Below are 144,179 nucleotides of genomic sequence, written 5' to 3' on the forward strand. Positions count from 1 at the left end.
CCAACTTCTACATTACGCAGCTGAATACAGACGTGCATCCACCATCAATATATGGTTAGTTATTAGGCAACCTACCATTCCAAATATAAATTGTAATCCACCACTGTGCCCCCATTAACTGTAAATAGGCACTTAATATATAATTTAATTAGAACCTCTACTCTTTCCGCCAATTTGTTACCAGTCACACTCCTGCATCCGCAACGCCCCCTACTCTATACTTCCTGCTCCCCGCATTCAATATTTACATGCACCCCCTGCCCCAATTCATTATATCATGTCCGTGCTCTCACCACCCCATCATCATTTATCATTTACTCTCCCCCACCCCACATTCGTTATGTGCAGCTCATTATCCCCCTACTCCCAATTCCCCCATGTGCAGCTCTCAAACCCCCCCATGTGCAGCTCTCATCCCCCTCCATGTGCCCCTCTCTCACCCCCTCCCCCCCACATGTGCCCCTCTCTCATCCCCCTCCCCCACATGTGCCCCTCTCTCATCCCCCTCCCCCACATGTGCCCCTCTCTCATCCCCCTCCACCACATGTGCACCTCCCATCTCCCCCCCCCACACATGTGCATCTCCCATCTCCCCCCCACACATGTGCATCTCCCATCTCCCCCCCCACACACGTGCATTTCCCCCCCACACATGTGCATCTCCCATCTCCCCCCCCACACACGTGCATCTCCCATCTCCCCCCCCCACACACATGTGCATCTCCCATCCTCCCCCCCACATGTGCATCTCCCATCCCCCCCCACATGTGCATCTGCCACCCCCCCCCACACACATGTGCATCTCCCATCCCCCCCACACACACATGTGCATCTCCCATCCCCCCCACACACACATGTGCATCTCCCATCTCCCCCCCCCTACACACATGTGCATCTCCCATCTCCCCCCCCTACACACATGTGCATCTCCCATCTCCCCCCCCTACACACATGTGCATCTCCCATCTCCCCCCCTACACACATGTGCATCTCCCATCTCCCCCCCCACACACATGTGCATCTCCCATCTCCCCCCCCACATACATGTGCATCTCCCATCTCCCCCCCCCACACACGTGCATCTCCCATCTCCCCCCCCCACACACATGTGCATCTCCCATCTCCCCCCCCACACACACACATGTGCATCTCCCATCTCCCCCCCCCACACACACACATGTGCATCTCCCATCTCCCCCCCCCCACACACATGTGCATCTCCCATCTCCCCCCCCACACACACACATGTGCATCTCCCATCTCCCCCCCCCACACACACACATGTGCATCTCCCATCTCCCATCTCCCCCCCCCCACACACACATACACACACACATGTGCTTCTCCCATCTCTCCACTCCTAGTTAATTGTATTTTAAAAAAAATAAAACTTGTTATACTTACCCCCATGCGATCCCTGCAGAATCCTGGCGCTCGTCCAAATCGCTGACAGCAGGTTCTCCTGACTTCCGGCCATGTGACGGCACCGTCACATGACCGGAAGTCAGGGGAATCATGAAGGCGCTGCTGCAACAGCGCAGCTCAGCGCTGAAATGTCCCGGACCCGGCGCATAGCATGGGGCCGGGGGCCCCATGAGGAGAGAGACGCACAAGAGGGGGGCCCCCGAGGGGGCCCCTACCGGCCGGGCCCCATACTGGAGTCAGGGCAGTCATGCCCTGATGGCGGCCCTGCTGGAGGCTGGAGGGGCCCCCTCTCCCTCGGGGCCCCCGTTCAATGAACCGGCTGCACGGGCGGTAGTTCCGCCCCTGAGCTTGAGTCCGTGTGCACATTTGTCTGGAGTTCGTCTAAAGCTAAGCAATTTCCCCCTGCTTGTCCACCCCTGTTGTCTATAGAGTTTAGTGGAGATCGACTAGTGCTCATCTCCTCCCTTCCCTAGCTATAGCCATACGCCAGGGAAAGACAGGGCGAGGTACGTTTGCGGCTATTGGTGAAGAGCCAATTCAGGGACGTTAGGGGAGACACTGTGACACTAGACCAGACTAGGAGGTCTCCACTCCCCCCTTTCCCTAGAGCCTGGGCTCCCTTTCACTCTTCCCTTTGTGTTGCACTAAGTCTTTCCCACACCTTGCGTGACACTGTAGGGTCATCATGCTGTGTGGTGGCTGTAGGCAGTATGTGGGTAGCAGTGAAGACATCATAATGTGGGGCGCATATTGTGGGGCAATCTGGGTGCCTCGTACTGTTTGGGAGACTGTGGGGGCATCATACTGTGTGGTGGGTTGTGGGGGTAACATACTGTGTGGGAGGATTGTGGAGGCATCATACTGTGTGGGGGACTGTGGCTTCATCATACTGCGTGGGTGTATTGGGGGTTCATCATACTGTGTGGGGGTATAATACTGTTTGTGGAAGGCTGGAAAGGCATCATAAAGTGAGACATCATAGTGCTTGCAAGGACTTTGGTCGCCTCATACTGAGTGCTGGGGGACTGTGGGAGATCATATGCTGGCAGGGGGACTGTGGGGGTAACATACTGTCTGGGGGAAATGTGGGGGCATCATACTGTGTGGAGGCACCATGGGGCCTCAAATTGTGTAAGGGCTATAGGTTAGAATTCTGTGCATGGGGGGCTGTGGATGCATTGGCTATCATACTGTGTGGAGGGCTGTGGAGGTATCTATGTTGGTGGCTGGCTGTTGGAAAAATATACTGTGGGGGTACTGAAGGGGCATAATACTGTGTTGGTGCATCATATTGTGTGTGGGTGTCTGTGGGGACATCAAAATGTGTGGGGGGGGTCTGTGAGGGCATTATACTTTGTGGGGATCATCATAATGTGTGAAGTTCTCCAATGGCATTTTACTGAGCAAAAGACTTTGGGATCATTATACTTTGTGGGGGGACTGTGGGATCATCATAATGTGGGGATGGAATATGGGGGCAGTAGGCATTATAATGTGGGTGTGGAATATGGGGGCATCATTCTGTGTGGGAGATGGGGGCATCATACTGTGTGGGGGTGGTGAGGGCAACATACTGTGTGGGGGACTGTGTGGGCATCATAATATGGGGTCAGAGGGCATTATAATGTGTAGGGAGTTGTGAGGGCACTATACTGTTTTGGGAGTCTTTGGGGGGCACCATAATGTGGAGGGTAGTGAGCATCATATTGCTTGGAGGACATCATACTGTGCAGGTGAAGGACTGTGGAGATCATACTGTGTGGGAGTGAATGTCCTGTCGGTGCATCACATTGTGAGTGGGTGGCTCGATGGGCATTGAGAGGGCATCAAAATGTTTGTGGTGGGCACTTTAGCGTCGATGAAAGCAATTTTGTGTTGTACGGGAACTCTAATGATCCTTACAAACAGCAATATTTATTTGTGGGCGCATATAAAGAACTGGACAAGGTTTGGAAGTGTCTTAGCATAAAATAAAAAATTGCTGCAGCGTGCTACGTAGTTGTAATGCTGCTGCTGACGTCCCCGCATGGCTCCCCTTCTCCCTCCATGCAGGGACACCAGCATACTCACCGCCCCAGCCATGCGGCGTGTTCCTCGGTGTGCTCCCTGTTCTCAGGTGTTGTGCCTAGTGTGCGCTTCCGTGCTCTTAAAAGGGTAGCGCACATAGTGAAATGCCCCCAGCCAAATGCACCTCACAATTTTCAGATTTATATTTTTAATATATTTGGAAAACCAAGTATAATTTCCTTTACACAAATACTTGATACTTTGTGTTGGCATCACATAAAATCCCAATAAAATATATTTAAGTTTGTGGGTGTAGCATGAAAAAATGTAGAAAATTTCATGGGGTATGAAGACTTTTTCAGGGCACTGTATTTCTAGGAGTATAGTTTTCAGGAGGCACAGCCCGTGATATCATATCCATGCATCACAGTGTGTGGAGTTATAATATTCAGAGGTTACAGTATGTAGAGCTATCATATTTAGGGGTTCAGTATAGTATCTGTTCGTGACAGATCATTTTAATAGTAAAAAAAAATAGTAAAAATAGTAAAAAAAAATAATCTTAATAGTAAAAAAAAATAATCTTATTTAGTTACTCGTACATCCAAAATTTCAGATGTCTAACTTCAAAACTGACGGATTCCATACAATCTTTGAACCCCTATAATATGAAGAGGGAAACTCTTGAGGGTGGAATTATCAAAATTCCTTTCTTAGTGCTCATTTAAGCTATAATAGAACCTATCTGCAAATTTCAAGATGCTAAGTTCAGTGGTTTCGGCTGTGCGTTGACCGCTAGGTGTGTCAGTCAATCAGGTTTACAGTTTTATATAATCTTCGCCTGTATGGTGTGTTTATAAAAAGTAGCCCCATGTCCTTCCCCAGGCTTGAAATTATCCATATCCAATTTCATCACAAACGGATTACTAAACACTGATTAATAAACAGGACGGACTGAAGTTACTTGCGTTTAATATTGTTCGTGTTAGTAAAGAATTAGTATGTAATTGGAATAATGGACATCTGCAGGTAATTTATCTATGTGTTTTTACTGCAATATACTCCTGTAAACTATGTTATTTGATTTCTTTCGATCAGCGAAAATATGTAGATTTTGCGATTTAGAAACACGTGAGCAAGCTACGTATAGCTGACCGTGGGAAAAACAGGGCGCGCCTAAATGTATCCCCGCTACCTTCAAAGTTTGCCCTTGCGATTTATTGATGGTCATTGAAAATGCAACTTTAAGTGGGAACTGCAAACGTTTGAAATTAAAGGGTAAGTTATTGGGTATTATTGGGATGCGTGGTATAAGAATATTTTCACCCTTAGCTTCTCCAGTTAAAATTGTGGCCTTTACAATGTGCCTGCCTAGTTCAGTGACTCGCAATCTAGTGCCATTACATAATCTCGGGGCGTCCAAGTTGCGCATTAACAAAACGGGTATACCGACCTTTACTTCGAGCTTATGAGATGGGACCCCGGATAGCTCCAAAGAGTTAAGAAACTCCACGGGGTAGCTCGTACAGTCTTCAGATGACATGACTGTGTCGATGGAGTTGTAGGTTGTTGCATCGCTGGTTACTTGGTCCAAGATAATTTTATTGATTTTCGCAACTCTTTCATTTCTTGGTGCTAGTATAGTTCTTTCACATAGCCAATTTTCATCGTGGATGTTTTGTTGCAAATTTGGAAAAACTTGAGCAATAAGTGCGTCTTCCGAATCCACAACATGACAAAATTGGTTAGTGAATAGAACCATACCTTCTTCGTCAGTTTCGATTCGACCTTCACCGATCTCGAGCAGTTTCTCAGCGTACGCGCCCGACTCTAGATCACTGAATAACTGGACACGCATGTTGGTGGTGAGGTGCAGCTTTTCAACTTTGGTCCATAAATATGAGGATTTCAGACATGCGTTAATTTCGTCTGCTGCAGTGCCTCGCTCGATGACAGGCAAAGTTTGCCTAAAGTCCCCAGCCAATAAAACAACCACACCACCCATTATTGTTTGTTTACTGTGTAAGTCTTGTAGACAACGATCAAGAGCTTCGATGGCGCGTTTGTGTGACATTGTGCACTCGTCCCACACGATTAGTTTGCACTGATGCAACAGGAGGCCACGGGCGCTGCTCTTGCTGATATTACACGATGGGGTTTCTTCGTTCACCAGATTAAGAGGTAATTTAAAGACTGAATGTGCCGTCCGTCCACCGCTTAGCAATGTTGCAGCAATTCCAGAGGAAGCCACAGCTAATGCAACGTTATGGCCGCTACAAATTTTTGCTAAAAGTAAATTAAGCAAGAAAGTTTTTCCTGTACCACCCGGGGCATCAAGGAAATAAAGTCCGCCTTCACCATTCTCAACTCGTCCTACTATTTTGTGATAAATCTCTCTTTGATCAGGTAGCAAACGTGGCTCAGTTTCGCAAACGTGAGCGTCTAACTGGTTGGTATCATAGCTTAGCTCTTTTATCAACTCGTTCGACAGCTCTCCTCTACGCCGCGGTGAGGGTAGACCAAAATCGGACAATTTCTTTCCAGAAATTATTAATATTTTGTCTTCGATAAGCCCCAACGCCTCATTGAAACAGAGATCATCGTTAACGTGATCCATTCTTTCAAATCTGTGCATGATATCCTCTGATAACGCAGTTTTATACTTGTGCCAGAGTTGTAGAGGATTAGATAAACCGCAAGTGCATATCAATATGGCAAACAGCTCTCTTATTTGCGCCGGGGAGCGACATAGCACGGCCTCTTCTAAGGTGGTATCCCAGTGGTTATCATCTTCCAACAACCCCATCTTCTCACACACCTGCCGAAAAGTTGCAAGTTCTTGACCTTCAAATGTTTTTAAATCCGAGAAGTTGGTTGGACCCCTTATTACATTCAGCAGCATACGCAAGCAATAACATTCAAAATTGCTAACTAGAGCGTCTCCTGCCTTCACACCTGGCCAGCCATCGACAGGTGTTCCTTGTAAACGACGTTTCCATTGCTTCCGTGCCACATTCCAAGTATAGTAGCGAGGCACGTCAATGTAAAGTAATGTTTTTGCAAACGTATCACTTTGGCACAACAGGAAAAATGCAGTTAGTGTAGTTTTAGGTGGTGCTTCTAATCTCTCTCTAAAATTATTTTCCGTAAAGTAAACCCTCTCGCCATTGGGTAAATGAATCGCGAGATGAGTGACGGTTGGGTGTCTCTCGTGCAGAGGCAAACCTAAGATCCGCCACGCTGCTTCGTTACTACTAACATATCGGCCGGTTCTGAAGGTCTGCACCTCATCTCTTGGGTGAATGTTAACATTCCCTTGCTGGCGGATGTTAAAAATAGCCTGGTCGCTACCCTTATTAATATATTTACAAATATATTTTATCGCCTGTACCGTATTACAGAACTCTACATTTAAATGAGAATTAAAAATTTTTGATAAGAGTGGAGAATATGGGACCACCCAGCTATTGTCCACCAATATTTCCTGTGTTCCTCTACGGGTTTTTATAATCGTCGTGCGTCCACCATTCTCTGGTGCTCTGCGCCTGTACAAAGGATAACCTTTGTCATTGGTTTGAGTATCTTTTAAAAGCTTCCTCGGATATTTTTTGGTACATTTTCCTTCCTTCATGCATGGCGATGAAGAATTGAATGTACCACATGGCCCGTGAATCATATTCTTTGTCACAGTATCATAGAGCTTTTGATCGGTTTCTGGGTTTGGTATCTCAGCACATATGATTTCGTCAATTTGGTCCGGATGCAATTTTTCCTTTAACCACAGCAGTAAGTGCACATGAGGCAAACCTCGCTTTTGCCACTCGATCGAGTACATGAAGCATTGCATATCACCAAATATGTTACCTTTTGTAAGTAGAGCTACCAACTTCTGTACTTTATTCTAAATACTCGAGCTGTTAAGTCATGTCTGTCCGTTGAATTTTGACCAGCCATAAGCTCTTTGGTGATTTCTGGCCAAGCGGGGTTGCAAGTCATTGTAATAAATAAATCAGGCCTCCCATAATTACGTACGTATGTGAACGCATCTTGTGTGTATTCGTGTAGGTATCTCGGGCTATTTACAAATGATGACGGGAGAATCACCGTCTGACCTAAGTTATTTGGATCCAAATCCGCATCATTTCTTATTGCATCTTGCAAGTGAATATAATTTTCTGCGCGCAGTTTTTTTTGATTTAAAGAAATGAACCTTAAGCGCTCACTTTCCATCTTTACATACATGTCGACCAGAAACTGATGAAGTAGGAGCCTACACTTAAGCATCAAATTAAAATCGCTGCGACGGACCATCAAGTGAAAGGCATAAAAATCTTTGCAGGACACCTTTTTGCTTGGCATTGCTTGTTTGGTAATTGGATTTATCTGAGGAATATCAATGCTGTACCCCTCTTGTCCTTTCCAAAAAATTATTGGGTACTCGAGAGCGTCATAGAATCTATGTGTATCGGGAACCCTAGTGAGCATGCCATCGCGCGGCTGCACAACGATGTCCCAAGACATAGTTTGTTCGCTACTAACTATTACAGCAGCTATTTCATTTGTAGTAGGGGCATTGAATCGTCTCTCATGTTGACCACGTGGTACATGGTCTGGGTGAATCACTACTTTGAAATGATCGTCATTGATCATTCTGTCTCTAGCTGTTTTAAATTCATGCACCAAAATGTTGTGGTCGTGAAGTACTCGTTGTAATTTTTTAACTATGTTTCTATCTACGCTTTGCACGCACTCAGTACGCCTGTTCATTTGTTCTTCTTCGTCACCTATGAAATAAACTTGTAAAAATTGTGGTTGCGAAATGGACGTAGGAATTAAAGAACCGATACGGTGGTATACTTGTCCTTGTATTGTAAAGGTCGGGCAAAACCCTGGCATTGAGAGAATTTGATCTGCTCCAAAAGACGTCATATGAAAGCACATGTTGTATTTTCTTATATTATTTAGAAAAAGGCGAGATTCATCAGTTTCATTAGAGAAAAGCTCTTTTAAAGGTTGAACTGGCTCGTCTATATAAGGAAGAGCTACTTTCCCGCCCAAACAACACATACCTGCTGCTTCCTCTTTCCACTTAAGAGCTCCGCAATATTTGCAATCTATGGTCATTGCTTCTATTTTTATAAGCTTGTGAGTTTCATAATCAAGAGTCTCGTCATACTCAAATGCAGCTTTATTAAACAATATCCATGTATTTCTTGTAAATGTTTGACGTCGCTGTGCTGCCCTTTCAGCAACAGTGCGTCTGCGAGATTCGGCCATTTCATAAGTTTCAGTGGCTCTTTGGGACGCCATGTAAGTCGCTTGCTGCTGACGTCGAGCTTGGGACTGTTCTGGAGTTTCAGCAGCCCGTTGAGACGCCAGATACTCCGCATGCTGTTCACGTCGGGCTTGGGACTGTTCTTGAGTTTCAGCAGCCCGTTGAGACGCCAAAAACTCCGCATTCCGTTCACGTCGGGCTTGGGACTGTTCTGGAGTCTCTGCAGCTCTATGGGCCGCACAACGCACCGCCTGCTCAAGCCTTCGTTGCTCGGCTTGTTGAGACGTCTCATCACGTCTAATTATTTTCATAGCTCGGGCTTTATTAGAGCTTTGCGAAATGTTAGACTTAAGCTTTCGCGGCATTAATTACAAAATAGGTACTTAGTAAAGTTCAAACAAAATACTAAAACAATCTAATTAGTTATATTACGATCGCTGTACAGACGATATCAGTTGTATATGACTGGTCTATGAGGAGCAGCTGTGGCGCGGTTACCCATAGCAACCATTCCCAGTGCTCTGTGGGAGCTGAGAGCAGCCTGCTGGTGCTGTGGGTGACATGCTGCGTTGCACACACACAGGGCTGTGCTGCACACAGGAGGGGAGGACGCCATTTGTGTAGCGCTGCTGCCGGTGCTGTCAGGCTGCAGTGTGTGCATCCTCCATGGAGCCGCGCTCAGGTTACTGCCCCTCCCCGTGTGTGAGTCACTTCCCCTCCGCCCAGGTGAGGCGCTCCGAACTTTCCCGGCTGCAGCAGCTGGCGCAGGTGAGCGCGTGTTTTATTATACGGTGTTATGTGGAGGGACAATGGCGGCGCGGACCCCCTGTGTGAGGACAATGACGGCCCGGTGCCCCCGGGCAACCTGCAGGAGGAAGCCTCACACTCCCCCCGGGCTGTGGGCGCGGGCAGGCCGTGCTGGGACGTGTAGTTCCCTAGTGTCATAAATTATCCTTCTCCCTTCAGCTGTTTCCAGAGTGTAATGTATCAGGGTGAACTCATGACTGACAGCTGCCAAAGTTTCTAGGAAATGTCAGTCCCTGGGGGTCGTGTGTGAACCCCCTGTGCCACACTTGTACCTGGCCACGGTATATGATCACCCCTGTATTCTGACTGTGGACAGGCGGCAACTGTGACCTCACTATACAATGATCCACTATGGGCAAATGATTGTATTATCAATCTCTTCTGACTGCTGTAAATCAGCCATTTAAATATCACCTGTGTATGTGTGTATATAAGAGTTTGATAAATATACTAAAAAGTTTGATAAATATACTAAAATGTGCATTGTAAAATAGTATCTAATTTAATTAAATTTATGGTTCACAATTCTGGTCATAGTGGCTTCCACATAAAAGGTAGATATATGCTGTCGCAGACTTTTATTTAGAACTATTCAAGACAAACAATTCTACGGTACATCATCTTTGTGTAACTCCAACGGTTTAGGCAGCGTACGCCAAGATAACTCTCAGAGGCCAGATTTTTTTCCGACTTAATTGACATGTATCGTTATATTACGACCAAAATTACATAAAATCATTACAAATTGTAGCCTATATGTTATTCCGATGTATAATCTATATTACTGTAAAGTTTCATGCAAATCCGTCCAGTAGTTTTTTCGTGAAAGAGTAACAAACATACATACTCACAAACTTGCACATTTATAATATTAGTAGGATTGTTTTCAAGGAGCACAATGTGTGGCACTGGCAGTATTTTTAGGAGCTCAGTGTGTGGAGCTATTATTTATAGGGAGCAGTGTGTGAACCTATTATTTTCAAGGGGGGAACAGTTTCTGGCAGTACTGTATTGTTTTCAGTGGGAACAATGCATGTGACAGAATTATTTTCAGGGGGAAAAGTGTGACATTATATTACAGGGGTACCTAGTGTGTGACTATATTATTTTTCATTGAGTCACATTGTGTGGAGCTATAATTTTTAAGGGGTACAGTGTATCAGCTACAATATGAAGAGCCCAAAAAGTACAGCTGCAAACTCAACAGAGGCGAGACACAGCAGGAAAAAGTCATCAAGGTCTGGGCAGGATGGAGAAAAAAATACCAAAAAGTTTACTTGCCAACCTTTATAAACGGTTGGGAGGTACACTACCGTTCAATAGTTTTGGGTCACCCAGACAATTTTGTGTTTTCCATGAAAACTCATACTTTTATTTATCAAATGAGTTGCAAAATTAATAGAAAATATAGTCCAGACATTGACAAGGTAAGAAATAATGATTTTTATTAGAAAGAACAATTTTCTCCTTCAAACTTTGCTTTGGTCACAGAATGCTCCTTTGCAGCAATTACAGCATTGCAGACCTTTGGCATTCTAGTTGTTAATTTGCTGGGGTAATTTTGAGAAATTTCCCCCCATGCTTCCTGAAGCCCCTCCCACAAGTTGGATTGGCTTGATGGGCACTTTTTGCGTACCATACGGTCAAGCTGCTCCCACAACAGCTCAATGGGGTTGAGATCTGGTGACTGCGCTGGCCACTCCATTACAGATAGAATACCAGCTGTCTGCTTCTTCCCTAAATAGTTCATGCATAATTTGCAGGTGTGCTTTGGGTCATTGTCCTGTTGTAGGATTAAATTGGCTCCAATGAAGCGCTGTCCACAGGGTATGGCATGGCATTGCAAAATGGAGTGAAAGCCTTCCTTATTCAAAATCCCATTTACCTTGTACAAATCTCCCACTTTACCAGAACCAAAGCAACCCCAGACCATCACATTACCTCCACCATGCTTGACAGATGGCGTCAGGAACTCTTCCAGCATCTTTTCAGTTGTTCTGCGTCTCACAAATGTTCTTCTGTGTGATTCAAACACCTCAAACTTTGATTTGTCTGTCCATAAAACTTTTTTCCAATCTTCCACTGTCCATTGTCTGTGTTCTTTTGCCGATATTAATCTTTTCCTTTTATTAGCCAGTCTCAGATATGGCTTTTTCTTTGCCACTTTGCCCTGAAGGCCAGCATCCCGGAGTCACCTCTTCACTGTAGACTTTGACACTGGCGTTTTGGTGTACTATTTAATGAAGCTGCCAGTTGAGGAGCTGTGAGGCGTCGATTTCTCAGACTAGAGACTCTAATGTCCTTGTCTTGTTGCTCAGTTGTGCAGCGAGGCCTCCCACTTCTCTTTCTACTCTGGTTAGAGCCTGTTTGTGCTCTCCTCTGAAGGGAGTAGTACACACCGTTGTAGGAAATCTTCAGTTTCTTGGCAATTTCTCGCATGGAATACCCTTCATATCTAAGAACAAGAATAGACTGTCGAGTTTCACATGAAAGTTCTCTTTTTCTGGCCATTTTGAGAGTTTCATAGAACAAACAAATGTAATGCCCCAGATTCTCAACTAGCTCAAAGGAAGGTCAATTTTATAGCTTCTCAAATCAGCCAAACCGTTTTCAGCTGCGCTAACATACTTGTGCAAGTGTTTTCTAGGGTTTTCTAAACATCCATTAGCTTTCATACACAGTTAGCAAACACAATGTACCATTAAAACACTGGGGTGGTGGTTGTTGGAAATGGGCCTCTATACACCTATGTAGATATTGCAATACAAACAAGACGTTTGCAGCTAGAATAGTCATTTACCACATTAACAATGTATCGAGTGTATTTCTGATTCATTTAATGTTAGCTTCATTGAAAAAAAATGTGCTTTCCTTTCAAAAATAACGAAATTTCTAAATGACCCCAAACTTTTGAACAGTAGTGTAGATTCCACCAAAAAAATTTGTATCACTACACCCCTTTTTATAGGTCCCAAAATTTCCATACCAATGAATGTGCATCTGAATGTTGGACCCATGTGTCGGTGGCACGTAAAAAACTTTCCCGGGGTGCTGCTTTCTTGGAGGTTTTAGAAGATTCGCGAACTCATTTCTTTTTCTGGAAACTCTTGAATTTTCTTGTTAAGATTGCAAATATGCCAAAAAGGGAACAATAGTGGATACCTACAAATCTCAGAGGGGGGTGAGTCCTTGTTATTAGGGTTGTCAACGAGTTCCCCACAATTTTGTGCCAATTATGATACTATTGTCTTGTTATGTGGCAGAAGGACCACATGGATCAAAGTTTACATCCAAACTTCGTGCCTTATGAATAGTGTTGAGCGCATTTGTTCGGCATTTCCAATACGGGTTCGTGTTCAGGGTTTTCGGCTTGTTCGCAACAAAAAATCGGCTTCACCCATGGACATCCCTGATTTGCCACGCTGTCACGCAGATAACATTTGGCAGCAGATATTATTTGAGTGACAGCGTGGCAAATCAGGGATGTTCATGGGGGGAGCCGATTTTTTGCAGCGAACAAGCCGGAACCCTGAACACCAACCCGAATTTGAAATGCCGAACAAATTCACTCAACACTACTTATGAACACCGATACTATAATTGACACATGTGAAATGGGAAATAAGACTCCCAAATTTATCGTTCAAGAGCCGGTGACGTCTTCATGTTGGAGCTTTGATTTGTTTCTCTCCATCTTTGATGTAACATTTTTTTTTTTTTAAACAGGAGTTTATTTTTAATGAGATTTTGTTGAAATTTTGTTGCTTTTTTTAGGAGCTTTAAATAATAGAAAAGATTTACAGCAAGACCTATGGCCAAACAGTAATGTGTTGCCCTGTAGGTTGCAAATACATAAGCTCATAAGAACAAGCAGCGTGACCTTAGCTGGAAGCGTGCCCGCAGCGAGCCTTTGTACGGAGATACTAGACTTTTTACATTCTGTTTCCTATGTAAGGAACCGGGGATGTAATGGGGGATGAATGAGCACATTCTCATAGACAAACACTGGCTGATGTGAAGTCTGCGCAGAAAGTGTCTGCCGTCCAGCCTGCCCTCTAAAAATAGCCAGATCAGCTTTCCCCTCATCCCACCACGGTCCTCGGTCACAAAGAGGGACCCTTCCACTTCCTCCGGCTACGATGTGTCTTTTGTGCTCGCTCGTTTCCTCCCTGTGTGGGAACCTGCTCCGTCCGGCCAACATCTGTACGCCGACCGCCGGTTTCTCATATTTGTCAAAAGCGATGGAATTGTCATTATATTTCTCGTGGCCGAACAATAAACTCGAAAAGGGAAGGTCGGATTGGTGCTGGGCGACGAGAACTCCCCGTGGACACGCGCTCGCCTCTCTTCCTCCATTCACATGGACCTGCTTGAATGTATTCCACACGTGCGGGCGTGCGGGCATTGTTCATTCACGGACCCTTGTTTTTCACTTGGTGGAAGGTGATTGAGAAAAAGTTCTGATTCCGTAGGAAACCCTCCATTCTTATTGTCTTCTTCGGATATGGATGCCCCCTGGGGGGTCTTTAATTTTTATAAGAAGCTTATTTATTTATTGACCTGTACATGCAAGAAGTTTGTCCAAAATTTCCCATCTTGTTAAGAAAAAAATGTAATGTTTCCATTAATTTAATGTATTTTTTTTTTTTTTATCATTATTTATTCTTGAGGTTTGCACACAGTTCACACTACTTACACCTTATGCAATTATTTGTTGACTGGGTAAATGAAAAATCCATCCAAAATAATAATAGCCCACAGTGCACTGGTTTTGGACTTCCTGCAAATATCATGAGGAAGAAAAAAATGTACCGCCGCACAGTGTCAAAATAGTGCCGCCATATTGATGATAAATAATACTGCCTTGATAAGTTCAAATGATATTGTGATTTACTTTCTGTATAGTGTAATATTAATTCATCCATCTAGTGCCTAAATAATGCCACCATATAATGTATAAATAACACCACAATGAATTGTCCTAATAATGATGGTAATAACACCATCAGATAGTCCAAATAATTGTGCCATACAGTGTCCACAGAATGCCAGTGATTAGGTAATACTGCCATATTGCACACAGGCACTATACAGAACCCAAATAATACCGCCACAGTGTTCAATAAATCCAGTGACTCGTAGTTGATGTCTTCTCTGATCACCTTCTTGGTTTATTCCCAGAAGCTGAAGATGTGATGGAAGATTTTGGATTTGTAAATGTAAAAGATGCCTAAAATACAAAGGAAATGTGTCATCTGTAACTTTAAGCCTTTTAGAGATCATTTCATCTTCAACTCGCTTAACTGTTCAATTTAACAGTAATTTTGACTAAGGGTGCCCAAACTTTTACATGCCCCTGTATATGGCATGTATTTTGGCTTCCATCAGTCTAAGGTTAATGTTAATCATTACTGGATCCTACCTGCTTTTTACAATTGTATCTTTTAGCCCAGGAGAGGCGTGTTTGATAAATATTAGGTTTATGGTTCCTCAGTGGCATATTTGGTAGGGGGGGCAGATGGAGCATTCGCCCTGGGTGCAGCCAACAGGGATGTGTCGTCAGGCCACCTGATGTGTCAGTCTGACATGTCTCCCAGGCAGCTGCATTTTGCTGCCCCCGAAGTGTAATTTTTCCATTCTCTGAGACGGCTGTAAAAGTGACAGCCAGCTCAGAGAAGGTTTGAAATAGCGGCTCTTTCAAATGCGAGTACAATTGAAGACCTGACTGCTGGCACTTCTAGGTCACTCCTGCACCGCAGAGCATGTGATTGACAGCAAGGTAAGTATGATAGTATGGGCAAGGAATGTGTGAGGGGGACTATGTGAGGAGACAGTATGGGTGGGGAAGAAGGGGAAATGTATGGGAGACAGTATGGGCAGGGGAGATGTGTGAGGAGACAGTATGGGGAGGGTGAGATTGTGTTATAAGACAATATGGTGAGGGGGTGAATGTGTGAGGAGACATTATGGGAAGGGAGGATGTGTGAGAAGGCAGTATGAGGGAGAGGGAATGTGTGAGGAGACAGTATGGTCAGGGGGAAATGTGTGATGAGACAGTATGGGCAGAGGGGGAGGAATGTGTGAGGAGGCAGCATGGGAAAGGGGGATGTGTGAGGAGACAATATGGGTGGGGGAGAGGGGGAAATATGAGGAGACAATATGGAAGTGGGGGATGTGTAAGGAGATAGTATGGGCAGGTGGGGGAATGTGTGAAAAAACACTATGAGCCAGAGGGGGAATGTGTGAGGAGACAGTATGGGCAGGGGAGATGTGTGAGGAGACAGTATGGGGAGGGTGAGATTGTGTTATAAGACAATATGGTGAGGGGGTGAATGTGTGAGGAGACATTATGGGAAGGGAGGATGTGTGAGAAGGCAGTATGAGGGAGAGGGAATGTGTGAGGAGACAGTATGGTCAGGGGGAAATGTGTGATGAGACAGTATGGGCAGAGGGGGAGGAATGTGTGAGGAGGCAGCATGGGAAAGGGGGATGTGTGAGGAGACAATATGGGTGGGGGAGAGGGGGAAACATGAGGAGACAATATGGAAGTGGGGGATGTGTAAGGAGATAGTATGGGCAGGTGGGGGAATGTGTGAAAAAACACTATGAGCCAGAGGGGGAATGTGTGAGGAGACAGTATGGGGATGGGTGATGTTTGATGAGACAGTATGGGCAGGGCGGAGAATGTCAGGAGTCAGTATGGAGAGGGGGAGAATGTGTGAAGAAACAGTATGGGGAGGAGGAATGTGTGAGGAGACAGTATGGGGCGGGGTTGAATGTGTGAAAAGAGAGTATTGGGAAGGGGGCAGGGGTGGACATGCCCAGAGGGTTAGGGGGGCCCTTGCTGGGCGGCTAATTTTAAGGGCAATCTGGCCTGCTTCTCAGAGCCCAAAGCTCCAGGGGGCCCATGGCCAGATTGCCCTCATCACACACGGTAGGAAGGGAACGATCCCTCCTGCTCCTCTGCTGATAGGGGAAAATGGCAGTGTAGCTGGAGGGATCCGTCCTCTGCTTCCTGTCCGGTACTTCCTCCCTGACACAGACGCATGCAGCTTGATGATGTCATCATGCAGCGCGCGCCTGGGTCAGGGAGAAAGTTGCCGGCAACGAGGATGATGCCTGGGAGCGAGCTGAGAGGTAAGTTGTTTTTTTCTTTTTTTTTACTGAAATGCTGAGGAGAGAAACAGGAGGATGAGGTGGGGGAGAGCAATGATGGGGATGGGGAGAGCAATGATGGGGATGGGGAGAGCAATGATGGATGGTGGCAATGGGGAGAGCAATGATAGGGATGGTGGGGATGGGGAGAGCAATGATGGAGATGGTGGGGATGGGTAGAGCAATGATGGAGATGGTGGGGATGGGGAGAGCAATGATGGAGATGGTGGGGATGGGGAGAGCAATGATGGAGATAGTGGGGATGGAAAGAGCAATGATGGGGATGGTGGGGATGGGGAGAGCAATGCTGGGGATGGTGGGGATGGGGAGAGCAATGATGAGGACGTTGGGGATGGGGAGAGCAATGATGAAGATGGGGAGAGCAATGATGAGGATGGGGAGAGCAATGATGGGGATGGGGAGAGCAATGATGGGTTGCTGGGAGAGAGCAATGATGGGGTGCTGGGAGAGAGCAATGATGGGGGTTCTGGGAGAGAGCAATGATGGGGGTGCTGGGAGAGAGCAATGATGGGGGTGCTGGGAGAGAGCAATGATGAAGGTGCTGGGAGAGAGCAATGACGGGGGTGCTGGGAGAGAGCAATGATGGGGGTGGGGAGAGCAATGATGGGGCTGGGGAGAGCAATGATGGGCTGGGGAGGGCAATGATGGGGCTGGGGAGAGCAATGATGGGGCTGAGGAGAGCAATGATGGGGATGGTGGAGATGGGGAGAGCAATGATGAGGATGTTGGGGATGGGGAGAGCAATGATGAGGATGGGGAGAGCAATGATGAGGATGTGGAGAGCAATGATGGGGATGGGGAGAGCAATGATGAGGATGATGGGGATGGGGAGAGCAATGATGGGTTGCTGGGAGAGAGCAATGAAGGGGTGCTGGGAGACAGCAATGATGGGGTGCTGGGAGAGAGCAGTTATGTGGGTTTTGGGAGAGCAATGATGGGGGTGCTGGGAGAGAGCAATGATGGGGGTGCAGGGAGAGAGCATTGATGGGGTGCTGGGAGAGAGCAATTATGTGGGTTTTGGGAGAGAGCAATGATGGGGGTGCTGGGAGAGATCAATGATGGAGGTGCTGGGAGAGAGCAATGATAGAGGTGCTGGGACAGAAAAATGATGTGGGTGCTGGGAGAGAGCCATGACACATGCATATATACAATATATGTGACCTTGTTATTTTTAGGGCTGCACTGATCATCGTGACAAGACGAGTCGTGGCTGGGAGATGTCGACATGAAGGTCTGACCAGATGGAGAAGAAGCAGCAGAAACCGACTGTAATCAGATGAGACGTCAGCGGTAAGTGCCTGGATGTAAATATTATTCTGTATCTGCACTGTGTGACGTGAAGTGATAATGTTATCCGTAGAATCCCTTAGGCTTCATTCTCACATTTGTGTGAAATGTCCATGTGCTGCCAGATTTTTTATCGGATGGTCCACGGACTCATAGAGTTTTATAGATCCATTCCCACATCCATGAAAATCATGGATCTGAGAATGAGATCTGTGAGGGTCAGAGAATGTCCTGTTCTGATCCGATTTTGAGGATTAGAATAGGACATGCTCAATGCGTCAGTAAAACAGGGCAGCACACCGACACTGCACACGGATACAGGAATGTAGCCTTATTATGTATTGCACAGTCCCTTAGTATATAGTGTACTCACTTATTATGTTTAGCGCCATCCTTAGTTACATAGGTTCATCCTATATTATGTATAACACCGTCCCTTATTGCGTACCATCCTCTCTAGTTATATATGGTGCCGTCTCTTATTATAAAGTTACCTCTGCTGTTATGTACAGTGCTGTCCCTTACATAGCATATTCTTGTTATTTTTGTCTGTCACAGCACCCTCTTTTATTACATAGTCGTCTTTTGTTAGATATAAAATGACTGCTAATGGAGTAGCTGGTGACCAGAAGACCAGTCATTCAGCTCCTCCATAAGAAAAGAAGCTTTCCCTTGCTCCATCAGCAGTCATTGCTTTATATATCTAACAAGAGAGGGTGGTATGCAATAAAAATAAGGCTATAAATAAGCAAGAGAGGGCACTGTGTAATAAGGGACGGCAATATACATAATAAAGGAGGCTATGTAAGAGGTATATATGTAGGTGTGGCTGTATATAAATCTGTAGCTTTGTCGCCATAAAAGGTGGGGGGCCCAGACACATTTCTTGCACAGGGGCCCCAAGCACTCAGTGTCTGCCCCTGGAAGGGGGATTATGTGAGAAGACAGTATTGGGAGGGGCAATGTGTGAGGAGACATTATAGGGAGTAAGGAATATGTGTGAAGATATGGGGGATTGTGTTAGGAGAAAGTATGGGGGGAATGTGTGAGGAGACAGTATGGGCAGGGTAGAACATATGACAGGAGTCAGTATGGGGAGGGGAGAATGTTTGAAGAAACAGTATGGGAAGGGAGAATGTGTGGAGGAGATAGTATGGGGAAGAGGGATTATGTGAGAAGACACTATTGGGAGGGGGCAATGTGTGAGGAGACATTACAGGGAGTAAGGAATACAGTTATATGAAAAAGTTTGGGCACCCCTATTAATCTTAAGCTTAATGTTTTCTTAAAATTGGTGTTTTTGCAACAGCTATTTCAGTTTGATATATGTAATAACTGTTGGACACAGTAATGTTTCTGCCTTGAAATGAAGTTTATTGCACTAACAGAAAATGTGCAATCTGCATTCAAACAAAATTTGACAGGTGCATAAGTATGGGCACCTCACCAGAAAAGTGACATTAATATTTAGTAGATCCTCCTTTTGCAAAAATAACAGCCTCTAGTCGCTTCCTGTAGCTTTTAATGATTTCCTGGATCCTGGATGAAGGTATTTTTGACCATTCCTCTTTACAAAACAATTCCAGTTCAGTTAAGTTTGATGGTTGCCGAGCATGGACAGCCCTCTTCAAATGATCCCACAGATGTTCAATGATATTCAGGTCTGGGGACTGGGATGGCCATTCCAGAACATTGTAATTGTTCCTCTGCATGAATGCCTGAGTAGATTTGGAGCGGTGTTTTGGATCATTGTCTTGCTGAAAGATCCATCCCCTGCGTAACTTCAACTTTGTCACTGATTCTTGAACATTATTGTCAAGAATCTGCTGATACTGAGTGGAATCCATGCGTCCCTCAACTTTAACAAGATTCCCGGTGACGGCATTGGCCACACAGCCCCAAAGCATGATGGAACCTCCACCAAATTTTACTGTGGGTAGCAAGTGTTTTTCTTGGAATGCTGTGTTTTTTTGCCGCCATGCATAACGCCTTTTTGTATGACCAAACAACTCCATCTTGGTTTCATCAGTCCACAGGACCTTCTTCCAAAAAGAAATTGGCTTCTCCAAATGTGCTTTTGCATTCCTCAGCCGACTCTGTTTGTGGCGTGCTTGCAGAAACGGCTTCTTTCGTATCACTCTCCCATACAGCTTCTCCTTGTGCAAAGTGCGTTGTATAGTTGACCGATGCACAGTGACACCATCTGCAGCAAGTTGATGCTGCAGCTCTCTGGAGGTGGTCTGAGGATTGTCCTTGACTGATCTCACCATTCTTCTTCTCTGCCTTTCTGATGTTTTTCTTGGTCTGCCACTTCTGGCCTTAACAAGAACTGTCCCTGTGTTCTTCCATTTCCTTACTATGTTCCTCACAGTGGAAACTGACAGGTTAAAACTCTGAGACAGCTTTTTGTATCCTTCCCCTGAACAACTATGCTGAATATTCTTTGTTTTCAGATCATTTGACAGTTGTTTTGAGGAGCCCATGATGCCACTCTTCAGAGGAGATTCAACAGGAGAACAACTTGCAAGTGGCCACTTTAGGTAGCTTTTCTCATGATTGCATACACCTGGCTATGAAGTTCAAAGCTCAATGAGGTTACAAAACAAAAAAAAGTGCTTTAGTAAGTCAGTAAAAAGTAGGTAGGAGTATTTAAAACAAGAAAATGATAAGGGTGCCCATACGTAAGCACCTGTCAAATTTTGTTTGAATGCAGATTGCACATTTTCTGTTAGTGCAATAAACCTCATTTCAAGGCAGAAACATTACTGTGTCCAACAGTTATTACATATATAGAAAACTGAAATAGCTGTTGCAAAAACACCAATTTTTATAAAACATTAAGCTTAAGATTAATAGGGGTGCCCAAACTTTTTCATATAACTGTATGTGTGAAGATATGGGGATTGTGTTAGGAGAAAGTATGGGGGGAATGTGTGAGGAGACAGTATGGACAGGGTGGAACATATAACAGGAGTCAGTATGGGGAGGGGAGAATGTTTGAAGACACAGTATGGGAAGGGGGAATGTGTGAGGAGATAGTATAGGCAGGGATTGAATGTGTGAAAAGACAGTATGGGGAAGTGAGATTATGTGAGAAGACAGTATTGGGAGGGGGAAAATGTGTAAGGAGACAGTATAGGGAGTAGGGAATGTGTGTGAAGATAGTATGGGGGATTGTGTTAGGAGACAGTATGGAGAATGTATGAGGAGACAGTATGGAGAGGGGGGGATATATGTGAGTGATCATTAGGGGAGATGTGTGAGGGGTCAGTAAGGGGGAGAAAAGTCTGAGAGGGCCCAATATAGAGACTGGGTAGTGTGGGGGGCAATATAGACAGGGGGCAGCATGGAGGACTATTTGATTGCACAGTATGTGGGGACAGTATGCAAGGGGTAGTTTGAGGAGGGTGCACAGTATAGAGACTGGGCAGTATAGGGGAAACACAGTGTGAGGGACAGTGTGAAGAGGGGGCCCAGTATGGAAAGGAGAAGACAGTGTGAAGGCCATGTACCATAAGAGGGATAGTGTGGGGGTCATATTTTGAGCATGGAGCACAGGGGCAATTATTTAAGGACACAGCATAGGGCAGATATTTGTATTTAGGAGCACTGCAATGACACAGTTTTTTTAAGGGCACCATGTAGGGTTGTGCTGCAGAAGACCAGAGAAGAGGGAAGTCTGCAGAAATGAGCTGTGGATATGAAAAGTCCTCATGGCTTCAGGACAAGATGGAGAAGAAAAGAAAGAGAATGACTTCAATCAGAGACGATGTCACCTATAAGGTATCCCCTTACCATTGTTAAGGACATACCGGAAGTTGTAGGTTCATGCTATACAATTGTAAATGGGGCTGACCTGACATTACATTTGATAGCTGTACTAAGCTTGGTGCTGTGTTCATATACTGATGGTGGTTCTGGTGATGTATTTCTGTACTGGTGGTGTTTCTGGTGATGTATTCCTGTACTGATGGTGGTTGTGGTTCTGTATTTTCATACTGTTGGTGGTTCTGTTACTGTACTTCTGTACTGATGGGGATTCTGGTGATATATTTCAAAACTGATGATAATTTTGATGCTGTGTTTCTCTACTGATGGTGCTTCTGGTGTTGTATTCCTGTACTGATGGTGGTTCTGGTGATGTATTTCTGTTTGGTTGGTGGTTCTGGTGATTTATTCCTGTACTAATGATGGTTGTGATACTGTATTTCGGTACTGATTGTGGTTTTGGTGATATATTTATGTACTGTTGGTGGTTCTGGTGCTGTATTCATGTACTGGTGGTTGTTCTGGTGATGTATTCCTGTACTTATGGTGATTGTGATGCTGCATTTCTGTACTGATGCTGGTTCTGGTGCTGTATTCCTGCTCTAGTTGTGGTTCTGATGATGTATTCCTGTACTGATGGTGGTTGTGATGCTGTATTCCTGTGCTATTGGTGGATGTGATGCTGTATTGATGGTGGTTCTGGTGATGTATTTCAGTACTAATAGTGGTTCTGGTGCTCTATTCCTGTACCGATTGTGGTTCTGGTTATGCATTCCTGTACTGATGGGGGTTGTGATGCTGTATTCCTGTACTGATGGTGGTTGTGATGCTGTATTCCTGTACTATTGGTGGTTGTGATGCTGTATTCCTGTACTGATGGTGGTTCTGGTGATGTATTTTGGTACTGATGGTGGTTGTGGTGATTTATTCCTGTACTAATGATGGTTGTGATACTGTATTTCGGTACTGATTGTGGTTTCGGTGATATATTTATGTACTGTTGGTGGTTCTGGTGCTGTATTCATGTACTGGTGGTTGTTTTGGTGATGTATTCCTGTACTTATGGTGATTGTGATGCTGCATGTCTGTACTGATGCTGGTTCTGGTGCTGTATTCCTGCTGTAGTTGTGGTTCTGATGATGTTTCCCTGTACTATTGGTGGTTGTGATGCTGTATTGATGGTGGTTCTGGTGATGTATTTCGGTACTGATGGTGGTTCTGGTGCTGTATTCCTGTACTGATTGTGGTTCTGGTGATGTATTAATTTACTATGTGTGATTCTGGTGGTGTATTCCTGTATTGATGGTGGTTGTGATGCTGAACTTCAGTACTGTTGATGGTTCTGGTAATGTATTTATGTACTGTCGGTGGTTATGGTGATGTATTTCTGTACTGTTGGTGGTTATGCTAATGTATTCCTGCACTGATCGAGGTAGCATGCTGTATTTCTGTACTGATGGCGGCTCTGGTGATGTACAGTGCCTACAAGTAGTATTCAACCCCCTGCAGATTTAGCTGGTTTGATAAGATGCAAATAAGTTAGAGCCTTCAAACTGCAAACGAGAGTAGGTTTTATGAACAGAAGCATAAATCTTACAAACCAAAAAGTTATGTTGCTCAGTTGAATTTTATTAAATTTTAAACATAAAAGTGTGGGTCAATTATTATTCAACCCCTATGTTTAATATTTTGTGGAATAACCCTTGTTTGCAATTACAGCTAATAATCGTCTTTTATAAGACCTGATCAGGCCGGCACAGGTCTGTGGCGTTATCTTGGCCCACTCCTCCATGCAGATCTTCTCCAAGTTATCTAGGTTCTTTGGGTGTCTCATGTGGACTTTATTCTTGAGCTCCTTCCACAAGTTTTCAATTGGGTTAAGGTCAGGAGACTGACTAGGCCACTCCAACACCTTGACTTTTTCCCTATTGAACCAGGCCTTGGTTTTCTTGGCTGTGTGCTTTGGGTCGTTGTCTTGTTGGAAGATGAAATTACGACCCATCTTAAGATCCTTGATGGAGGAGCGGAGGTTCTTGGCCAAAATCTCCAGGTAGGCTGTGCTATCCATCTTCCCATGGATGCGGACCAGATGGCCAGGCCTCTTGGCAGAGAAACAGCCCCACAGCATGATGCTGCCACCACCATGCTTGACTGTAGGGATGGTATTCTTGGGGTCGTATGCAGTGCCATCCAGTCTCCAAACGTCATGTGTGTGGTTGGCACCAAAGATCTCGATCTTGGTCTCATCAGACCATAGAACCTTGAACCAGTCTGTCTCAGAGTCCTCCAAGTGATCATGAGCAAACTGTAGACGAGCCTTGACATAACGCTTTGAAAGTAAAGGTACCTTATGGGCTCGTCTGGAACGGAGACCATTGCGGTGGAGTACGTTACTTATGGTATTGACTGAAACCAATGTCCCCACTGCCATGAGATCTTCCCGGAGCTCCTTCCTTGTTGTCCTTGGGTTAGCCTTGACTCTTCGGACAAGCCTGGCCTCGGCACGGGAGGACACTTTCAAAGGCTGTCCTGGCTGTGGAAGGCTAACAGTAGTTCCATAAGCCTTCCACTTACGGATGATGCTCCCAACAGTGGAGACAGGTAGGCCCAACTTCTTGTAAAGGGTTTTGTACCCCTTGCCAGCCTTGTGACCCTCCACGATCTTGTCTCTGATGGCCTTGGAATGCTCCTTTGTCTTTCCCATGTTGACCATGTCTGAGTGCTGTTCACAAGTTTGGGGAGGGTCTTAAATAGTCAGAAAAGGCTGGCAAAAGAGATCTTTAATCCACACATGTGAAGCTCATTATTCTTGGTGCCTGAACTACTTCTTAATACTTTAGGGGGACCAAACAGAATTCTTGTGGTTTGAGGGGTTGAATAATAAATGACACTCTGAATTAACTTTTAACGTTTTTAAAAAAAAAAAAAAAAAAAAAAAAAATTTGCTGCAGTGCATTTCCCACTTGCAGGCTGATCTACAGTACAAATGTCACAATGCCAAGTTAATTCCGCATGTGTCAACCAGCTAAATCTGCAGGGGGTTGAATACTACTTGTAGGCACTGTATTTCTGTACTGATGGTGGTTCTGGTGATGTATTTCTGTATTGATCGTGGTTCTGGTTCTGTATTCATGTGGTGTTCTTGGTTCTGATCTTGTACACATGTAGCAATCTATAACTTGCCAGATAACGTGATACATGGTTAATAAAGTATTGTGCCATCTGACAAGTTAAGGATTGCTACATCTGTACTTATGATAGGAGCATTAATTATACATTTGGGTAAAAGGAGAGAAGTCAGGTTAGGGGCGCTGGTGGGTACACTCAGTGACACTTGCAGCGAGTAGCAAGGGGCACCATATACCCTATAGGTAGAAGAATTGAAAGTGAAATAGAATGACTACCGCGCCAGTGTACCAAGGCCAGGAGAACAAGGTAATTGGGTAGTTTATAAAAAATCTATTTTTCTTTTTTTATTACAGGTTAAAATTCATAAAAACATAAAATACAAAGAAGTATAAATACAGGAGTTTTGATTGTTAAGGATATGGGGTAAGGATGTTGTTGAAGGCCCGGGTTCAATTTTTTGTGTGATATAGAAGGGAGGCTAAGGCCTTCTGAGGGATCCAGAGCGTGTAGGTACCTAAAAGGAATTTATAGACATCTTTTAGTTTACTACTTTAGGTAACTTGTAGATAACCTAAATTGAAAGTGGACCGTCTGTACCTGAGGCAGAGGTAGGTAGTATTCGTGTTCTACTTGGAGTTTTAGTAGGCGTCTCTGGTCAGATGCAGTCAAAGTGACCAACTAAAAAGAAAAAGCATCTGGGTTAAGGGGCACTGTTTGACTACTTATTTTTACTTTTAGGATGATTGGGTAATTACCTGATTAGTAGGCTGGAAGTTGGATCTTTGATTTGATGTTTTTGATCCAGGTGTTCTGGGGAACCAGGCATGTTTAAAAAGCTGAGGAAGTAGTTGACTGTGGAAACTAAGGAAATAATTGTTAGGAGTCAGGTAGAAGGGGGTTGTTGTAACCTTGATTGACTCATTTTTATTTTAAGGCATATGTAGGTAAATTAATTTAAAATGGAGGTAGTTAGTGCAAAATTTTACAAAATATTATACCTGCAAATAAAACGATAAGAACCAAGCACATTACCAGTGAGAGGTATATCTCTGTTGTTATCTGGCTCTGCCGTATGGCTTGTCCCGTAGTAGGTACGGATAATTTTGTTAATGATATTCCCCAAAATACAGTGCTATCCTGTGGAGACTTAAGGTGAAATTAATTAGTATTAGTTTTATTATCCACTGGTAGACAATTACCCTAGCAATATATATCAATTACCACTGGTTGGATGGAGTGGTGGATTTTGGTGTTACCAAGTTAGTTAGATAGCGGTGCCTTTAGTCTGTTGTCTCCTGTTTTATTAACTTTGGAGTAAATATGCTGGTTTGGCGGCTTGGAGCTTAGACTGGACAGAAAAGTCCTTTTGTCCTTACCGAAGCTGCTTTATTCTTTTCTTTGCTCTTTTTAATAATTTAAAATTTTGCACAGCTGCAAAATTTTACTTGAAAAAAAGAGAAATCTAACATTTTAACAGTCCATAAACAGCTACAAATATAAAAAAATATTTGATCCCTTTGTCACCGCAATGTGAGTCCATTAAAAATAGATGATAAATGCCTATAACAATAGCGTACGTGTATTTAATCAGGTGCATGTAGAGGAAGAAAGGTCTCGGATACAAGACGACCTTCACCAGAGACTATAATAAAACATGAGCCGGTAATATACTTGGTGACCCGTGTGATATAGGAAGCAATACAAGGACAGCGAGGACATTGCTGTGTTATTGGCTTATGACTCGAATCTTCCTGTCTTTTCATTTATCATATTGGGACTCTTGTTTAGCCTCTCGGCGAACTTCCTGATAAATGACTTATAAATAGACACAGGATTGATCAGGACGGCGGCACGGACCCAGCGGTATTGATGTCATGGGTAAAAAACAAAGGGTCAAGTACATGCTCTAAAAGACAGTAAAGACGGAAGAAGTAAGAAATCGCCATTTTCTGACCAAACAAAAGTGTTTACTATTATAGCAGTAGGTCAGACACGACCCTGGAAAGAAAATACTAGAACGTGGACCTTATCTGACTTAACAGGCTTGACCATAGATCAGATAAGCCTAATTTTCCACTTAAAACCCAATAAAAGGATGTAGACTTTCGGACGAGTTCTTTTGGGTCCTATATGAGAGAAAATCATCTGGCATCGGCTCATCTCCCCTCCGAACAAAAGGATTGGCCAATGGAAATCCAATGTGCCGAATCCTTCTCTCCTTTGACATCATCTACCGGGGGACAGTTGTTTGACCCCATACACATTAGACCAAAATTGTCGAGTTTCTACATCCTAAGTCAAATGAGTAGAGGGCCTATTGTCTTAGCAGTAGTTTTGGGCTGTGTACACTTTCAAGAACAAAGAAACTTTTCAATAAAACCTGATTAAAAGGTCCTTTATGCACCTCTTAAACAAACCTATGTGTCTACAAATGTGACTACAAACAAATCCTATGTAGTCTGATCCTGCAGTCATACTTTCTCCTACCAGTCTCCTACTTCTTGGGAGCCTACTGAATGTAGGGATTGCAAGAAAAATGCCGGCAGGTTCCTCTTCCGTCATCCCTTCTTCAACCGAAAACCCCTGATTTTTCTAGAGGAAGCCATAGCCAACCAGGTAGCATTACATGGCAACTATTCCTATAAAAAGCAGTCCATGTAATACAAGAACGGCTCAAGTCCATCAGAATGGAAGCCAATGCCAACAGGAGACTCAAAGGAGAGTCTCAAGGAGGAGTTCCAAGCATAAGATAACCATACTAATCTGCTGAATGTGGTTGAGGGCATAGATTTAACCTTGAAAGGTCTACAACAATGTGTATATAGAAAGTTCAGAAATTTGGGCTGAAAACGAGGATTGTAAAATTACTAGTGATGATCGAGCATGCTCGTTGCTCAAGATTTACTAGCATGCGCGGGCGAGTACCTATTATCTTCAGCGTGCTTGGGGGTTAAGTTTTCCTAGCTCCGTAAACATTTGCGACTGTTTGACAGCTTTAATACATGTAAGGAATGTCTGTTTTTCCAGCATTCCTCACATGTATTAAAGCTGTCAAACAGTCGCAAATCATGTTCACGGAGCACAAAAACTTAACCCCCGAGCACGCTGAAGATAATAGGTACTCGCCCGAACATGCTCGTAAATCTCGAGCAACGAGCATACTCGATCATCACTAAAAATTACCATAGATTATTCGCATAGTATTACTTACTACTGTATGGTTTTCGCTCAATAGTTGCTCCTCCATAAAGTGAAGGGAAGTGACATATTGTAAAGTTATACAGTGTTTGCTACAAGTCTTTACTTTAGCAAATTTTATGGCATAATTCTAGATTTACCGTGAAAAAAGAACGATCTCGCTGTCTCATCAAAGTAGTCATGTCTGTGCCAATTTACAAAAGTCATTTATTCTTTGGAGGGATTACATTGTTTCATTGACCGTGCTCACCTGTAAAGCTAGAGGTAATGAATTAATGAAGCGTTCCTAACTACCATTACTACCTTTCGTGTGGTCATTGTTTGAGTAAGTCAATCTTATTTTAATTTTTAAGAAAAATTACTTTAATAACCATAAAAGTATTCAACCTCCTGCCCACCTCCTCTAATTTAAGAGCTGTCTAGCATGGGTGTCTTGTCATCCCTTCTGTAGCACTGTACTCTGGAGAAAATAAGTCATATTATGCTTTGGATAGTTCTGTATAAACATGGCACACAACTTCACTTAACCGTGCAGAATGGAACCCACAACCCTACTCAATTGCAGAAACAGGAGGACCCATGGTTAGGAAGACTTGCTGAAGAGTGGAGAGGTGGATGGTTGAGTTTATAGACCAAATTATGGGTATTGGGAGTAGGACTGAAGGGGCAACATGCCTTAGACACAAGGAAACCATTATTTCTAACCTGAGGACCTTGAAGACATGGTTTAAGATGTCATACTAATTACGAAGTCTTCAATCCCTCTGCTAAAGAGAATCTTACCTCACTTATGAGAGCCTGAACTCTGGACCTTGGCAGCCTCTTACTTGTGAAAGCATGAATGAATAGACGTATTATAGGAAGCACCTGCTGGACGAGGAAATCCAGGACAACGTTTATTATCCCCTTTCAGTGGTCTATTCACTACTCCATTAGGGGTTTCCTCTTCCCCCTTCTGATACTTCACACTCGCTAATAACAAAGAAGGTATTGTCCTCATAAATGATATGCCAAGAAATATTACTCAAAATCATGACTCCCAAGAAACGTTTGCCAACCTTTCTAAACATATTGTGAAGGAACAAAGATAATAGAACCATGATATCAAATGCAATACGATGCTTATCTAAGACCCTTTCATTCATGATACGAGTCCACCATTGTCTTGACGAAATTCAAAGACTAAAGTCTATTAAAGGAAATTGCCCTGTTTTAATTAGACATTACAAAGGAACAAATAATTTTGATCCTTGACTTATGGGAAGGTCAGGAGATCCATACTTTACTCTTCTCATGAAATATATTAGTATAGTAAGAAAGTGCATGAAAAGTAATCATCGTTTCCTTGTTTTCTGACTTGACCAAAATTGTAAAAAAAAAAAAAAAAGTTGGCTATCCACTTCTTGTAGCTGATGGCCAAAAGTTTTGTTTGATTAACATATATTCCTTCTAAATGCCCCTATTACACAAGTCACGCTCAACTCAGAACAGATCCAGATGATACTGCAGCTTAAAGCTAATGTCCTAGACCCTGCGGGAAGTTATTTGGATCAGAGCGTACACCTCATACTCCTTACAATTTCATAAACTTTTTCAGAAGAACTTTCGCACTGTATATTCTGGAGAGGATGTTCTCTGATCCTCTGTACTTTATACTGACTGCGTTCCTCCTTGAGAGCAGACTCCTGGGCTGAGTTCGTTCATAAAGTGGATCAGGGCTGGATCTCTCCTCAATTGCTTGACAGTGGGTATTGGCGAGTCATACGTCAAGTTACCTTATTCCTATATTGCTCCCCACTCCCCTTACCCGAAATAAACAGGCTGACACCAAGATGGGTTAAATTGGCCACAGCAGCCATTTATTTTAACATACAAATGTAACACATAAATCCTATTAACATTAGAGGATGGTCCTCGAAGCCTCAGACTTGCAACGAGCAGTGTCTATATATGCCTAACCACAACTGCTCAGGGTTGACTTCTACCTCTAGCCGTTTATCACCAGCTCAGAGGCACCTGGTAAACAACCCGACTTTTTCCACCAATAGTCCACTAAGGTGGGCCCTTCCAGCTTTAACTCGGGAGTTCCACTACCCGCCACCACTTACAGTTATATGAAAAAGTTTGGGCACCCCTATTAATTTTAAGCTTAATGTTTTATAAAAATTGGTGTTTTTGCAACAGCTATTTCAGTTTGATATATGTAATAACTGTTGGACACAGTAATGTTTCTGCCTGAAATGAGGTTTATTGTACTAACAGAAAATGTGCAATCTGCATTCAAACAAAATTTGACAGGTGCATAAGTATGGACACCCTTATCATTTTCTTGTTTTAAATACTCCTACCTACTTTTTACTGACTTACTAAAGCACTTTTTTGGGTTTTGTAACCTCATTGAGCTTTGAACTTCATAGCCAGGTGTATGCAATCATGAGAAAAGCTACTTAAAGTGGCCACTTGCAAGTTGTTCTCCTGTTTGAATCTCCTCTGAAGAGTGGCATCATGGGCTCCTCAAAACAACTGTCAAATGATCTGAAAACAAAGATTATTCAAGATAGTTGTTCAGGGGAAGGATACAAAAAGCTGTCTCAGAGATTTAACCTGTCAGTTTCCACTGTGAGGAACATAGTAAGGAAATGGAAGAACACAGGGACAGTTCTTGTTAAGGCCAGAAGTGGCAGGCCAAGAAAAACATCAGAAAGGCAGAGAAGAAGAATGGTAAGATCAGTCAAGGACAATCCTCAGACCACCTCCAGAGAGCTGCAGCATCAACTTGTTGCAGACGGTGTCACTGTGCATCGGTCAACTATACAACGCACTTTGCACAAGGAGAAGCTGTATGGGAGAGTGATGCGAAAGAAGCCGTTTCTGCAAACACGCCACAAACAGAGTCGGCTGAGGTATGCAAAAGCACATTTGGAGAAGCCAATTTCTTTTTGGAAGAAGGTCCTGTGGACTGATGAAACTAAGATTGAGTTGTTTGGTCATACAAAAAGGCGTTATACATGGCGGGAAAAAAACACAGCATTCCAAGAAAAACACTTGCTACCCACAGTAAAATTTGGTGGAGGTTCCATCATGCTTTGGGGCTGTGTGGCCAATGCCGGCACCGAGAATCTTGTTAAAGTTGAGGGACGCATGGATTCCACTCAGTATCAGCAGATTCTTGACAATAATGTTCAAGAATCAATGATAAAGTTGAAGTTACGCAGGGGATGGATCTTTCAGCAAGACAATGATCCAAAACACCGCTCCAAATCTACTCAGGCATTCATGCAGAGGAACAATTACAATGTTCTGGAATGGCCATCCCAGTCCCCAGACCTGAATATCATTGAACATCTGTGGGATCATTTGAAGAGGGCTGTCCATGCTCGGCGACCATCAAACTTAACTGAACTGGAATTGTTTTGTAAAGAGGAATGGTCAAAAATACCTTCATCCAGGATCCAGGAACTCATTAAAAGCTACAGGAAGCGACTAGAGGCTGTTATTTTTGCAAAAGGAGGATCTACTAAATACTAATGTCACTTTTCTGGTGAGGTGCCCATACTTATGCACCTGTCAAATTTTGTTTGAATGCAGATTGCACATTTTCTGTTAGTACAATAAACCTCGTTTCAAGGCAGAAACATTACTGTGTCCAACAGTTATTACATATATCAAACTGAAATAGCTGTTGCAAAAACAACAATTTTTATAAAACAATAAGCTTAAGATTAATAGGGGTGCCCAAACTTTTTCATATAACTGTACTTGTGTCCACTTGGGGGGTCCAGAACCTTATGGGTTCCCCCCCACCGTTTTTTCACCAACAACAACCACCAACTTCGAGGACCTTTCCCCTTCCGCCATCCACATAAATGTTTTGCATCCCTCAAACATTTATGTCCCTCCATAATTTCAAGCCAAGCTCAATACCCTCCTGAATGACTAGATACCACATATCCAATCCCACACCATTAAGATGCACCCCGTCTCGTCTCCAAAATTCCCCCTCGCCTGATTCCAATTCCACGTGTCTCACACAGAAACTGCTCCATTCCTAGCCATGAACTGACCTACCGCTCTGTTAAGTTTTTTCCTTGCATTGTTGATCCTCTCGATAGATCTCACCCGTCACCATACCTTACTTGCTACAATGTCCAACCAAACAATGATTACTTTAGGAAACATTGCCTACAGCCTTAAGAGATCAAATTTTATATCCCTTATCAATTCACGTACTGGACTCCTACCCAAATCATTGCCCCTGATGTGCAGTACCAATACATCCAGGGGCCGGTCTAACCTCACAAAACAGTGAAATTCGGGAAGGAATTGACTCCAGACCATCGCCCGATTACCAATCCACCAGAGAATGGCTTCTTCCCTGGAAAACCCCATTTGTCTGCCCGACGGCCTTACCGATGTCCGCAACGCCGCCCAGAAAACAAAGGAATGGCCTCTGCTCTACACTAGCTGGAGCCCGGTGCTTGTGAAAATTGAAACGAGAATAGTTTCTATCTCACCTAAACTTTTTTTTTAAAATCAGAACACAAAACTCATAAAAGTTTCGGCTGGATATAAGACCTGAATCTGGCATATTCCCATCTGCCAATCCCCTTCACCACCTCATCACCTAGCCCTCTCCTTGCGGCCTCAATAGCCGTCCCAATTCTAAAGGAATGACCCCTATAGTCCATTGGTGACACCCCACCTAACTGCAAACAATGCCGAAATATGGTAATAAATAGAAAGTGAGACAAAAATGAACCATCCTCATGTACCAACAAAGGAGCACTAGGTCCTCCAGCGGCTTGACCAAATTCCCTTAAGCAATTTACTGGGCACATTGATGACCCAATGACCTAAAAGATCACTTATCTGTGACCTCTACCACTTTGATCCGTTTTTGAATAACAGATCACTAACTCAATCCTGTCCTCATACAAGTCCATATCCTCTCTCAACAAACCCCCCTTTTTTGTTTTTGAGGGGCTGACTAATTCCCCCAACTTCAGAGCTGCAAAGAAGGCCAAAGAAAAAGCCAGTTTAAATAAGCGAAACTCCCACTGTGACCTACAAGCTCCCTCCGCTTGCCTACTCAGGAGTAATAATAGTTTGTACGACACTGGCCGTCTTCTATCGGATACCTTCCAGCCCCTCCTCCATCCCTTTAATGCTTGTAAAACTAGGAAGGATTTTGTCAGATCATTCATACCCCTAAGCTTGAAACCAAATGCTAAACTCGCTACAAACCTGTTGATTTTTGGTACCGACCACCCTTCCTCCCAGCAGTGACCTACCAACAGTAATACCAAACCTTCTTCTCCAACACTATCACCTAGGGATACCTACCATTCCTCCCAGACCTTCCAAGCCAGTGAATGCGCTGACCATGTCCTGCCTGCCTGCTCGAATGGCAGATCCCACAACTCCACTGGGCAGCTCAAACCCGATGCCTCCGCGAAAGGCGCCAACTCCCAAAAATGATCCCACTGCGAATGAGAGATAAAGAACTGGAAAGAACTCTGCCACCACCCACACATTCAAAGACAAGCCCAATAATACCAGTCGTTGTAAGACTCTGACAACTGGGGGAGATGACGCGGATAAGGAATTGATTGCGGACACAACCGTCACATTATCACAGACATATTTTAATTTTTTATTCCTGAACCTGTCACCCCAAATTTACAATGGGAAACAGTTCAAGTAACGTTAGGTTTTTAACTAGGCCCTGAGCAAACTATTTCTCAGGCCATTCTCCAAAAACCCAGCTGTCCTGGCGGTATGCTCCAAAACCATTCGGTTCAGCTGTGTCTGAATAACTCCAACTCTCCGGCACTAACCACTGGTTCCATTCACGAAGATCTACCGTTATATGTTTCCATACTCGCAAGTCATCTTTTAGTTCTTTTTCCAACCTTATGAAATGATGTGGTACCAAGACTTCAGCCGTTGTTGCTGCTAACCTTCGATAGAAAACCCTGCCCATCGGCCTAATGCGACAGGCAAAATTTAATTTGCCAAGCAAGGACTGTAACGCCCTCAGCGCTATTTTTTTCAATTCTCTGATCATTTTAACCTCTGCCATGAGATCCAATAACTTTTTTTTGTGGTAACCTACACTTCACGGTGCATGTGTCAATAACTATGCCCAAAAGACTTAATTCCGTTACCCGGCCTTCTGTTTTTTTTCCGCCAATGGAACCCCAAACCTGCGGGCTATTCCCTCCATAGTGTGTAGAAACAATGAACACTCCCCCGAATTTGCCGGGCCTATACACAAAAAATCATCCAGGTAGTAGATGAGGGATTTTACCCATGAAACGTACTTCACTACCCATTCCGAAAAAGTGCTAAATGATTAAAAAAAAGCACAATATAATCAACACCCCATAGGAAGACAATCGTCAGCAAAGAATCCCTCCTCCCAAAAACAGCCCAACAGGTGCATACTATCTGATGTCAGTCTTTGCTAGAAGTGCCCCTTTACCAAACAACCGCACCCACTGAATTGCTGCATCAAATGAAGTGTAAACTACTGAACACAACTCTGGGTCTATGTCATCGTTCACAGACATGCCCTTTGGAAAAAACAAGTGGTGAATTAGCCAAAATTTGTTTGGCTCCTTTTTGGGTACGACTCCCAACTGTGACACCATAAAATTCTTTAGGGGAACTACCGAAAAAGGACCATCCATGCGACCCAGCAAAACGTATTTTATTTATTTTTCTGACACTACTTCTGGAAACTCCAAAGCCTACTTCAAATTTTTTTGTAGAAAACCTAACTTTTTGATCCACGAACGGAATCCTAAAACCATCCTGAAAACCTTCCTCAAGCAGAATCGCCGCCTCCCTATCCGGGTATCTACTTAGAAAATGTCATATCTCTGCCAGCCAAACCGACGTCACCCCTTTTTTCAGAACTATCTCCTCCTTTTTGCTCCCCCCCCCACCCCCCAAAAGCATTTTGATGCACTATGACTTCTGTCACATGCGGAGTATTCATGCTTAAATTTGCACTTGGCTCCAAATCTACAAGCCCCTTCATTGAATAAGAAGCACAACCCTCTTTGCATGGCCACTGAGTGCCCAGACTCGCCTGAACCCCCGGTGTTCCCTCGAAAGGACTGACTCCCTTGACCCGACCTACTAGGAGCATTAACCTTTAGATAAGAAGGAGATATCTTTATGATCCCAATGAATGTTGGACTGCACCGCCTTACGCTGGCGAAATTGTTTGTCATACCGTAGCCACCCTTGCCCTCCATACACCCTATATGCCTCTCCTATAGCATCCATGTAACAAAACAAGGCTGAACAATTTTCGGGCGCCTTCTCCCCAATGACTCTAGCCAAAATAGTGAATGCCTGTAACCAATTGGAGAAGGTACGCGGAATTAATCGTTACCTTCTCTTTTCCTCATCCTCTTTTTTTGAGTCATCCTTTTTAAGTCTATCCAAATTAAAACGCTCCAACGGTAACAGAGAAAAAATGTCTACGTATTCATTTTTCCTAATTTTTTCTCTAACTTCCTGCTTTAAATGTGCCCCCTGTGGCCCCTCAAAACACACATACACTTCTCCTTTTGCTGAGTCATCAAGCCTAATTGTGTTGTCCTTTTCAATCACCCCCCCAATGGTACTGAAATTACCGCAATGCCCCCACTGGTATTTTCCGCCCCTATCCTGATCATGGTGTCTAGCTACCCAACCCGGTACCTCCCAAAGCCGCACTCGTAGTACCTGCTCCCGTTCCTGAACTTGGTCCTGCCGCTAAAGCCCCCAAACCCGTGCCACCCAAAACTGAACTATAAGTACCTGGTCCTACATCTAAATCTGAACTTGGAACGCCTGCTCACGCTGCTGCAGGTGAACCACCACTATGGATCCCCCTAGGCAGGGCCGGCGTCAGCACCCGGCGCACCCGGGCAAATGCCGGGGCCCTGAGCAGGCAGAGGGGCCCACTGGCGGTCGCGCACCCCGCTGGGCTATGGGCGGAGGAGAGCGGTGTCAGCGCCCGCCCTTCTCCGCCGCTTGCTTAGGGCCGCGGCAGCCGGATACTTACCTCTCCCCGTGCCTTCGCAGATCCGCTGTCTTCCTGCTCTGCGCTCCCTGTGACGTCTCAGGTCAGAGGGCGCGGTGACGTCTTTACACCGCGCCCTCCCCTGAGCCGTCACAGGGAGCGCAGAGCAAGAAGACGCCGACAACGCTGGAGCTCGGACCCGAACAGCGGGCAGCGGGCAGCAGGTGCGGAGAAGGGAGGTGAGTATTTGATTTTTTTTTTTTAATGTATGGAGGCATGGGGCAGTATAAAGAGAAGGGGGGGACATCCTGCATGGGGCATTATAAAGAGAGGGGGGGTGACATCCTGCATGGGGCATTATAAAGAGGGGGGGGTGACATCCTGCATGGGGCATTATAAGGTGGGGAACAGCCTGCATGGGGCATTATAAAGGGGGAGGGGGCAGCCTGCATAGTGCATTATGTGGGGGGGAACAGCCTGCATGGAGCATTATAAGGGGAGGGGGCAGCCTGTATGGGGCATTATGTGGGGGGTAACAGCCTGCATGGAGCATTAAAAGGGGGGGGCCTGTATGGGGCATTATGTGGGGGTAACAGCCTGCATGGAGCATTATAAGGGGGGGACAGCCTGTATGGGGCATTATGTAGGGGGTAACAGCCTCCATGGAGCATTAAAAGGGGGGGGCCTGTATGGGGCATTATGTGGGGGGTAACAGCCTGCATGGAGCATTATAAGGGGGGGGACAGCCTGTATGGGGCATTATGTGGGGGGTAACAGCCTGCATGCAGCATTATATGGGGGCCAGTATCCTGTATGGAGCGTTATATGGGGGCCAGTATCCTGTATGGAGCGTTATAAGGGGACCGGTATCCTGTATGGAGCGTTATATGGGGGCCAGTATCCTGTATGGAGTTTTATAAGGGGACCAGTATCCTGTATGGAGCGTTATAAGGGGACCGGTATCCTGTATGGAGCGTTATAAGGGGACCGGTATCCTGTATGGAGCGTTATATGGGGGCCAGTATCCTGTATGGAGTTTTATAAGGGGACCAGTATCCTGTATGGAACGTTATATGCGGGCCAGTATCCTGTATGGAGCTTTATAAGGGGACCAGTATCCTGTATGGAGCGTTATATGGGGTCCAGTATTCTGTATGGAGCCTTATATGGGGGTCAGTATTCCGTATGGAGCCTTATATGGGGGCCAGGATTCCGTATGGGGCCTTATATGGGGGCCAGTATTCCGTATGGAGCCTTATATGGGGGCAGGTATTCTGTGTGGAGTGATTCACCGGTTTCTGAGCTATTGTGGAATTTACAATAGATATCACTCATGTAATGTAAGAAGTGAAATCTTTGCATTGTACTATATATATATATTTCTCCGCCGTATCTCTGCATCATGAATCGTGGTATGTGTTAAAGGGGCCCACTGAGACTCTTTCGCCCGGGGCCCAGAAAAACCTGGAGCCGGCCCTGCCCCTAGGTTCAAGTACCGCAGCCTATTCTTTTAGCCCCTGTAATTGCATACTAACACCTCTGCCAACACCCCCTGGGACAACCCCTGACGCAACCTTCCCCCCGTACATGGCCAATAACCCACTATTTACAGGTAGCGGAGGACTATTGAAAAAATGTTGCGGGTTCTCACCTAACTGCCTGGGTGCTGTGTCTCCAGCAGATGCAGATCCGGAAGCCTGGTGATGTTGTCCTTCCTCTGGCGCAGGTGCAGGTGACGCGCCCCCTGGACTGTGGGGATACCCGGAGCCGGGCCTTGTAGATGCTGGGGGTAGTAGTCACCGTGGCGGCGACCCGGTCCGTGACCCAGGGCGGTCAAACCAGGGTAGTCTATGTGTATCTGGTTTAAATAGTCCGACTACGCCACCTGTGGATTGCGGTCATTGTTAACCGCCGCTGCGGAGCAGTCCGCTGAAGCTGGTGATATATGCAGCAAGGTAGTGTAACTCCCACAGGAAAAGTGTAGCTTCAAGGCAGCATGAGTGAATGATGGTGGTGATAGTACCTGGATCAGTAATAATGACACGGAGTCTTTGCAGTGCAGTCCCAGGGTTTTTACTGGTGGCAATTATATAGGCCTCAACGGGAGTACTTGCTAGGGATGAGGGCCTGGTCACTCTGGGAGCAATCCTAGTATTCCCCTGGCCAGGTGGAGTTGTAGGCCTGCCGTTCTGACTGTACTCTTTGACTATCCCGCGTATAGTCGTGTTGTAGCCCACATCCCTGAGTGTGACGTGCTGTGCTCACCCGTATGGCTGGCGACTCGGATCCCGTGTATTCCTCGCTCCTCTGTGGCGGTACGGGTCCTTTCGTGTGGCTGAGCCTCCGGGCTTCTGGGGGCCAGGAGACCTGCAGTCTTCTGCCTTGCGGGTATCTGCTGCTGGGCTTGAAGGGTCCCACAGCCTCGGACTCCGGTGTCCAGTTCTCTGTATATACTCTATCCAGGATGAGTTCTGCACAGCTCCAGTCCCTGGCTTCTTGCTCCTTTGTCCTGCTAGACTCCTGACACTGTCTAGACTCAGACTAAATTCAATTGGCTAACCCCGCCTCCAGATCCAGTTATATAGGGCAGGATACTCCCCTTTTCTGGTCTGGAGCAGGAGGTGTTGCATGTTGTGTGTTCCCTGACCAGGAAACTCCTGTTTTGCTCCCAGACATGGTATTACTACCACTGTGGCAACCAGACCCTCTGGGGTGCCACATTCCCCCCTAGTAAATTTCAGTACTCCAGGACTGAACATATTTTGCAAAAATAACAGGTAACAAATACAATAGTAAATACAAGGTACATTAGAATAGTACAAACACTACAGTCTTTATAGGTCATGGTATCATCCGTAACCAGGTGTACCTTTCACTGAAGATGTAGTTTGAGGGACCCGTCCCAAACCTTCCACGGAGGCCCTGGGGTGGCTACAGGGCATTGATGATCCGGATGTTGGACCACGTCTTCAGCCACCTCCACGGGTTTTTGTTCTGTGTTCTGGCACAAAAGGGGCACTTTATAGGTGCAACTATGTACAGGTAATGTTTTTGGTTATCCATTGTCCATAACCTGAAAGTCTTTTTGGACCCTGTAGGGTAACTGGGAAAACACATTCAATACACACATATACAACATTTGAAATAATACAGTTATAGTTACATTTAAATTCTCCAACGAGCAGGGATCTGACCTCTGGTGCTTCTGGTAGACCTGCGTAACACGCTGTCTGTCTGTGTTCCGCTCTGGTCCCCTGTATTTACCCCTGGTGTGGTGGGCTCAATGTTCACCTCACTACAGGTGTTTGGGGGTGTCTCTGGTAGGTTGGGCAGCTTCCTACGGATCCTTTGGCTTACCGTGGGTATGACAGGCTCGCTACTAGCAGAGGGTAGATTCTCCTGGTCTGCTGATGAGGAATCTTCTGTCTCCGGGGCCAATGGTTCTTCCAACTCTACTGGGACTTCTACAGCTTCTTGAGGGGCTGGTTGGAGAAATGTAAGGACTGGCACAACTATTTCATTATTTACTTGTGTCCACAACCGTGGAAATTCTCAGAGTACTGTGTTGACCATTTCTTCCACTTCCTCTGCGGGTTGAGGGATATCTTGGCCTTCTTCAGCATGCTGTAGCTGCTCGGGACATTTCTTCAGGTGGTCTCTGGAAACTGTTGCTGTTGTCTCACCTCCGTCCTTACTTATGAGGCACACCTTGGTGTTATCATGGTTTGAGGGTAGAACGGTGTACGGCTCTTCTTCCCACTGGTCATCCAACTTGTGGAGTCGCCTCTTCCTCTTTAGGACTTGCTCTCCAGGTGACAAGGGGGCAGCAGGTGCATGTTGATTGTAAGTCCTCTCTTGCCTCTCTCTTGCTTGAGACAGACTTCTTTCAACACTTTCCAGTACCTTACGGTATTGCTGTTGCCGCTCAGTGTCCCAATCCGCATCTGGTGAGGCGTCCTCTGGTGTCAGAACTCCCATATCCAGGTCGATGTGCAGCTTACCAGGTCTCGCTCTCATCCGGTAAGCTGGTGTGCAGTTGGTGGAATTCACTGGGATATGATTGTAGAGGTCCACCAGGTCTGGCAACTTTTCTGGCCACAGACTGCGTTCCTCCAGGGGCAATGTCTTCAGTAGATCTATCACCACCTGGTTCATCTTTTCACACATCCCGTTGGTCTGGGGGTGATAAGGCGTTGTCCTGATCTTCTTGCAGCCGTACAGGTTGCAGAACTCCTGGAATACTTCTGCTTCGAAGGATGGACCTTGGTCAGTTAGCACACGTTCTGGATAACCATGCGGGCAGCAGAAGTGCTGTTGGAAAGCTCTGGCTGCTGTCTGAGCCGTTTGGTCCTTAACTGGCACTACTACCAGGAATAGGGAGTAGTGGCCTACGATGGTGAGAGTGTAGACATAGCCTGACCTGCTCGGGGATAGCTTCACATGGTCTAGGGCTACCAGTTTGAGTGGCTGCTTGGTGATAATGGGCTGCAGGGGAGCCCTCTGGCTGTCACGGTCTTTTCTTCTCAGGTTGCACGGTCCGCATTCTCGACACCACCTCTCGACTGCTTTCCTGATGCCAACCCAATAGAACCAATCACGTAGCAGGACTTCCAGCTTCTTCCATCCAAAATGTCCTGCTCCATCGTGGTATGCTTCCAGGACCATAGACGCATCTCGGCTCGGGACTACCACCTGCCAGACCAGCTCATGTGTCCAGGAGTTGACAGTTCTTCGACACAGCTTCCCTTCATAGATGAACAGCTTGCTCTTTTCTTTCCACAGCTGTTTGGTCTCTTCTGGAGCATCTGAATCAGGGTATGAGTCAGCTTGTGTCAGCAACTCTTTGACTAGGTGGACAGCCGGGTCACTGTCTTGTGTTTCTGCCCATCCATGGTGGGGCAATGGATTGAATGTGGCTTCTCTGTTGGCAGAGCACCTGTTCTTCACACAATGGGAGCACTGCTTTATCCCATGGCGGTGGAACGCGGGGATCTCTATCTCTTCCAGCTCCTCTGGGTCTTCTCCCCCGTCTGGCAAGTTAGGCATTCTGGGCTTCGCATCTGCGTTTGCATTCTTGTGCCCAGCCCGGTACTTGATGGTGAATTCGTAATTAGACAGCCGGGCCATCCATCTTTGTTCCAGGGCACCAAGTTTGGCAGTGTCCAGGTGTGTCAGGGGAATATTATCCGTGAAGACAGTGAATTTGGAGGAGGCGTGATAATGCTTGAAGCGCTCTGTCACGGCCCAGACGATGGCAAGGAACTCCAACTTGAAGGAGCTGTAGTTTTCTGGGTTTCTTTCTGTGGGCCGGAGCTTCGTGCTGGCGTAGGCTATTACCCTTTCTCTGCCTTGCTGGATCTGGGACAGCACCGCTCCTAGTCCCACGTTGCTCGCATCCGTGTGGAGGATGAAGGGCTGTCCATAATCAGGGTACGCCAGGACCTCGTCTCCTGTTAGGGCCATCTTCAACCTGGTGAAGGACTCATCTTCCAGCTTGTCCCATTTGAATGGTGGTTTCTGGTTCTTGGCCTTCCTGGACTGGCCTATCAGGAGATCCTGCATGGGTGCCGCCATCTTGGTGAAGCCTGGTATAAACCTTCGGTAGTAGCCTACCAACCCGAGGAACTGCCGCACTTCTTTGATGGTGGAAGGTCTCAGCCAGTCCATGATTATGGTGATCTTATCGGGGTCTGGTGCTACACCATCAGCGCTTACCACGTGTCCCAAGTACTGTACTTTGGGCTTCTGCAGGTGGCACTTTGATGGCTTCACCTTCAGGCCAAAGCTAGCCAGGGCTTCAAACACTTCCGCCAGGTGCTCCAGATGATCCTCATATGTCTTGGAGTATACTATGACGTCATCCAGGTACAGGAGGACTGTATCGAAATTCTTATGCCCTAGACAGCACTCCATCAACCGCTGGAAGGTTCCTGGGGCGTTGAAGAGCCCGATTGGCATGCAGTTGAACTCGCTGAGGCCCATCGGGTTGGTGAATGCGGTCTTTTCTTTATCCGCCTCTGCTACAGGAACCTGCCAATACCCACTAGTGAGATCCAAAGTAGAGAAATAATTAGCAGATTTTAACGCAGCTAGTGACTCCTCTATCCTGGGTAGCGGGTATGCATCTTTGTGAGTTATGCGGTTAATTTGCCTGTAGTCTACACACATTCTCATTGTGCCATCCTTTTTCTTTACAAGAACTAATGGAGCTGCGCAGGGGCTACAACTGTCTCTTATTACCCCAGCCTCCTTCATCTCTCGTAACATCCCTTTGGCATTTTGGTAGTGTGCTGGCGGTACAGGCCGGTACCTTTCTTTAATGGGTGTATGGTCTCCCGTGGGGATATGGTGTTGAACCCCCTTTACCTGCCCAAAGTCGAGTGGGTGTTTACTGAAGACCCTCTCATACTCCTGGACCACCCGGTATACTCCTTGTTTTTGGTGTGGAGGGGTGGAGTCAGTGCCCACATGCAGCTTCTGGCACCAGTTCTCCATCTGTCCCTTTGAGCCATTATCCTCCGCCTGTTTGGATGGAGGTAAGGGTTCCACTGTCTTTATAGAATTTTGATTGACGGTGAATAGCTTGGCTAGGGTGGCATACCGGGGCAAGTGGACTTCTTTTTCCCCAATGTTCAGGATGCGGACTGGCACTCCCCCATGGTGGACATCAACCACCGCCCTGGCTGTCAAAATGGTGGGCCTACTGTCAGAGTAGACGGGCTCTACCAGGGCCTGGTAATCTCTACCCCTTAGACCGATGGCTGCCCGGCACCATATCAGCACTTCACTTCTTGGGGGCATGGCAATAGGGAATGGGTCACTCATCCTGACACTGCCAATTTCACCACGAGACAGTTCTACCTGTTGTCTTTTCATCAGGGCCCTGATCTCTCTCTGTAGAACCCCTCTGCTGGCTGGAACTGGCGGTCTCCGCAACCTGCTGTAACAAGACAATTATTTCTGCAAGACAATTTTCAATAACATTAGTGCCTAAGGTTATCATGGGATGACTTTCTCGGCGATCAATGTCGACAATAATCAGTCCTTGTGCTGGCAGTTCGACCTTGCCAACCTTTATGGTCACTTCTTTGAACCCCACCTGAGGTACGGGTTGACCATTGCTGGCATAAATGCTCAAATGTTCATCTGGACGGCGGGCAATGTCCGAATCAGTCCAGTACCGTTTGAAAAGAATGTAGGGGATGGTGGTCACCTGGGATCCAGTGTCCAGCAACGCGCTCATTGGAAAGCCGTCCAGCACGACAGGTAGAACCGGTCGTCCTCTCACATATTTGTCTCGCCAGCTTGATGGGCCTGGTGGTCTTATGCCTGGGGGTTGGCCCTCTGCCCCAGGTTTTGCTCGTTTAAATGACAGTACCTTGCATAATGTCCTGGCTGGTTGCAGCGGCGGCAGATGGGTTGTCCGTCCTGGTCGTAGCGGTCGCTGTTCCTCCCTCTGGATGGTGGAATCCTCTTCTGTCGGCACCACGGGACGTCCTCGGGACTGGAAGCCAGCTGGATCTTTCCTAGAGGGGACACCTGCAAAGACTGCACAGTTTTGGTTAGCGCAGCTACACTTTTAGTTAACTCTTGGACCTGATGGTGCAGGTCTGTAGACGGGGCATTGTCCAGAGTCTGTGCATCAGCTCCTACAGGCTCCAGGGAAAAGGGTGCCACCTCCTGGTGGTAGGTGATAGCTGGGCGCCGGTGACCTATAGCGCCACCTGGTGCTGGTTCCCGTAGCACCCGGATGGCCCTGTCCTTAAATTGAGCAAAGTCCAGATCGGGGTTTTGCAGAGCCATTATGCGCAGCTGGGTTCGGTGGGCGCTGGACAGTAAACCCTCAATAAATTGTTCGGTTAACAGTCTGTTTTCATCACGCACACTGTCGGGGTCTACCTGTTTGATGGCCCTCAGCGCCTCCTGCAGGTTTAAAGCATAGTCCCGCACACTGTCCTGTGCCCGTTATTTGCACCCATAAAACTTCATCTTTATCTCTGCTGTAGTACGGGTGTCAAAAGTGTCCTTTAGGCAGGCCAGTACCTCTTTTACAGTCCCTTTTTCCCTGGTTGACCAGGACTTTACTTCTCTCTGGGCTGCACCAATCCACTGGCCTATAAGGATGCTCACTTTCTGCTCCTCGGACAGGGGGTATACTTTAAATCAGTGATTTTCAACCAGTGTTCCGCGGCACACTAGTGTGCCGCGACACATGGTCGGATGTGCCGCGGGGAAAGTTCCCCAAACTATGGTGCCCCCTGTGTTTTGTTTCCCGGCAATGCGCTCGATGCGCAGTCACGCCTTCTTACAATGTAGGAGACGTGTACAATAACACATGCGCAACCTTTGAACCTCGCGCGACTTAATGACGTCACCGAGGCCGGCGCGTCATCCTGAGAGCGGAGAGACTCTCGCATTTGCCCGCCGCCAAGGTAATGCCCGCCAATAATGCTGACTATATGAGCTTTTGCCTGAGTATATGAACTGTTGGCAGAATACTCAGCATATGAGCTGGTACTTTTAGTACTCCAGCAGTATACTGCATATAACAATGAGAAATGTAAAATGAGAAATACTATAGTCATGAGGCTGGAGTACTACAAGTACCAGCTCATATGCTGAGTATATGAGCTGGCACTTGTACTCTGGCCTCATGGCCATAGTACTTCTCATTGTACCCCTTTATATTGCAGTATATGAGCCACATAATAATCAGCACCATATACTGTGGCGCTGTACAGTGCACATCACCACAGTATATAATGCTGATAATCATGTGCTCATATACGTGGGACTGTATTTATGAGGTTACATGGGATTGAATATATGAGGGGGTTATCCTTTTTTATTTCACCTTTTTAAAATAAATAATTTATTGAAAGGACCTCTGCCAGGCATATTTCACTCTTGAGGGCTAAAAAAGTAGCTCTTGTGGTGGTAAGAAGCTGATTTAAAACCCCCAAGAGTGAACTCCGTGAGAGTTGTATGTATGGAATAATAAATGATATTAGTACCGTTCTTCAGCAGTCATGTCCTGCTTGAATTGACTCTAGTGGCGTAGCACTTGGCAGCCGGCTCTATTCTACTTATAGAGAAAGCTGAGTGCTACGTCACTAGTGTCAATTCAAGCAGGAAATGCAGACCGTAGTAATAGAAGTTATTATCACACACATACAGCTCTCGCGAAGTTCCCTCTTGGGGGGTTTAAATCAGCTTCTTGTCACCACGAGAGCTGCTTTTTAAGCCCTCAGGAATGAAATAGGCCTAGCAGAGGTCCTTTAAGTGTGGCAGATAATGTAATACTCTTCTATTTTAGTGTGTGGCTGCGCACACTATCTCAGCAGTGATGGAGAAGTATTTGAGAATGGAAAAGGCAAATGCCGAACAGGACCCTGGACACAATTCTAACCCAAATGAAGGCCCTAGTATGAGAGTTCGACAAAAGAGAAAAGACAGGACGGTGAGCTCAAGGCAATACAGTGAAAGCTATCTTTCATTTGGATTTACTTCCACTGGGGATGCGACAGCACCAACACCACTGAGCTTGGTGTGTGGTGAGAAGCTTTCCAATAGCGCTATGGTGCCAAGCAAACTTAAACGCCATCTCCAAACGAAACACCCTTCCGTTCAAAATAAACCGATGGAGTATTTTGTACGCTTACATACAAACAATGAGAAAGGGGCAACTTTTTTGAGAAAAAGCACAAAGGTAAATGAGAGAGCCCTCAAAGCTAGCTACCTTGTTGCTGAACTCATAGCTAAATCAAAAAAGTCCCACACTGTGGCAGAAACATTAATACTACCAGCTTGTAAAGCTATTGTAAATGAGATGCTTGGCCCTGAAGCAGCTAAAGAGATAGCTAAAGTGCCTCTCTCTGATAACACAATTGCCAGACGGATTGATGACTTGTCTGCGGACATTGAAACAGTTGTTTTGGAAAAGGTGCGCATCAGTAATCTTATTGCTCCACACGGAGGTCAGGTGGCTGTCACGCGGCAAAGTGCTGGCCCGTGTGTATGAGTTGCGAGAGGAACTTAAAATATTTCTTACAAACGAGAGGTCCGATTATTCAAAGCTGCTTGCAAGTGATGAGTGGTGTGCAAAGCTGGCATACCTGGCTGATATATTTCAATATCTGAATGAACTAAACACACGGATGCAAGGTCGAAATGAAAACCTGCTTACAAGCACTGATAAGATGAACGGATTCCGTTTAAAGGTGCAGCTCTGGCAACAACATGTGCAGGGTGGCAACCTTCAGATGTTCCCACTCACCGAGAAACTGCATGATGACAATACTGCTGCAATGTGCGAAGCGATTGGCAGACATTTGAAAACTCTTGAGGAGAAGTTATCGTTCTATTTCTCTTCAGCCTTCACAGAATGCCTTGACTGGGTTAGGGACCCATACAGCTCATTATCCGTTGCTGGAAAGGACATGACTTTAAAGGAGCAAGAGGAACTCGTTGAACTGAAGCAAGATCGCGGTTTAAAGCTAAAGTTTGCTGATCTTCCTTTGGACAGTTTTTGGTTATCTGTTGCCAAGGAGTTCCCTATTCTGGCCAACAAAGCTATTTTGACATTGCTCCCATTTTCATCCACATATCTATGTGAGCTGGGCTTCTCAAACTTGACTGCGATAAAAACTAAAAACAGGGAGAAACTGAGAACTGTTGAGGAAGAGCTTCGTGTGTGTATTTCCACCATTCCTGCCAGGATATCCCTTTTGTGTTTATCGAAACAGGCCCAGGTTTCACACTGAGTGAGTAAAATAAATTTAGAATCTATATTATTAACTATATGTATAATATGACTGTTTTAGTGTCATTTTGTGCTATTTTGGTTGGTGGTGTGCCCCAGGATTTTCTAAGTATAAAAAGTGTGCCGCGGCTCAAAAAAGGTTGAAAATCACTGCTTTAAATGAACTGTTTAGTCTCTCCTTGAAGTCGCTCAGGGTGTGCGACTCTCCTGAGTACTGGGGCAACCACGCTGCCCCCGGTATATAAGTCATGGTGAATGGCATTACCGCGGCAGCGGCTGCGCCGGTGGTTGAAGTTCCCTCCATATCGGGCATCTTCCTCCCCCCTAGTGAACCGTGGCCTACCTTCCTTCTTTTTCCATCCGTAGGCCGCAGTTCCGCAGGCGATGGACTCCGTCGAGGACCTGGCGTCGCACACGTCTGACGTCAGCGCTCGCTGTGGCTCCTTCCAGGACCTGGTGCTGCGTCCGTGCGTGGGGCGGGACTTTGGTTTTCAGCGATCACGCCCCTCTTCTTCCCACGCGGCGACCCGAAAATGGCGGACGATGGCGGGAAAACGGCGACAGATGGCGGGAAATCTTCACCACGGTATGCGACACAGTCTGTGAAGGCGCGCAGTTCCTGGTGGTAGCGGGCAGGCAATCCTGCCGACTACGCCAAAGTTGACGCGCCCCCTGGGCCGTGGGGATACCCAGAGCCGGGCCTTGTAGATGCTCGGGGTAGTAGTCACCATGGCGGCGACCCGGTCCGTGACCCAGGGCGGTCAAACCAGGGTAGTCTATGTGTATCTGGTTTAAATAGTACGACTACGCCACCTGTGGATTGCGGTCATTGGTAACCGCCACTGCGGAGCAGTCCGCTGAAGCTGATGATATATGCAGCAAGGTAGTGTAACTCCCCACAGGAAAAGTGTTGCTTCAGGGCAGCATGAGTGAATGATGGTGGTGATAGTGTGACGCCCAGCTGCGCTTGGTATCACAGATCCTGGAAGAGTGCATTGATGGATTCCTCCACAAGAGGGCCCCATAACCATTCACACATCTCCACCTTCCACCTCAGACCAGCAGTGGGAGCCTATTAGGGAGATAAATAGGGAAGGTGGAGCCAAGCAGTTCAGTTCCTGCAGGAGATGAGCCAAGGAGAGGTCAGTCTGCAGTGGAGCTCAGTGATTCAGCAGTTCCTCTGGAGAGTTCAGCAAGTACAGGTCTGAATACAGAGTCGAGCTCAGGTCAGTTGTAGCTCAGTTAGAGCTTAAGGTGTGCCGGCGCCATAAGATCGGTGAAGTGCGGCAAGCTGCCGTTAGTGTGTATAGCCTAGTGATGGCCCGAGTAGGCCGAAGGCGAGTGGAGAGTTAGTACATAGGGGGCAGAGGAGCTTAACTAGCTCACCTCAAAGCAGTTACCGGACACCGGGTCTGAGCTTACCGGGATCTCTATGACCCAGTAAGGTATAACCGGAATCCTTGGAGAACTACAAGTTCCAGGATCGCTAAAGTGCTGATACGTAACAGAGCCAGGAGACACATAGGCCCCGTAAGCTGGGAGCGTGCACTCCAAGAGAAGGCCCATCCACTACGTCAGCCAGCGCAGGACAGAGACAAAGTTAGGCCTAGCTCCAGGCAGGTCAGAAACTTACTACGCAGAAGCAAGAAACAGGAGGCCCTACACCCGCTCATTGGGGAGGATCCTGATATGCACCCTTCACCCTACAGTGCTCCGGGATGTGCCTGAATTTCCACCAGTAAAAGGTACTGAAGTGACTATCGTGTCTGTCCCTGTTCTTGCTCTGACCCGGCTCGGTCTCGCCTGTCCTGCATCCCCTTTCCGTACGCTGCCCTGAGGCCTAGCTCCACCTGTGGGGAGCTATACCATCGAGCTGCCTTGTCATCGGCCTCAGTGGACTGCGCAGCGCTGGTGATTCTCACCAGAAGCCACAGGTGGCGTCACAAACTTATATAAATTAACAAAAAATCCACGCTTTTAAAGAGTGACCCCAGGGTACGGGCCCGGGAGCCGACCACCGCGACATCTCCAAGGCAAAGGCCCGGGTACCGAGTTATCCCCATCCCCCTGGGCTAGTCATCTCTTCTGGCGTCACGAACAGGATCGCGTGCCCGCTGCAACGACGGAGTGTTATGCCAGTTGCAACTGGGTACTGTGCGCCTTTAATCAGAAACTGTGTGTTTTGACTGTAGTGAAGATTGCCGCCATTGTTGGGCCGCCGAGCGAGAAGAAGGGCGTAACCGTGGGAAACTGAGGGGCGTACCTGCGAAAGAGCGCGAAGCCCCGGACACGCCGCATGCCTCGACGTCAAATCGGGAAGCGCCAGGTCCTGGAAGGAGCGTCGCTGAACGCTCTGATGTAGGACGCAAGTGACGCAAGGTCCTGAAGACGTCCGTCACCTGCGGAGCTGCGGCCTACCGGAAGAAAAACTAGAAGGTAGGCCACGGTTAGATAGGGGGGCGCCAGAATGTCCGACGAACAGCACAACGCCGGAATATCGGCCAACGTCCCTGATGTTCAACCCGCGCCCGACGCCGGGCAGGCCGAAGCGGCCGCTCCACCAACAGCGCCTGTAACCCCTGTCATCCCCATAACTCTACCGTACATTCCTGGAGCAAAGTGGCTCCCCCAGTACAACGGCAAACCAGATACCCTGTCTGGATTCAAACGGAAGATACACTGTGTTCCAAATTATTATGCAAATAATATTTTCTCAGATTTTCCCAAATTACCTATATGAATTGCAGTCATTGTAATTTTCCAGTCAAATAACTATTAGAGTACAATTGGAAGGTTTTTGTACAAACTGCCTATGATAACAGGATATTTTTAAAAAAATAAAAAACTCAAACTGCACTCAAAATGCATGTTCCAAATTATTATGCACAGCAGAGTTTTCAACCTTTTCATTTTAATAAAGAACAAAAAAATGGTAATTTCTGAAATTATAAGCATTAGCAGGTTATTATAAACTGAAATCAAACAGTTTTCAACTCAAAACTTTATTCTAGGTGATGTAACATTTGCACATGGGAGCTTCTGAACTCTCTCGTCCATTGATTTTGTCAGGTTTTGGATGGTTTCTGCTTTAATTGTTTTGCATGAGGACAGAATACCCTCCCAGAGCTGTTGCTTAGATGTGAACTGCCTCCCGCCATCATAGACACTCCTTTTGATGATCCTCCAGAGATTCTCAATGGGGTTGAGGTCAGGGGAGCATGGGTGCCACACCATAAGTTTGTCCCCTTTTATGCCCATAGCAGCCAGAGATGCAGATGTGTTATGTGCAGCATGAGACGGGGCATTATCATGCATGAAATGATCTCGATGGTCCAGATGGATGGAGTGGAGGATGGCTGGTTGATGGACACCCCATGCAAACACGGCTACGGAGCTAACAAGGAGGAGGTGGAGTAATGTTTTGGGCTGGAATCATGGGGAGAGAGATTGTCGGCCCTTTTAGGATCCCTGAAGGGGTAAAGATGAACTCCATAATGTATGTTGAGTTTCTCAAACAGCACTTCCTTCCATGGTTCAAGAAGAAGAACCGTACATTCCGCAGCAAGATCATTTTCATGCATGATAATGCCCCGTCTCATGCTGCACATAACACATCTGCATCACTGGCTGCTATGGGCATAAAAGGGGACAAACTTATGGTGTGGCACCCATGCTCCCCTGATCTCAACCCCATTGAGAACCTCTGGAGCACCATCAAAAGGAGTGTCTATGATGGCGGGAGGCCGTTCACATCTAAGCAACAGCTCTGGGAGGGTATTCTGTCCTCATGCAAAACAATTGAAGCAGAAACCATCCAAAACCTGACAAATTCAATGGACGAGAAAGTTCAGAAGCTCCTTTCGAACAAGTGGTCCTATGTGCAAATGTAACATCACCTAGAATAAAGTTTTGAGTTGAAAACTGTTGATTTCAGTTTGTAATAACCTGCTAATGCTTATAATTTAAAAAATGACCATTTTTTGGCTCTTTATTAAAATTAAAAGGTTGAAAACTCTGCTGTGCATAATAATTTGGAACATGCATTTTGAGTGCAGTTTGAGTGTTATTTTTTTTTAAAATATACTGTTATCATAGGCAGTTTGTACAAAAACCTTTCAATTGTACTCTAATAGTTATTTGACTGGAAAATTACAATGACTGCACTTCATATAGGTAATTTGGGAAAATCTGAGAAAATATTATTTGCATAATAATTTGGAACACAGTGTATGCGGTATCTTGGACATGTACTCTATGACCGGCAAACAAACAGCCGCCGTTGTATTAGGGCAACTGACTGGTGCTGCGGAACGGGAAGTGGAAACATGGTCGGCCGCAGACCAGGAGTCAGTGTCCACAATATTTCAAAAACTACAGACTGTCTTTGAGGATCTTACTGAGGCAGACCTCCGGATGAGGTTCTATAACTGTTCCCAACAACCGGAGGACAATGTTCGGGACTATGCCTGGCGTCTACAGGGGGCCCTGCAGGCTCTGAAACAGGTTAGTCCAACCAGCATCGAAAATGAGAATAAAATGCTGAAGGACCAGTTTGTCCGGGGCCTGAGGTCCCCAGAGGAGAGCAGGACTGTGCGTTGGTGGTCCCTGGATCATCCAGATGCCACCTTTGACAATCTTAAGGACATGGCTATAAAAGGACTACAGCCCCTGGAAACAAATGCCATCCAATGTTACCAGGGTGCGGCTACCCCAGTACCTGCTTCACTCACCTTTTCCCCAGTGGCTGCTGAAGTCAAGGTTCCAGCGACGTCCCCTAGAGAGCTGGACAGTCTGCGCTCTGAAGTGCGCCAGTTGAGCAAAACCCTGACCACTGTGCTGAGTGCCCTGCAGCTGCGGACGGAGCCCGAGGAAGGAGGGAAAATCCTGTTAACTGATAGCCCTGAGGATGTCCCCTGGATGCGAAGGAGGAGGAGGACAACACCACCCTCTACGAGGACCAGTGACCACCGCCGGCCACAGAAGGACCCTGCCTGCTACCGCTGCCGCAAGACCGGACACACTGCCCAGAATTGTCCTTTAAACAAGAAAACCCTGGGTCCGAGGGCCGACACCCAGGAGTAAACTCACCAGGCCCATCAGACTGGTACAACAGGTTCGTCGGAGGAAGACCTTTTTTGTCCATTATGCTGGACGGCATCCCGACGCACGCTCTGCTAGACACAGGATCTCAGGTAACCATCATGCCTGACGTCCTCTACAAGAGGTTCTGGTCCATGGACGACCTACGTCCGCCAGCTCCAAATCTTTCTGTTTACGCCTCAAACGGACTCCCCCTTAACCTAATCGGGGTTAAGAATGTGACTGTAAAGGTGGGGAGAGTGGAGCTGAAGGACCAGGGGCTAATTGTGGTGGAGGCGGAGCCTGCCGTGTGCTGCAAGAGTTGTGCTGTGTGTGGAGAGAGCTCCTGGGAAGGGAGGAGAGCCAGGCGGAGGTGACCGAGCGGACCGGGAGGACCAGTAGGAGGCGACCGGAGGGACGAGCGCAAGAGAGCGCTGTGGCAGCGTGCAGTGCCGGCCAGCGGAGGGTGCCAGGTGGTGGTTACCAGGAGGTGATCAGGAGGACCGGTAAGAGGCGACCGGAGGGACAAGCGCGCTGTGATAGCGTGCAGCGTCCCTAGAGGAGGTGAGTGAGGGGCAGGAGGCCGCGATAAGCGGCCCTACTGAACCCAAGTGTGTACTGTACTGTATTGTATTTGTATCTGTATTGTAATTGTATTGTATTCCCTAGTCCATATTTAATTGATTACCCCCCGTCCATATTTAAATTGATTCCCCTGAACACCCCCGTCCATATTTAACTGATCCCTCTGACCACATTAAATTGACCCCCCCGTCCTCATTTAATTGATCCCCGACCACCCCCCGTCCATATTAAAGTGATCCCCCTGACCACATTTAAATGATTGACCCCCCCAGCCCATAATTGATTGATCCCCCTTGTCCTATTTAATAGATTCCCCTTGTCCACTTTTACTCATCCCCAGTCCCTATCTATTTGCCTTATCCCCCACCATATTTAATTAACCCCTGTCCATAATTAATTGATTGATTCCCCAGACCACAATTAATTATTTCCCCAGTCCATATTTATTGATATTATTGATACTTATTGATCCCCAGTCCTTAGTTAATTGACCCACCGTCCATACCTATTTTTTTGCTTTACCCCCCATCCTATTTAATTAAACCCCCTGTCCATAATTAATTGATTGAATCCCTAGTCCACAATTAATTATTTCCCCAGTCCATACTTATTGATCCCAGTCCATAGTTAATTGACACACCGTCCACACTTAATTAATCCACCTGACCCACTCAGCTGATCCCCCGTCCATACTTAATTGATACTTAATTGATCCCCCGTCCATACTTAACCTATCCCGCGCCAATATCTAATCGATACACTTGCACATCCCTAATTGATCCCCGTCCATACACCTATATATAAATAATTGTGTTTTGTACTTGTACATATATACTGACTGTATCCCCATATTTAGAATGACGTCCATGTTGGCCGGAGCCGTGCAGTGTACATCTTGCGCAATGTATGCATTCCCTGAGCTACCGCTCAGGGATCCATACTGCTGCGAGAGATGTGAGCATATCGTGCATGTGGAAGCCCAAATCCTGGATCTAAGTGCTCAGATAGCGGTACTGAGGAGCATCGACAACATGGAACGGAGTTTGCTGCTCACCGAGCAGACACTCAATGGGTCAACACTGGGGGTGGAGCTTAGTGGGGAAGCGCAGGCTGAACAGGCAGGGAGCTGGGTAACGGTTAGAAGGGATAGAGGGAAGAAGTATAGGAAGGCTGGTTCAGAACCGGCATTATTGGAGCACGACAGATCCTCTGACCGCCGGGGGAGTGTATGCTCCAGTAATGAGGGGGAGGGGGGAAGTGTAGGGCAGGCTAGACAGGTCCTGGTAGTGGGTGACTCTATTATTAGGGGGACAGACAGGGCAATCTGTCACAAAGACCGGGATCGCCGAACGGTGTGCTGCCTCCCTGGCGCTCGAGTCCGGCACATCGCGGATCGGGTTGACAGGTTACTGGGTGGGGCTGGCGAAGACCCAGCGGTCATGGTCCACATTGGCACCAATGACAAAGTGAGTGGTAGATGGAGGGTCCTTAAAAATGATTTCAGGGATCTAGGTAGGAAGCTTAGGGCAAGGACCTCCAAGGTAGTTTTCTCAGAAATACTACCAATCCCGCGAGCCACACAGGAGCGCCAACGGGAGGTTAGGGAGGTGAATAAGTGGCTAAAGAGTTGGTGCAAGGCAGAAGGGTTTGGGTTCATGGAGAACTGGGCCGACTTCGCTGTCGGCTACAGGCTCTACCGTAGGGACGGGCTGCACCTCAATGGGGAGGGTGCAGCGGTGCTGGGGAAGAAGATGGCTAATAGGTTGGAGGAGTTTTTAAACTAGAGACGGGGGGGGGGAAACCAAGGAAATAGGTGGGATGTGAGGCAAGCAAGGGGGAAGGGGAGAAGTGAATATAATGAGGGTGGAGAGGGGGGTGGGGATAGTACAGTTAGATCGTTAGAGAAGAATAGGATGCTAAATAACCCCAAAGTTTTATCTTGCATGCTGACCAACGCAAGAAGCCTGACCAATAAGGCGGATGAGCTGCGGGCGCTTATATCGGAGGAGAGGTATGACATCGTAGGTATAACAGAGACTTGGCTAGACGATAGCTACGACTGGGCGGTAAATTTAACAGATTATAGTTTATTTAGAAGGGACCGGAAACAGGGGAAGGGCGGAGGAGTCTGCTTATATGTAAAGTCACGTCTAAAGCCCAGACTAAGGGAAGATATAGGAGAGGGAGAAGAGGGGGTCGAGTCCATGTGGGTAGAGATAGAGGGGGCAAAAAATAATAATAAAATATTACTGGGGGTCTGCTATAAGCCACCCAATATAACAGAGGAGAATGAGAAACTGCTATTAGGACAAATAGACAAAGTAGCAAAACATAATGAAGTGATTGTAATGGGGGATTTCAACTACCCGGATATTGACTGGGAAACAGAAACCTGTAGATCGCAGAAAGGAAAAAGGTTCTTGACAAATATCAAGGATAATTATCTCTCCCAACTAGTGCAGGAACCAACGAGAGGGAAGGCCGTGTTGGACTTAATATTGACTAATAGGCCTGATAGAATAACTGAGGTACAGATAGGGGGGCACCTAGGTAATAGCGATCATAATATTATCAATTTCAAAATGCCCTTCAGTAGGGTTATCAATAAGGGAACAACTAAAACATTAAACTTTAGGAGGGCGAAGTTTGATCAGCTGAAAGAAAACCTTCAACTTATAGACTGGGACAAAGTTCTTAATCAAGGAAATACGAATAGTAAATGGGAAACCTTCAAAAGAATTCTGAATACTCAGTGCGAGAGGTATATACCGTATGGGAATAAAAGGGCCAGAAATAAGAGGAAACCAATATGGTTGAATAAGAACGTAAAAGGGGCGTTAAATAGCAAAAAAGAGGCATTCAAGAGATTAAAACAGGAAAACAGTAAGGAGGCACTAATGTGTTACAAGGAAAAAACGAGAACCTGCAAAAAACAAATAAAAATAGCAAAGGAGGAAACAGAGAGACGTATTGCTAGGGAAAGTAGATCAAATCCCAAACTGTTCTTTACGTATATAAATAGTAAAAGGATTAAATCGAATAATATTGGACCGATAAAAAGTGATGAAGGCAAAATCATAGAGAAAGATGAGGATAAAGCTAATCTATTAAATAAATTTTTTTCGTCAACTTTCACAAAGGAAAAAGAACTAACAGGCGAAATGAGAAGTGACAAGCTTAATCCTCCACTAAGTATGACAAATCTAACCCAAGCTGGGGTACAGAAACGCCTCAGTAACATTAAAATAAACCAATCACCAGGACCTGATGGCATACACCCACGGGTACTAAGGGAACTAAGTAATGTGATAGACAGACCGTTATATCTTATATTTAAGGACTCTGTTGAGACTGGGTCTGTACCACTTGATTGGCGACAGGCGAATGTAGTGCCAGTATTCAAAAAGGGAGCAAAAAGTGACGCCGGAAACTATCGGCCGGTGAGTCTGACGTCCGTTGTGGGCAAAATTTTTGAAGGCTTTATTAATGAGGCAATCATGGAGCATCTTGACGCTAATAATCTATTAACCCCGAACCAACATGGATTCATGAGGAATCGCTCCTGCCAAACAAACCTGATTGACTTCTACGAGGAGGTTAGCTCTCGAGTAGATCAGGGGGAACCAGTGGATGTCGTGTATCTCGACTTCTCAAAAGCGTTCGATAGCGTGCCACATAATAGGTTGGTATACAAAATGAGAATGATGGGGCTGGGGGAAAATGTCTGCAAGTGGGTAGCTAACTGGCTAAAGGATAGAAGGCAGAGGGTGGTTATAAATGGAATATACTCAGATTGGGTAAGCGTCACTAGTGGGGTACCACAGGGGTCTGTACTAGGCCCAATGTTATTTAATATCTTTATTAACGACATAGTCAATGGGATAAATAGTAAAATATCAATATTTGCAGATGACACAAAGTTATGTAAAACAATTAATACAAAAGAGGATAGTGAAGACCTTCAGAGGGACTTGGATAAGCTGGGTAGGTGGAGCATTAAATGGCAAATGAGGTTTAACGAGGAGAAATGTAAGGTCATACATATGGGAAGGAAAAATGGAAGTCACCAGTACTCACTGAATGGGAAATCATTGGGGAATTCAGAGATGGAGAAGGACTTGGGCATCTTGATTGATAGCAAACTAAATTGGAGTGCCCAAAGTCAGGCCGCTGCTGTAAGGGCAAACAGGGTAATGGGATGTATCAGAAGAGGTATAGCTGCAAAGGAGGAGAACATTGTTCTTCCACTGTACAAAGCACTGGTCAGACCACACTTGGAATACTGTGCTCAGTTATGGGCCCCAATATATAGAAAGGATATAAATGAGCTTGAAAAGGTACAAAGGAGGGCAACAAAATTAATAAAGGGAATGGAGGGACTGCAATACCCAGAGAGGTTGGCAAAACTAGGACTATTCAGCCTGGAAAAGAGAAGGTTGAGGGGGGACATAATAAATGTGTACAAATATGTTAGGGGACAGTATAGAGATCTTGCCAGGGATTTGTTCAAAAGGAGGGATATTACGGTAACAAGAGGGCATTCACTAAGACTGGAAGAGAAAAGGTTTCAGCACCAGCATAGGAAGGGGTTCTTTACGGTAAGAGCAGTGAGAATATGGAATTCACTGAGTGAGGAGACAGTAATGTCGGATTCACTACACCAGTTCAAGCGGGGACTGGATGCTTTTCTAGATACCAGGCAGATTTCTGCATATACTTAAAAATAGAATAAAATAGTAGGTTGATACAGGGATTTATTCTGACTGCTGGTTTCAGAGTCGGGAGGGAATTTTTCCTCAGGTGAAGATTGGCTAAATCATTTGGGGTTTTTGCCCTCCTCTGGATCAACTTTAGCAACTACAGAACTTACAGGTCGAACTTGATGGACGCAAGTCTTTATTCGGCTTTGCAAACTATGTACTATGTATGTAGTAGAGACTAATCCTGATGACACTAATCCGTATATGGTACTTGGCACTAACATTGTTGGTAACTGTTTGGGAGAAGTTGTGTTCTTGCTCCAACAGATAGCTGACACTGCCAGACCAAGACAGAGGAGGGCGCTGCAGAAGGAGATCCGAGTCCTGATGTACCAACAACAAGTAAGGTTAACAGAAGGTGAAATCGGTAACGTGCGGGTGACAGACCCCATACCCATTGTCATCCCCCCAATGAGTGAAATGCTCATCTTGTGCAGAGCTGCTATAGGTCTTAGAGGACAGAGCTACCAGGCGGTAGTAGAACCCCTTTGCTCCGAGCATAGACCCACGCTCTTAACCGCCAGGGGAGTGGTAGATGTACGTAATGGGAGGGTGCCCGTCCGTCTTCTTAATTGTGGGGAAGATGAGGTCAGATTGCCACGTTATGCCACTGTTGCCAAATTACATGCTGTAAATAACAACTGTATCCACAAGGCGGAGTCCTTAACCTCACCAGATGAAGTGGAGGATAATGACCCTGCAACCCAGGTGGAGGTTTGGTGTCAACAGCTCCACGTTGGGACAGACGCCACTCCTGCCCATCAAAAACAGGGTGTACACCGGGTGGTTCAAGAATACTCGCAGGTGTTCAGTAAACATCCACTTGACTTCGGGAGGATTAAGGGGGTTCAACATCATATCCCCACAGGCGACCATCCCCCAATCAAAGAACGCTACAGGCCTATACCACCAGCCCACTACCAGAAGGCAAAGGAAATGTTGCAGGACATGAGAAAGGCGGGAGTAATAAGGGATAGTTGTAGTCCCTGGGCAGCTCCCCTAGTGCTAGTTAGGAAAAAGGACGGGAGCATGAGAATGTGTGTAGATTGCCGTCAAGTAAATCGCATTACACATAAAGATGCATACCCTTTACCACGCATAGAGGAGTCCCTAGCTGCCTTAAAGTCTGCAAATCACTTTTCCACCCTTGACCTCACTAGTGGGTACTGGCAAGTAGCTGTGGCTGAGGAGGATCGGGAGAAGAGGGCCTTCACTACCCCGATGGGACTCTGCAAGTTCAACAGTACGCCGTTTGGACTCTGCAACGCCCCTGGAATGTTCCAGAGATTGATGGAGTGCTGCCTGGGACACCGCAACTTCGAGACTGTGATACTTTACCTGGACGATGTAATAGTGTACTCCAGAACGTACGAGGACCACTTGAAACACCTAGCAGAGGTATCTGAGTCACTGTCCCGGTACGGGATGAAGTTGAAGCCCTCAAAGTGCCACCTGCTCAAGAGAAAGGTACAGTACCTGGTGCACATTGTCAGTCTGGAAGGGGTAGCACCAGACCCGGAGAAAGTTACTGCCATCCAGAAGTGGCCGGAGCCGAAGAACCTCAAGGAGGTGCGTCAGTTCTTGGGACTAGTAGGATACTACCGGAGGTTTGTAAAAGACTACACCAAGAAAGCAGCTCCTCTGCAAGACCTCCTGGTAGGGCAGTCCCCCAAAGGCAGGAATCCCCCATTCCACTGGGGTAAGGAGCAAGCAGAGTCGTTTCAGGAGATGAAGGAGATCCTGACAGGCGATGAGATCCTAGCCTACCCTGACTACAGCCAACCATTCCTGCTGTATACTGATGCCAGCAACGAAGGGCTGGGCACTGTCCTAAGTCAGAAGCAGAATGGCCAAGAGAAAGTGATCGCATATGCAAGCAGGAAGCTCCGCCCGACCGAGAGGAACCCAGAGAACTATAGCAGCATCAAGTTGGAGTTCCTGGCCCTGGTCTGGGCCATCACTAAAAGGTTCAAGCACTATCTAGCCTCCAGTAAGATCACTGCCTTCACAGATAACAACCCCTTGACCCATCTTGAAACAGCTAAGCTCGGGGCACTGGAACAACGATGGATGGCGCGGCTGTCGAATTACCAATTTACAATTAAATACCGGGCGGGCCGCAAGAACGCCAACGCTGATGCCCTGTCCAGGATGCCTCACCAGTCAGACACAGAAGAAAAAGTGGATGACCTGGAAGAGATTGAGCTACCTGCCTTTCACCGGAATGGGATGATCCACGAGCAACGAGCCTCCAGGAGGCAGCGTGGAAAGACCTTAAACCCCCTGCCTCACCACAGCTGGAAAGAGACCCAGGACAGTGACCCGGTTGTCAGCCGCATCAAACAGCTGATAACCCAAGAAGGTGTCTCCCTGGAGAAGGAAGCGTCTCTCCAAGCAAAGCAGCTGTGGAACGAGAGAAGCCAGCTGTTTATCTACCGTGAGAAGCTGTGCCGAAGGTACGTCAATCCAAAAACCCATGAGATGGTATGGCAGATAGTGGTCCCTAAGACAGACATCCAAATGGTATTAGAAGCTTACCACGATCAGGAGGGGCACTTTGGCTGGAAAAAGCTAGAGACCCTGCTGAAGTGTCGATTCTACTGGGTAGGAATGCGCAGCTCCATTGAGAGGTGGTGCCGGGACTGTGGACCCTGTGGCCTTAGAAGAAAAGACTACAGCAGCCAAAAGGCACCCCTGCAACCCATCAAGACGACTCGACCCCTGGACATCGTGGCCCTGGGCCATGTCAAGCTGTCCCCCAGCAGGTCAGGGTACTCCTATGCTCTGACCATGGTGGATCACTACTCGCGTTTCCTGGTGGTCACCCCCGTCAAAGATCTGACGGCAGAGACAGCAGCAAAGACGTTCCAAGCGTATTTCTGTAGACCCCATGGTTATCCTGAGCAGGTGCTGACGGACCAAGGCCCGGCCTTCGAGGCTGAGTTGTTTAAGGAGTTCTGCCATCTCTACGGGTGTAAGAAGATAAGAACTACACCGTACCACCCACAAACCAACGGTCTCTGCGAAAAGATGAACAACATCATCATCGACCTGCTAAAGACCATACCACTTGAGGAGAGAAACCAGTGGCCAGACCTACTACCTGACCTAGTGGATCTGTACAATCATATACCAGTAAGTTCCACCAATTGCACTCCGGCATATCTCATGCGGGCAAGGCCAGGAAAGCTGCCCATGGATCTGGAGCTTGGTGTTGTTGAGTCTGAAGCTGATATGACCACTGAGGACTGGGACACGACCAGACAAGAGCAGTACAGAAGAGTACAAGCCTGTGTCGAAGACAGTCTCTCTCGGGTGAGAGAAAAGCAGGAGGCTCAATACAACAAAAACGCGCCCGCAGAGCCCTTCACACCTGGTGTAACAGTATTGAAAAGGAAAAGACGCAACCACAAACTTGATGACCAGTGGGAAAAAGTACCCTACACAGTGTTACAGTCAAGGTTTGACAATAAGAAGACCTGCATAATTAGTCGAGATGGAGGAAGAACGTCTACAACAGTGTCCAGGGACCACCTAAAGTTGTGTCCAGATTTATTGAAACCCCAGGAAGAAGTGCCTCTCACAATCCCGGAAGAACCTGAAGAAGCAGTGATACACACTGACCTAGGAGATTTCCCGGCAGATTGGCCTCAAATAGGAGGAGCAGTAATCATTCCAATACTCCAATTCTTCGAACAGCCAGAAAACCCTCCACAGCAAGTTGAACCTGTAAGTGCTGCAGAAGAGCCAGCTCAAGAAGTATCCCCGGACGAAGGATCCCCGGTAGGAGCAGAGCAAGAGGGCCCAGCCAACGGTGAACTTGCCAGTTCCAGAGAGAGGTTAAGGCAGTTTTACAACTTAGTCACACGTAGAACTGGTAGGTTAACTAACAATACAGACTCTGTTACCACACAAACCACCGCACTACGCAGATCTACACGTACAACGAGAGGTAAACCCCCTGTTAGATACACTCAGTAAAATAGTTAAACTCTGACAAGTGTAGATAGTTACCCCTGGGGTATTAAAATTGTAATGTACAGTATTAATTGTGTATTTTCATGCATAAGTATATTACTTTGTGTTTTACTTAATGACTTCCTTTATTGTTTACCTAAGAACTTTGTGGCTGAGGACTATGTGCATCCCAAAAAACTGCTTTTGTATATAATTGCGCTCCCTGGAGTGCCCCTTTAGGTGACCTCAGAAGGAAAACCTGTCTGGAGTGGCTCTATTGGAGGTCCAACTCGGGATCTTCATGCCCTGCAGCCACCCCAGGGCCTATGTTGAGGGTTTGGGACAGGTCCCTCAAACCACCAAGTACTCTACCCTGTGAGATAGACATCCCGTCTGGGAACCTCACCATAAGAGACTTGAATTCTGAGGACACTTTGTATATGTTAATATTGTTATGCAACATTTAAGCTTGGTGCCTCCCATAAAGGGAAGATTGTTCATGTTTCCTATTGTTGTTGTTTTAAAATGTACTTCAGCCCGGGAGTGCTGAGCCTTGCTAGGGGGGAATGTGACGCCCAGCTGCGCTTGGTATCACAGATCCTGGAAGAGTGCATTGATGGATTCCTCCACAAGAGGCCCCCATAACCATTCACACAGCTCCACCTTCCACCTCAGACCAGCAGAGGGAGTCCGTTAGGGAGATAAATAGGGAAGGTGGAGCCAAGCAGTTCAGTTCCTGCAGGAGATGAGCCAAGGAGAGGTCAGTCTGCAGTGGAACTCAGTGATTCAGCAGTTCCTCTGGAGAGTTCAGCAAGTACAGGTCTGAATACAGAGTCGAGCTCAGGTCAGTTGTAGCTCAGTTAGAGCTTAAGGTGTGCCGGCGCCATAAGATCGGTGAAGTGCGGCAAGCTGCCGTTAGTGTGTATAGCCTAGCGATTGCCCGAGTAGGCCGAAGGCGAGTGGAGAGTTAGTACATAGGGGGCAGAGGAGCTTAATAGCTCACCTCGAATCAGTTACCGGACACCGGGTCCGAGCTTCCTGGGATCTCTATGACCCAGTAAAGCATAACCGGAATCCCTGGAGAACTACAAGTTCCAGGATCGCTAAAGTGCTCATACGTAACAGAGCCAGGAGACACATAGGCCCCGTAAGCTGGGAGCGTGCACTCCAAGAGAAGGCCCAACCACTACGTCAGCCAGTGCAGGACAGAGACAAAGTTAGGCCTAGCTCCAGGCAGGTCAGAAACTTACTACGCAGAAGCAAGAAACAGAAGGCCCTACACCCGCTCATTGGGGAGGATCCTGATATGCACCCTTCACCCTACAGTGCTCCGGGATGTGCCTGAATTTCCACCAGTAAAAGGTACTAAAGTGACTATCGTGTCTGTCCCTGTTCTTCCTCTGACCCGGCTGGGTCTCGCCTGTCCTGCATCCCCTTTCCGTACGCTGCCCTGAGGCCTAGCTCCACCTGTGGGGAGCTATACCATCGAGCTGCCTTGTCATCGGCCTCAGTGGACTGCACAGCGCTGGTGATTCTCACCAGAAGCTACAGGTGGCGTCACAAACTTATATAAATTAACAAAAAATCCACGCTTTTAAAGAGTGACCCAGGGTACGGGCCCGGGAACCGACCACCGTGACATCCCCAAGGCAAAGGCCCGGGTACCGAGTTATCCCCATCCACCTGGGCTAGTCAATAGTACCTGGATCAGTAATGATGACACGGAGTCTTTGCAGTGCAGTCCCAGGGTTTTTACTGGTGGCAATTATATAGGCCTCAATGGGATGAGGGCCTGGTCAGTCTGGGAGCAATCCTAGAATTCCTCTGGCCAGGTGGAGTTGTAGGCCTGCCGTTCTGACTGTACTCTTTTGGCTATCCCGCTTATAGTCATGTTGTAGCCCACGTCCCTGAGTGTGATGTGCTGTGCTCACCCGTATGGCTGGCGACTCGGATCCCGTGTACTCCTCGCTCCTCTGTGGCGGTACGGGTCCTTTCGTGTGGCTGAGCCTCCGGGCTTCTGGGGGCCAGGAGACCTGCAGTCTCCTGCCTTGCGGTATCTGCTGCTGGGCTTGAAGGGTCCCACAGCCTCGGACTCCGGTGTCCGGTTCTCTGTATATACTCTGGCCAGGACGAGCTCTGCACAGCTCCAGTCCCTGGCTTCTTGCTCCTGTGTCCTGCTAGACTCCTGACACTGTCTAGACTCAGACTAAACTCAACTCGCTAACCCCGCCTCCAGATTCAGTTATATAGGGCAGGATCCTCCCCTTTTCTGGTCTGGAGCAGGAGGTATGTTGTGTGTTCCCTGACCAGGAAACTCCTGTTTTGCTCCCAGACATGGTATTACTACCACTGTGGCAACCAGACCCTCTGGGGTGCCACACAGGACCACTCGCAGCTCCAGCAGCACCTCCCCCGTTGTAAGCCCCGCCACATGCCTGGATTCCTCCCAGGCCTGGAACAGCGGTCGGGGGCAAGCCGGCCTGCAGTCCTGGTTGGAGGGTTCCTTGAGGGGCTCCATAAGCAGCACCGGACCCTAGCGGTAACATCTGGGCTCAGGCGCGCCAGAGGCCGAGTACTCTGTTGCTGTCAAACTGCAGGGGGTGACTGGAAACTGTCACCCCCAACCCCCTGAAGCAGGCTCTGCACTGCTGCCTGCAGCCCATCCGGTCCCAGGACCCCTGCTGCGCTTCTTAGTTGTTGAAGTGCAGCCTCCATCTTGCAGCCCTGATGAGTACAGATGATGGGAAGATTGTTCCTCTTACAGGGCAACCTAAAATGGCTGCCTGCTCTTCCTGGTCAGTCATTTATAAAACTCCTTTCGATCTCTCCTCCCACCAATACATCCCAAACTAAGCCACTCATACTTTTAACCCTTCCTGTATCCCAAAGAAAAAACCCCTTTCACTTAATTTCCCAGCTCAAAATCCTGTCATGCCGGACTCCCTTTTATGGCAGAGCCCAGTGCGGCCTTTCCTCAGCCGCAGCTGGATCATCTCTTCTCAGCTGCAGGTGGATCAGTGCTGGAGCTTTCCTCAGCTGCAGGTGAATCAGTGCTGGAGCTCTCCTCAGCTGCAGGTGGATCAGTGCTAGAGCCTTCCTCAGCTGCAGGTGGATCAGTGCTGGAGCTCTCCTCAGCTGCAGGTGGATCAGAGCAGGATCTCTCCTCAGCTGCAGGTGGATCAGTGCTGGAGCTTTCCTCAGCTGCAGGTGGATCAGTGCTGGAGCTCTCCTCAGCTGCAGGTGGATCAGAGCAGGATCTCTCCTCAGCTGCAGGTGGATCAGTGCTGGAGCTTTCCTCAGCTGCAGGTGGATCAGTGCTGGAGCTCTCCTCAGCTGCAGGTGGACCAATGCTGGAGCTTTCCTCAGCTGCAGGTGGATCAGTGCTGGAGCTTTCCTCAGCTGGAGGTGGATCAGTGCTGGAGCTTTCCTCAGCTGCAGGTGGATCAGAGCAGGATCTCTCCTCAGCTGCAGGAGGATAAGTGCTGGAGCTTTCCTCAGCTGCAGGTGGATCAGAGCAGGATCTCTCCTCAGCTCCAGGAGGATAAGTGCTGGAGCTTTCCTCAGCTGCAGGTGGATCAGTGCTAGAGCTTTCCTCAGCTGCTGGTGGATCTGCGCTGGAGCTTTCCTTAGCCGCAGGTGGATCAGAGCAGGATCTCTCCTCAGCTGCAGGTGGATCAGTGCTGGAGCTCTCCTCAGCTACAGGTGGATCAGAGCAGTATCTCTCCTCAGCTGCAGGAGGATCAGTGCTGGAGCTCTCCTCAGCTGCAGGTGGATCTGTGCTGGAGCCTTCCTCAGCTGCAGGTGGATCAGTGCTGGAGCTCTCCTCAGCTGCAGGTGAATCAGTGCTGGAGCTTTCCTCAGCTGCATGTGGATCAGTGCTGGAGCTCTCCTTAGCTGTTGGAGGATCAGTGCTGGAGCTCTCTTCAGCTGCAGGTGGATCAGAGCAAGATCTCTCCTCAGCTGCAGGTGGATCAGAGCAGGATCTCTCCTCAGCTGCAGAAGGAGAGATCCTCAAAGGCAGGCCTAGGGTGAAGGCCGGAGCCTGGGAGGAGAAGGAGAAGTAGGCCTGGAGAAGAGGCCGAGGGAAGGAGGAGAAGAAGGAACAGGAAAGGAGGAGAAGTGACAGAGAAACAGAAGGGCTCAGAAACAAGAAGGCAGAAGGGACCCTAAGGACCCAGGAAATTACGGGTGACGGGTCGGGCAAGAAAAGGGTACCGGATCCCAAATTGGTGGAGGTAAATTATCCCTCAGCCAAGAACCGGAGGTCGTGATCATCACTTGGTGCGACCCCCTGCTAAACCTTGCTAGGAAGGCACCATATAGGATAGCGGGAAACAGGGCTCACGTTTACCCGCATAGATCCGCGGCAGCTGGACAAGAGCTTGGTCACTGGTGGGCCCACGAGCCAGAGGAAGGATAGAAGGGAATCCTGTGCCATACTCCGGAATTGCCTGGGGGTTGACCGAGCCCCTCACCTGGTGGACGCAGCACGGCTTGGGCAGTCACTACCTGTACAGAAGTGGCTTGGAGTATGCGAACTGTGAGTAAAAGACCCTGGACTGCAACACGTTGTCTTTGTGCTTCTTACTTCGTCAGCACTAACGGTACTGGGACTCCCTGCACCATCACCCCCTCCATCTACTACATTGCTCTGAGGCTACACTCCTCCCGTGGGGAGTTGTACTATTCCCTGCTGCATCCCCAACACCAGCCTCAGCGGTCTGCTTGCAGCGGCGGTCCTCCCTGACGCAATCCACGGGTGGCGTAGTCGGACATTACCTAAAACATATAAAAGACTGCCACTGGTCTGACCACCCTGAGCCACGGGACCGGGTCGCCACTACTACTCCCAGCATTGCCCTGAAACCTGGTTCCGAGTGCCCCGCGGCCCAAGGGGCGAGTCAGTTTTGGCGTAGTCGGCAGGATTGTGACCAACCCGCCACAAACTGACTGTTTTACTGTATTAAAGATGGCACCCGCCCCAGAAGAACGAGCGCCATAATGTGCGCGCCAAAAGACAACAGGAAGCCACCTCCCATCGTGGGCCAGGTCCCAGAATGGCGCCAAAGAAGGAGCCCACCCCCAACAGCCATGAGTGCGGCTGTGGAGATGTCCATCAAGGTGGGGGGGCTGCCCCTGAAAGTGATTGTCAGCAGATTGCCCCAAGACCACCCCCAATGGGGGCGGAAAGAGAAGAAAACTGCGGGGCCGGGTGTGGTTTGGATCAGTCTCACCGGACCACACCCAGAGATGGAGAGAGGAGCCAGCTCAAGTACCTTGGCGAGGGCCCTGTTACAGGCCGAACCACCATGCAGCTTCACGGAGCTGCTAGCACAGCTCCCCGAGGAAGACCCGGAGTATGTGCGGGCTGCGCTGGAGGAGTTGGACCGGAGGATGGTCCGGGCGCAGCGGGACGTGATTGCTGGGTGGAAGGAAGAGATGGCCCGGCGGACCGTGACCCAGCAGCAAGAGGCACCGCCACCACCCAGCAGCACACCTGCCTCCAGGGGCGGTGAGAGAGGATCGGAGGCTGAGGACAACGCTGCGGAGGAGGCCATAGCCGCGGAGGCAGGTAACGGGGAAGCCCTTACCCCGAGTCCAGGGGCCGCGACCCTGTCCCTGTCTCCCGTCACGGCACCCGAAGCCCCGGGAGCCGTAGCTGCCGCCACACCCCCCCGCTACCAACTAGGCCCCAGGCCGTAGACGCCGCCGTCGAGCCTCGCCCCGCGCCGTGCCCTTTAACCCCGGGCGCGGCCGGAAGCAGACCACCGCAGGCCTGGTCGCAAGGCCTAGTGCCCACGGGCGCCGCTGCCCAGCCAGCACCCCCTGCCTCTGCTGTGCCACCCCTGGGTGCGACTAGAAGAAGACCACCGCAGGCCTGGTCGCAAGGCCGAGTACCTCCGGGCGCCGCTAACCCGCTCGCGCCCCCGGCCTCTACAATACCACCCCCGGGCGCTTATCTGTTCGCCCAGCACATCGGTCCGGATGGGCTCCCTTTCATTTGGCCCCCCAGATATGTTAACCCCCGCCTACGGAGAGGCCTGTCCGCGGAGGCCGGAGTCTCACCTGAACCCCTGATACCTGCTCCGGAGCCCATGGAAGTCTCCCAGCCCCCGCTTGAGGACGCCCAGTTTGAGTGGGACCCGACCGGAGAAAATCTAATGGGGTTCACCCAGGAGACACGGGCGGACGCAGCCCGCCGACGGGAGTCCTGTCGCCAACAGCTGGCGATGTTCGAGAGGGAGCAGCGAGAACGGCGTGTCCGGCAAGAGCAGCTACAAGCCCGAAGTGCAGAACAGAAGATGCGCACCCGACGAGACCCCCGAGCTGCCCGCGGCCCCCGAGCCACCGGGACTGTCGTAAAATTTCAGATGGAACACGGCTGGGGATTCATCTGGGACCCAGACACGATCAGTGATGTGTTCGCGACCCGAAGGGACGTGGAAAGCCACCTGCCAGAGGGTCATCGTGGACGGGATCTGTATCCTGGCGACGTGGTGTCCTACACCCGACACCAAGGCGTGAAGGTGTGGTACGCCCTCCACGTCCATAGAGTAGTAGAGGAGGAGGAACAGCACTACTCAGATCCAGAGTACCAAGAGGACCCGGACGGGTCTGAAGACCATTACCATGAGGAGCAAGGTGCATCAGGAGGACACCGTTACCAGTAAATGGTAGAGTGTGACTGTACATAGTTACCCGTCAGGGTACAGAGACTGTTTTGGGACTGTTTCCGCTCAGAGTGTGGTCCCCGTTGGGACTGTTATGGGACTGTTACCTACTAAAGTTGTCCCCTTCCCCAAGTTACCTGGCTGAGGACTGAGAACAGCCGCCCCTTTTCCTTAACCTGGCTGAGGACTGAGAGCAGCCATCCCCTTCCTAAAACTGGCCGAGGACTGAGAACGGCCGCCCCTGTAAATAGTTGCGCTTCCTAAAGCGCCCCCTATTGGTTTTATAAAAGAACTGCAACGTCTACCTCAAGACAAGTTTGCTAGAGTGTTGCACCTTTAAGAAGAATGAACACCTAGTCGCAAGTTAGTTGCACCGTGGCCAGTACCCAAGAATATGTTTTACTTAAAAATGTTTTATATGAAGAGTTTTATATGCTGCTATATGATAATGAGAATGTTTTATGTGACAAAAGAGTTCCGGTAGTATTAACAATGACAAAGAAAAGTGTTTCCCATAAAGGGAATTGAACAATGTCGTCCGTTTTCTAATGTGAAAAGTTTTGAAAAAGTTGTGCATGTCTTGTAATCCAATGTCTTTACTCGTTTCCAGCCCGAGGACGTGCTGTGGTTTACCGGGGGGGAATGTAGTGCCCCGAGGGTTCGGCCGCTACAGGGGTATTGCACCTCTGCCAGAGGTGTGATATTCCACTCCCGGGTAAGGATGGAGTATGGACCAGGGCTCAGTTAGCTGCATGCATCACACACACCCCATTTCCGGGGGACAGCTCAACGGTGCTCCCATTTATACAGTAATGCAGGCACGACAGACTATGTCCCTGGCTGGAGTGGGGAGGGTGGAGGAAAACCCAGTGATGTAGGAGCAGAAGGGGACGGTTTCTGAGCATAGGTAGGAGCTCATTGGGTGCTGGTCACCTGAGCTCACAGTCAGAGGGGAGGTATAAAAGGTGGGTACCATCTTAGATCAGGGTTCAGTTCAGTCAGACAGTCAGAGAGAGGAGAAGACAGGGAGCGGAGGCTCTGTAGGAGCTCCGCTCAAAGGCAGGCCTAGGGTGAAGGCCGGAGCCTGGGAGGAGAAGGAGAAGTAGGCCTGGAGAAGAGGCCGAGGGAAGGAGGAGAAGAAGGAACAGGAAAGGAGGAGAAGTGACAGAGAAACAGAAGGGCTCAGAAACAAGAAGGCAGAAGGGACCCTAAGGACCCAGGAAATTACGGGTGACGGGTCGGGCAAGAAAAGGGTACCGGATCCCAAATTGGTGGAGGTAAATTATCCCTCAGCCAAGAACCGGAGGTCGTGATCATAACTTGGTGCGACCCCCTGCTAAACCTTGCTAGGAAGGCACCATATAGGATAGCGGGAAATGGGGCACACTTTTACCCGCATAGATCCGCGGCAGCTGGACAAAAGCTTGGTCACTGGTGGGGCACGAGCCAGAGGAAGGATAGAAGGGAGTCCTGTGCCATACTCCGGAATTGCCTGGGGGTTGACCGAGCCCCTCACCTGGTGGACGCAGCACGGCTTGGGCAGTCACTACCTGTACAGAAGTGGCTTGGAGTATACGAACTGTGAGTAAAAGACCCTGGACTGCAACACGTTGTCTTTGTGCTTCTTACTTCGCCAGCACTAACGGTACTGGGACTCCCTGCACCATCACCCCCTCCATCTACTACATTGCCCTGAGGCTACACTCCTCCCGTGGGGAGTTGTACTATTCCCTGCTGCATCCCCAACACCAGCCTCAGCGGTCTGCCTTGCAGCGGCGGTCCTCCCTGACCGCAATCCACGGGTGGCGTAGTCAGACATTACCTAAAACATATAAAAGACTGCCACTGGTCTGACCACCCTGAGCCACGGGACCGGGTCGCCACTACAACTCCCAGCATTGCCCTGAAGCCTGGTTCCGAGTGCCCCGCGGCCCAGGGGGCGAGTCAGAATCGGTGCTGGAGCTTTCCTCAGCTGCATGTGGATCAGTGCTGGAGCTCTCCTTAGCTGTTGGAGGATCAGTGCTGGAGCTCTCTTCCGCTGCAGGTGGATCAGAGCAAGATCTCTCCTCAGCTGCAGGTGGATCAGAGCAGAATCTCTCCTCAGCTGCAGAAGGATCTGTGCAGGATCTTTCCTCAGCTGCAGGTGGATTTGTGCTGGAGCTCTCCTCAGCTGCAGGTGGATCTGTGCTGGAGATCTCCTCAGCTACAGGTGGATCAGTGCTGGAGCTCTCCTCAGCTGCAGGTGGCTCCGTGCTGGAGCTCTCCTCAGCTGCAGGTGGCTCAGTGCTGGAGCTCTCCTCAGCTGCAGGTGGCTCCGTGCTGGAGCTCTCCTCAGCTGCAGGTCGCTCCGTGCTGGAGCTCTCCTCAGCTGCAGGTGGCTCAGTGCTGTAGCTCTCCTCAGCTGCAGGTGGCTCAGTGCTGGAGCTTTCCTCAGCTGCATGTATATCAGTGGTGGAGATCCGTGTAAAGAGTAAAAGTGTTGCCCCAAATGCTCATATATTGCACTATCTCACACAATCATTTATGTTGCATTTAGATGAGCTAATTTCAGACCATTAAATGAGCGCCATTCAACAATATTCAAGTAATTCTGCGCTTGTTTACCAGTCTCTTTACACAGGCTGATAAAGTATGATGGGGAGAAAAAGCGATCAGTAATATATCGCTCTGTACCCATACATATCATGTTATTGGCAGCACTTCTTATGTTTACACCTGGAAATGTGCTACCAAGAACAATTATTTTTTCCAGCATAAATGAGCCAATCACCCAATGAATGAACATAATTTAGTGATTGATGACGTGCCAGTATTTATAAGTGTGGATGCTGCTCACACACTCCATGCTGCACAGGCACACTGTATATTACAGATGTGGCGCCCCGAGGGTTCGGCCGCTACAGGGGTATTGCACCTGAGCCAGAGGTGTGATATTCCACTCCCAGGTAAGGATGGAGTGTGGACCAGGGCTCAGTTAGCTGCACACACCACACACACCCCATTTCCGAGGGACAGCTCAACGGTGCTCCCATATAATTGCAGGCACAACTGACCATGTCCCTGGCTGGAGTGGGGAGGGGGGAGAGAACCCAGTGATGTAGGAGCAGTAGGGGACGGTTTCTGGAGCATAGGGAGGAGCTCATTGGGTGCAGGTCACCTGGGCTCAGCACAGAGAGACAGATAAAAGGTGGGAGCCATCTTAAGTCAGGAGAGAAAAGGGGGTCCTGTGCCATACTCCTGAATTGCCTGGGGGTTGACCGAGCCCCTCACCAGGTGGACGCAGCACGGCTTGGGCAGTCATTGCTGACAGAGGTGACTTGGATATTAACTGTGAGTAAAAGACCCTGGACTGCACCATTGGACTCTGTGTGATTTCTTCTGCGCCTGCACCACCACCCCCAGCATCCACCTACACTGCCCTGAGGCTATACTCTTCCCGTGGGGAGTTATCATATCTCTGTGCTGCACCCCAACACCAGCCTCAGCGGTCTGCCTCGCAGCGGCGGTTATCCCTGACCGCAATCCACGGGTGGCGTAGTCGGACATTCAAAACACTGATAAATAGACTGCCACAATTTTGGTCTGACCACCCTGAGCCACTACTACCCCCATCAGCACCGTACACTAGAAGGCCCGGTTCCGGGTACCCCACGGCCCAGGGGGCGAGTCACAGACACATACTGTATATTACAGACACACACTGTATATTACAGACACACACTCCATGCTACACACACACACACTGTATATTGCAGACACTCACTCCAGTATACACATACACACTATGTATTACAGGCATATGTGGCGCCCCTGAGGGTTCGACCGCCACAGGGATGCTGCACTTCTCTAATGGAGTGTAGTGTTCCTCCTTTGAGGTAAGAACAGTGTGATGGTCAGGACCCTACCTCCACATCCAACACCACACTTCTCCACCAGAGGGGGCTAGAATGCACTAGGTGCTGCCCCTACTGGCACTCGGGAGACAGGGGAACCAAGAGATAGGGGAACCAGATTAGTGGGTGAGGGTGGAGGACTCACATTATGTGACACTTAATAATTCATATTTAATACACAGCTATCTTGGTCTTTGGTCTTTTTGTCTTCGGTCTTTTGTCGATTGTCTTTGGTCTCTATTAGTCATGAGTCCTTTCTGATGGTCCTTTGACTGTTCTTTATCGTGACCTCCCTCCCTGAGCTTGGATCCTGTGTGGACCTGCAGAGGATGGAGGCACGGCCCTCGTATCCTGGCCTTGGGTTGAGGGGCAGGTTGCAGATAATGAATGTCTCAGCCCGGTCAGGGACCAAGACCAAGAAGGCCCGGAGCTTAGGAGTGTAGCTCCACCGCAAATGGATCCCGGGGAGGATGCAGACGGAGCGGTGTACGCCACCTGTCCTCGCTATGCTGATCTATTCAGAGGGATTCAAGAGGGGTACCGGCCCCCAACACCTGACCTTGCTGCTTCAATTCCTGGTCAGGAAAGCCCGGTAGGCCCTGAGGATCTCATCGGGTAACCGAAGGAGCGGAGCTGCCACCCGTGCCCTTGTTCTGAGTGAAGTTCAGAGGGAAACCCGGCCTATTTACACACACAGACAGGAAAGGACCCGGTCTGAAGTCTAGGAACACTCCGGTGCAGGGTCCTGATTTAACACTTGACTTACTTGGAGGTTGTCAGACCCCCACGTTCCTGGTGACTGCAGAACTCCGCGAGGAGCAGGGAGAAGCCTTGCAGCTGTACTCTACATCGTGAGTAAAAACCCTGGAAGTTAACCCCTATGGCCTCCGGACTGTTATTCTGCACTACACCGCACTACGCAGCACCAGACCTCCTAGACTACTACCCCCTCCATCCTGTCCCTCTGCCCTGAGGCCCTGCTCCGCCTGTGGGGAGTAGTAACAATGACGGCTGCCATGACATCCCGCCTCAGAGGACTGCAGCAGCGCTGGTGGCCTTCACCAGGTACCACAGGTGGCGTAGTCGATAGTAACCACTCAACCCTGTAAGCCCATTATTTTTTATGTGACGGCCCAGGGCACGGAACGGGTCCGGGCCACGGCTGCACCCCATCTACCACACAGGATCCGTCTCCGAGTACCCCATCTTCCCAGGGTAGAGCTTTCTTTCTACCATCCAGAGAGGCGTCACACATACACTGCATGCTACACACGCACACTGTATATTACAAACATACACTGCATCGCACACACACACACACACTGTATATTACAGACATACACTGCATGCTACACATGCACACTGTATATTGCAGACATACACTCCAGGCTACATAGTCACACTATATATTACAGCTACACACTGCATGCTACACACGCACACTATATATTAAAGACACACACTGCATACTACACACACTGTATATTACAGACACATACTCCAAGCTACACATGAACACTATATATTACAAACACACACTCCATGCTACACATGCATATTATCTGTTGCACACACACACTGCATGCTACACACGCACACTATATATTACAGATGCACACTCCATGCTACACATGCACATTATCTGTTGCACACACACACTCCATGCTACACATGCACACTGTATATTGCAGAAACACACTGCATGCTACACATGCACACTGTATATTTCAGACACACACTTCATGCTAAACACCCACACTGTATATTGTAGACACACACTCCAAGCTACACATGCACACTATATATTACAGACACACACTGCATGCTACACATACACACTATATATTACAGACACACACTCAATGCTACACATACACACTATATATTGCACACATACACTCCATGCTACACATACACACCATCTGTTTCTCACACATACTCCTTGCTACATAAACAAATGACGCGCCCAGGGGATGGGGACGACTCGGCACCCGCGCCTTGTTGTTGGTTTTGGGGGATGCCGCGGTGGCCGGCTTCCGGGGCCGTACCCTGGGGTCACTCTTAAAAAGCAAGGAATGGGGAAAAGGTGTATGGGATAGGGAACGTTTGTGATGCCACCCGTGGTGTCTGGTGAGGATCACCAGTGCTGCTACAGTCCTCTGAGGCCGGTGGTCAGGCAGCTTAGTTGGTGCAGCTCCCCACATTTGGAGCAGGGCCTCAGGGCAGCGTAGGAGAAGGGATGCAGGACAGATGAGACCCAGCCGCGTCAGAAGAAGAATAGGCACACACACGACAGTTCACTTCAGTACCTTTACTGGTGGTGTTTCAGGCACGATCCAGGGCACTGTAGGGTGACGGGTGCATTTCAGGACTCTCCCCAGTGAGCGGGTGTGGGGCCTCCTGTTTCTTGCCTTTTCCTGTTAAGTTTATGACCTGCCTGAAGCTAGGCCTAACTTGGTCTGTGTCTTGCACCTGCTGACCTGGTGGTAGGGCCTTCTGTTGGAGATCACACTCCCTGGTCTCTTGGGCCTCAGTGACTCCTGACCCTAATGTTACAGTCAGCTTTTGGTATTCCTGGGACATGTAGTTCGCCAGGGGTTCCGGTTGTTTCTAATGGTCCTAGAGATCCCTGCAGACGCGGACCCGGTGTCCGGTATATGGTCTTGGGGTGAGCTGGCTAAGCTCCTCTGCCCCCTATGTAGCTCGCTTACTCCACTTGCCTTCTGCTCTGCTAGGCTTCACACTGGCAGTAGGCCTCGCTACTCTTCACCGCTCTTATGGCGCCGGGACGCCTTGGGCTCACTAACCTGAGCTCTCTGAGTCTGGACTGTGCTCCACTGCAGGATGGCTTCTGCAGGAGCTCCTCTCAACAGGCTTCCTTCTACAGACTGGATTCTCGCAGACTGGAACTAGCTCTGTCCCCTGAGGAAACTGTTCTCCAGACTCCAGACCAGACTGAACTGCCTAGCTCCACCTTCCCTATTTATATCCCTATTTGGGCTCCCTCTGCTGGTCTGAGGTGGAAAGTGGAGGTGTGTGAATGCTGTGAGGGCCTCTTGTGGAGGAATCCGTCCATGCACCCCTCTAGGATCTGTGGCACCAATGCTCAGCAGGGGTGCCACATTCCCCCCTAGCAAAGCTCAGTACTCCCGGACTGAAGTACTTTTTATAACAACAATTATAACAATCTTCCCTTTATGGGAGGCACTTGCTTGAACATTACATAATAAATCATTAGAAATAACAAATATATACATATATACAATAAGCAACCTCAGATTTCAAGTCTCTTTTGGTGAGGTTCCCCGACAGGATATCCATCTCACAGGGCAGAGTACTTGGTAGCTTGAGGGACCTGTCCCAAACCCTCCACGTAGGCCCTGGAGTGGCTACAGGGCATGGTGATCCCGAGTTGGACCTCCGTTAGTGCCACTCCAGAAAGGTTTTCCTTCTGAGGTCACCTAAAGGGGCACTCCAGGGAGTGCAATTATTTACAAGAAGTAGTTTTTGGGCTGCACATAGTCTTCAGCCACAAAGTTCTGTATGTACCCTGACAGGTAATTAGAGGCAAACAAGAAAAGTGTCCATTTCACTTAAATTGTCCATTATAAGCAAAACACAAGTTAATAAATACATGAAAATACACAATATAATACCCCAGGGGCAACTATCTACACTGTCAGAGTTTCCTTCTTTATTCTCTGTATCTGACAGGGGTCTGACCTCGTGTGCTACGCGTCGACGTACGTGGGACTGGGATGCGTGAGGCACAAGTATTTGCACTACCTCCCATTCTGTCAGTTCTAAGTGTTGGGGAACTGCAGGGTTGCCTTAACCTCTCTACAGGACTGGCAAGTATACCATTGGCTGGGCCTTCTTGCTCTGCTCCAACCGGGGATCCTTCTTCCGGGGATTCTTCTTGAGCAGGCTCTTCTGAAGCACTTACAGGCTCTACTTGCTGTGGAGGGTCTTCTGGCTGTTGAAAGAAGTGGATCACAGGGATTATTACTGCTCCTCCTAGTTGAGGCCAATCTGCCGGGAAATCTTCTAAATCAGTATTGAGTACTGTTTTTTTAGGCTCCTCCAGTACGGTGAGAGGCACTTCTTCTTGGGGCTTTAGCAGGTCTGGACACAACTTCAGATGGTCTCTATATACCTGTAGCATTGGCGTCTCTGCCCCCTGCCAGGCAGGGACGCCGTCCCTCTCACCTCCCCGCTCCCCGCGCGGCGTCCTCCTGCGCTCCTCTTCCTGCTGCTGCCGGCGCGCAGCTTCCCGGGCACTCTGCTTAGGGCGCGCACGCTCCCTCTCTCTTAAAGGGGCCGCGCGCGCCGTCCTAAGGCGTCCCTGGCCAATAATCGAGGGTCCTCCCATATATAAGGCACCTCCTCCAATATGGAGGTGCCCGAGCAAACGTTGATGCACAGCATACTTACCTCTGCTTCAGCCCTCAGGTCCAGTTGCCAGCCTGACTACTGTTCCAGTCCGCCAGTCTTACTACTCTCCAGCCCGACAGTCTGCCTTCCGTTCTACCCGCCAGTCTGTCTATGGGCAAGTCCGCCTGCTTACCAGGGAGCACCTGCCAGTTACCTGCCTACTACCAGCCGGGCCTGCTAGCCCGCTCACCTGGGAGCACTCGCCTGTTACCTGCCTGTTACCTGATAGCCTACCTGACTAACCTAGAGACTTCAGCCTGTTTGGCCGTCACTTGCCGTAGCCTACCTGGAGGCTCCTGCTGTCACTTGCCGTGACCACCTGTCTGTTACCTAGAGACTTCAACCCGCTCTGCCGTCACGTGCCGTGACCACCCGTCAACTATCCAGAGACTTCTGCCTGCCTGTTGTGTCCATCCGCTATACCGGTCAGTCCCAATCTGCTGACCCGTGGGAGCCACCTGCTCTCTTACAAGGTCGTCCCCAGAGTAGCACCTGGTCCCTCGGCTCGGTCCCTCCCTGGTCACGGAGTCGTTAGCCGCCATACGACCAGGGTCGGTCTGAGTTGATACTTAGTTACGCCCCTCTGGGTCCCTCCTTGCACCGCGGCACAGAGGTTCCACCACCTGGATCCGTAACAATACCGTTGCAGTCGTTATTCCTCCGTCTTTGCTGATCAAACAGGTCTTCCTGTTACCAAATCTTGAATTTAACACAGTGTAGGGTTCTCTCTCCCACTAGTCATCAAGTTTGTGGTTTCTCCTTTTCCTCTTTAACACCACTTCTCCTGGTGTGAAGGGTTCTGCGGGCGCACTTTTATTGTAGTGGGCTTCCTGCTTGTCCCTCACCCAAGTGAGACTGTCTTCGACACAGGCCTTTACTCTTCTGTACTGCTCCTGTCTGGTCGTGTCCCAGTCCTCAGTGGACATATCTGCTTCTGGTTCTACTACACCAAGCTCCAGGCCCATGGGCAACTTCCCAGGTCTTGCACGCATGAGGTATGCCGGAGTACAATTGGTGGAACTCACAGGTATGTGGTTGTACAGATCTACCAGATCAGGTAGTAGGTCTGGCCACTGATTTCTCTCCTCTAGTGGTAAGGTCTTCAGCAGGTCGATGATGATGTTATTCATCTTTTCACAGAGACCGTTGGTTTGGGGGTGGTATGGTGTAGTCCTGATCTTTTTACACCTATACAAATGGCAGTACTCCTTGAACAATTCGGCTTCAAAGGCTGGGCCTTGATCTGTCAGCACCTACTCCGGGTATCCAAGGGGCCTGCAGAAGTACGCTTGAAACGTCTTTGCTGCTATTTCTGCCGTCAGGTCCTAGACGGGGGTGACCACCAGGAACCGGGAGTAGTGGTCCACCATGGTCAGGGCATAGGAATATCCTGACCTGCTGGGTGACAGCTTGACATGATCCAGGGCCGCGATCTCCAAAGGTCGAGTTGTCTTGATGGGTTGCAGGGGTGCCTTCTGGCTGTTGTAGTCTTTTCTTCTGAGGCTACAGGTCCACAGTTCCGGCACCACCTCTTAATGGAACTGCGCATTCCTACCCAATAAAACCGACACTTCAGCAGGGTTTCTAGCTTCTTCCAGCCAAAGTGCCCCGCCTGATCGTGGTAGGCTTCCAACACCATCTGGATGTCTGTCTTGGGCAACACTATCTGCCATACCATCTCATGGGTTTTGGGATTGACGTACCTCCAGCACAGCTTCTCTCTATAGATGAACAGCCGTCTCTTCATATTCCACAGCTGCTTGGCTTGGAGAGACGCTTCCTTCTCCAGGGAGGAACCTTCCTGGGTTATCAGTTCTTTGATACGGCTGACAACCGGGTCGCTGTCCAGGGTCTCCTTCCAGCTGTGGTGAGGCAGGGGGTTTAATGTCTTTCCGCGAGGTCTCCTGGAGGCTCGTTGCTCGTGGACCATTCCATTCTGATGAAAGGCAGGTAGTTCAATCTCCTCAAGGTCATCCACTTCTTCTTCAGTGTCCGACTGGTGAGGCATCCTGGACAGGGCATCGGTGTTGGCGTTCTTGCGGCCCGCCCGGTACTTAATAGTGAATTGGTAGTTTGACAGCCGAGCCATCCATCTTTGTTCCATGGCTCCTAGCTTAGCTGTCTCCAGATGAGTCAAGGGGTTATTGTCAGTGTAGGCAGTGAACTTACTGGAGGCTAGGTAGTGCTTGAACCGCTCGGTGATGGCCCAGACCAGGGCCAGGAACTCCAACTTGAAGCTGCTATAGTTCTCCGGGTTCCTCTCGGTCGGGCGGAGCTTCCTGCTTGCATAGGCGATCACCTTCTCTTTACCATTCTGCTTCTGACTCAGTACAGCTCCTAATCCTTCGTTGCAGGCTAGGATCTCTTCGCCGGTCAGGATCTCCTTCATCACCTTAAAGGATTCAGCTTGCTCCTTACCCCACTGGAATGGGGGATTTCTGCCTCTGGGGGACTGTCCTACCAGGAGGTCTTGCAGAGGCGCCGCTTTTTAGTATAGTCCTTCACAAACCTCCGGTAATACCCGACTAGTCCCAGGAACTGACGTACCTCCTTGAGGCTCTTCGGCTCTGGCCATTTCTGGATGGCAGTGACCTTCTCCGGGTCTGGTGCTACTCCCTCTGGACTAACGATGTGCCCCAAGTACTGTACCTTTCGCTTCAGCAGGTGGCACTTTGAGGGCTTCAGCTTCATCCCATACTGGAACAGTGACTCAAATACCTCCGCCAGGTGCTTCAAGTGGTCCTCATACGTTTTGGAGTACACTATCACGTCATCCAGGTATAGTAGTACAGTCTCGAAGTTGCGGTGTCCCAGGCAGCACTCCATCAATCTCTGGAACGTTCCGGGGGCATTGCAGAGTCCAAACGTCATACTATTGAACTCGCAGAGTCCCATCGAGGTGGTGAAGGCCATCTTCTCCTGATCCTCCTCAGCAACAGCTACTTGCCAGTACCCACTAGTGAAGTCAAGGGTGGAGAAGTAATTTGCAGACTTTAAGGCAGCCAGGGATTCCTCTATGCGTGGTAAAGGGTATGCATCTTTATGTGTAATGCGATTTACATGTCTGTAATCTACACACATTCTCATGCTCCCGTCCTTTCTCCTGACTAGAACTAGGGGAGCTGCCCAGGGACTACAACTATCCCTTACTACCCCCGCCTTTCTCATGTCATGCAACATCTCCTTCGCCTTCTGGTAGTGTGCTGGTGGTATAGGCCTGTAACGTTCTTTGATTGGGGGATGGTCACCTGTGGGGATATGGTGTTGAACCCCCTTAATCCTCCCAAAGTCAAGTGGGTGTTTACTGAATACCTGCTCGTATTCCTGAACCACCCGGTGTACACCCTGCTTCTGATGGGCAGGAGTGGTGTCTTTCCCAACATGGAGCTGTTGACACCAATTCTCCACCTGGGTTGCCGGGTCATTATCCTCCACTTCGTCTGGTGAGGTTAAGGACTCCGCCGTGTGTATGGAGTTGTTATTTACTGTGTACAGTTTGGCAACAGTGGCGTAGCGTGGTAATCTAACCTCGTCCTCCCCATAGTTTAGGAGGAGTACGGGCACCCTCCCATTGTGTACATCCACTACCCCTCTGGCAGTCAAGAGTGTAGGTCTGTGCTCTGAGCTGATGGACTCCACTACCGCCTGGTAGCTCCGTCCTTTGAGACCTATTGCTGCTCTACACCAAATCAGCATCTCACTCATCGGGGGAATCACAATGGGTACCGGGTCTGTCACCAGTACATTACCAATTTCACCGCCTGTTAGCTTTACCTGTGCTGGTACAGGAGGGCTCGGATCTCTTTCTGCTGCGCCCTTCTCTGCCCTGGTCTGGCAGTGTCAGCTATCTGTTGGAGCAAGAACAACATTTCTCCCAAACAGTTACTAACAATATTTGTGCCAAGTACCATATACAAGTCTGTATCATCAGGATTAGTCTCTACTACAATTCGTCCCTGGTCCTTCAGTTCCACTCTTCCCACCTTTGCTGCCACATCCTTGACCCCGACTTGGTTAAGGGGGAGGCCGTTGGAGGCATAAACGGAAAGATATGGAGCTGGTGAGCTTAGGTCATCCATGGACCAGAACCTTTGGTAGAGGACGTCAGGCATGATGGTTACCTGAGATCCTGTGTCCAGCAGAGCGGATGTCGCGATGCCGTCCAGCACAACGGACAGGAAAGGTCTTCCTCCCAAGAACCTGCTGTACCAGTCTGTTGGGCCTGGGGAGTCTACTCCTGGGTGTCAGCCCTCGGCCTCAGGGTTTTCTCGTTTAAAGGACAGCTCTGGATGGTGTGACCTGACTTGTGGCAGCGGTGGCAGACAGGGTCCCTCAGTGGATGGCGTTGGTCGCTGATCCTCCCAGGGGGTGGTGTTGTCCTCCTTCTCATCCAGGGGACATCCTCAGGGCTGTCGGCTAGCAGGATCCTTCCTTCCTCCTCGGGCTTCGTCCTCAGCTGCCCCCTATGTACAAGAATATAATTACTATAATACTGCTCCTATGTACAAGAATATAACTAGTATAATACTGCACCTGTGTACAAGAATATAACTACTATAATACTGCCCCTATGTACAAGAATATACTAGTATAATACTGCCCTCTATGTACAAGAATATAACTATTATAATACTGCTCCTATGTACAAGAATATAACTACTATAATACTGCCCCCTATGTACAAGATTATAACTACTATAATACTGCTCCCTATGTACAAGAATATAACTACTATAATACTGCCCCCTATGTACAAGATTATAACTACTATAATACTGCTCCATATGTACAAGAATATAACTACTATAATACTGCCCCTATGTACAAGAATATAACTACTATAATACTGCTCCTATGTACAAGAATATAACTACTATAATACTGCCCCTATGTACAAGAATATAACTACTATAATACTGCCCCTATGTACAAGAATATAACTACTATAATACTGCTCCTATGTACAAGAATATAACTACTATAATACTGCTCCTATGTACAAGAATATAACTACTATAATACTGCTCCTATGTACAAGAATATAACTACTTTAATACTGCCCTCTATGTACAAGAATATAACTACTATAATACTGCCCCCTATGTACAAGATTATAACTACTATAATATTGCCCCCTATGTACAAGAATATAACTACTATAATACTACCCCCTAAGTACAAGAATATAACTACTATAATACTGCTCCTATGTACATGAATATAACTACTATAATATTGCCCCCTATGTACAAGAATATAACTACTATAATACTACCCCCTAAGTACAAGAATATAACTACTATAATACTGCTCCTATGTACATGAATATAACTACTGTAGCGCCGGCGTCCCTGCCCTCTGCTAGGCAGGGACGCTGTTCCCCTCACCTCTCTGCTCCGTGCCCGGCGTCCTCCTCCCGCTCTGCTGGCAGCGCGCGCTCCTTCCCGGCCACTGTGCTTAGGGCGCGCGCGCGCGCTCTCCCTCCCTCTTAAAGGGGCCGCGCGCGCCATCCTAAGGAGTCCCCGGCCAATACCTGGAGGCTCCGCCGTCACGTGCTGTGACCACCTGCTATTCCAGAGACTCTTGCCCGCTCACCTGGGAGCGCTCATCTGCTACCTGTCTGTTGGACTTCCTGGAGGCTCCGCCGTCACATGCTGTGACCACCCGATTATCCAGAGACTCTCGCCTGCTCACCTGGGAGCTCACGTCTATCATCTGCCGCCACAGGTCGTACCAATCCTTTACCCAGAGACTGCCCCGGTCACTTGCCGTGACCTCCTGCCCGTTCATCCAGAGACTGCCCCGGTCACTTGCCGTGACCTCCTGCCCGTTCATCCAGAGACTGCCCCGGTCACTTGCCGTGACCTCCTGCCCGTTCATCCAGAGACTGCCCCGGTCACTTGCCGTGACCTCCTGTCCGTTCATTCAGAGACTGTCCCGGTCACCTGCTGTGACTGCCTGCCCGTCTACCCTGGTCGCCACCCGCTCCCTTACAAGGACCGCCCCCTTGTATAGTAGCTCAGAGGTTCCGCCTCCCAGACCCGTTACAACTACTATAATATTGCCCCCTATGTACAAGAATATAACTACTATAATACTACCCCCTAAGTACAAGAATATAACTACTATAATACTGCTCCTATGTACATGAATATAACTACTTTAATACTGCCCTCTATGTACAAGAATATAACTACTATAATATTGCCCCCTAAGTACAAGAATATAACTACTATAATACTGCTCCTATGTACAAGAATATAACTACTACAATACTACCCCCTAAGTACAAGAATATAACTACTATAGTACTGCTCCTATGTACATGAATATAACTACTATAATACTGCCCCCTATGTACAAGAATATAACTACTATAATATTGCCCCCTAAGTACAAGAATATAACTTCTATAATACTGCTCCTATGTACAAGAATATAACTACTACAATACTACCCCCTAAGTACAAGAATATAACTACTATAATACTGCTCCTATGTACAAGAATATAACTACTATAATACTGCCCCTATGTACAAGAATATAACTACTAGAATACTGCCCCTATGTACAAGAATATAACTACTATAATACTGCTCCTATGTACAGGAATATAACTACTATAATACTGCCCCCTATGTACAAGAATATAACTACTATAATACTGCTCCTATGTACATGAATATAACTACTATAATACTGCCCCCTATGTACAAGAATATAACTACTATAATACTGCTCCTATGTACAAGAATATAACTACTATAATACTGCCCCTATGTACAAGAATATAACTACTAGAATACTGCCCCTATGTACAAGAATATAACTACTATAATACTGCTCCTATGTACAGGAATATAACTACTATAATACTGCCCCCTATGTACAAGAATATAACTACTATAATACTGCTCCTATGTACATGAATATAACTACTATAATACTGCCCCCTATGTACAAGAATATAACTACTATAATACTGCTCCTATGTACAAGAATATAACTACTATAATACTGCCCCTATGTACAAGAATATAACTACTATAATACTGCCCCCTAAGTACAAGAATATAACTTCTATAATACTGCTCCTATGTACATGAATATAACTACTATAATACTGCCCCCTAAGAACAAGAATATAACTACTATAATACTGCTCCTATGTACAAGAATATAACTACTATAATACTACCCCCTAAGTACAAGAATGTAACCAATATAATAATGCCACATAAATGAGAGTATGGACCCCAATAAGTGTAAGATTTTACCTATATGACAATTCTATTCTTACATCGTGTGATTTTCTAGGTTTGCTCATCTATGACACTTGACTTATGAACACATAATTGAGGCAGTAACAAGCGCTGACAGATTTTCTTTCAGTCCCATCTTAATCTGTTGATGTTATTTGTCTCTCACAATTTCCAGGATGAGACTTTTCCCCCATATTTCATTGTTCTACGGTAATGATGAGGGCAATCTACAGATTATACTTGTTTTCGAGCCCCCGCCCTTCCTAAAACCTCTCAGGAAGGTAATTTATTTCTGTTGTAATTATGATCAATTTAGGATCTAATTTTGCCCGCTTATCATATCGACTCATTTTGTTTGGACATTAATGGCTGCTATTATATGGATAATGTTCTACATCTAGTTCAATGATTCGGGATTAAGCTTTTCATTTGACTTAAGGACAAACACTGTTGCAGTTTAGAAATCTTTTCATTTTTCCTGTCTGTTGAATGTTTTAATTTCTTTTTAGAAGTCGAGCACGATGTGTTGTATTTAAATGCCAAATATCGCCAATTTGTTCTTGTTTGTCCAAAGGACATTGCTCCAGAAGTCTTGTGGTTTGTTCAGATGCAACTTTGCAAACTTTACCCAAGTGTTGCCAAGTTCCTTTTAAAAAGAAGTGTTTTTTTTTTTACCTGGCAACCCTTTCAAACAAGCCATATTTGTTCAGTGTTTCTAATTGTGATGTCATAAATTTCAACATTTAACATACTAACTGAGGCCTTTAGAGTCTGAGCTGTAGCTCTTGGGTGTACAGGATGAAAACTAAGTATGTGTTAAATATTTTTATCAAACATCATTTTTTTTTATCTCTAGCTCCAATCCCCTGAATCATTTCATATGGTCATATAGTAAAATAATATAATTATAACTTCCTGTAACCACCAATGGGGCGGGGCTATTATTTACTTGTTTATATATTTGCCATTGTTATAAACTGGCAGTTTTCCCCCTGAAAAGTTTCAAATTGTAGCGCAAATACGTCATGCTCTGTGGTTTGTGACTTTTCTGTCCCATTCTATTCCATAAATCATACCGTCCACCTTAACTTGTCAATTCCTCACTATTTTGAAAATATAAGTTGTCGGTGAATAGGAACACTCTTGTTTCCATTCAAAGACAGTGAACCTGTACATATCCAGTCTTGCTCTATGTAGATACAATTGTATCCAGTGCAGACAATGCTGCTGCATAGATCTGTCTTTTATTTTCCTATAATGTATCAGTCTAGAGTCTACCCCGGATACAATTGTATCTACTCAGCTGAAATCAGGATAAGTTCTGTACAGGAATACTGCCACTGGAAGGAAACATGAATGCTCTCATTCACAGACAGAAATTGGATCTCATTGATCTCAAGGGTCCTGATTCATTATTGGGTTTGCGTCCCTTTTTTGCCTAGTTTTTGGTATTTTTTCACCTGTTTTTCCTTCACGCCTTTGTCTTCTTTTAATTTGCCGATTTGTCAGTTGCGACGTTTTAAAAGTTGAAAAAAGTTTGCACAGATGTACAGTAGCATTTTCTATGCGACTTTTCTTTGCTATACATGCAAGTTTTTTGCACTAAAAAGTCGCAAATATGTTTAAAGACAAAAAATGAACTGTTCTGGCACATTTCACAGATCAAAAACTGTGCATGAAAGCACATGGGACAAGCACACGGAGCCGGTAATGTCCGAAATTTGTAGCAGGAGTTCCAGACAGGTGACCGCTACGATATATGTGATACAATCCACAGTGGAATAACCTGTATCCGATCTCCAGCCGGGTATCATGATCGGGCAAGATGACGCTTCTAGACCCTTTCGCCCAATGCAGCGTTAGTTCTACAGATCTGCAATCTGCTAAATTCCCCTTACCGCAATGAGACTACAACTCCCATCTGGCCTCAGTCTGCATTACTTTACCTTTACCCAGTGTACATATAAAATCAGATAAGACAAGAGCATTACCCTTGTGACCTGCATTTATACAATAGAAGAAAAATCCTGATATTAAATAATCCATCATAATTCTGGCCTATGATCCCATGAATCTTTGTGGACAGCATGTGTCTATAAACTCAGAGACAATGAGGTTAATGTTTAACAATTTCTGGCCCATTGTACTGGAACTCATCAGTGTGTGTTCTACAAGTGACCACAAGAGGGCGATCAAAACCATGCTCTGATAATGATGCAGAAAGCTGCAGTAAATACTTCATATGTTGGGGGTCATGTACCAAAGGTGTCAATTTAGCAACTGGGAAACGTTCCTAAAAAATCAGCGTCTATCACATTCAGGAAGATTTCACACTCTATGGAGGGTTCTGTCTTAGGAGAGATCACATATAATAATCTTTTACTATATAAATTGTGCCAAAAATAATTTGAGGACATGTCAGGTGCTGATCTTAGAAATTTTGGGAACTTTTTAACAACTTCTCTTAGTCACAATCCTTTTCCAAAACACTTTCAAAACCTTTATGAAAAAGGAGGAGGATATGAAGTGTCGTAAAATGTGACAAATCTACAGCATGTTGGATTGTGACCCAAATTATTGGTGTAAAGTGCTTAGCATGCCTTATATGTGCTGCACTTCCACTACTCCCATTATATATTTACACATCTGGACTAATGACTTGAAGAATATCTCCAAATTGAGGCCAAGTCTTCCATGAAAGGAACATAGAGATTGGACATTGTGTTTAAAGGGGTTGTCTCACAAACAATATATATATCAATAATCCACATGATAACTGGGGGTCGCTCCACTGGAACCCTCCATGGTCATGAGAAAGAGGGTCCTGAATCTCTTGTGGAAGTATGTGTGACCACCACTTTTATCAAAGGCAAATCTAAGTTTTCCTACATCCGGGACAAAAGTTCAGTCTGTTGTCCCCTCCGATACACAGCTTAAGTGGTTTGAATAGTCATCATGTGACCGCTCATTTGTAATTTGCACACTTTCAGGCCACTCTTCCTAGTTCTCTCAATGTTCAGTAAAAAATTATAGCCCCTGCTTCACTGAGAGAAGCAGGAAGATAAGCTAATAACCTTATCGAACATAACCGTAAAAATGAAAATCATATATGAGTGGTCATGTGTGGACCACTGGAACCGGCAAGCAGTGCCAAATCCTGTAAGTAAGTGTATTACACGATGTTAGGATTAGGCATGCTACATTTCTTCATTTTATAATTAATACTCTTAACATAAATGCAAATGTAGTAATCCTTAACTTACCTAACTGTACAAATAATTTATTAACATAGTCATATATCAAGTTATCACCCAAGGTATGGATTGTTACATGGGTACAAGGTCAGAATCAATAACAGTACAGGAATAAAACACCAGAAACACAAACAGTACACAAATACAACACCAGAACCACCAACAGTACAGAGATATAACACCAGAACCATCAACAGTAAAGAAATACATTACCAGAACCACCATCAGTACAGAAATACATCACCAAAACCACCGTCTGTTCACAAATACATTGCCAGAACCACCATCTGTACAGAAATACATCACCAGAACCACCATCAGTACCAAAATACCTCACAGTATAATTATAATGCTGTTGCAATAAAAATATTTGCCCTATGTTGTGCCCTCAAATAAATCCCCCTGACTGTTCCCCCTGCACAAAATAAGACCCCTACACTGTCTCGCTTATGGTACATGGCCTCCATACTGTCCTCTCCTTTCCATACTGAGCCCCCTCTTCACACTGTCCTTTCACACTGTGTCACCCGATACTGCCCAGTCTCTATACTGTGCTCCCTTATCACACTCTCCACCTCTGCATACTGTCCAATCCTTGCTGTGCCTTCATACTGTTCCCCATGTTGAAGCCTCTCTCTGGTGTCTGTACTGCCCACACACACGACCCAGTTTGTATATTTGTATATTGTGCGCACTCACATTTTTCTCCCCCCATACTATCCACTCACACATTTTCCCCACTGCTTATACTGTCTCTTCACGCATTCCCCCTTCCTCATATGGTCTTCTCACAGTTCCACTCTGCCCATACTGTCTCCTCATACATTTCCCCTCCTACCCAAACTGTTCTGTCACACAACCCTGCCGACGCCTCACTCATTTCCGCTCTCTCCCCATAGTGTCTCCTCACATATTCCCCAGCCTGCTACCTATGCTGTCTCCTCAAACATCAATCCTCTGCTCATACTGTCTCCTGTTATACTCACCTTGCCATCGACCACTGCCCCTTTCACCCAGGAGTGACGTCAGCAGTGTGATCTGCTGGCCTGATCACACTGTTCATGTCGCCCTGACCCGGAAGTGCCGGCAGTTAAGGCTTCAATTGTACTCATAACTGAGAAGGGCTGAATCTCGGTCGGGGGTAGGCAAAATGCAGCCACGCTGCAGACACCTCGGACAGCTGTATCAGGTGACCCGACAGTGAACCCATGCCTGTTGAGCCTGGGACAAATTCCCTGCCTCCAGCCCCTAGATACGCCACTGACGCCTGTAGACAGTGAATGGAGCTGTAGTGAGCATGTGTGGCCACTAGTGTTGAGCGAGTATGTTCTGTCCGAGTATGCTCGGGCCGAGCTCCGAGTATTTACAGCTGCTCGGTGATATGGTTGAATCGCTCCTGTGTGCATGATTTGCTACTGTTTGACAGCTTTATTACATGTGAGGAATGTGTAAGAAATAGACACATGTAATAAAGCTGTCAAACAGTAGCAAATCATGCACACGGGAGCGATTCAACCATATCACCGAGCAGCTGTAAATACTCGGAGCTCGGCCCGAGCATACTCGCCGAAAGGGTTAATAGAACATACTCGCTCAACACTAGTGCCAACACTCCTATAGACAGTGAATGGAGCAGTAAGGAGCATGTGTGGCCACCACTCCTATAGACAGTGAGTGGAGCAGTAAGGCGACGGGCGGTCACCAGATACTGATGATGGAGGTGACGGGCGGTCACCAGATACTGATGATGGAGGCGACGGGCGGTCACCAGATACTGATGATGGAGGTGACGGGCGGTCACCAGATACTGATGATGGAGGTGACGGGCGGTCACCAGATACTGATGATGGAGGTGACGGGCGGTCACCAGATACTGATGATGGAGGTGACGGGCGGTCACCAGATACTGATGATGGAGGCAATGGGTGGTCACCAGATACTGATGATGGAGGAGACGGGCGGTCACCAGATACTGATGATGGAGGCAATGGGTGGTCACAAGATACTGATGATGGAGGCGACAGGCGGTCACCAGATACTGATGATGGAGGAGACGGGCGGTCACCAGATACTGATGATGGAGGCAATGGGTGGTCACCAGATACTGATGATGGAGGAGATGGGCGGTCACCAGATACTGATGATGGAGGAGACGGGCGGTCACCAGATACTGATGATGGAGGCGACGGGCGGTCACCAGATACTGATGGGATTTAGATTTCTCTTTTCTTCATTCACTTTACATTTTGTTAATTGATAAAAATAAACTATTAACACTTCACAGCACTTTTTTCTACAACTACCAAAATGTCACTGGGGGTCCTGTTGGTCGGAATACCACCATCAGTGTGGAGGGCTTTCATCTCAATATTTAATTAGAATTTGCAAACAAACCATACATCATTTAAAGTGACAGAACATTCATTTCTCATGTCAGGTATGGTTTATTCATGTAACCTCAGTTTATTTAAAAAAGAAACCATTGCAGACGATCTGTAATAATCTTCTTCGTATAACAATGTACAAACTGGCCGTGTTGACTTATAACGGCGTGTGCCTATAAACCCTGAGACAAAAAGAACTTGAAGTAAGGTCACAAGTTTCTGTTTGTTCTTTCCATTGTCCTCAGCTACTGTTTTCTGGCCTGGATTAGATAGTAATACCAAAAGTAACCACTAGAGAGAGATAGACAACCAGGAAAGTCTGTGACTGACAGACTGTTATAACACTAGGACTCATTGTGTGCCTCTGTTAGTGCTCTTAAAATGTCATAAATAGTGATGGGCGAGCACTAAAATGCTCGTACTTGTTGCTCAGGTCGAGCAAATTGGAATACTCGGGTGCTCGGTCCCAGTAACGAGCCCAATGTAAGTCTATGGGAAACTCGAGCATTTTTCCGGTGGCTCCCCCCAGCGGTCTGCAGAGGGCCTAAAAATTCCCCAAATCGATGGGAACAGTGCTCAAATGACATGGGAACAGCATGGGGAAGACCCCAGGAAGCATCTCTGACTCCCAGGTCACTGCTGTCAACAACGTTGTCAGAGTATTACGCCACTTTAAAACATACAAAAACCAAACCAAAATGGATTTTCCTGGGAAATATGTTAAGGAACATCCTTTCCAGGATAATGACTTGTATATAAGGCAAAATAAATAACCAAAACCAAAAATACTCCTCCACACCTTGGGCTATGTTCACACGTAGCGTTTTTGATGCGTTTTTGCACTTTTGCATTGCTTTCAACCAAGACAAATGCATTCACTGGGAAATGTCATTTTAACATTTTACAACCTTATCTGGCCATGTGGTGTGTGAGATATCATCAGACACATCCTGTTTAATTTATGAAGGAGGGACTCTGAAAGTCACAAAGACTATTTTTATAGGGCCATCATGCAGCCCTTACTATTCTTAAAGGGCCAGCAGTTGGCCCTCGCTATTGTTAGAGAGCCATCAGCCGGCTATGCTTTGTTGTTCCCATTATTAAAGAGTGGGTCTCCTATACTATTATTGCGTATGCAGTGACTGTAAGGGCTGCCAAAAATTTGGACGTACCCCAATATCCCTTTGAAGAGACATAGAGGAGGATCTCAGTAAAAAAAATGTTCCCATTATAAAGGAGTGGGTCTGCTATACAGTTATAGGGTATGCAGTGACTGCAAGCACTGCCAAAATTTGGGAAAACCCTAATAACAATTTAAAGACACATAGAGCTTGGCTACAGTAACGACATGTTCCATTAGAAAGGAGCGGATCTGCTATACAGTTATAGGGAATGCAGTGAGTACAGCAGCTGCCAAAATTTAGGAAAAACCCCAATAACAATTTAAAAACACATAGAGGTGGGCCTCAGTAATGACATATTCCCATTAGAAAGGAGTAGGTCTCCTATACAGTTATAGGGTATGCAGTGAGTACAGCAGCTGCCAAAATTTAGGAAAAACCTCAATAACAATTTAAAGACACATAGAGCAGGGCCACAGTAACGACATGTTCCCATTAGAAAGGAGCGGGTCTCCCATACTGTTCTTGCGTATGCAGTGAGTGCAACGGCTGCCAAAAATTTGGAGGAACTCCAATGCCCTTTGCAAGAGATGTAGAGGTCAGAGAGCCTCCTGAAAACAATGTTCCCATTATTAAATATCGGGCCTGTAGGTTATTATTCTTCATAGCGACCTCGTGTGAATAGCTTTGCTGACACACTGCAACAAAATGGAAATGGAGGCCAGAAATGGCTGAATTTGGAGCGCAGTTACATGTGAAACGCCTGACGGAGAAACACTGTTTTAAATTGCAGGCCTGTCGTTTACTAATACTATTCTTCACAGCAACCTCGTGTGAATAGCTTCGCCGACACACTGCAACAAAATGAAAATGGAGGCCAATATTTTCCACATTCACTACAAATTTCTGGATTTTTATCGCTGTAATATGGAAAAGATCTGGCTGTATTCTGCAGTGCTAATGAGCAAATGGAGCAGAAAAATTGTGTACTCTGGATTGTTAAAAAACAATAATCAGGATTAAAATTTAAAAAAATTAGCCCTGGCCCCTGATACCTGGGGCTATGTCTACAAATATCTGTAATAGCAGGATCAGTCAGAACGTGCTATGGACCCTCTTGCACTATATGTACTGCAATCTGCCACATACACTGCCTGCCTAACTCCTGCTATCACCACTGAATATATCCTCAGAAGGACTGTTAGTTCAGATGGATATATATATATATATATATATATATATGTATGTATATGTTGTGGAATACCTATACTAACTATAAACAAGCAAAACTCTCCCTGACTCAGCAGCATTTCTCCCTACTCTGCCTATTTCCGGGGTAGACTGTGACGAGCATAGCGCCACCAGGTCTTCTACATACCTGATGATGCTGTGCGGCCAGCCAATCACTGTAATACCCACAACCAACATGGCTACGGCATTACAGTGCGTGGCAAGCAATCCCTCCATGTTCATTGGCTCTGCAAAGAGCGCCAAACATGCAGGGCGGGGAACCGAGCTCCCGCCGAGCAACCCGGAAATACTCGCCGAGCATGTTGAGCACAGTGATGCTCGGCCAAGTACCGCGCAGTGGCGAGCACGTTCGCTCATCACTAGTCATAAAACTTAGCAGTTATATTAACTATATATAGGAGCAGTATTATATAAGTAATATTCTTGTATATAGGAGCAGTATTATATAAGTTATACTTTTGTACATAAGGAGCAGTATTATAGTAGTTATATTCTTGTACATAGCAGCAGTATTATAGTAGTTATATTCTTGTACATAGGGGGAGTATTATAGTAGTTATATTCTTGTGCATAAGGGGCAGTATTAAAGTAGTTATATTCTTGTATATAGGAGCAGTATTATAGTAGTTATATTTTTGAAAATAGGAGCAGTATTATAGTAGTTATATTCTTGTACATAGGGGCAGTATTATAGTAGTTATATGCTTGTACATAGAGGGCAGTATTATAGTAGTTATATTCTTGTACATAGAGGGCAGTATTATAGTAGTTATATTCTTTTACATAGGAGCAGTATTATAGTAGTTATATTCTTGTACATAGGAGCAGTATTATAAAGTCATGGTCTTGTACATAGGGGCAGTATTATAGTAGTTATATTCTTGTATATAGGAGCAGTATTATAAAGTCATGGTCTTGTACATAGGGGCAGTATTATAGTAGTTATATTCTTGTATATAGTACATTATTATAGTAGTTGTATTCTTGTACATAGAAGGCGGTTGTCACGGGTGTGTCAGATATGACATACAGTCACCCTGCAGTTGGTTGCAGGAGGTCTCTTTGTTTGGTATTACAGACACCTTCTTAGATCTGTCTCACTCTAGGACCCAGCAGCTACCTCCCTCCGGCTAATTGACACCCAAGCCTGGGTATTTAAATACTTCCTGTTTGCTATAGAGAGATACCGGTGATATTCACATGACCCCCTGTGAAGGCTTGGAGCTGTTGCAGTCTGCTTACTTCCTCTTTGGTGCTAAGAGGCCGTGTGTGTAATCTCTCTGAAGTCGGCTCAAGCTAAGTTACTTCAACCGTATCTGTCTCCCCTTGCTGTGTTAAGTTATTAGTGGGGACTGACTTGCACACATCCCCCCTTCCCTAGCCAGGGCCTAGCGCTACGGTGATTCAGGGTTTTAGGTTCCTGATTGACGATTGGTGAGAAACCAATATAGGGATGGTAGAGGGAGACAGGGTGAAATCAGATCAGCCTAGGAGGTCTCCACCCGCTCTTTCTCTAGTGTCTGGACTCCCTTTCCCTCATCCCTTCGTGTTGCACTTTGTCTTTCCTACACTGTGCGTGACATTATTATCGGTCATGCACATTTAGAAAAAAAACTGACTCCTGGGTTTAATTGTGTGTTGTTTTTTTTCGGGCGTGTTTTTTTTCTTCTCCATTCTCCTTTGTATCGGTTCAGTTGCAGAGCAACTGCGCAGTCTGTCTCTGGAGGTAAGTGACCTCCGCTATGAGGATCAGCGACGGCATCAGTGGCTACTGGTCGCTAATGTGGGGGTCTCTGCTGGTAGGCCCGTCCAGCCTGAACCCAAGGTTGTCCTCCCGGACAGGTTTTCAGGAGGTAGGGACAAGTTTTTTGTATTCAAGGAGGCCTGCAAACTGTACTTTAAACTTCGTCCTTACTCCTCCGAAAGTGAGGAGCAACGAGTGGGAATTGTTATCTCACTATTACAGGGAGATCCTCAATCCTGGGCTTTTTCTTTACCGCAGGATTTGGTTTGTCTCCAGTCTGTGGAGGCTTTTTTTGGAGCTCTGGCCCTCATCTACGATGACCCTGACCGAGTCGCCTTGGCTGAGTCTAAGCTACATCGCCTTCAGCAGGGGAATCGGTCAGTGGAGACGTACAGTTCTGAATTCCGCAGATGGGCAATGGATTCTAAATGGAATGACTCAGTCCTCAGAAGCCAATTTTGTCAGGGCCTTACTGAAAGGTTGAAAGATGCTTTGGCTGTATATGAAACCCCTCAGTCCTTGGAGGTTGCCATGTCGTTGGCTATTCGTATTGATAGACACCTTCGGTATAGGCGGGTGAGACCACCTTCTCTGGGCTTTCTTGTCGGGGTGTGTACCTCTGCTGGGGGAGCGGTCTGCGGTGAACCAGTGCTGGGGAAGGTGGAGAAACCCATGCATCACACATTTCCATGGAGATTAGCAAGAAAAAAGGCGTATTTTTTTTGTGGGAGAAAGGGACATTTTATTGGGGCCTGTCCTTCAGTTCCTAAGCAAAAGGAGACTCGATTAACTCTTGGTACAGGAAAGATGGTGGTCAGCAGCACTCATTGCAAGGGACGCACATCTATAATCCTCAAGGAACCCATTCGAGGAAATATCAGCATACAAAAGTAAAAGACAGCGTCCATGCCAGGGTGTTCAGCAGCAAGTATGACAAAGACCCACACAGGGTCGAAACAGTGTGTGTTTTGGGATGGCGGAATAAACACATCTTTTGCAACTGAACACCCTGGCAAGGCATGCATTTATCGCCAACCTGCAGTTCCCGGTTTGTCCTGACAGCAGAGGTGGTGCTAGAGAGCAAAACCGAGAAAATTTTTGTGTTTGTTGACAGTGGAGCTGGAGTCAACATGGAGGATGATGAATTTGTGAAAACTTATTTTCTTGCTTGCTGTACTTTAGCTAAACCGATTCCCATCTTCACCACTGACTCGGCGCCACTTGCACAGAAAGTATTAACTCAGATTGTACATAATGTAAAACTGAGGGTGGGGTCCGTTCATTGCGAAATAATCCCTTGCTATGTCCTGGACAGTCTTCCCACCCCAATTGTTTTGGGTCTCCCCTGGTTGGTGAAACATAATCCGTTGATGGATTGGCAAACCGGGAGATTATTGAATGGGGACATTACTGCCATGAGAACTGTTTAGATATTTCCCTTGCTACAATTTCTATGGAAATATTACCTGCTTTTCTGTCTGGTTTTGAGGATGTTTTTTCTGAGAGGGGGTGTCAGGATTTGCCTCCTCATCGTGCATATGACTGTCCTATTAACCTGACCCCCAGAGCTAAACTACCAAAGTCCAGACTATATAATCTTTCTGGCCCTGAGAGACAAGCCATGAAGGATTTCATTGTGGAAAGTCTGGAGAAGAGACACATCAGACCCTCATCTTTGCCCGTGATGGCAGGGTTCTTCTTTGTGAAGAGAAAAGATGGCGGTCTACGTCCCTGTTTAGATTTTCGGGAATTAAATCTAATTACCATCCAAGATCCATACCCTCCTTCTCCGATTCCAGATTTGTTCAGCCAGGTTGTGGGAGCTAAGGTATTCTCCAAGTTGGATTTAAGGGGAGCCTACAATCTGGTTAGAATCAGAGAAGGGGACGAATGGAAAACAGCGTTCAATACTCCAGAAGGACATTTCGAGAGTCTGGTTATGCCTTTCGGTTTGACCAATGCACCTGCGGTGTTCCAGCATTTCATAAATAATATCTTTATTGGGGAGGTTTGTGGTGGTCTATCTGGACGATATTTTGGTTTACTCACCTGATTTTGAGATACATCAAGGGCATGTTAAGCAGGTACTCCAGATACTAAGGAATAACAAACTTTATGCCAAACTAGAAAAATGTGTTTTCACCATTCAGGAGGTGCAGTTCTTGGGGTACTTGTTGTCATCTTTGGGTTTTTGGATGGATCCGGAGAAGATCCATGCAGTCCTTGATTGGGACCGTCCCGAAAACCTGAAGGCTCTACAACGTTTTCTGGGCTTTTCTAATTTCTACCGGAAATTCATCCAAAATTACTCAGTAATTGTGAAACCCCTTACTGACATGACTATGAAAGGGTCTGATTATTCCAAATGGTCGGATGCCTCCCTCCAGGCTTCTTCTCCCTTGAAAAATTGTTTTGCCACAGCATCTATACTCAGTCAACCAGATGTTTCCCAACCCTTTATTGTGGAGGTTGATGCGTCGGATGTCGGGGGTTGGGGCTGTGTTGTCTCAGGGTTCATCCCCTGGTAAATGGCGTCCATGCGCTTTCTTTTCCATAAAATTGTCTTCGCTGAGAGAAATTATGATGTGGGCAATAGGGAACTTTTGGCGATCAAATTGGCGTTTGAAGAATGGTGACATTGGTTGGAGGGGGCTGTCCATCCTATTACTGTTATTACTGACCTGTCATATCTCCAATCAGCTAAACGTCTCAACCCTAGGCAGGCTAGATGGTCCCTGTTTTTTACTAGGTTCAATTTTATTGTCACTTTTCATCAAGGGGTCAAAACTGTCAAGGCTGATGCTTTGTCCCGGAGCTTCCCTGGTGGTGGTGACCATGAGAACCCTGCCCTGATATTACAGAAGGGGGTAGTCATTTCAGCATTGTATCCTCAACTGGAGGGTGAGGTGTTGGAGGCTCAGGGGGACCCCCCTGCCTCCTGCCCTTCAGGAAGGTTATTTGTACCATTGGATCTGTGCCAAAAAGTAATTAGGGAACATCACAACTCTATGCTTGCTGGTCATCCAGGTGGTAAGGCAACTGCGGACCTCCTTTCTCGTCGTTTTTGGTGGCTGGGGTTGCATCGGGATGTGATTGAACACGTATCTGCTTGTAGTATTTGCGCGTTCTAAGGTTTCACATACCCATCCGTCTGGTACTCTTCTTCCGCTACCTATCCCTTGTAGGCCATGAACACACTTGTCCATGGATTTTACTACTGACCTACCGGTTTCTGCAGGCAAAATGGTGGTTTTGGTGGTTGTAGATAGGTTCTGTGTCACCCCAGGCCTGGATGCCACAAATATTAAAGGCTGTGTCTGAGAGCAGGAGGGAGGTTCCCTGGTTAGGGACAATTAGCATACAGCACCTCCTGTCCCAGGCCAGTAGGGGGAGCTGGCTGCCCCTATAAAAGCTGGAACTGGGGGCAGGGTTAGGGAAAACTGGACGACCTAGCTCAGGACTGACACTAGTCCCAGAGAAGGAGGGACAGCTCAGCTGCAGCTGAGGAGTCCGTGAGGCAGAGGAGAGACTGCAAGCCAGGGACAGAGGCGACGGTCCTGGCTGAGGGAATCACACAACCGGACTTTGGGGTCCGAGGCTGTCAGGGTTGTAAGCCCAGCAGCAGAGAACCAACCCGCGAGGGATTTCAGGTCCCTTGGCCTAAGAAGCCTGGAGGCTCCGCCACACAGAGGGACCAGTACAGCGAGGAGAAAGCAAAAGGTACACAAGGCCCGAGTCGCAAGCCACACAGGCGAGAAGTACACGGCCAGCTCAGGGACGTGGGCTATTACACCACGAAGAGGTGGATAGTCAGAAAGAGCATAGAGAGAACGGTAGGCCTACACACTCACCCTGACCAGTGGGGCTCGCCCGAATGCTCTCAGACACCCAGGCCCATTCCTAACCGGTACTACTGTTGGGTCAGTAATAACATCTGCAATAAAGACCCTGGACTGTTTGAAGCGGACTCTGAACTCTTACTATTGCGGCCTGCACTATCACCCCCAGCATTCACCTACACTGCCCTGAGGCTACACTCTTCCCGCAGGGAGTTGTCCTACCCCTGTGCTGCACACCAACACCAGCCTCAGTGGTCTACCTCGCAGCGGCGGTTATCTCTGACCGCAATCCACGGGTGGCGTAGTCGGACATTCAAAACACTGATAAATAGACTGCCACAATTTGGTCTGACCACCCTGAGTCACGGGATCGGGTTGCCACTACTACCCCCATCAGCACCGTACACTAGAAGGCCCGGTTCCGGGTACCCCATGGCCCAGGGGGCGAGTCAGTTCCGTAAAATGATTCACTCCGTCGCATTACCTGCGCTTCCAAATGCCAAGACACTTGCTCAGGTGTTTATAAATGAGGTCGTGAAACTTCACGGGATTCCCTCCAATGTGGTGTCAGATCGGGGGACCCAGTTTGTTTCTAAGTTCTAGAAAGCATTCTGTTCTCGACTGGGGGTGCAGCTGCCCTTTTCCTCTGCCTTTCACCCTCAGTCGAATGACCAGACCAAGCGTGTCAATCAGAATTTCGAGACCTACCTCAGGTGTTTTGTCTCCGAAAACCAGGAGGATTGGGCATCCTACTTACTGCTGGCAGAATTTTCCATTAATAATCATTGTCAAGAATCCACTGGCAGGTCACCGGTCTTTGGTGCGTACGGTTACCACCCACAGTTTGGTACCTTTAGTGGGGTAGGAGCTTTGGGAGTTCCTGAAGAGGAACGTTTTGCTTCGTTGCTCTCCTCGGTGTGGCGGAGGTTCTGAATAATTTAAAGATCATGGTAGACAGGTATAAATGTATGGCTGACATAAAACGCTTACCAGGTCCGCACCTGCATGTGAATGACTTTGTGTGGTTGCCTACCAGGAATATCAAGTTGAAAGTCCCTTCTTGGAAGCTGGGACAAAGGTTTATTGGCCCCTATAAAATAACCGCTGTCATTAACTCAGCAGCGTTTCGTCTTGAGCTTCCTCAGGCCCTTAAGGTCCACAATGTTTTCCACAGGTCCTTACTCAAAAAATATGTGGAACTTCTTGGGCCCTCATCCCTACTGCCGCCCCCAATAATGGCTGATGGTAATCTGGAGTTTCAAATTTAGAGGATTGTAGATTCTCGTCTCCAACGTCGTTCCCTACAATGCTTGGTGCACTGGAAGGGTTATGGTCCAGAAGAGAGGATGTGGGTTTCAGCATCAGAGGTGAACACTCCCAGGTTGGTTCGTTCATTTCACACCTCTTATCCTGAGAAACCTGGTCCTGAGTGTCCAGAGGCCACTCATAGAAAAGGGGGTACTGTCACAGGTGTGTCAGATGTGATAGACAGTCGTCCTGAAGTTGGTTGCAGGATATCTCTTCGTTTGGCATTACAGATACCTTCTTAGATCTGTATCACTCAAGGACCCAGCGGCTACCTCCCTACGGCTAATTGACACCCAGGCCTGGGTGTTTAAATTCTTCCTGTTTACTATATTCACATGACCCCTTGTGAAGGCTTGGAGCTGTTGCAATCTGCTTACTTCATCTTTGGTGCTAAGAGGCCATGTGTGTAATCTCTCTGAAGTCAGCATAAGCTAAGTTACTTCCCCCTTGTCTGTCTCCCCTTGCTATCTTCAGTTGTTAGTGGGGACTGACTAGCGCTCACCCCCCCTCCCTTCCCCTCATCCCTTCATGTTGCACTTTGTCTTTCCTACACTGTGTGTGACAGCAGTATTATGGTAGTTATATTCTGGGACATGGGGCAGTATTATAGCAGTTATATGCTTGTAAATAGGGGCAGTTTTATAGTAGTTATATTCTTATACATAGGGGCAATATTATAGTAGTTATATTCTTGTACATAGGGGGCAGTATTATAGTACTTATATTCTTGTCCATAGATGACAGTATTATATTAGTTATATTCTTGTACATAGGAGCAGTATTATATTAGTTATATTCTTAAACATTTGGACGGTATTATAGTAGTAACATTCTTGTACATAAGAGCAGTAATATAGTAGTTATATTCTTATCCAAAGGGGGCAGCATTATAGTAGTTATATTCTTGTACATAGGGGGCAGTATTACAGTAATTACATCCTTTTACATAGGTGTCAGTATTATAGTAGTTATACTTTTGTACATAGGAGCAGTATTATAGTAGTTATATTTTTAAATATAGAGATGGTATTATAGTAGTTATATTCTTGTATTTAGTGGGCAGTATTATAGTCGTTATATTGTTGTACATATGAGCAGTATTATAGTAGTTATATTCTTGTACATAGGAGCAGTATTATAGTAGTTATATTCTTGTACATAGGGGCAGTATTATAGTAGTTATATTCTTGTACATTGAGGCAGTATTATAGTAGTTATATTATTGTATATAGGGGCAGTATTATATTAGTTATATTCCTCTACATAGGGAGCAGTATTATAGTAGTCATATTCTTGTACATAGGGGGCAGTATTATAGTAGTTATATTCTTGTACATAGGGGGTAGTATTATAGTAGTTATATTCTTGTACATAGAGGGCAGTATTATAGTAATTATATCCTTGTTTATAGAGAGCAGTATTATAGCAGTTATATTCTTGTATATAGGGGCAGTATTATATTAGTTATATTCCTCTACATAGGGAGCAGTATTATAGTAGTTATATTCTTGTACATAGGGGGCAGTATTATAGTAGTTATATTCTTGTACATAGGAGCAGTATTATAGCAGTTATATTCTTGTATATAGGGGCAGTATTATAGTAGTTATATTCTTGTGCATAGGGAGCAGTATTATATTAGTTATATTCCTCTACATAGGGAGCAGTATTATAGTAGTTATATTCTTGTACATAGGGGGCAGTATTATAGTAGTTATATTCCTGTACATAGGGGCAGTATTATAGTAGCTATATTCTTGTACATAGAGGGCAGTATTATAGTAGTTATATCCTTGTTTATAGAGAGCAGCATTATAGAAATTATATTCTTCTTCACATAGATTCAGCCTGTATTTGCTGTAGAGCTTTATTCACGGAAGAGGAATCTTGATGTGTTAATATTATTATTTACATTGTATATCATCATCCTCAGCAGGATTAGTGTGAACTTTACTAGGTTTACTCTCATCCGTGAAAAAAAGCTTCTTTACTGTAATGTTACTTACAAAATGATTTACATGTAAAGATCAAAAAAAAAAAGAGTGTGCAATTGAAATTCTGTTAGATAAGACAAACAGCTGAACTTCAGAGAGATTGATAACCTGCATTGATTAAATTGTCGCATTCTCCCTGTGTAGTGATGGGGTGCGGCAATGTTTTCTCCCGACATGCCAATATTTTACTTCCTTTTTTTCATCGTATCCAAATCGCTATGGACATAAAAGGAAAATTAGGAGGAATCTGGAATATCAAAATTGGAATCTGAAGACTCGGAACTGATATTGAGAGTCCTCTCTTATGACGATTCTTTAGTATAGATCGTGGTGAGCGTCGCAAAGTAGAAAGTGCATTTTCACCTCAGTTTTACACAATGTCACTTTGATGATTCTGTAAATCACGAAGAGACTCTCATTGTTTAGTTTCCATAATAGTATTTTCAACTATTTCCATGTTGTGTTTCAATGTTCTTTGCAATTGTTTACATTTTAGAAACAATTTTGTTGAACAACTTTGATTTCCTACCAGATATCCCGAAATCTGTTCTCTTCATTTGTTATAATTAACTGCGCTAATTTTAAAGATCAGTCGGAAAAGACTTTTTGCCGCTGGTATCAAATTCATTGGACTATTTAGTAGCAGGTACTTTTTGATTTTTACAATATCAACATCATCCGAGCTATAAGCTTGGCACGTAAAATATGGTCACGAGCCTCAAACATGACCATAATAAATAGTCCACATGGACACCCCAACACTAATAATTCCTATAACAAACAGGGAGTACAAGTCTGCTGATATATAGTTCATCCAAAAAAATGTATTGGTAAATACAAAAAATATAGGCTAAATTACATAGCAACGATACAAAAAAGTAGCAGGCACAGGTAATGTACATCCACAGTATAAAAATGTATAAAAACTTCCTGGATATGGATATTACTATATCAATGACTAAGTGCCACTGTGGTCGAAACAGTGAACATATGTGAAACCACCAGTTCCCAAATTCATGAGGAGACAATCAGTAAAGTGCTAGTGCATAATAGGAACTTTTTTCCTCTTCCCGGTAAGTCAATTTAAATCGATATATAGCCCCATTGATCATTGAGAAAAGGCAGTTATGGTTACATATTCAGGAGAAATATCAAAAATCCATCATTAATATGTAAACGTATATGGAGTCACCTTATCCATAATTGGCTTGTGCGGATCAGCTATGCCAGCAGCCCCAAACGTGCGTTTCACGTAATTTAGCCTATATTTTTTGTATTTACCAATACACTTTTTTTTGGGATGAACTATATATCAGTGGACTTGTACTCCCTGTTTGTTATAGGAATTACTCTTTGATTTTTAGCCCATATGGAACCATGTTCTTCAACATAATTTTGTAAAGTCCCACTCAGGGGTATATCTACAATGGGTGCAGGGGTTGCAATCGCACCTGGGCCCTGTAGCTTAGGGGGACCAAAAAGTCCCTTTGACCTATATGAAAAGACCATTACTATTAAAGACTTGGAGCTTTTGTATTGCTGCTGATGAGGTTGAAGTCATGCCACTGCTACCACCAAATTTTTGTTTCTTGAGTAACTAATTTCTCCAGGAACCTCATATGAATTCTTAGATGAACAGAATCTTGAGTGTCTTGTGGCGTCTCATTAAAGATTGTAGCAATTTTATGGGTATGATCAGTAATATGCACTGGTTTAAGGCTAGTTAGAACATCATTTTCATTAAGTGAGTGATCATCTGGATCAGTGGATTCTTTGCCAGCTGAATAAAGGATAGAGCTTATAAATACAAGCACTTTTGCAATTTACTGCTTATAAAAATTTGCAGCTGTTCTTGAGATGTTAACACTTTTCTTTCATTGTCTAGGAGACCGGCCACCGCTGCTGTCTACCTTGTAAGCTCTGCAGTGAAGCTGTCCGGGATGAGGAGGTAGCAGGGCTCTCCAGCGATCCTGGCCAGCTTCGCAGCGGTGGTCGGTCTGCAAGGCAGACGGCTGTAAATGGAAGAAAAGTGTTAATGTCTCAAAAACAGCTGAAAATTTTAACAAGCAGTAAATTACAAAATTGTTTTTATTCACAAGCACTATCTGGCAATATCCATTTATGAAGTTGGGAATAACCCTTTTAAGCGTTACATTGTCAGGTCCCGGCCACCTTTTGTGCATCTGCATACTCTCCCCAGATACAATTGACGGTAATAACATATCTTCACAGCTCGTAAATCCCCCATGATGTGGATTTTTCCTCCTGAGTCTTGAGCAAGTTCATAAAACTGACAGTAAACATGGTTGTGGTTTGGCAGACGGGAAAATTACCGCTCACACGTATCTGCGCCTCCTTATATGCTAATCTTTCTTTTATTCTTTTACTGCAAATCCCACGAAGCTTTCGCTCTGCTCATTTTGGATGTAATCCCTGTGTGTGATCAGAGGCTGCAGGTTTACCTTGTATTTGGGTTTGTATAAATGTCGTCCTCCTTCCGAGCTTTTCATGTCACTTGTTAAAGTTTACATTGATCTTTGACTGCTTTTATGTTGGGATCTAAGGTCGGGGGGGAGGGAGAAGCTGCCAGTTTGGGGAATTAACTGAGTATCTTCATGTAGTGATCTGCATCAGGACCAATACTTGATGTGTAGACGAGCGGGTGAGAGGCTAAATTAAAAAAAAAAAGAGCACCCACTCCTGGAGTACTGCATTGTTAGCCTCCAAGATATAAACTACATCCTCCACCCATCCCTTCTAATTATCATGTAGCACTTATAATTCTGGTCTTAGAGTTTTGGCCATAAAACCCCAGACATCATGGTCTATGTGCAACTTCAACCTCTGCACCGTAATAGCTACACTACTATATCCAGACACTATATGGAGAGAAGTATGTGCCTCCCACCCCACCCCATATATCACTTACTGGAGCTTTTCTCACCCCCCATCCTACACCCATAGACATTAATATGGAGTCGCCCCTCTGCAGATATAACGGTCCCGCTCTACAAGATTCTGGAGGAGTCTGTGGGAATTTTTGCCCCTTCACCTAGAAGAGCATTTGTGGGGTCAGACCCTGATGTTGTGGGGAGGCCGGGCTCACAATCTCCATTATAGATGTTGCCTGGGTCTGAGGTCCAGGCTCTGTGCGGCCACTCATGTGTAATGCAGGTGCCAGAACACACAGAGACACAAGGCGAGGACAGTCAGAGATAAACAGTTTATATATAGATATATCAGGTATTCTAAACAAGGGAATGGTAACAGGGGTAATGAATGGTAATTTGAAGTATTAATGAAATGCAAAGTCTCTCAAGGTAGTGTGGTGCACCCAATAATGGGAATCACCACGTCAGTTCTTTAACTCTGTATATGGCCCTAGCGGGGGTCACCGGTTATTCCCGCTAGGCTGAAAGTCTTTTCCAGACAAAGTCAATTGAATCACGTTTAGCTTCTTCCGCCCCAACCGTTCCCCTCCCAACCTGAGTACCTAAACCCAACTGGCCCCGGTACCGTGAGTGAACAGTAGAAGTGACGGCCCTGTTCAGGTATGCAGCTTCTCTGCTTTCACTGCCGTGACTTTTCTGTCGCAGCCGTCTCCCAACTCCTCTCTTGTTGGCCGTTGGAGGCAGTCTGTCAAGCCGTGGATAGGGGGGTCCAGACCTCGTCTGGCGGAGGGCGACGTCGGGTTCTGCAAACTCACTCAGCGCCGCAAGCAGGTTCTGACTCTCCTCAGTAGGCACAGCACTCGGGGCACATCTGTGAGGGATACGGAGCTCATCCACCGGTGTCCGGCTGTGGCACCTCACAGGCCTCTGGCTTAGGCCTGCCACGCAGGACTTCTCAGCACGTAGGGGAGCACATCTGCTTCTCTCTGCTGCTTGGCGCCAAAACCACCTCAGGCTTGGCGTGCTGGCCTCCTATACCCAGAAACTCCTTCCTGGAAGTCACCTGACTGGGTCCAGCGTCTAAATCTGCTCCCCCTTCAACTTCCCTCGCACATCTTGGTTCCGCTTGACTGTGCCTGACCAGCAGATGGCAATCTCTCTCCATCTTTGAAGCATCCTGTAAGAATTCTCTTAAAGGCTCTCTTGCCTCTACTACATTCCTCCCTCCTTTTTGTTCGCCAGTCCTCGTGCAAGTGGATTTCTTGCGGGATTGATGTCTCTTTCCAGGCAGTGCAAGCTCAGACAGGAGTTGGGCACACTCCTGCATTTCCTGCTGGATCTGAGACCAGATAAACTCTTCTTGAGCATACCAGTTAGGAGGAATTCCGGCATTAGCCCGCTCAGTTCTGCGGGGCTCCTCCTGCGGAGGTGACTCCGGGTTATCCGATGAATCAACCACTGGGGATTGTAAGCTACTTCCCGATTCATTCTGGATCCCACTCGGGGTTGGCATCGATGGTTCTGACGGGCCCAACTGCATTGTGGCCCATCCTTCTTCATCCCCCAAAGTTCCTGTATGTGGCACTTCAGCCAATTCGTTTAAAGGCCCAACTCCGTTACAGGCCTCTGCTTCAGAGGAGCAAGGTCGCAGCATATTGCGGTGCAACACCCTGGGTGACGCGGCGTCATCCCCTTCGGGCCTAACCTCGTAGACTGGGTTGTCTGGGTAAATCTTCTTCACCACACGATATGGTATCGCCTCCCAATGATGGTCCAGTTTACCCCCAAATCGTTTGACCCTTACCAGCACACGGTCTCCTGGCTGGAGTGATCCACCCGTGGTCGGGGGCCGAACTGCATGCTCTACTTCCTGAAACTTCTGCGCAACCAATCTTCTCACTGTATGAAGCCGGCGCTTGTGTTCTCGAATCCAGATACTCGGGCTACTGCCCGGGTCGGAGTCTTCTGAATCTAGCTCTAGTTCAGTAATTTCTCACCCACTCCTTCCAAACAGCAACATGTAAGGGGTGTAGCCAGTAGTCTCATGAACTCGATTATTATACACCCACAGCAGCTCGGACACGAATTCGGACCACTTCATCTTTTTGTCCGCTTCCATCGTTCACAACATTTGCAACAGGGTTCGGTTGAAGCGCTCGTATGCGCCGTTCCCTTGACTGTGGTATGGTGTTGTTCGGGATCGGTCGATCCCATAGATAGATAGACGGTATAGTTCATCCATCACTCGTCCTTGGAAGCAGACCCCCTGGTCAGAATGTATTCGCTTCGGGCACCCATAAATCTGGATGAAATCCTGACAGATGGCCTTAGCAGCGGCTTCTGCTGTCTGGTCTCAGTAGTGTCACCACTGCGAACTTGGTGAAGTGATCAGTCATTACCAAACAGTGTCCGTAACCATTGTTTGAAGTTCCGATCATCAGGTAGTCAATCATCAGGACTTCCAAGGGTGCAGAAGTTCAGATGGTCTGAATGGGAGCTCTTGTTCCGGGGGATTATTCAACTCACACTGGCGACATGTTCGGCAGACCCCTTCGACTTCTTGCCACAGTTGAGGCCAATACACCAGCTGTTGTAACCACCGAATGGTCTTCTCCACATCAAAGTGAGCACCTCTTCTATGAGCTTCCAGGGCTAGCTGCGTTACCAGCGCTTCTGGAACTACTACTTGCCAGGTAACATCAAACTCTCGAGGTAGCTGGATTCTTCGGTATAGCAAGCCATCCTTCAGGAAGAGCCTCTCCCACTGGCCTAGGATTTGTAGGGTAGTTGGAAGTGAAGCGGCCCTGGCTACCTGGTCGGGTCTTTGACCCGGCGCATCCCATTCTCTCAGCTTTGCCAGCTCTGGGTCGGATTGTTGCAGATGTATCCACTCATCTCTTGAGCGGCCCAGAATTTGAGTGGGCCTCGGCTCCTCTCTGGTGTCCTGGGCGTCGACCACGGCAGCGGCGAACTGGCTGAAATCCGGAATCTCGTCGCCTTCGATCTCCTCATCTCTGTCCCTCTTCGGCCACGTCTGAGTGACCCGGGACAGGGCATCTGCATGAGTGTTCATTTCCTTGGACCGATAGGCGATTTTATACTGGTATTTGGACATCCTTGCGACCCACCGCTGCTCTACCGCGCCCAGCTTCACGTTCTCCAAGTGGGCCAAAGTGTTGTTATCTGTCCTCACTTGCACTTCTGACCCCGACAGGTACTCAGAAAACTTCTCGGTCATGGCCCACACCAGTGCCAGTAGCTCCAGCTTGAACGAACTGTAGTTGTCCGGAATCTTCTCCGTACCTTGGAGCGACCTGCTGGCATACGCGATCACCCGCTCTTTTCCTCCTTGCACTTGAGCCAGCACTGCTCCCAGTCCATGCAAGCTTCCGTCAGTGTTCAACACGAAAGGCTGCGAAAAGTCAGTGTAGGCCAGAATTGGGGCATCCGTTATTGCCATTTTCAATGCTCGGAATGCCTCTTCTTGTCGTGGGCCCCACTGAATGGGCTGCCGCTTGGCTCCCCCAGCCGTTCCTCTCAGCAATTCATTGAGAGGGACTGCAATCTTAGCGAAGTCTTTAATGAATATGCGGTAGTATCCAGCAACCCCAGGAATGCCCTCAGTTCTCTTAGATTGGTGGGTGTGGGCCACTTCTGCACGGCAGCTACTTTCTCCGCAGTGGTGTGCACTACCGCACTGGACACAGTGTGCCCCAGATATTCAATTTCTCGCTTGAAGAGACGACACTTACGAGGCTTAATTTTCAGGCCGTGCCTCTGAAGCCATTCTAACATTTGTTCCAGTCGGCAGAGATGATCTTCAAACATAGCGGAATAGATAATTATATCGTCCAGACATATTAAAGTGGCTTGAAAGTTGAGGACCCCCAAGCATCTCTCCATCAGTCTTTGGAAGGTCCCCGGTGCATTTGTTAGTGCGAACGGCATCCGATTGAACTCAAACAAGCCCATAGGGAGGACAGAAGCTGTCTTCGGACCTGCCAATAGCCACTGGCCAGGTCGAGGGAAGAGAAGAACTTGGCGCTTCCTAGCGTAGATATAGACTCTTCAATTGGGGGGAGTGGATAGGAGTCCCGCACTATACATGTATTCAGCTTCTGATAGTCTACACAAAATCTCAGGGTACCATCCTTCTTCCGGACCAGCAAGATAAGGAGCCGCCCAAGGACTCTGTCTTTCGCGGATCACGCCGTTTCGCAACATGGGGGCCAACAGTTCTTTCACCTCCTGGTATATTTGAGGTGGGATCTGCCCATATCTCTCTCGAATGGGAGCAGTATTTCCGGTGGGTATTTCATGCTGAATGTCCCGAGTGCACCCGAAATCGTCTTCATGTTGTGCAAACACACCCTGATACCCCTGTAGAAGTTGTTTGATCTGTCTGACTTGTCCAGCAGAAAACTCCGTAAGATTAGCTTCCATTTTCTCCAAGAGATGGCGACCAGCCAACGGTTCTCTTCCATTCTCTTGGCTGTTGAGGGACACCTCCAGGGTCCATGGCTCTCCTTCCACAGGTGCCAGCCCTATAGCATCAGCTCTGGTAAGGGCCTCTGGCATTATGCAAACTCACACCAGCTCTTGTCGGGGCAACAACTGTAAACTCGTGCCACTTAGATTGGTGCAACGCACGGGCACTCGGCCCTGCCGCACGGTGGCCGGGGTCCGAGCAACCAGGAGTCCAGAAGGCGCTTCCTCTCCCTCCATTGGTTCAATCTGAATGTCCACGCCCTCTAAGGACACATGTGCCAGTACCGGTAAAGTGAGTACAGTCTGTCCCACTAGCAGTGTCATTGTGACTTTGGGCGGTGTAACGGGTCTGGGAGGCGGAACCTCTGAGTTACTATACAAGGGGGCGGTCCTTGTAAGGGAGCGGGTGGCGACCAGGGAAGACGGGCAGGAAGTCACAGCAGGTGACCGGGACAGTCTCTGAGTGAACGGGCTGGAGGTCACGGCAAGTGACCGGGGCAGTCTCTGGATGAACGGGCAGATGGTCACGGCAAGTGACCGGGGCAGTCTCTGAATGAACGGGCAGATGGTCACGGCAAGTGACCGGGGCAGTCTCTGGATGAACGGGCAGATGGTCACGGCAAGTGACCGGGGCAGTCTCTGGGTAAAGGGTTGGTACGACCTGTGGCGGCTGATGATAGACGTGAGCTCCCAGGTGAGCAGGCGAGAGTCTCTGGATGAACGGGTGGTCACAGCATGTGACGGCGGAGCCTCCAGGAAGACCAACAGACAGGCGGCAGATGAGCGCTCCCAGGTGAGCGGGCAGAAGTCTCTGGACAGGCGGGTGGTCACAGCACGTGACGGCAGAGCCTCCAGGTAGGCTAGCAGACAGGCAGCAGATGAGCGCTCCCAGGTGAGCGGGCAGGAGTCACTGGACAGGCAGGTGGTCACAGCACGTGACGGCGGAGCCTCCAGGTAGGCTAGCAGGCAGGTAGCAGATGTGTGCTCCCAGGTGAGCAGGCAAGCTGGTCCATAGACAGACTGACAGGAGTTGGAAGGCAGACCGTCGGACCTCAGGCAAGCAGGCAGGTGGCTGAAGTGCGCTCCCAGGTGAGCGGACAGGCTTGTCCTTAGACAGACTGACAGGAGTATTAAGGCAGACCGTCGGACCTCAGACTAGCAGGCAGGTAGCAGATAATCAGGCAGGAATCTGGCAGGTATCTGGCAGGTAACTGGCAACGGGACCTGAGGGCTGAAGCAGAGTAGAACAGTGCAACAACATTGCTCGGGCACCTCCATTTTGGAGGAGGTGCCTTATATATGGTGAAGTCCTCCGGCCATTGGCCGGGGACTCCTTAGGACGGCGCGCGCGGCCCCTTTAAGAGGGAGGGAGAGCGCGCGCGCGCGCCCTAAGCACACTGGCCGGGAAGGAGCGCGCGCTGCCAGCAGAGCGGGAGGAGGACGCCGGGCACGGAGCAGAGAGGTGAGGGGAACAGCGTCCCTGCCTAGCAGAGGGCAGGGACGCCGGCGCTACAGCACCCCCCCCTTTAGGCCCCCCCTTTTTTAGGCCAGACAGAAATTTAGCTAGGATAACAGGGGCATGGATGTTCTCCCGGGGCTCCCACGTTCTCTCCTCAGGACCAAACCCCTTCCAATCTACTAGAAAAAAGGTCTTTCCTCTTACCCTTTTGGTGGCAAGAATGTTCTCTACCTCAAACTCGTCCTCAGCAGAAACCGGAGCAGGAGGCGTACCTGTAGACTTGGAAAAAGAGTTAAGTACCACGGGTTTGAGGAGAGATACATGGAAGGAGTTAGGGATCCGTAAGTTGGCCGGGAGTTTCAATTTATAGGCCACCGGGTTGATCTGACTGATGACCTCCAGAGGACCGATGAACCGAGGCCCTAACTTGTAAGAAGGTATCTTGAGTCGGACATATTTAGATGAGAGCCAGACTTTATCTCCAGGACGAAACTGTGGAGGATCCAGGCGTTTTTTGTCAGCGTGTCTTTTCATCCGTTCGGACGACTGAAGGAGTGCGGATCGGGTACTCTCCCAAATGGAGGAAAATTTGCTAACGAGAGATTCCGCAGCCGGGTTGTCCACAGAGGTGGAGACAGGAAAAGGAATCCGAGGATGCTGACCGAAGACTACAAAAAACGGGGATTTGGAGGAGGATTCGCTCTCGTGATTGTTATAAGAGAACTCGGCCCATGGTAGGAGATCCACCCAGTCTGAATGATGGGCATTAACGAAGTGCCGGAGGTAACTGGTCAGGTTCTGATTGATCCGCTCCACTTGACCATTGGACTGTGGGTGGTAAGCGGAAGAGAAGTCCAGGGTGACGTCTAGCAGTTTACAAGTGGCTCTCCAGAAACGTGAGGTGAACTGTACCCCACGATCCGACACGATGTGGAGGGGCAGGCCATGAAGACGGAAGATGTGGCGGATAAAGTCTTTAGCCAGCTCGGGTGCAGACGGGAGGGCTGGCAGGGGAATAAAGTGAGCCATCTTGGAAAAGCGATCAGCGACCACCCAAATGACCGTACAACCGGCGGAGACGGGGAGATCAGTTATGAAGTCCATAGCAATATGCTGCCAGGGGGCAGCAGGCACAGGAAGCGGAAGGAGGCGACCGGCTGGCAGGTGTCTCGGGACTTTGTTGCGGGCGCAGGACACACAGGCAGAAACAAAGTCTATTACGTCCTTGTGCAGGGTAGGCCACCAGTAGTGCCGGGCAATAAGCTGGAGGGTCTTTTTCTGACCGGCGTGGCCAGCTAGTTTAGACGAGTGGCCCCAGTGTAGGATCTTCTTCCGATCAGGTACTGAAATAAACGTCTTACCGGGAGGGAGACGATTTAGACTCACGGGAGCCACCTGCATTACTCTGGCGGGATCGATGATATGTTTAGGTTCTTCCTCGAGATCGGACACCAGAAAGGATCGAGACAAGGCGTCTGCTTTGACGTTTTTGTCAGCCGGGCGAAAATGAAGAACAAAATCAAAGCGAGCAAAAAACAAGGACCACCGGGCTTGGCGCGGGTTAAGTCTCTGGGCATGCTGGAGGTAAGCCAAGTTCTTGTGGTCAGTGTAAATTATTACCGGGTGAAGAGCCCCCTCGAGTAGGTAACGCCACTCCTCCAACGCCAGCTTGATGGCCAATAACTCTCAGTCTCCTATGGAATAGTTGCGCTCAGAAGAGGAGAAGAGTTTGGAGAAGAAGCCACAAGTTACCATTCTCCCGGAAGATGATTTTTGAGTAAGTACCGCTCCGGCTCCAGAGGAGGAGGCGTCAACTTCCAGGAAGAACTGCTTGTTGCTGTCCGGGCGATGCAGCACCGGGGCGGAAGAGAAGGCCTGTTTTAGGGAAAGAAAGGCCTCCTCTGCTTCGGGCGGCCACTCTTTGGGATTAGTACCCTTACGGGTGAGCGCGGAAATTGGGGCAGTCCGGGAAGAGAAGTGTGGTATGAAGAGGCGGTAGTAGTTAGCGAAGCCCAGGAATCGCTGAATGGCCTTCAACCCCTCCGGTCGAGGCCATTTCTCGATGGCAGACAGTTTCTCTGGATCCATTCGTAGGCCGGTCTGAGAAATAATGTAGCCCAAAAACGGAAGCGAGGTCTGCTCAAAGAGGCACTTCTCGTATTTAGCGAAGAGGTGATTCTGCCTGAGCCTGAGCAGGACCTGACGAACGTCCCTCCGGTGAGTCTGGAGATCCGGAGAGAAGACCAAGATGTCGTCCAGGTACACCACCACGCAGGAGTAGAGAAGGTCCCGGAAGATGTCATTGACCAACTCTTGAAAGACGGCAGGAGCGTTACAGAGACCAAAGGGCATTACCAGATATTCATAGTGGCCGTCCCGGGTGTTGAATACCGTCTTCCATTCATCCCCCTGACGGATACGAACCAGGTTGTACACCCCACGGAGGTCCAGCTTGGTGAAGATTCTAGCCCCCCTCAGACGATCAAATAACTCCGGAATGAGCGGAAGGGGGTACTTATTCTTCACCGTGATCTGGTTAAGGCCTCTATAGTCTATACAGGGACGGAGAGAGCCGTCCTTCTTTTTGACGAAAAAGAAGCCTGCTCCCGCCGGGGAGGTAGATTTCCGGATGAATCCCCTGGCCAGATTCTCCTCAATATATTCGGACATCGACCGGGTCTCAGCAGCGGATAATGGATAAATACGCCCACGGGGAGGAGTAGTACCAGGTAACAGGTCGATAGGGCAGTCGTATGGTCTATGAGGGGGTAGTGTCTCTGCTTCCTTTTTATTAAAGACATCAGCATAAGACCAATAAGGAATCGGAAGTCCAGGTAGATTAGCTGGGGTAGGAGAAGGACGGACGGGATGGACGGGAACCAGACAGGTCTTATGGCAGTCCTGTCCCCAGCGAAGGACTTCTCCGGTCTGCCAGTCAAGCACGGGTGCATTTCTCTGGAGCCAAGGTAGGCCTAGCAAGAGGGCGTGGGAGAGTCCAGGCAGAACATGAAAGGAGATACTCTCAGAATGCAGCATTCCCACCTGCAGAGTAATGGATTCGGTGATGAGTTGGATGGGGCGTGATAAGAGACCCCCATCCACGGCAGCAACAGACAAGGGTACAGCCAGAGGTTTGGTGGGGATGCGGTATTTCTCTACCAGGGACTGTGAAATAAGATTCCCGGCTGCTCCAGAGTCAAGTTGGGCTAGTTCGAAATAACGGTTCTCCCCGCAGACGATTGAGACTGACAACAGCAGAGATGGAGAGGATTTATTCTTGTCTAGGTCGACCTCTCTGAGCGAACCTAGACACAGGCGTTTTCCGACCTCTCCGGGCAGGTACGGATCCGGTGCTCCTTACTGCCACAGTAGAAGCAGCTCCCCTCGGCACGGCGTAAGTCCTGACGGGTTTTGACCATCTTGGTCTGGTCGACCTGCATAGGCTCAGGAGAGTGTACCTGGGTAGAGACGGAGGGAGTGACGGGTTTCTGAAAAGTAGGAGCTAGACGTGGTAACCTCCTCTCACGGGTGACCTCTTTGGCACGCTCCTGGAACCGTAGGTCAATCCGGGTGGCAAGAGTTATTAGGTCATCGAGAGTGGTAGGGATGTCCCGACCGGCAAGTTCATCTTTAATACGGCCGGACAGACCCTCCCAGAAGACGGATACCAGAGCGTCGTTATCCCAGGCCAGCTCCGAGGCAAGGGTACGGAACCGTATGGCATATTGGCCCACGGTGAGACTTCCCTGACGGAGGCGTAGCAGTGATGATGCGGATGAGGTCTTCCGTCCGGGTTCGTCGAAGACTTTCCGGAAGGCCGTGAGAAAAGCAGGCAAGTTGGACACCAGGGGGTCTCCTCTCTCCCATAGAGGATTTAGCCAGGCCAGGGCCTCCCCGGTGAGATGGGACATGATGAATGCAATTTTGGCTCGGTCGGAGTTAAACTGGTGGGACAATAGTTCAAAGTGCAGGGTGCACTGATTTATGAAGCCCCGAGCCTGGGCGGAGTCGCCTCCGAAGCGAGGAGGTGCAGAAAGCCGGGGTCCGGGGTAGGATACCATGGTATTAGTGGGCAGCGGAGCTGCCGGATTGCGAGACATGGCACTGGCGGAGGTTGCTGGTGGAGCAGTCAGAGTGTCCAGGCGAGTATTGACATTCCGCAGGTGACCCAGGATGGACTCCTGTTGGGACCTTTGACGGGACAGTTCATGACACAGGTCCGAGAGCGAGGGAGCTTGGGTGCCACCGGGTTCCATGGCCCGAGCAAACTGTAACGGGTCTGGGAGGCGGAACCTCTGAGCTACTATACAAGGGGGCGGTCCTTGTAAGGGAGCGGGTGGCGACCAGGGAAGACGGGCAGGAAGTCACAGCAGGTGACCGGGACAGTCTCTGAGTGAACGGGCTGGAGGTCACGGCAAGTGACCGGGGCAGTCTCTGGATGAACGGGCAGATGGTCACGGCAAGTGACCGGGGCAGTCTCTGAATGAACGGGCAGATGGTCACGTCAAGTGACCGGGGCAGTCTCTGGATGAACTGGCAGATGGTCACGGCAAGTGACCGGGGCAGTCTCTGGGTAAAGGGTTGGTACGACCTGTGGCGGCTGATGATAGACGTGAGCTCCCAGGTGAGCAGGCGAGAGTCTCTGGATGAACGGGTGGTCACAGCATGTGACGGCGGAGCCTCCAGGAAGACCAACAGACAGGCGGCAGATGAGCGCTCCCAGGTGAGCGGGCAGAAGTCTCTGGACAGGCGGGTGGTCACAGCACGTGACGGCAGAGCCTTCAGGTAGGCTAGCAGACAGGCAGCAGATGAGCGCTCCCAGGTGAGCGGGCAGGAGTCACTGGACAGGCAGGTGGTCACAGCACGTGACGGCGGAGCCTCCAGGTAGGCTAGCAGGCAGGTAGCAGATGTGTGCTCCCAGGTGAGCAGGCAAGCTGGTCCATAGACAGACTGACAGGAGTTGGAAGGCAGACCGTCGGACCTCAGGCAAGCAGGCAGGTGGCTGAAGTGCGCTCCCAGGTGAGCGGACAGGCTTGTCCTTAGACAGACTGACAGGAGTAGTAAGGCAGACCGTCGGACCTCAGACTAACAGGCAGGTAGCAGATAATCAGGCAGGAATCTGGCAGGTATCTGGCAGGTAACTGGCAACGGGACCTGAGGGCTGAAGCAGAGTAGAACAGTGCAACAACATTGCTCGGGCACCTCCATTTTGGAGGAGGTGCCTTATATATGGTGAAGTCCTCCGGCCATTGGCCGGGGACTCCTTAGGACGGCGCGCGCGGCCCCTTTAAGAGGGAGGGAGAGCGCGCGCGCCCTAAGCACAGTGGCCGGGAAGGAGCGCGCGCTGCCAGCAGAGCGGGAGGAGGACGCCGGGCACGGAGCAGAGAAGTGAGGGGAACAGCGTCCCTGCCTAGCAGAGGGCAGGGACGCCGGCGCTACAGTACCCCCCCCTTTAGGCCCCCCCTTTTTTAGGCCAGACAGAAATTTAGCTAGGATAAGAGGGGCATGGATGTTCTCCCGGGGCTCCCACGTTCTCTCCTCAGGACCAAACCCCTTCCAATCTACTAGAAAAAAGGTCTTTCCTCTTACCCTTTTGGTGGCAAGAATGTTCTCTACCTCAAACTCGTCCTCAGCAGAAACCGGAGCAGGAGGCGTACCTGTAGACTTGGAAAAAGAGTTAAGTACCACGGGTTTGAGGAGAGATACATGGAAGGAGTTAGGGATCCGTAAGTTGGCCGGGAGTTTCAATTTATAGGCCACCGGGTTGATCTGACTGATGACCTCCAGAGGACCGATGAACCGAGGCCCTAACTTGTAAGAAGGTATCTTGAGTCGGACATATTTAGATGAGAGCCAGACTTTATCTCCAGGACGAAATTGTGGAGGATCCAGGCGTTTTTTGTCAGCGTGTCTTTTCATCCGTTCGGACGACTGAAGGAGTGCGGATCGGGTACTCTCCAAATGGAGGAAAATTTGCTAACGAGAGATTCCGCAGCCGGGTTGTCCACAGAGGTGGAGACAGGAAAAGGAATCCGAGGATGCTGACCGAAGACTACAAAAAACGGGGATTTGGAGGAGGATTCGCTCTCGTGATTGTTATAAGAGAACTCGGCCCATGGTAGGAGATCCACCCAGTCTGAATGATGGGCATTAACGAAGTGCCGGAGGTAACTGGTCAGGTTCTGATTGATCCGCTCCACTTGACCATTGGACTGTGGGTGGTAAGCGGAAGAGAAGTCCAGGGTGACGTCTAGCAGTTTACAAGTGGCTCTCCAGAAACGTGAGGTGAACTGTACCCCACGATCCGACACGATGTGGAGGGGCAGGCCATGAAGACGGAAGATGTGGCGGATAAAGTCTTTAGCCAGCTCGGGTGCAGACGGGAGGGCTGGCAGGGGAATAAAGTGAGCCATCTTGGAAAAGCGATCAGCGACCACCCAAATGACCGTACAACCGGCGGAGACGGGGAGATCAGTTATGAAGTCCATAGCAATATGCTGCCAGGGGGCAGCAGGCACAGGAAGCGGAAGGAGGCGACCGGCTGGCAGGTGTCTCGGGACTTTGTTGTGGGCGCAGGACACACAGGCAGAAACAAAGTCTATTACGTCCTTGTGCAGGGTAGGCCACCAGTAGTGCCGGGCAATAAGCTGGAGGGTCTTTTTCTGACCGGCGTGGCCAGCTAGTTTAGACGAGTGGCCCCAGTGTAGGATCTTCTTCCGATCAGGTACTGAAACAAACGTCTTACCGGGAGGGAGACGATTTAGACTCACGGGAGCCACCTGCATTACTCTGGCAGGATCGATGATATGTTTAGGTTCTTCCTCGAGATCGGACACCAGAAAGGATCGAGACAAGGCGTCTGCTTTGACGTTTTTGTCAGCCGGGCGAAAATGAAGAACAAAATCAAAGCGAGCAAAAAACAAGGACCACCGGGCTTGGCGCGGGTTAAGACTCTGGGCATGCTGGAGGTAAGCCAAGTTCTTGTGGTCAGTGTAAATTATTACCGGGTGAAGAGCCCCCTCGAGTAGGTAACGCCACTCCTCCAACGCCAGCTTGATGGCCAATAACTCTCGGTCTCCTATGGAATAGTTGCGCTCAGAAGAGGAGAAGAGTTTGGAGAAGAAGCCACAAGTTACCATTCTCCCGGAAGATGATTTTTGAGTAAGTACCGCTCCGGCTCCAGAGGAGGAGGCGTCAACTTCCAGGAAGAACTGCTTGTTGCCGTCCGGGCGATGCAGCACCGGGGCGGAAGAGAAGGCCTGTTTTAGGGAAAGAAAGGCCTCCTCTGCTTCGGGCGGCCACTCTTTGGGATTAGTACCCTTACGGGTGAGCGCGGAAATTGGGGCAGTCCGGGAAGAGAAGTGTGGTATGAAGAGGCGGTAGTAGTTAGCGAAGCCCAGGAATCGCTGAATGGCCTTCAACCCCTCCGGTCGAGGCCATTTCTCGATGGCAGACAGTTTCTCTGGATCCATTCGTAGGCCGGTCTGAGAAATAATGTAGCCCAAAAACGGAAGCGAGGTCTGCTCAAAGAGGCACTTCTCGTATTTAGCGAAGAGGTGATTCTGCCTGAGCCTGAGCAGGACCTGACGAACGTCCCTCCGGTGAGTCTGGAGATCCGGAGAGAAGACCAAGATGTCGTCCAGGTACACCACCACGCAGGAGTAGAGAAGGTCCCGGAAGATGTCATTGACCAACTCTTGAAAGACGGCAGGAGCGTTACAGAGACCAAAGGGCATTACCAGATATTCATAGTGGCCGTCCCGGGTGTTGAATGCCGTCTTCCATTCATCCCCCTGACGGATACGAACCAGGTTGTACGCCCCACGGAGGTCCAGTTTGGTGAAGATTCTAGCCCCCCTCAGACGATCAAATAACTCCGGAATGAGCGGAAGGGGGTACTTATTCTTCACCGTGATCTGGTTAAGGCCTCTATAGTCTATACAGGGACGGAGAGAGCCGTCCTTCTTTTTGACGAAAAAGAAGCCTGCTCCCGCCGGGGAGGTAGACTTCCGGATGAATCCCCTGGCCAGATTCTCCTCAATATATTCGGACATCGACCGGGTCTCAGCAGCGGATAATGGATAAATACGCCCACGGGGAGGAGTAGCACCAGGTAACAGGTCGATAGGGCAGTCGTATGGTCTATGAGGGGGTAGTGTCTCTGCTTCCTTTTTATTAAAGACATCAGCATAAGACCAATAAGGAATCGGAAGTCCAGGTAGATTAGCTGGGGTAGGAGAAGGACGGACGGGATGGACGGGAACCAGACAGGTCTTATGGCAGTCCTGTCCCCAGCGAAGGACTTCTCCGGTCTGCCAGTCAAGTACGGGTGCATGTCTCTGGAGCCAAGGTAGGCCTAGCAAGAGGGCGTGGGAGAGTCCAGGCAGAACATGAAAGGAGATACTCTCAGAATGCAGCATTCCCACCTGCAGAGTAATGGATTCGGTGATGAGTTGGATGGGGCGTGATAAGAGACCCCCATCCACGGCAGCAACAGACAAGGGTACAGCCAGAGGTTTGGTGGGGATGCGGTATTTCTCTACCAGGGACTGTGAAATAAGATTCCCGGCTGCTCCAGAGTCAAGTTGGGCTAGTTCGAAATAACGGTTCTCCCCGCAGACGATTGAGACTGACAACAGCAGAGATGGAGAGGATTTATTCTTGTCTAGGTCGACCTCTCTGAGCGAACCTAGACACAGGCGTTTCCCGACCTCTCCGGGCAGGTACGGATCCGGTGCTCCTTACTGCCACAGTAGAAGCAGCTCCCCTCGGCACGGCGTAAGTCCTGACGGGTTTTGACCATCTTGGTCTGGTCGACCTGCATAGGCTCAGGAGAGTGTACCTGGGTAGAGACGGAGGGAGTGACGAGTTTCTGAAAAGTAGGAGCTAGACGTGGTAACCTCCTCTCACGGGTGACCTCTTTGGCACGCTCCTGGAACCGTAGGTCAATCCGGGTGGCAAGAGTTATTAGGTCATCGAGAGTGGTAGGGATGTCCCGACCGGCAAGTTCATCTTTAATACGGCCGGACAGACCCTCCCAGAAGACGGATACCAGAGCGTCGTTATCCCAGGCCAGCTCCGAGGCAAGGGTACGGAACCGTATGGCATATTGGCCCACGGTGAGACTTCCCTGACGGAGGCGTAGCAGTGATGATGCGGATGAGGTCTTCCGTCCGGGTTCGTCGAAGACTTTCCGGAAGGCCGTGAGAAAAGCAGGCAAGTTGGACACCAGGGGGTCTCCTCTCTCCCATAGAGGATTTAGCCAGGCCAGGACCTCCCCGGTGAGATGGGACATGATGAATGCAATTTTGGCTCGGTCGGAGTTAAACTGGTGGGACAATAGTTCAAAGTGCAGGGTGCACTGATTTATGAAGCCCCGAGCCTGGGCGGAGTCGCCTCCGAAGCGAGGAGGTGCAGAAAGCCGGGGTCCGGGGTAGGATACCATGGTATTAGTGGGCAGCGGAGCTGCCGGATTGCGAGACATGGCACTGGCGGAGGTTGCTGGTGGAGCAGTCAGAGTGTCCAGGCGAGTATTGACATTCCGCAGGTGACCCAGGATGGACTCCTGTTGGGACCTTTGACGGGACAGTTCATGACACAGGTCCGAGAGCGAGGGAGCTTGGGTGCCACCGGGTTCCATGGCCCGAGCAAACTGTAACGGGTCTGGGAGGCGGAACCTCTGAGCTACTATACAAGGGGGCGGTCCTTGTAAGGGAGCGGGTGGCGACCAGGGAAGACGGGCAGGAAGTCACAGCAGGTGACCGGGACAGTCTCTGAGTTAACGGGCTGGAGGTCACGGCAAGTGACCGGGGCAGTCTCTGGATGAACGGGCAGATGGTCACGGCAAGTGACCGGGGCAGTCTCTGAATGAACGGGCAGATGGTCACGGCAAGTGACCGGGGCAGTCTCTGGATAAACGGGCAGATGGTCACGGCAAGTGACCGGGGCAGTCTCTGGGTAAAGGGTTGGTACGACCTGTGGCGGCTGATGATAGACGTGAGCTCCCAGGTGAGCAGGCGAGAGTCTCTGGATGAACGGGTGGTCACAGCATGTGACGGCGGAGCCTCCAGGAAGACCAACAGACAGGCGGCAGATGAGCGCTCCTAGGTGAGCGGGCAGAAGTCTCTGGACAGGCGGGTGGTCACAGCACGTGACGGCAGAGCCTCCAGGTAGGCTAGCAGACAGGCAGCAGATGAGCGCTCCCAGGTGAGCGGGCAGGAGTCACTGGACAGGCAGGTGGTCACAGCACGTGACGGCGGAGCCTCCAGGTAGGCTAGCAGGCAGGTAGCAGATGTGTGCTCCCAGGTGAGCAGGCAAGCTGGTCCATAGACAGACTGACAGGAGTTGGAAGGCAGACCGTCGGACCTCAGGCAAGCAGGCAGGTGGCTGAAGTGCGCTCCCAGGTGAGCGGACAGGCTTGTCCTTAGACAGACTGACAGGAGTAGTAAGGCAGACCGTCGGACCTCAGACTAGCAGGCAGGTAGCAGATAATCAGGCAGGAATCTGGCAGGTATCTGGCAGGTAACTGGCAACGGGACCTGAGGGCTGAAGCAGAGTAGAACAGTGCAACAACATTGCTCGGGCACCTCCATTTTGGAGGAGGTGCCTTATATATGGTGAAGTCCTCCGGCCATTGGCCGGGGACTCCTTAGGACGGCGCGCGCGGCCCCTTTAAGAGGGAGGGAGAGCGCGCGCGCGCGCCCTAAGCACAGTGGCAGGGAAGGAGCGCGCGCTGCCAGCAGAGCGGGAGGAGGACGCCGGGCACGGAGCAGAGAGGTGAGGGGAACAGCGTCCCTGCCTAGCAGAGGGCAGGGACGCCGGCGCTACAGGCGGTATCAATACCTTACCAAGGTACTGAGAGGTAGCGGGCAATTTTTGCATTTGACTGACTCCCACGAGATGCTGGAATATCCTCTTGTTAGCTGGGTCACGAGTGGCGCGGGTCCAGTTGTTTTTGTTAGAGCCCTCAGCCAGGAACTGTCCGACCTCCTTCAGCACATTCATGCCCAGGGTTACAATGGGCCCATCGCCTCCGGGCCCTGTGGTCAGTACTATCCCTTTCCGACCGAGGTCCTTTCCGTATGCCCAGACAGACATCCATGCTACTCCCGCTACTGGGATAGGTAGTTGATTAGCTGCACCAGTTTGACAGTGGGTTCCCGCTAGAAGCGAGCAATTTCAGGAAAGTGACTTTGGAAATATGTCTCAGGCATAGTGGTCACCAGAGACCCAGTGTCCATTAGACAGCGGATCCGCTGCCCATTAAATTCAGCCCAGGTGATGGGCCTCTCGGAGACAATGTCTTCAGAGCTCCCTCTTCCACTCTCTGAAGCTCGAGACCCCACGGTATGCTCCACAACTGCCCCTGCCTCTTCTTCTCTCGGTTTGGACAGTCTTTGGAGATATGCCCCCTACCGCCGCAGGTCCAACACTCTGGTCCTCGTTCTACCGATAGGTTGGGTACATGACGTGCTGGGGCCTGGTAGGAATGTCTTTCTCGCTCTGGTCTCCGTCCACGTGGGGCAGTACAGTCCATCGGCAAGGGGGCAGCAGGGGTCTTTCTAATAGTGTTCAGCTCACCCCGAATATCTCGAATTTCCTGACGTATCTCCTGTACCCAATCAGGCTCTTTGTGGATGAATCCAGGGGAAATTGCCTCATGACTTCTAACTGTGGCCTTGAGAACAGGAAGTTCTTTCTCCAGGACTCTAGCTTCAGCCCCAACCTCCAGGAAGCCCAGATCAGGGCTCAAACGCAGCCGCTCCTTCAAGATCTGCCTCAGGGAAGGGTCTTTGAAGCCAGCAAACAGTTGGTCACGGAACACTTCATCCAATGGTCCCAGTCCTCGGTTCTCACCTCGAGCCTTCTTAACGATATGGGCCATCACTTCCTGTAATGAATTAACATACTGATTTATGGTCTCATTTTCCCCTTGGACCTGCTGAAATAACAGTAGGCGCAAGTGTCTCAGATCCGTGGTGTCACCGTGCATGTCCTCTAGAATTTTTATCACTTTGTCCACAGTGTCGCGGTCCCCTGGTGGGCGGTACATCACAGTTTGCCAGGCCTCTCCATCAAGGGTTAGGAGGGCCAGTTCCGCGTGGACTAGGGGATCGAGGGGATACATACGTAGCATACTTCTCAGTCTTTCTACCCAGTCCCACAGTGACATTCCGTCCCCCGTGAACTTGGGAAGATGGCTGAGCATAGCCCCCAGGGGTACAGTACAGACCAAAAGTTTGGACACACCTTCTCATTTAAAGATTTTTCTGTATTTTCATGACTATGAAAATTGTACATTCACACTGAAGGCATCAAAACTATGAATTAACACATGTGGAATTATATACTTAACAAAAAAGTGTGAAACAACTGAAAATATCTCTTATATTCTAGGTTCTTCAAAGTAGCCACCTTTTGCTTTGATGACTGCTTTGCACACTCTTGGCATTCTCTTGATGAGCTTCAAGAGGTAGTCACCGGAAATGGTTTTCACTTCACAGGTGTGGCACCTCGCAGGCCTCTGGCTTAGGCCTACCAAGCAGGGCTTCTCAGCACGTAGGGAGCACATCTGCTCCTCTCTGCTGCTTGGTGCCAAAACCACCTCAGGCTTGGCGCGCTGGCCTCCTATACCCAGGAACTCCTTCCTGGAAGTCACCTGACTGGGTCCAGCGTCTAAATCTCCCTCTTCATGTCTGTATGGACCTGGGAACAGTCATGGGGAACAGAAAAGGGTCTTCTCCAAACTGTTCCCACAAAACTGAAGCTACAATTGTCCACAATGTCTTGTGCCAAAGATTAAGATTTCCATTCACTAGAACTAAGGGCCCAATGCCGACCCCTGATAACAATCCCATAGCATTATCCTCCTCTACCATCTGTACAGCGGGCACAATGCAGTCAGGGAGTAACGTCCTCCTGGAATTACTAAACCCAGACTCCTCCATCAGACGCAGATAGAGAAATGTGATCCATCACTACACAGAAGAGCACCTCCAGTCTCCTCCAGAGTACAGTGGTGGTGGCTTTACACCACTCCATCCGACGCTCGGCATTGTGCTTGGTGATGTAAGACTGCATGCAGCTGCTTGGCCATGAAGCTCTCAGCGGGGGCGCAGTGTTTGTGCTGATGTTATACCAGAGGAGGTCTGGACTCTGCAGTTATGGGGTCAGCAAAGGGTGGTGACTTTTCTGTACTCAGCCCCCAGCTCTGTAACGTTACGGGGTCTCCACTTAATGGCTGAGTTGCTGCGGTTACTTCTACTTCTACTTCTGTACTTGTGGTACAACAGCCCGCTTTACCTCCATGACCTCTTTTCTTGAAGCAAGATCGGACATGAAAGCTGCACACAAAACGTTTTAGTAAGTGGACAGTGGTCGGAGGATGTGGTAACCCACACGACTCCCGGAATATAACAATGAAACTTTTTACTATTCTAAACTATCAGTAATATTTCTATTAACTTGTTGATTACATTCAACCACTAGAAATGTTACCACTTCTCTAGAATACTAGGGAACATTCCACCTTAGACCCCCTGGGATGTTACCATTAACCAATTCACTACCCTAGACCACCAGGGATTTTACAATGAGCCATTTCAGTACTCAAGTCCACGTGGAATGTTAACAGAAACAGTTATTGTGCCCTTGACAACTTGTGATGCTTCAATTAAACATGTTAGTACCTTAGACCTACAGGAATATTACCCTGAGCCTTTTCAGCAGGGATGTTAATATAAACCATTTCAGTACACTAGTCTACCCTACCATCTCTATATTGGTTCTTCACCAATCGCCGCACAGGAACCTACCCCTGTATTTCCCTAGCGCTTGGCCCTGGATGGGGAAGGGGGGGGTGAGCACTAGTCGATCCCCACTAACAACTAAAGACCACAAAGGAGACAAACACAGGGAAAAGTAGCTTAGCTTGAGCCAGCTTCAGAGAGATAACTTCAAATGTCCCCCTAGCACCAGAGAAGTAGAAAGCAGTCTGAAATAGTTCCTAGCGTTTACAAGGAAACATGTGAATATCACCGGCACCTTCCTGCTGCAAAGTGAAACTATTTAAACGTCCAGACCAGGGTGTCAATTAGAGCAGGAGGGAGGTAGCCGCAGGGTCCTAGAGTGAAACAGCTAAGAAGGTGTCTGTAATGCCAAATGAAGAGATCTTCTGAAACCCTCTGCAGGGCGACTGTCTGTCACATCTGACACACCCATGACATTGGGGGCTTTTGACAGGTAATCTCATAATGCAGATTGGTTATAATGATCAGTAGATGTGAGGAGATGAGCATAATCTTTGCCTCTTTGCATTACATGACGTTTTATGGGATAAATTCTAAGAGGTACACAAGCAAAACCCCTGAAAATGGGGATAAACATTCTGATTTCTTGACAAGCTTCAAGACATTTTGGGCGGCTTAGAAAGCATGCTGATTCAACCAAGGTTATCATTATCTCCCCGTTTTCAACCCTTTGGGGAGGGTTTGCGTTTAGGCGTGCACCGGAGGGGTAGTTTTTATCGTAGGCGGTTGAAATTGACAGGATCACAATTGATCAGCAATTGACCATCACTGACAAGATTTTCAAACCAATCCATTTGACAGTTTCAGAGAAAAGTCGACTTCTTTTGAATTGTTCTAGCCTCTTTCCAATTTGGGGTGTTTAGAGGGTTGCAGCCCCCTAGAATTGATTTGGAAAACCGCAAAACAATTTCCGTATCATGAAAGTCAGGGTCTGGCCTACAGCCATGCAAAATTTCATTTCAATCCGACCATTGTTTCCATTTCAAAATGAATTTGGAAATATTGATGCTTTGATTTTTCACAGGAGTATATTTATGTACCCTATACCACCATCAGAGTTAAAGAGGTTGTCCACAACTATCTAAAATGCCACCAATGTATTTAAACTGTGGAGAGATCTCTTTTTGTTATTACCTTTCTTATTACATGATGCCTGTGAGCAATAGCGCCGCTCACAGGCAATAAAGAACAAGCAAGGTAATTACAAAACTACATCTCTCCACAGTTAAAATACATTGGGGGCATTTTAGATAGTAGTGGACAACCTCTTTAAATCTCTCCATTTTCTAGACTCAAGAATCTACAGTAATAAAATGGTTCATGGTAACATCCCTGATGATCTGGGGTATTGAAGTGGTTATTAGTAACATTGGTCTAGGGTACTAAAATGGTTCATAATAACATGCCTGGTGGTTTAGAGTAGTGAATTGGTTCACAGGAGCATCCCTGGTGATATACAGTATGGTAATTGTACAGGGTAGCATGCCAGGTGTATTATGGTACTGAAATGATTCATGTCAACATCCCTGATAACTACCCTAGGTAACCAGGGATATTATCATGAACCATTTTAGCACCCTAGACCATCAGGGATATTATCATGAACCATTTCAGCACCCTAGACCACCAGGGATGTTAGCATGAATCAGTTTAGCACCCAAGACAATTATGGGTGTTACTATAAACCGTTTTAGTACCCCTAGACCACCAGAGATGTTAACATGAACCATTTCAGCACCCTAGACCATCAGGGATGTTAACATGAACCATTTTATCACCCTAGACCACCAGGGATGTTATCATGAACCATTTCAGGACCCTAGACCACCAGAGATGTCATTGTGAATTATTTCAACACCTTAGACCATCAGGGATTTTACCATGAAGCTTTTCAGCACCCTAGACCATTGACGATATTACCATGAACTATTTCAGCACCCTAAACTACCAGGGATGTGACCATGAAACTTTCAGTGCCCTAGTCCTCCTGACATATTTCTAAGAACTCGTTTGCCAACCGATACCACCAGCAATAAAATGTAGTAACCTCTTTACCACCAGGAATATTTTGGCTGACCTCCAGATTAGAGTAAGTCATTGTTAAGAATTTGCACATTTTCTTTCACCTGCAAGGCTACCACAAGTCAAATTTATTGTGACCAAGGCTCTAAATGTCATCTTGTCAGGGGGCCAAAAAAAATCTGTGAGTGACCCTCGTATTAGTTAGTGTTATCCAGTGACCTAATTGTAAAAGGTCCCTCCCCTCCCAGGGTTATCATATTCAGCTGCTGTGTTATTGATGCATTCGGCAGCGTATAAATATCTTGTTATAGGGGCAGTCAATTAGCCGGACCCAGCGCGGTTTTGCATTATGCACAGTTTGCACATCTGTGTTGTCCAGTATATGGGATAATGGCTGCTTTTCATGGTGATATATGGTGGCAGCGGTATTATTAATGACTTGTGCATTTTTATCTTTAAAATTTAGGGTTAGTTATTTATTCTGTCACCGGATTGTATGCATGATGTATGAAGAGCATAATAATCTATGTGCACGGCGTCAGGGAATCTATAGTATTTAGCACGCATTGGACACATTCGCTCCATGTAATCTCGCCGCTACTTCATGGCATCTTTTATTAAGTCATTTATCACAGAATAAAAACAGATAAAGCGTGAATATAAAATGTTACCAATCATAAAAAAAAAAAGTCTTTTTATTTGCATTTCTTTTTCCTGATAAATTTATATACAGTGAAATTCCAATAACCGATCATCCGGAAAGTCCGATAGTCTGGAACTTTATATCTTTTTCCAGATTTGAAAGGCTGTGTAATGTGGAATTTTGAAAAAAAAAAAAAAAAAGAAGACAAGGAAAGATAATTAATTAAAGAAATACTTGAAAAAAAAAAAAAACTTGATACTCTGTGCCATAAAGGGCTGTGGGGCAGAGAGGTGGCAAATTATGCTACCACTCTTGAAGCCAAAGGGAGTCATTTTGTTTGCTGGCTTTATATCTGATATATCTTGAGTTACCATTTTATAGTCCTCCTAAATCTTATCCATTTCCTTGTTGCAGATTTCAGCTTTCAGCAGAACCATTCATCACTCAGACAATATGGGGGAAAGGCTAGGAAGGCTGCATAGCCGAAACACATTGTGTTTATTGTTTTTAAAAAAATCTTTACGTTTTTAATGTGTTCATGTGATAAACTCTATGTCAGAGGGAGTTTTTTTTTTTTTTACAATAAAAGGGAGTTTTACACCACTGGATCCTCATTTCCATCAAGTGGAAGCGCCTTTGGCTTGGTTCACCTTTCTTTCCGCTCCATTATTGTTAATTTTGTTCTTGAGTTAATACTTTATAATGCTCCTAAATCTTATCCATTTCCTTGTTGCAGATTTCAGCTTTCAGCAGAACCATTCATCACTCAGACAAAACGGGGGAAAAAAACTTTTTTTTTTTACTTGGGGACATGCAGTATCATCAACATGGAACATAAGGAGAAAAGAATTGACACCAAACAAACCTCTGAGAGGTCATATGGTACAGTCTAAATTGCTTACATATAAGCCTGCAGCTGTTGAATGATCCAACTTTCTTGACCTTGGATAGTTTGACTTTATTAGTTTGTTCCCCTCTTGCTGCTTTCCTTTTGTTTCTCCACTTGACTTGACTTTTCTGCTTAGATGACTTTAAAGCCGCTAAGATAGCTGTCGACCAAACGGTCATTCGGCAGGTGGCCATTTCCCCCAACTCGCCCCATATACCCGGCATGGAATGGCTTTTCAACTGGGAGAGAGGCGAAAGCTTCTTCTCTGAAAATGGTTCAGTTCTCCTCTCCCACAACAGAAGATGTTGGCATACATGTCAGATGGTCAACTAGTCTTGCGAAAACCAGCAGATTTGGATTACTTGTCTCTAATGTGTATGGGAGCCTGAAGATTTGCTTTGCTTCTCCGTTTTAGCTGAATATCCAAGGTCATGTCGCGAGGCTTATTAATGGGTCGGACACTGACCATCTACAATGAGTGGCACTAGAGCGAGCTTTCTGCTTCTTGGATGTAAGTTTATTTGCACACCTTTTCCCCAGGAACCATTGCCTGGCCGATTATTCTCCCTAAGCGAGCTGGTGGTCTACAGAAGAAGAATTAGTACCCCTTAGACCTTCCACCAAAGACCCAAATAACCAGTAATATGCCCGCTACCAACAAGGGGCTACAACCGCCATAGCAGCTGACTTCAAATGGATGTCTTTTCCTTTTGTAGAAAATTCTGGTCTGGTTAAATATCCTAAGTTATGAGTTAATGACTCATTAAAGGGCTGGACATTGACTTTTAGGATGGAGACCTCTAGGAGGGGACACTAGGCAAAATCTGCTCTCTTGGCAGCTTCAAAAAAGCAGGTTTTGCTGAGTTTTTGCTGCATTTTTTGCTGCGTATTTGCTGTGTTTTTGCTGCATTTTTTACTGTGTTTTTATTGTCTCTTGTGCATGTGTGGCACCCCAGGGGTCTGGTTTCCACAGTAACAGCTATGTTACGTCTGAGAGCAGGTGGGAGGTCTCTTGGTCAGGGATCCTATGCATGCCACACCTCCTGCCCAGTCCTGGGAGGGGAAGAACTTCCCCTATATAAACCTAGGGCTGAGGCAGGGTTAGTGAGTAGAGAAGAAGTAGAGACAGAGAAGAGCAGCAGATATAGGAGAAGAACATCAGGAGCTCTGTGGGAGCAGTGCTATAAAGAGTCAGGGGCTGGCAGCTGCAGAGCTCGCCCTGACTGAGAAGCTATCACCGGACCCGGAGTCCGAGGCTGTGGGGACTAATCTTTACCCAGCAGCAGAAACCGCCCGGCAGGGGATTTCAGGTCCTCTGGCCAAGAAACCCGAAGGCACGGTCACACGCGTGGGACCAGCACCGCCGTCGTGGAGCGGACGCCACTAGAAGGCCCCGAGTCACCGGCCATACGGGTGAGCACCACACGGTACACTCAGGGACGTGGGCTACTTATACCCGCCTCTAGCAAGGTAGCCAGAAGAGTACAGTCAGTTTGGGAGGCCTACAACTCCGCCTGGCCAGGGGAGATCCCATCTGCTCAAGGACTGACCAGGCCCCGATCGCTAGCCAGTACTCCGGGAGGGTCTATCTTTATCACCAGTAAAGACCCTGAACTACACCGCATCGTCTCTGAGTGATTCCTGCTACCCCCATCATCCACGTGGGCTGCCCTGAGGCCATACCCCTCCCGTTGGGGGTGATACTACCACGCTGCACAATCCTACCACCGGCCTCAGCGGTCTGCCCTGCAGCGGCAGCTCCTTCGCTGCATTCAACGGGTGGCGTAGTCGTCCAACATCTACCGCTAATACAACGCCACTTAGTCTGATTCCCTGGGCACGGACCGGGTCACCGCCACGAGACTACAACCCTCAACAGATCCGGCTCCGGGTAAGCTCCTGCATGCGCAACGCTGTGCGACACAGGCCCAGGGGTGCGTCAACTTTTGGCGTAGTCGGCAGGATTTCGTGCCCGCAACCACCGGGTACTGCGTGCCTGAAAAAGACTGTTGAAACTTACCAGTGGTGAAGATTCCCGCCATCCGTGGAGGTTTCCCGCCATCCGGCGCCATCTTCTACCTTCTTCCCGCCATCCGCGAAGTTTTCCCGCCATCCGGCGCCATCTTCTGCCTTCTTCCCGCCATCCGTGGAGTTTTCCCGCCGTTGGACGCCATCTTGAAGACGCCGCGCGGGAAGAAGAGGGGCGTGGACTCCGAAAGCGCGCGAGAACTGAAGCCCCGCCTCACGTCCGGACGTTGCGTAAGGTCCTGGAAGGAGCCCAGCAGACGCCGACGTCACAGGAGCGCGACGGAAGGTCCTCAACCCTGACGATCCACTGCGGAGCCGCGGCCTACGGAAGAGGATCATCGCAAGGTAGGCCACGGTCCACTAGGGGGGAGGAAGATGTCGGATACGGAGGAGAGCTTCACTGCCTCAACCCCCGCCAGCGCCACCGCTGCTGCAGTCATGCCTTTCACCATGCCCTATATCCCGGGAGCGGCCTGGCTACCCCAGTACTCAGGGGAGTCACATACCCTGCATGACTTTAGAGAAAAGCTGGATAGCCTCTTCCAGGTGTATCCCCTCATAGAAGAGCAAAAAGTGAGCATCCTGGTGGCCCAATTAACCGGGGCAGCCCAAAGGGAGGTAAAGTCCTGGCCACCTGGGGGGAGGACTGTTGCAGGGATACTAACCCGGCTGAGGGACACCTTTGATACCCGCACCTCAGCCGAGATCAAGCTTAGATTCTACGGGTGCAAGCAGCGAGCACACGAGAGTATAAGGGACTATGCCCTGAACCTACAAGAGGCCCTGAGAGCCATTAAGCAGACCGACCCTGACGGCGTGGGAGACGAGGACAGGCTGTTGACTGAACAATTTATAGAGGGTTTATATTGCAATGCCCACCGAACCCAGTTGCGGGCAATGGCCTTACAGGACCCTCATCTGGGATTTGCACAGTTCAAGGACAGAGCCATCCGGGTGCTCCGAGAACCGGCAGCAGGTGGCGTTGTGACCCACAGACGCCCCACTACCACTTACCACCAGGAGGCAGCGCCCTTGTCGGCAGGGCCTGTGGGAGTTGATGCGCAGGCTTTGAACAATGACCCGGCTCCAGACCTGCACCATCAGGTCCAAGAGCTAGCTAAAAGCGTTGCCGCGCTAACCCGAACTGTGCAGTCTTTACAGGTTTCCACTCCAGGGAAGATCCAGCTGGCATCCGGACCGGAGGACATCCCGTGGCGTCGACCAAGGAGGACCCCACCGGCCAGAGGAAGACCCAGCGACCGATACAACGAGGACGGACAACCCATCTGCCGCCGCTGCAATCAACCCGGACATATGGCAAGGTACTGTCCTTTAAACTGGCACAACCTGGGGTAGAGGGTCAAACCCCAGGAAAAAGATCATCAGGCCCATCGAACTGGCGCGACAAATATGTGGGAGGACGTCCAGTCTTGCCTGTGGTACTGGATGGCATCCCTATGAGTGCCCTACTGGACACCGGGTCGCAGGTTACCACTATCCCGTACGTGCTCTTCAAGCAGTACTGGAATGACTCGGATATCACCCGCTACCCTGACGACGATTTGAGTATCATCGCCAGCAATGGTCAGCCCGTGCCACAGATTGGATTTAAAGAGGTGACCATTAAAATCGGTAGAGTTGAACTGGCGGCACAGGGACTGATCATTGTAGACATTGACAAGCACGAGAGTCACCCAAAGATAACTCTAGGAACTAATGTAATTGACAATTGTCTTGCAGAGGTGATTTTCCTTTTACAGCAGGTTGCCAAGAACGCCAGCTCCGGCCAGCAGCGAGTGCTCCAGAAAGAGATCCGGGCACTGATGCGACGGCAACAGATAGAACTCTCCGGTGGTGAGATTGGTAGCGTAAGAATGTGTGACCCTTTCCCTATTGCCATGCCCCCAAAAAGTGAAATGATGATTTGGTGCCGGGCAGCTATTGGTCTGAGAGGTAGAGATTACCAGGCAATGGTAGAACCAGTTTACTCAGACAGTAGGCCCACCATTTTGACAGCACGGGGGGTGGTCAATGTACGCCATGGGAGGGTGCCCGTTCGCATAATAAATATCGGGAAGAGGGAAGTGTACCTGCCCCGGTATGCCACGCTAGCCAAATTGTATACCATCAATCAAAATTCCATACAGTCCGTAGAACCCTTGCCTCCATCTTCTCCGGAGGAAAGTAATGGCTCTAAGGAAACAATGGAGGACTGGTGTCAGCAACTACATTTGGGTACTGACTCCACTCCCTCACACCAGAGACAGGGAGTCTATCGGGTGGTTCAAGAGTACGAGAGAGTGTTTAGTAAACACCCGTTAGACTTCGGGCGAGTCAAGGGGGTAGAACACCACATCCCCACGGGAGACCATCTTCCCATAAAAGAGAGGTATCGACCCGTACCCCCTGCACACTACCAACACGCCAAGGGGATGCTTAGGGACATGAAGGAGGCTGGGGTGATCAGGGATAGCTGTAGCCCCTGGGCAGCTCCACTAGTCTTAGTCAAAAAGAAAGACAACACCATGAGGATGTGTGTAGATTACCGGAAAATCAACCGTATCACACACAAGGATGCGTACCCCTTACCAAGGATAGAGGAGTCTTTGGCTGCTTTAAGATCTGCTAACTTCTTCTCTACCTTGGATCTCACTAGCGGGTACTGGCAGGTTCCTGTAGCAGAGGCGGACCGGGAGAAGACCGCATTTACCACCCCGATGGGACTTAGCGAGTTTACCTGCATGCCGTTCGGACTCTGTAACGCACCAGGAACCTTTCAACGATTAATGGAGTGCTGTCTGGGCCACAGAAACTTCGAGACGGTCCTGTTGTACCTGGACGATGTCATCGTATATTCCAAGACTTATGAGGACCACCTGAAACACCTGGCGGAAGTGTTCGAAGCTCTGGCAAACTACGGCCTAAAGGTAAAACCCTCCAAGTGTCACCTCCTAAAACCAAAGGTGCAGTACCTGGGACACGTGGTGAGCGCTGACGGAGTGGCTCCCGACCCTGATAAGATCACCGCAATTAAGGAATGGCCAAGTCCCTCCAGTGTAAAGGAAGTGCGGCAGTTCCTCGGGTTGGTAGGCTATTACCGCAGATTCATCCCCGGTTTCACCAAAAAGGCAGCTCCTATGCAGGACCTCCTGATAGGCCAGTCCCGGAAGGCCAAGAACCAGAAGCCGCCCTTCAAATGGGAGAAGTTAGAAGAAGAGTCCTTCCGCCAGCTGAAGATGGCCCTCACGGGGGATGAAATCCTGGCGTACCCTGATTACAGCCAGCCCTTTATCCTCTACACCGACGCAAGTAACATCGGGCTAGGAGCCGTACTGTCCCAGATCCAGCAGGGGAAAGAACGAGTAATCGCTTACGCCAGTCGAAAACTGCGACCCACCGAAAGAAACCCTGAGAATTACAGCTCATTTAAGCTAGAGTTCCTGGCAGTGGTGTGGGCAGTCGCCGAACGCTTTAAGCACTACCTCGCTTCTTCCCGGTTCACCGTGTACACGGATAACAACCCGTTGACACACCTGGACACGGCAAGACTCGGTGCCCTAGAGCAGAGATGGATGGCCCGTCTGTCCAACTACGAGTTCACAATCAAATACCGGGCAGGACGCTCCAATACCAACGCGGACGCCCTGTCCAGGATGCCAAACCTACCGGACGTAGGAGAAGATCCAGAGGGACTGGAAGAAGTCAAACTCCCCGCGTTCCACCGTCATGGGACTATCCAGTATTCCCATCGGGTAAGGAGTAAGCAAGCCGCTACGTTTAACCCCTTGCCTCACTACAACTGGGAGGAAACGCAAGACAGTGACCCTGCCGTCCGACTGGTGAAGGAGATGCTGACTCGGCCAGAGGCTCGCCTTGACCCAGACGCTCCGGAGGAAGCCAAACAACTGTGGGCTGAGAAGAGTCGACTATTCCTTTACAAGGGGAAGTTGTGCCGCAGAATGGTTAACTCCCGGACGCATGAACTAATCTGGCAAGTAGTGGTGCCACGAAGAGACGCAGCCATGGTGATGGAGGCATACCACGACGGGGCTGGACACTTCGGATGGAAGAAGCTGGAGTTCCTGCTGCGCGGGCGGTTCCACTGGGTAGGCATGAGGGGAACCATCGAGAGGTGGTGCAGAGACTGTGGCCCGTGCAACCTAAGAAGGAAGGACCATGCCAGCCAGAAGACCCCCCTTCAGTCCATCGTCACCAAGCAGCCGTTGGAACTGGTAGCCTTGGATCATGTAAAACTGACCCCAAGCAGAAGTGGCTACGTCTACGCGTTAACCATTGTGGATCATTACTCCCGGTTCTTGGTTGTCGTCCCCGTTAAGGACTTAACAGCTCAAACGGCAGCTAGAGCCTTCCAGCAGCATTTCTGCCGTCCACACGGGTACCCGGACCAAGTGCTGACGGATCAGGGACCTGCTTTTGAAGCGGAGGTCTTCCAGGAATTCTGCAATCTGTATGGCTGCCGGAAGATAAGGACGACACCCTATCATCCGCAAACTAATGGACTTTGTGAGAAAATGAACCAGGTGGTAATGGATCTTCTGAAAACGTTGCCCCTGGAAGAACGCAGTCTGTGGCCTGAGAAGCTGCCCGACCTGGTGGACCTATACAACTACATCCCTGTAGGTTCCACCAACTGTACCCCGGCTTACCTAATGAGGGCAAGGCCTGGTAAGCTACCTGTTGACCTGGAGATGGGAGTCCTGACACCCGAGGACACTTCACCGGAAGCAGACTGGGACACAGAGAGGCAGCAGCAGTACCGGAAAGTACAGGAGAGCGTGGAGCGAAGTCTCTGTCTCGCTAGGGAAAGACAAGAGAAAACTTACAACCAGTATGCTCCCGCTGTTCCCCTGGTACCCGGAGAGCAGGTCTTGAAGAGGAAGAGACGGCTCCACAAGTTGGACGACCAGTGGGAGAAGGACCCGTACACCGTACTGCCCTCAAGCCACGACAACCCGAAGGTTTGTACCATCAGCAAAGACGGAGGGGAAACCACAGCCATTGTATCCCGGGATCACCTGAAGAAGTGTCCCGAACAGCTACGGAACCCAGTGTTATGTTCTGCTACCAGAGCTAAGGAAAGAGAGGAGATCTGTCCCTACGATAGAACTCAGCTGAATCCCTACGATGTAACAGGGAACCTGATCCTGCGATCAGACCTGCTAAAGTCCTAAGCTAGTCTGTACGAAGACCTATAGATGTGGGGGAGGAATCCCTACAAGTACTAAGGACTGGGAGGAATATGGGACACCTCCTAACAGAAATAGTAGCAGACAGACGAACAAACAAAATATAAAGAACATAGAGGTCAGTAAACCAAGCAAACTAACAGAGCAAGACACAGAGCACAGGCTAGCTAGAAAGTAGATATACAATGAAGTCCAGCAAAGCCAGAAGGGCGGAGCAGGATTAAATAGGCCAACAAGGTCATGTGACCAGCAAAGGAAAAAAAACCTAACAGCAAGGTTCTAACAGTACCCCCCCTTCTAAGAGGATCCTCCGGATCCCCTAGGACCAGGCTTATCAGGAAATCTCCTGTGAAACGCTCTGATAAGTCTGGACGCGGAAACATCATCTGACCTCACCCAAGAGTTATCCTCGGGTCCGAAACCTTTCCAGGCCACAAGATACTGCAAACTACCTCTATACCGTCTAGAGTCAAGGATGCGAGAAATTTCATATTCCCCGTCCTCCACCACCGGAGGAACAGAGGCAGAGGCGTCACCATCCGACACAACAGCTTTTTTTTAACAGAGAGACATGAAAGACCGGATTAATTCTCCAGGAGGTAGGAACCTCCAACCTAACAGCAGATTGGTTGACAACCTGAAGCACCTTAAAGGGCCCTACAAACTTGGGACCCAATTTCTTAGAAGGAATCCTCAACCGCAGATTCCTAGAGGACAACCAAACCATGTCACCAACAGCGAACAAAACCTCCTGTCGTTTCCTATCAAAGTAGTCTTTAGATTTTTTCTTGGCCTCCTGAAGATTACTACGCACATCCGTCCAAACTCTTTCCAAATCACCGGAAAAATTCTCCTCCTCAGGCACGGCAGATCCCAACTTGGAGAACGACCCAAACGACGGATGTCTCCCAGAACAACAAAAAAAAGGCGAACAACCAGCAGATGAAGATGTATGATTGTTCAGAGCAAATTCGGCAAGTGGCAGAAACTCAGACTACCCCTCTTGATTGTCTGCCACAAAACAACGCAAGAACTACTCAACATCCTGGTTTTTCCTTTCTGTCTGGCCATTAGATTCAGGATGATATCCGGATGAAAACGACAAATGAATTCCCAACCTGTCACAAAAGGCACGCCAAAAACGAGCCACGAACTGAGGACCCCTATCAGAAACAATGTCAGTAGGAACGCCATGAAGTCTGACAATTTCCTTGACAAAGGCCTTAGCGAGAGTTTTAGCGCAGGGCAGTTTGATGAAGGGAACCAAGTGACACATCTTACTAAAACGGTCCACGACCACCCAGATGACAGTAAAACCCTCAGAGGGGGGAAGGTCAGTTATAAAGTCCATAGCCAAATGTGTCCAAGGAGCACTGGGGACCTCCAAAGGACAAAGCAACCCCGCAGCAGGAGTATGTGAGGACTTAGATCTAGCACATACAGTACATTGGCGTACCCACTTAATGACTTCCTTCTGCCATCCAGGCCACCAAAAACTGCGACCCACCAGTCTCTTGGTCTCAGAGATTCCGGGATGACCTGCCAACCGAGATTCGTGACACTCAACAAACAAATCTCTCCTAAAGGTCCCAGGCACAAACAACCTCCCATGAGGAGTGTTAGATGGGGCATTCTCCTGAGCTTTAAGAATCTCATCTTCCAAAACGGAGTCTAAAGCAGCTATCACAACACCTTCTTGTAAAATGTTTTCCTCTTTCTCAGCACCGACTATGGGAGAAAAACTGCGAGACAAGGCATCCGCCTTAACATTCTTAGTACCAGGGATGTAAGTAACGGAGAAATTAAACCGCGAGAAAAACAGTGCCCACCTAGCCTGACGGGCATTCAGGCGCTTGGCAGCGTCAAGATATATCAGATTTTTATGATCCGTAAGAACCTGAACGGGAAATTCCGCACCTTCCAAGAAGTGGCGCCAGTGTTCAAATGCGAGTTTAATAGCCAATAATTCCCGATTACCAATATCGTAATTCAATTCAGTCTCCGAAAATTTTTTTGAAAAAAAAGCACAGGGATGTAATCCATCCCCGTTATCCTGAGACAATACTGCGCCAACCCCCACAGAGGAAGCATCAACCTCAACCAAAAATGGCCTAGTAACATCAGGCTGCATAAGGATGGGAGCAGAGGTGAACCTCTCCTTGAGATACACAAAAGCTTCAATGGCCTCAGAAGACCACTGAACCGCATCAGCACCTTTCCTGGTGAGATCAGTCAGAGGTTTGACAATACTAGAAAAATTTTTTATGAATTTTCTATAGTAATTGGCGAAACCCAAAAACCTCTGTATCGATTTCAAACCAATAGGCCTAGGCCATTCCTGCACAGCCTGAACCTTAACCAGATCCATCTCAAAACCTTTGCTGGAGATAATGTAGCCCAAAAAACTAATTCTCTGTACAGCGAACTCACATTTCTCCAGCTTAGCAAAAAGCGAATTGTCCATTAATAACTGTAATACCTCACGCACGCTCCGCCAATGAGACTCCAGATCTGGTGAATAAATCAAAATGTCATCCAAATACACAACCACATTTTTACCGATCAAAGGTCTAAGGATGTCATTAATCAGATTCTGAAAAAATGCAGGAGCATTAGTAAGACCAAAAGGCATAACCAGATTCTCAAAATGACCCACAGGAGTGTTAAAAGCAGTCTTCCATTCATCACCCTCCTTCATGCGCAACAGATTGTATGCCCCCTTAAGGTCAATTTTAGAGAACCACTTGGCCCTCAATAACTGGTTAAACAGATCAGGAATCAATGGCAGTGGGTAAGGATTGCGTACCGTAATTTTGTTAATCTCACGAAAATCCAGACAAGGACGTAAACCGCCGTCCTTTTTTTTTACAAAAAAAAATCCAACCGCCACAGGAGACTTAGAGGGCCTAATGTGACCGGCGGCCAAGCTTGTCTGTATGTATTCCTCCAAAGCCTTCCTCTCAGGAATAGTAAGGTTAAATAAACGACTTTTAGGAAGAGTCGCTCCAGGGACAAATTCAATAGAACAATCATAGTCTCTATGGGGAGGCAAAACCTGCGATTCCTTCTCAGAAAAAACTCTCCAAAAATCCTGAATAGGAACAGGCAATTCTCCCCTATCCAAAGCTGCAATACGCCCGTTACAACACTTGTCATAACATTTATGGCTCCAGGATTTAATTTCACTGGTAGACCAATCCAGAACAGGATTGTGACATTTTAACCAGGGCAAACCCAATATTACTGGAGAAGGCAAGTTATTCAAAACTACCAAATCCAATTTCTCATGGTGAACACCATTAATAGTGAGAGGAAATTCACAGACCTTGAGAGTAATATTCTTCAAAGGGGAGCCATCCACAGAAACCACAGCAATGGGGGATGATAAAGGTTCAGGTTTTAAATTGAGTTTTTCCACGAATCCCCCATCAATTACATTCAGTGTAGACCCGCAATCAACAAACACCCGAAATTCCATTAATTTTTCCTGAGCAATCGTGGAAGCAGCTAAAAATATACCCTTGGAATTTAAACAGGCAATACGGGCATGACTGACCATTTTTTTTTCTTTCTTCATACGAAGCTCACAGCCTTTAATCAAATGACCAGATTTTCCGCAATAGAAACACAAGCCTTTCGAAAAACGACGGTCTTTTTCTTGAGAGCGAGGTGCCACCGATCCAATCTCCATCGGTTCACCACTGTTAGTACACACATTATCATAACCAGAAACTGACATAGCAGAGGATTTGCTCTCATTAACCCTAGCACGCAGTCTTCTATCCACCCGTATAGCTAATTGCATAGCCTGTTGCAAATCCTCAGGTGTAGGATAAGCAATTAGCAGGTCTTTAACCCTTTCACTGAGCCCAGCAAGAAATAGACTTTTCAGAGCAGAATCGTTCCACCCTGTTTGAGTGGACCAACGACGAAAATGTGTACAATATTTTTCGACATTACCTGATCCTTGTTTTAAACGTCTCAACTCAGTCTCAGCTGATGCGACACGGTCAGGATCATCATATAATAGTCCTAAAGCAGAAAAAAAACTATCCACTGATCTGAAGCATGTATCACTAGGTTGCAAAGAAAAGGCCCACTCCTGAGGCTCTTTGCGCAAAAGTGACATTATGAACCCTACGCGCTGGGATTCATCCCCAGAGGACTTGGGTCTCAAACGAAAATACAATAAGCAAGCATTTTTAAATGAAAAAAATTCTCGATGTTCACCAAAAAATAAATCCGGCAAACATACCTTAGGCTCCAAGAAATGTGCTCCAGAACAGTTACTCACGTGCTGACGGAGCTCGGCCACTTCCAGAGAGAGTCCCTGCAGGCGATGAGCCAAATCCTGAACCGACACCATGATGGAACAGAAAAATCTTTCCTTAGAGAATTTGCTGGCTGGACTTACTGTTATGTTCTGCTACCAGAGCTAAGGAAAGAGAGGAAATCTGTCCCTACTATAAGACTCAGCTGAATCCCTACGATGTAACAGGGGACCTGATCCTGCGATCAGACCTGCTAAAGTCCTAAGCTAGTCTGTACGAAGACCTATAGATGTGGGGGAGGAATCCCTACAAGTACTAAGGACTGGGAGGAATATGGGACACCTCCTAACAGAAATAGTAGCAGACAGACGAACAAACAAAATATAAAGAACATAGAGGTCAGTAAACCAAGCAAACTAACAGAGCAAGACACAGAGCACAGGCTAGCTAGAAAGTAGATATACAATGAAGTCCAGCAAAGCCAGAAGGGCGGAGCAGGATTAAATAGGCCAACAAGGTCATGTGACCAGCAAAGGAAAAAAAACCTAACAGCAAGGTTCTAACACCCAGAAGGAGAGCAAGAAGACCCTCGACCCGTAGAGGAAAGGGAAGATATGGTTAGTACTGTGCTCGGAGACTTCCCTCGGTCCTGGACTCAAGTCAATGGTGCAGTTGTGGTACCCGTCCTCACGTTCCTCCAACCAGCATCCCAAGTGCCTACGGAGCAACAGGTAGAGCTGGAAGAGCAGCCGGTCCAGGAGGCAGCAGACTCCACACAAGCAGAACAGGAGGATCAACCCTCTGCTCATAGTGAGCCTGCCGTACCCCTAGTGAGCCAAAGAGCCCGTAAACAGCTGCCCAGTTTACCCTTGACAGCTCCTACACCCTGTTGTTCAGGGCCAGACAGTCACCTCCGTAGGTCCACTAGGGCCACTAGAGGCCAGTTACCCGCACGTTGGAGGATTTGAAGTGTTTAAATTGTTTTATTTGTGGTCACCTGTCTGTTACTTGTAAATAATTATGTGTTTCTAGTTATTTTTAGGAGTCCTTGGTGGATTTACCGGGAATCCTTGTACAATTGGTTGGAGCGTAACCTAGGAATGGACTAAAGACTGTTAAGGACACAGGGCAGGACAGACCCCTACCTGGTTACGTCTCCCTGTTTTGGTGAAATGGACACCTTGCTTTTCTTCAAAACTGCACCCGGTTGCGGACACGCCGTAACCATCTTTATGTGTTTTTCTTATTGTATTATTATTGTTTATACCTTGTTATGTTTTTCTAAAAATATGTTTAGTCCCGGAGTACTAAATTTCACTAGGGGGGAATGTGGCACCCCAGGGGTCTGGTTTCCACAGTAACAGCTATGTTACGTCTGAGAGCAGGTGGGAGGTCTCTTGGTCAGGGATCCTATGCATGCCACACCTGCTGCCCAGTCCTGGGAGGGGAAGAACTTCCCCTATATAAACCTAGGGCTGAGGCAGGGTTAGTGAGTAGAGAAGAAGTAGAGACAGAGAAGAGCAGCAGATATAGGAGAAGAACATCAGGAGCTCTGTGGGAGCAGTGCTATAAAGAGTCAGGGGCTGGCAGCTGCAGAGCTCGCCCTGACTGAGAAGCTATCACCGGACCCGGAGTCCGAGGCTGTGGGGACTAATCTTTACCCAGCAGCAGAAACCGCCCGGCAGGGGATTTCAGGTCCTCTGGCCAAGAAACCCGAAGGCACGGTCACACGCGTGGGACCAGCACCGCCGTCGTGGAGCGGACGCCACTAGAAGGCCCCGAGTCACCGGCCATACGGGTGAGCACCACACGGTACACTCAGGGACGTGGGCTACTTATACCCGCCTCTAGCAAGGTAGCCAGAAGAGTACAGTCAGTTTGGGAGGCCTACAACTCCGCCTGGCCAGGGGAGATCCCATCTGCTCAAGGACTGACCAGGCCCCGATCGCTAGCCAGTACTCCGGGAGGGTCTATCTTTATCACCAGTAAAGACCCTGAACTACACCGCATCGTCTCTGAGTGATTCCTGCTACCCCCATCATCCACATCGGCTGCCCTGAGGCCATACCCCTCCCGTTGGGGGTGATACTACCACGCTGCACAATCCTACCACCGGCCTCAGCGGTCTGCCCTGCAGCGGCAGCTCCTTCGCTGCATTCAACGGGTGGCGTAGTCGTCCAACATCTACCGCTAATACAACGCCACTTAGTCTGACTCCCTGGGCACGGACCGGGTCACCGCCACGAGACTACAACCCTCAACAGATCCGGCTCCGGGTAAGCTCCTGCATGCGCAACGCTGTGCGACACAGGCCCAGGGGTGCGTCACATGCTGATAAAGTTTAGCGTCCCCCAAAAAAAGATGATGCAACTTCCTTAGGTTTTGAACCAAAAATGCAGCTAAAACCTGATACCTACGTTTTTTGCTCAGTTTTTGCACTAACCCATTGTTTTCTATGGGTGAAAAAACGCTACAAAAAAGCTGAGAAAAGTGACATGCTGAAGATTGCAAAAACGCAGCAGTTTTCCAAATCAGTCAGGAAAAAAAACAATGTGTGTGCATGAGATCTCTGAAATCTCATAGCTTTTGCTGGTACTGTAAAACGCAGCTTAAAATTTGCATAAAAAAAAAATTTGCAAAAACGCAACGTGTGAACATAGCCGACAGATTTATTAAGCTTTAAGCTAGAAAATGTTACAAATTTTGGCCCAAATCTGCACCTGCTCATAGCAGGACCTCATTTTATGACTTTATGTGAGTCTAAAACTGCCCCAAAACTATGAACTTTTTCGTTTATACATCAGCCTTGATAAACCTTCCCCCGCGAGTTCATTGCATTCTGTAATCCATATGTCTATTTCAATATGGGCACTTTTTACTTTATAGATACGCAGCAATCAAACAAAATGACATTTAAATTGTAATTATTTGTTTTTAAAAATAAAATAAAAAAATATATATATTTACCCACATTCCATAAAAACCTGCAAATACAAATGGAAATGCACAAATTCTAACATATCAGATGGCCGCTGCATATTGTGAATTTTGAAGAATTTTTTAAAATATTTTTTATTTGTTTTTTAGTTCAGCTTCCAAAACTGTAAACCAAACTTAACCATAAACAAAAGTTAAATAAAAGTATGAAAAACTTTTTTTTTTAATTAAAAAGAAATATTAATACAGCAAAAACCAGACACATCCCCCCCCCAGCATTAGACAAGGAGCATTACTTTTTGCATTTGGTCTCTGTCCAATCTCTCACTGTCTAATTAGCCCAGTAATCACATTAGTGTCTTGTTTACACGGCCGGCGCGCTTTGTCATTCGAGTCCTCGCAATGCAATAAATGGACTTAAAGCGACGAGCAGCTCTATGGTTCTGAGGCCAAAATTATCCTCATTTAAGGAGTGGATTAATGGGCTGTCTCGTTGGTATTACAAATGCGGCCATCCACCCACGAACTGCCAGTGACACGCATATGTGTCCTGCACTCCCACTGGGTGGAGCGTGGGTGGAAAAATCCATTAAGCCGCCAGACCTTTGTTTAAAATCCAGTAACAAACCAGCTGCACTTATGGCGCTTGTCACTTCTCGAGAGGAACTTTGCGCAGCGGAACAAAGTGAATGTCAGAGAAAAATAATTGTAAGGTGACCACCGAGGCCCCCGACATTCTATCAGCGAGGGGAGACGGTGTCAGGAGTCCGCTGAGACGCCCGCTTGATATACGCCTGCCTTCCAAATTTGATCAGGGTATTGCACTAGTTAGCAATTTTCCGCCACTTTCATAAATCTTGCAAGAATCCGCCGGGGCGCAGGGGAATAGTTTAAGAGGCGATGTATTTGCTGTGGCAGGGGTCAGCCGGGAAGGAGGAGGGGGTTGTTGCAGTTTGTTATTGCGGAGGTTTATTTGTTATTTTCTAGGTGGTCAATATTTAATCTGAATCACATATCATAATGGTCATATTATTATCTGAGCAGGGGTGGGGTGGGGTGTACAATTGGTTTATTTTTTTAATAAATAAAGGCATCACATATTGACATAGCGACGTAAAGGAGCCATGATGTGCCTTACTACATCTACCGTTGATTTCTGCCGCTGGAAGGGAAATGTTGATGTCACTAGGACGATTGGTCACTAACACTTTCATAGATCCCAACGTAGAGGCCATAACTGGTGCAAAAAATGATAGTGCAGTGATTGGCACTACAGCGTTGCACCCACTACCAACACATGCAGACAGTTAACAGATAAATAAGTAGAGTTTCAAAGTTTTCATCTTGGGAAACGTCCGAGATAATCAAGGCCGCAGAACCCATGCTAGATAAAATTCTACCTTTTCACTTTTCTAGGAGTCTCTTGGGAATATGGCCTCAATTTCTGGTTCTCCAAAGGACAAACATGACATCTCTGATGTCGTCCACCACCACCAGGAAACAGTGTCCTCAGTTCTTCGCTTGCCCTCCAGAAGAGCTTGCCGCCCTCTCTCAGATATCCTTCTCCATCCAAACATGCTGCTCTCCCAATTTCCACAGTGCAGCGCTCTTGGCTTCCATCTCCAAGCCTCTCTCAATCACACTGGAGCCACAGTCTTGCTATCCTGCACAGTAATTGTCAGATTGGCCCAGTGTATCAATCTATCTTCAGGTCACAGATTATGACATACTTGGCCTCATATTGTGTACAGTGACAAGTTGTGATGTGGGGTGCGGTGTGTTGCTTTGTGACCCCAGCAGGATCTCGATGCAAAAAGCTGAAAGTTAAGAGCAAAAGGGACCCTCTACCAATGCTCTTTTCCCAGTGTCCCTTGTTTTTACTTATCTACTGCACCATTATGCATGGTGAGCATGGTTCGGTTACACACCTGTCCTAGGTTTTCCAGGCTCCATTTCCTTCCCCTGGGTCCGCTGCCCTCTGCTGTGTTCCACATCGGGTTTCACAAGTTGCTTGGAGTGGATCATTAACATCATGTCCCTAGACCTAGACCTATTTAAGGTAAATTTAGACTCACACCGGGATTGAGATTCTAGTCCTACGCTTGGTGTGCTCCACCATCTGTGCTTTTTTACATGTGTCTTTACTTGCTTCCTTCCCTACTGGGTTCCACTTCATTTGGCCTGCTGCTCATGAGATTTATGTGCCTGCCAAGTCCTGAGGTCCATGTGCCCACCCAGACTCGAAGCTTTGAGGATCCACCTCACCAGGTGAGCCTAACAGGTTCCCAAGCCAAATGTGGCCATTCAGGTTATCCAATGGGAAATCAACCTTCTCGGGAGAAAATGAGAAATATTCACTTTTCAAACTGGTGGAAATGTGATGGTTGTGGCCCCTGACCCATAGCTTTATTTGCTATTTCCACTCCTTTACTCTTGACCCGGCACAACCTGGAACACTTCTCTGGCTCTGTTGTCTCAGCCCTGCATCCCACCGAGGGACCCGACAACATGACAATGAAATGTGCGCAGAAGAAAGGTGTACGTCCTACAATGTTCTGGTGCCAAATGAGCCTTAGGGCATACCTCCTGCGCAATGCCCAATGAATACTTCAAATACTGGCCACCCATGTTTTATGAAATCATTGCAGGGTTTCCAAATTACAGACCCGACACCTAGCAAACCTGTGAAACCGGGACTTGTAAACATGAGCAAGATTCTTGTCCCCCAAAGCCACTGCCATGTGTGATGGGTCAATGGGTCAAGTGCCACCTCACAGCTGGCTATAGTTTATGGGTGATAGTTTTTTCTTTTTTTTTTCTTTTTGAAGCACATTAATGTTCATTGATGCATCATTTTCTTTGTTTTTGTGCCTCCTGTCTATGTGATTATTATCTTTTGGCTAAGTAACATAATAGTGACCGTGTTCGAGCAGGAAAATTGGGGCTCATAGTAAAATGGTTACTCTCTCAGATGTGTTTATGCAAGTTGGTGCATTTTTTTTTTATTGTTTAAAAGGTTCTGCTCTTGTACTTATTGTATAATCGATAAAAATCTAATAAAAATAAATAAATTAAAAAAATCTGTCTGTCTCTATCTAGGAATTGTGACATTTCCATCCAACCTCGCATTTACCTTTTGTGCAGA

Source organism: Phyllobates terribilis, unplaced genomic scaffold (genome assembly GCF_046119375.1).
Source record: "Phyllobates terribilis strain yellow unplaced genomic scaffold, ASM4611937v1 Scaffold_3__8_contigs__length_932513732, whole genome shotgun sequence".
NCBI classification, from domain to species: Eukaryota; Metazoa; Chordata; class Amphibia; order Anura; family Dendrobatidae; genus Phyllobates; species Phyllobates terribilis.